This window comes from Periplaneta americana, chromosome 6 (genome assembly GCF_040183065.1).
Source record: "Periplaneta americana isolate PAMFEO1 chromosome 6, P.americana_PAMFEO1_priV1, whole genome shotgun sequence".
Lineage (NCBI taxonomy): Eukaryota > Metazoa > Arthropoda > Insecta > Blattodea > Blattidae > Periplaneta > Periplaneta americana.
Genome location: NC_091122.1, coordinates 81,918,074 through 82,062,252, shown reverse-complemented (window position 1 = coordinate 82,062,252; position 144,179 = coordinate 81,918,074). Strand labels below are relative to the sequence as shown.

The 144,179-nt window shown below is 35.4% G+C and overlaps 2 long non-coding RNA genes across 4 annotated transcripts in view; one reads left to right on the top strand and one right to left on the bottom strand.

Moving 5' to 3' along the window:
* LOC138701464 (uncharacterized) overlaps positions 1-19,588 on the bottom strand; it is a 1,004,334-nt gene extending 984,746 nt beyond the window's left edge. The window contains exon 1 of one of the 3 annotated variants that reach the window (XR_011332589.1): positions 19,484-19,588. This is a non-coding gene — a long non-coding RNA (uncharacterized lncRNA). The other 2 variants (XR_011332590.1, XR_011332591.1) reach the window with 2 other exon arrangements.
* A 13,167-nt stretch (positions 19,589-32,755) lies between these two features.
* LOC138702209 (uncharacterized) lies at positions 32,756-127,997 on the top strand. Its single transcript, XR_011332805.1, has 4 exons — positions 32,756-32,831; positions 122,462-122,601; positions 125,610-125,690; positions 127,631-127,997. It is a non-coding gene; the product is annotated as an uncharacterized lncRNA (long non-coding RNA).
* Positions 127,998-144,179: the final 16,182 nt, after the last annotated feature.

The window sequence follows — 144,179 nt, the reverse complement described above, 5'->3', positions numbered from 1 at the left end:
AATTGAGTGTTACTCAGTTGTATAGGGAAAATAATTTAAAGATTTTATTTCATTTTTTGACATGTCATTTTTCTACATTGTCCTCCTAAATATGGACTTTGGACCACTGCGCGCCGGTGACCTCTCTATGCTTTCCATTAAAAGCGTGCTTGATTAGACTTCTACAACGACGAAATACTCACACGATACGGCAATTTCTCGAAACGGGGATTTATTCGAATCGATTTCTTGCGGACAGCAATGCACACACGGTTCGATCTTTTCCTGTCAGTAACGAAATTTAAGTTATATAAGGGAACCGTACATACACTGCTGACTGTACGAAATCGATTCGAATAAATGCCGTTTCGACAAATTCCCGTTCCGTGCGAAGCGATTCTTAAGGCTGGTTCACAATAAACCGGGAACGAGAACCAGAGTGAAAACGAGAAGCAGAGAACGTGAATATGAAAATTTTTGATTCACAATAAACCGACAACGTAGACAACTATGCATATCGATATGCATGTCAATAACGATATGTAAAGTCGATATTACGCATTCTGATGTTATTTGTGTATAATTGACCAATGGCGTTCTCTCATGAGTACAAGGCAGCCAACATAAACACAGGTTAACCAACTTCAAAATTTCAACGGTACTATAAATATGCCCATGCGTCTTTATTATCACAACCTATTTTAAGTCTACCATAACGTAAAATAATTAGAGAAGAAACATTTGTAACAGAACAAAAAAAAACACAACAGTAGTTATTGAATTGAAGCATGAATATGTAGTGTGTAATACAACCAATACAGTAATAAAATATGATTCGCTTCCGATCGGTGTTCAAAGATGCAGCTATTGAAAGCCTCGTATTCTCCTTAATTTTCTCATCTTTAAACGAGGCGCGCCGCTTATCGTAAACGTGTGGATTTTCCTCAACACGCAATATTAGAATCTCATCAAATAAAACTTGCTCCATGATGAACAGCACAGAACAAAATAATGCATAGGTTATATCACGGTCTTCTTACTACAAAATATACACGACAAAATAGCTTTTAGATGGCAATATAATGAATCTAGTGGGCTGTGATCGGAAACGTGAACGCCAAAGTTGAAACTTGGCCAACTCTCCGTTCCCGATCCCGGGCTCTGGCAAGCTTTTCGTTAATTGTGAATGCTCACATTTAAATGTACACATTTTAACAATTTTACCGTTTTCGTTTTCGTTCCGATTCTCGTTTCCGGTTTAGTGTGAACCAGCCTTTATGCTCTGTTCACAGATACGGGAATTTCTCGGAAAAGACATTTATTCGAATCGATTTTGTGCGAACAGCAGTGTGCACATTGTTCGATTTTTTCCTCGTCCATAACTTAAATTTCGTTATGTAGTAGTAGTAGTACGGGAAAAAATCAAACCGTGTACACAAGAATGAGGAAGGAAGTTAAGTCGTAGATTAATACACGTATAGAAAAGCTGACTCCAATGAGAAAGTTCAGACAAAATTTGTCCACATATTCTTGTTTACGTAAAAATTAAAGTCCACTAATCACTTCTTCGCCTATCACGCTATCATGAAGAGTGATGAATTCCAACATACAAGCGTTCTCATCTCATATATTACAAGTCATGAATTCGACGACGACAGGTCGAAGGCCTCAATTTGTATGATGTGATGCAATAAAAGGAGTAACATGAGAAAACGTGATACGAATGAGAAAGATTGGGCCAACCATAAAAGAAACTATAATTCGGTTGTGAGATCTTTCTTCACAGAAATTATGAAAAAAAAATGTATGTAGGCCCTATGTATGTATGTATGTATGTATGTATGTATGTATGTATGTATGTATGTATGTATGTACGTACGTACGTAGGGGAGTTAGGCCTAAAATGACATACTTGGGTAAAATGACATACTATGTATTTTGTGAAAACACTGTAAGCTGAGTTTGAATTTACAGCTCTATAGTGCACAGAAGCTGGAAACAGTGGTTACATCCAAGTTTTAGCAAGCGAAGGCGCTTTTTGGTGAAGCAGGTGCAACTAAAGGAAAAAAGTGCAAGACGATATAATATTGTTGAGATATGTTATGTATTTTTTGTCCTTTTAAGCTTCAAATATTAGTGAAATAATGTTCATGAATGAAAACATTAATATTTCCCTCTATAAAAAGCAATACAATATCCAAATTCATAAAGAGGTAAGGTCGTACTAACACTACTTCTTATTCTTCTTCATTCCGGGTAAAATGACATACCACCTATTTGGCTAAAATGACATACTATGTCATTTTATCCAAGTGCATGTTTCTGACTGGAAATGAGAAGCCATATATTATGGGCGAAAGCGATTTGCAAAATTGGTGTCAAATTTGTTTACAATGCCTGATTAGTGATTACTTCTGTGAAATTATGTAATATATTGTGGGATCTCTCTCATTGCTCGACTGAATTTTTCGTAAAGCTAACTGATTTTGAAATAGGTGAGATGGGGATTTCTTTAAAATATATAAAACTCTAACGTCTCTAAAATAAATATATTTTCAATATTTATATGCACTGAATTTTTTTACTCTGATTTATCCTCTTATGAATGAGCTAGGCTTGGCGAGTCTGAAGTTTACTTGCACCTACTTCACCAAAAAGCGCTTTTGTGGAAAACATTGTAAGATGAGTCTGGATTTACAGCTCTATAGTGCACAGAGTTTGGCAACAGTGATTAAACGTCATGTTAGCCTTCCCTCGTCACTGCACCCGCCGACTCCACCACTTGATGTCTCTTTCTTCGGGCCTTTGAAAACATATGATCAGGCCGTTAGAAAGTGGCTGAGGAACCATCCTGGATGGGTGATTACACAGTTTCAAATTGCGGACTTATTTTCTGAAGTCTATGGACAAGCTGCAACCATCACCAATGCATTGGGTGGATTCTCTTCAACAAGAATTTGTCCACTCTATTCGGACATATTTCCTGATCACTTATTTAGGTCTGCAGCGCCCACAGACAGAACTATAACGAATGCAGACCCTACAAACGACCAAAGGGTGCAACACAGAAGAGCAGTTCAACAATAAGGAATGCAAAAGAACATATGATAGAGCCATCACCAACAACTGCTCCAGCAGCGGAAACGTCACAAACGAGGCCTTCACCTCATGTGACACAAGAGATCTCCCCGATTCCCTCTGCACTAGATCTGTGGCGAGAAGAAAGAGAACACATGAAGTGTCCCAAATCGAGCATCTCTTTTAATGACCAATTAAAATTAAAGGAAGCTGAAAGAAGAGCTGTAGAAGAAAGGTGTTCAGCAAGTAGAGGAAAAACACAGTTTCAGGTTGATCTAAGCAATGGGGACCAAGATGAAGAGAGTGACTTCGATGGTGATGTTGAGAACGATGCACCTTGTCTGTACTGCAGTGAATTTTACAGCCAATATAAACCAGAAGAAACATGGCTGCAGTGCAAGAAATGTTTCTCATGGGCACACAATGAATGTGCAAGTGTATCTAAGAGAACTTAAGTGTGTCATTTTACCCTAGTAACTTGGGTAAAATGACATAGTTTGTCTATTTTCAAACATACATTTCAGTTAAAGATTGTCAGTATTTTCCACTTTCTGTTGATCTTAATATATGTATTAATGATGTAGTATCATTTGTATATAATTGACCAAAACAAATTTGGTAAGAATACATATTTTTTCAAGATTTCCTTAAGGTATGTCATTTTAGGCCTAGTTCCCCTACGTACGTAAGTAGGCCTATGTATGTATGTACGTATGTAAACTATAAGACGCATATGTAATACATGTTTGTAATATTAACAAAAATGATATCCATCATCAACGTTCTATTGTCGCTGCTCCAGAAGATAATTTTCGCCTTTGCTAGCCAGGATATGGGGTGACAAAGTAGGCCTACTGAAGATGAAATTAAGCGATGACAAAGATAAGTGAAAATTAGGGGAGATCGGGACAAGTTCGGCATTAGGAGCAACTTCGTCATAGGATTTTTTTCGAAGACCTGAGCAAATATGGGCTTGTTTAGAGGCTATCATTCGAGAAAACATCGCCGCTAGCTGTAAATAACGCTTGGGTGGTATGGAGAGTTATTTGTAGTTCTGACAGGTAAATATATTTTTTTAACTCGTGGCTTATTATAATTATGATATTGAAAGTCTTAAGGAGCCCGTAATGAGAGCATTGACGTTATTAGTGAGTAGCATCATTATTGAGAATAAATCTGTATCAGATTGTGAACTTGGCAAGGCGTTTGAAAGCCTCTAATAAGGGTGTTGATTAATAATTTTTTTCTTGACAATTGGGGCAATTTCGGCAGTAAGCTGCCGATGTTGCCCCATGAAAAGAAAGAAGAATGCAGGGTTTCTGTGTTATTTGTTAACTATATAAAATAAGTAATTATGGCATTTAAAATAATTTAAACAATTATACATTTCAGTTACCTATTTATTACCGGTAAAAGGGTTTGAAATTACAAGAGCAAAACTGAAAACAAATATGACCAGGACGCACTCAAGAAAGCTCTACGTGAGCATAAAGAAAGGAAGATAAGCCTGTCATCTGTCGAATAAATAGACTTATAGAGTGTCACGAATTACACTTCAGTATTGGCTGAAAGTAGATCTTCGAGCACCAGGTATACAAAATAAACTCAGGTTAAAAGAGTGTTTGCTTCAGGTATGGCTGACAATTTGAAGCAGCATGCAACAAATCTGCAGAAAATTTTTTTTTTTGGAAAGTCTGGAGTGGAATTTCGAAGATTAGCATTCGAATTCGCAGAATCCAATCATATAGAGCAGGGATGCAAAGCTGTGCTACAATTGTAGCAGACGTCACAAGCCGGAACACGTAACTCATCCCTTCCCTTCAACTCTGGCGTCATTGTAGGGTAGAGTGAGAAGAGATAAGTATTCAGTGTTCTTGCCAAACGTCACAGAAACGTCATTGAAGGCCTCACCCTTGTGGACGGGGAACAAACTCTTTCCCCATGCTTCTAACACTCTCTTTCCCAGTTCTGCAACCCTGATATAGAGCACCCTTTCAATACAAACAAGAAGATGGCAGCATCTGCCTGACTTGAGGCTTTCATGAAGTCAGAAAATTGTCTAAACAATAAATACAAGATTAGCCACACAGAATTAAATATAACACTTAAGACGAAGAAACATTCTACATATATATTGCAGCGAAAAATATGAACTTACAAGGGAAGAATGGATTACGTGCAAAGAGTGCAAGTTAAGGACGCATGAATAGGTAAAGATATGGAAAATGAATTTGGATACTTCATTTGTAATATGTGCAGATGTTAAATTTATCCCTATGATAGTTTCTTATATTGTAAATCAAATCTGAACTTGGAAATACGTTTTTTTGTTGAGAATACAAATACTGATGAAGTTGCCCCAGAATGTGGGGCAACTTCAGCAAATTTAGCATCTTTAATTTATATTTGTGTTTAATTCAATGCTTCACTTTTTGTAAATTCTAATCCATATACATAATATAAATATACCAAGTACATTTATCATTAAAATTTTGAAGCATAAATTGCATTGTACTTATGCGAATGTTTAGCTTAACGTGCCGAACTTGCCCTGACCTCCCCTATGATTGTAAACAAATAATTGTTTAATTTAATTTATACAAAAGAAATTAAGTGTTAAGTAAATACTTAATATTAATTTAAACAAAAACAAATACATATAAGAGGACCTCATATTTACGAAATATGTTCAAGGAGAGACTTCCAAAGAAAACCTCGTAATCATGCTGCCGTAAGTAAGACAAGAAGACTATAAAGACATGGACATTACAATAGGTTTCACTTATTCCAGTGACTCTCAACCGAGGGCCGTGGCCCCCTGGGGTTCCCTAGAGTAATTAATGGGGGCTCCGATCAAAATAATAATGTTTATTTATCTATTTTTTTGTTATTGAACATAACAGGCAAATCCCCATTACAATGTTCAAGGCTGACAAACTAATTTATAAAACATAAACAAGGAAAAGGAAACATACACTTATTAAAAATGGAAACAAAACAGAAATAAGAGAAAGAAAAAAAAAAAGAAATTGAAACAAGGTGTGAAAGTAGCTTCAAATTAACTAACAACAATATTCTGTAAAATATGATAACAAATAATTCTGAATCTAGAGAAATTCATATTGAAAATATCAACGATCGGATGAGGATGTAATTTATTGTATAACTGTAACATTTGGAAAACTGGGGAATTTTTGTGGGATTCAGTATTTGCCCTTTGTATGTAAAATAAATTTAGAAATTTTGTATTAAGCTTAGGTGCATATAATGTTATATAATAAAATAAACCAACACAGTCCAACTTATTGTTAATAATTTTATAAAGAAAGTTTAAAGATTGACAATTTCGTCTAATTTGCAAACTAGTAAAATGGAAATGTTGAAGCATTGTAGCATAACTCTCATAAGTAGGATAATTATTATAAAGTCTGTAATATAACCACTTTAAAAATTTATTTTGAATTTTTTCTAGTAACAAAATATAACTTATTTGTTAGTAACTGGGTTCCAGATAACCGCAGCATACTCTAATTTAGATCGAACAATGGAATTATACAAAATTATTATAGTTTTGACTTTAAATTTACAAGAATTTCTCATAAGAAAACCTAAACTTTCATAGGACAAATTTATAATATTATTAATATGACTACAAAATGTAAAATTACTCCTAAATAATATACCTAAATCTTTATGTTCATTTTCTAATGGTAAAACTGTTGCCTCTAATTTTTTTATGAAAATTTAATTGTATTTTTCAATCTAGAAAAGGACATATGTATACACTTATTAATATTAAATAACAATTTATTATTAATACTCCAAATATGTAAGTTTGTAATATCTTTTTGAAGTAGCTTACAATCTGACATAGTTTCGATTTCTGTACTGTAATAATAATAATAATAATAATAATAATAATAATAATAATAATAATAATAATAATAATAATAATAATTTTAAAAAGTTTCCTGCGAAAATTTTAAATATAGGCCCTACGCTTATTTTGTATTAAATAAAGCTTTTTAAATTGATACCGAATTTCATATTAGATTTCTATATTCTACATTGTACTCCATTATTTGTCATCCTTTTGAATGAGGCCTCTCTGTTCCTCACACTACTTTACTGCGGCTCCGTGGCTTGGGTGTAGAGTGAAAAATATAGTAGTGTGAAATTTGATTTATTTTAAAAATATTACTACGGATGGATGAAGATCAGGTCATTAGGATGTTATTATTGAATGTAGGTCTGGAGTAACTTCTAATGTATGGAAATGGTTAATTATTCAAATAATTAACTGTATATGTTATATTAAATTTAAAACTTACAATAACAATTTTATTATTTGCGGCCCCTATTAATGGAGATGGGTAAAATTTTTGTCAAGTTTCTAGAAAAAAAAACTCATTTTAGAATTTTTTAGATAAAATAACCACTGACCTTTCGTTATTTATGTTGGCCAATTTTATCAACAGTAATCTCACTAGGCCTAGAGATTTTGGTTTATCTAGAGAAAATCAAAACTCCAGTGAGATTTATTTGACTATTATACGATTAGAAGAAAGAATATAAGGATTATAAGAAATAAAGTACTCTAATACAATAAAATATTAATTGTCTTACTGAAATTCTATTTCAATAATGTTAGCTTCACCAAAACGTTCGGACAGAGCCGCCATTTTCAGTTGACTATCTATGCAGCAAACAAATGACGATAGCAAACGAATATTTTATAGTACCGTAAATAATTTGCAGTTTGAAATGTTGACAAACAAAGAAACAATGGTAGAGATGTGATGAAAACAGAATAAAGTAGCCTATATAAAAATTAGAAGAAATGAAGTACTCTAATACAATAAAATAGGTATTAATTGACTTACTAAAATTATATTTCACTAACGTTAGATTCATCAAAACGTTTGAACGGAGCCGCCATTTTCAATTGAGTAGACTGTCTTTGCGGGAAGCAAATAACGATCGCAAAGCGTGTTTTATAGTAGGCCCTACTGTAAAGAATTTTCGGTTTGAAATGTTGGCAAACAAAGAAACAAAAATATTAGGGAAGTGATAAAATAATCGAATGCTAGGGAAGTGATAAAATTGTAGCGATAAACAGCCATGATTGGTTGAAACACATCCTTTCGTACCGTTTTATTGGTCAAAAGTAGTATGGCGTAGTAAAATGTAATAGTCAACATAATCGTCCCCTCCTACTCCGTTATCTCTTGGCTTAGTTGCCTCATGACTGGTGACTTATTGGTATCACTTGTGAGTTTCTGACATGTTTTCGGACAGTTGATTAAACAACAACAATCATCCTCAAAATTCATGTTTTAGTTACATTTCACAATTGCAAACAGGTTTTCGTGATGGAAAATCGACATTTTAAAGACATTTCTCCACACTTTTATTTTTGATAGATTTACTCATATTCAAATACAGTACTATAGACTCCCAACAAATTTCATGCTATGAAGTTGAATTTTTACTGCATGTTCTGAATAGTATGGTTAACAAAACTACCAATCCTTTTCTTGGATAAAGTAAATACCTATTTCAAAAAAGTAAAAAAATATAATATATGATCAGGACACTGAAGAAATTATTCTTCTTATTATTTTTTTAACTTTCAGATCACTTATGAATTCAGAACTCAAATGACAGCTCTGCTGTTAAATTATAGTATATGCATGTCAAAGATACTGTACATACTTTTATGCTTGTTATTCTATTTTGTGGGAGTAGGCTAGATACGTTTTGAAAAAATAAAAAATAAAGAAAATTATTATTTTTATTTTATATTATTATTATTATTATTATTATTATTATTATTATTATTAATATTATTATTATCATCATCATCATTATTATCACTATCATCATTGCTATTACTACTTTTATTTCAACTATCTTCTTTTTTTTTCTTGTATTAGCTTAGTAAGTGCACTATAGTATTCTGACTCTGTTGACGCTCTACGGGGCTATAATTTAATTTGTATTATTTTTGTCACTATTTGTATTTTTTGTATTTGTATGTGCTATCTGGTAGGGTTGAAGAGAAGGCCTGTGACCTTAACCCTGTCAGATTAAATAAATAATTAAAAATATATTAAATTGATACTAATGAAACTTGTGAACAATATTAGTAACAAGATATTGATGTACATTAAAATAAGTCTCTTGCTTAAGGTACAAAATAGAAATTTCATCCATTTCATTCCTTAACTGCTCTTTGGTCCTCCAAAGTGCCAATGTCCTACTCTACATCTTGGGACAGAGGACCGAACTAAGGAACGAGTAAAACAAGGAAAAGGGGGCCTCATCAACAAAAAGGTTGAGGAATACTGGTCTAGACCACAGTGAAGAAGAAGAGAAGATGAGGAACGAAATTCCGAGAAGAAATGTGAGACGAAAGAGGAGAATTCAGGTAAAGAAAAATAAGAAATATAGAGAAATAAGTCAATATCAAAGAAACAAAATAAGAATAAGACGAAGAAGAAGAAATGGAAAATAAATAAATTGACTTAAGAGAAGAAGTGAAAAAAGAATAGAAAGAAGGGTTGGAGGAGAAGGGTGAGGAGAAGTAAGAAAGTACGGATTTGAAGACGGAGAGGTGGGGGAGGTGGAAGAGGAAAAGATAAAGGAGAAACAAAAAAGAAGAAACACAGAGTCGAGAAGGAGAACTCGAAGTAAGAGAAAAAGTGGGAAAGTAGAGAAGTAGTAGAAGGCAAGGAAAATAGAGTAGGTAGAGAAAGAATAAAATTAGGAGAAGAAGAAAAAAAAACAAAGTAGGGGAAATGGAAGCATAAACTGAGAAAAATGTAATAGGGAAGAAAGGAGGAGTGGAAAGAGAAAAACAGAACAAGAAAGAGGTTAGTGATTAATATTAACTTGTGTACAATTCCACAGATCCACAATCTTTTGGTTCATTTCTGATTTCTCTACTCGCAAATTCGTTACTTTAAATGCGGATTCTGTCATGCGCATTGCAACAGTCCCATTCTTTCCCCTCCACAGCCATTGTCTTTGACATGAAGCGACATTGTTCCTCGTTTGTTTTCTTCCACATTCTAATAGCCTTGTTATCCCTTATCGCTCAGCCGTTAGGCCTTCTCTCAGCGAGACAACAGCCATGAATTGCAGATATCCGCGACAGATCTCATGTAGCCTGCTGTTCATCTCCTAACGCACAAATTTACTCCAATCGTTACTTTCTTTTATTTCAGCTAAATTCATTTTATTTATGAGGTCTTCATGGAATGGAATATTTTCGCTTTATGGCTTGTTGAAACATACACAGGACTTACATAATCCTTTACGGCCGTCTTCATGACAATATATCATCTCACCATACAAAAATCATATCTTCTGCTGAAGAACTCGTATTGTTTACGTTCTATTAAAATAGAATTAGGAGTTTCAAATTCGAAGATATACAACGTTTAAATAATAATAAAAAGGAACAAAGGTCTAATGAATTATAATATATATTCATGACATATTACCTACGTAAAATTCACGGAGCAGATTTTACATTGCACAGAATGAACCCGGCAAAAAGGCTAGTCGTTTTCTTCTATATTTGTTGATAAGTGGTAGCCTATTCCTGTGTTGGCTTAGGTAGATATTCGGCGCCCTGCTTACCGCATATCACAGGATTCTCAGAAATTAGGACAAACCCTCTGAGCAGTATAACAGTTATAAATACATCATTATGATTATTACTAACAACACTATTGCTATTAAATTATTGCTACCTAAATCGCTAGTCACTACCCATCTTTACAACACTGTTTCCTACTCCCATATCACAACTACCTCTTGATTAATTATATGATAATGATGATGATGATAATGATAATGATAATAATAATAATAATAATAATAATAATAATAATAATAATTGTTGTTGTTGTTGTTACTAAGACGGAAAATTTTTCATGCTGCAAGGAAGACCACGGTCATAGGTGTAAAGTTCACTTAAATCATTAATATTTACGTGCTGTATAATTTTATCTTTTGTTGTCTTAAATGAAAGCCTAATTTCCTACTTACTGCATATTAAGTCAACCCTATCATGTAGCCCTATGCACCTATACAGAGCCAAACAGACAAAGAGACTCAGATAAATCCCAATAGATGAATGAAAACTCTTTATAATGAAGTTTATTATTTTTACTGTTTTATTATTATTATTATTATTATTATTATTATTATTATTATATCTCTTAGCATAAGCCCGAGAATTTTTATTACATTCAATATCAATTAGGCCTAATTTTACTGCAGCAAACATCGTCATAATTATCTGAAATAATAATAATAATAATAATAATAATAATAATAATAATAATAATAATAATAATAATATAATGACAATAATGATAAGTTAATTATTATTACCTATTATAAACTTTGCCAACAAGGATTCAACGATCACGTCTTTTTTCTTAGTTTTTTCTTATTCATAGCATTGTGTTTAAATTCGTTTCTGTGTTTTGTTATGACTTATGATTGTAAACACTGCTAGAACGAATATAAATCATTTTGACACCATGTACTAATTAATAATTGGTGTGGGCCTACTAATGTTCTAATTAATAATTTTAATTATAATAATTTTTACAAGATATCTACGAAATCTTTATAACACAAAATTAGACATGATATTGAAAGAAATGTGCATTTATTAATTTTATCAATATTGCCGCCCTGTAGCAACTTCTGGAATCAATTTTTATTATATATTGTGTAATTTTATGAGTTCTCATTCTCTGGATAATAGAACAACTTAAAAAACAATATTAACTTATTTCCTACCGGCTTAGGCCCAATTAATTACCTATTAAGAATTATACAAGATATTAAGGTACATATTTCTGGAGACATTCCATAAATTACGCCTACAAAAATTAGCAGAATACACATGAAATTAAATTACTATACATGTCTACAGCTACTTAGATAATAAAGGATAAGTTATGTACTTAAAATCGTAGGAAACTGGAGATTTTACAGGTAATAGCTTTAAAATAAAAATAATATTCTTTCCGAAAATGTTTTTAAAAATTTCTATAGTATTTCAATAGTAATATTTATAGTATATTGCTGAGTCTACATTACATAAATCTAACACACACAGAGTAAACAGGAGTCTTGAAAGTAAAAATTTACCAAAATCACGGGTGTTAAGGTCCCCTGCATTTATAGAAATAGCTCCAATTTTCCATCTATATTATAATTTAAATATGATTTTCAGACATTACTGGTAACATAAGTAGATTACATTGTGAAATAAAATTTTAATAGTCATCAACCTGTAACGCTTCAAAAGCAGCGAAACTCCTTTGCACATTGTCAGCATGATGTAGGGCAACAGCTTAGGATAACGTAGAAAAATTACAATTTAAGCTTCATACGGAGTCAAATATGTAACTCTCCACTTTTCTAGAGAGGACTGACTTCGAGCCTGTTAATTTCTAGTCAGAAGTGCTACAGCTTGACTTAATTATGGTACTAATATTAATAGTAGGCCTAATAGTTATTATAATAAAGTAGGCCATGAGCAGCATTGTTATATGTAAGTGTTACCATGTTTGTAGCTCTTACACTTTAACGATAATAGATGACAGAAAGAGGATTAGGACTATGTGCTAAACTTTGATACTTTTGGCACTTAGATATTCTGATTATGATATAATTTGCAATAGTTATATAACGGTCTTAGTAAAGCATTATTTGACCTAGTTGATACAGCGTCATTAATAACCAACTAAAAAAAGTAAAGCAATAACTTCTGCATTTTGTACTTTAAATAAAACTCCAACAGACATAGCATAATTTTTCCTTTCATTTGATTGAATTAAAAAAAATCAATAACTCATTCAGCCTAAATTTAATGCCGTGTAGCCTACTTGATGAAACAGACAAATATAAATTATTAAATATCAACACAAATAAAATGAAATTTTAAGCAGTAGCGTTGTGTAGTATAGAACATGTGACAAAACAATTTAACAAGATGTAGATCATGATAATGATGTTAAAAGCATATCTAATTATCACTAAAAAGTTTACAATAGAGTGTTCCTTTCAGTTATCATACATTGAAATCTCAGCACTTAGATCTTGTCTCTTGTTTCTATTATGCGTTATGATAAATAAAATATTAAATTTGATCTAATATTTAATATGAAACCATTCGAAAAAAGTGCCTATAACATGATCAACTCCAATATAAGCTGCTTTTCTTAATTGATCTCAACGTTTTTATTCATAACTGTTATTTCATGTAGGCTACTTTTCATTACAAACAAATTTTATTCAGAGAAAATTCACGTAATGAAAACAAACAGAGTCTGCTTATTCTCGAAATAAAAATAAAATATAATCTTCTGATCCCATTTTAGTCACGTTCATTCATTTATATAGAACATATTTTTAAAATAAATATTAAGCCTGACAGTTTATCATACATAGATATTTATGCACCTCAAATACCAAAATTTCCTTTCAAAAATTATATTTAAATTGTCTATTGAGTCGTACTAGCAATGTCATAATTATTCCTGAAGTATACCTTGCAAACTTATGATTATTTATGTCACATACATTCAACCTCAATAATTCCAATACTAAGTACCAAAAAATGTATGAATTTCTAAAGGGTCATCTTAACCTTATGTGTCTCAATTAAAGACACTAGAAGTCCTAATAGTCATGTACAACAATTCGAAATCCTTATTTACGGTGTCCAGATACTTCAGAAGTACGAACTTGATATCAGAATGAATAATAATTGTTCTGCTACAAATATTGAAATAAAAAACCCGTAAAACACACATTTGAATAGTACTGGATTACATAATAACCTAATAGAGAACATTACATAAACAAAACTACTCTATATAAAAACATTAGATGCGTTATCACTATCATCATCCTACTGTAAATATGTGAGCCCTTTGGTACTTTCTGTCCTCACCGAGGACTGTGAACCAACATTAAAATTCCATGAGCAGCAATACACACTCAGTCATTTGTCAAAAAAGTGCAAAACCACTGTTAACATATAGTTCCTGCAGGGGCAGCTCGTATTCAGGTCCACTGGATTTTCAATTTATTATTATTATTATTATTATTATTATTATTATTATTATTATTATATTATATTATTATTATTGTTATTATCATTATTATTATTATTATTATTATTATTATTATTATTATTATTATTATTATTATTACACTGAACAACATGAGATTTATTAAAACATCAAACATTATGATTCTTATGTTTTCATATGCACTGATTACGAAAATGTATTTCTTTTCCCCTGTCACCTAGAGCTTTTGTAATACAACGTAATCTCTCTTTTCAATAAACGCTGAGCAGAGGAAGTCGGGCCCGCAGAGAGGGTCGATCCGGATGTTGCACTATACAGCTCTCACGAAAAGTTTAAGGACACCCCTCCAATAAGTGATGTTTCACTCCTGTTCTTATACTTACGTGAAACTCCCTGATGTTTATAAAGGGACCAAATGCCTGTGAAAAGTGAAGTTTTTACTGCAAACCCAATCTGTCTATCTTTCAAACTTTGGATTACATAATAATTTGTCTGTTGTGCAACTTATTGAATAATTACATATTTAGTAGTAAAAAAATTAATTACTCCACAATGGGTTGACTTAGATAATGAATTCTGGAATGGAGTTACATTATCTTCAGTCATTCTTCCACATCCCAATAATCTGCAACTTCACGTCCATACTCACTGAATTTTGATTTATTTTCAACCTTTCCACACTTGTAGCAAGTTCCACAGCTGATTACTAAAATTGGAGGGAATAAGCTGATTGACCAATGTTACCAACTCACAATGTTATGATGTAAATGGCAGTGGGAGATCCGGGTCCATTTACAGCGAATTTCAAGCTCAAGAGAATTTTATAAAATGAAAATGTTTCCCAAAGGAAAAACAAAACAATCTGGAATACAATGGCTGCACGAACTGTTACACTTTTTTAAAATCAAAAAGCAAAGATTGCACAAGAAGTCTTTCAGATATGTCTAACTATATCCTAAAATTCACAGATCTAAGTCAACTCATTCTGGAGTAATTAATTTTTTCCTACAAAATATGTAATTTTTCAGTAAGTTCCATAACAGACAAATTGTTATATAACCCACATTTTGGAAGATAGACAGATTGGGTTTGCAGTAGACACTTTACTTTTCATAATAATTTAAATAATACAGTAGAATAATAGTAATAATATAAATATAACAATACATTATTGTAACCTACTTGCTCATGTCACGCCTTGAGTATATCCTCACAAGTTAAATATTTAGGTATCGTATTATTACTGATCAATATTTAAAATGGGACAAGCATATCTCCTTCCGGTGTAACAGATTGCGTAAAACAATCCACAAATTTTCCATTCTACGTTCTTATTTACCTATTTATGTTCTGCGTACTGTGTACTTAGCTCTGTTTCAATCAATAATTCAGTATGATATATTAGGTTGGGGAGGAATGGCAAAATCGACTCTCCATCCTTTAAATTTGCTGTAAAACAGAATTATCAAAATTTGTCTATATAACCTTTTGATTACCCGATGAAATTAATTTTTCGGAATTTGGTGTATCAAATCTAGAACAAATTTATAAACAAACACTGCTGATTTACTTTAATAAAAATCACAATAAATTTAAATTTTACCCTCATGAATACCATGCGAGACAAAACTATAGTTTCTTTCTGAACACCCCCAAATGCCACACAGCTTCTGGATTAAAACACGGCAGAAATTTTGGACCTAGAATATATAATGCATTAATTAGAGCTTACCCTGTACTAAGTACACTGAACATACACAGATGTAGGAAAAAATTAGATTAATTATTAAATTGGTTTGTCTTTTATTAAGCTGTATGTATTTAAAATTATATTCTAATACACGTGTACTTTGTATTTTCTATTTTGTATATGTCATTACGTGGTCTGTATTTTATTACATATTAATATTATTGTGCTGAATTGACACTCTTCAATTTTATGTACGTAGACTGAACTGCGCCCGAGCACGAGCTTCTGCTCTTTCAGACTGCAATGCCTAATGTAGTGTAAACCTTATGTATTAAATAAATAAATTTGAAATTAAAAAAAATAGGCATTTGATCCCTGTATAAATATCAGACGGTTTCACATAAGTGAAAGTACAGGAGTGAAACATCACTTGTGGAGGGGTGTCCTTAAACTTTTGATAAGAGATGTAAACGTAGATAAAAGTTTATGAAAGTGTTTATGTTTAAGATGAGTTTCTGGTTTATCTTGTATGAAAAAGATTGTTATTGACCCTCTATTGCTAATAGGCCTAAGTCATTACTTGAACTCAGTCAGTATAATACTCATTTTTTTGTTATGCGGAACAGTTTTGCGATTTCTAATAGAGAGTGTGGAAGTTAACATTATTATATTATGTGTGAATGAGAGTGCATTTAAAAGTCAGCATTGCATTAGGCCTATAATAAGTTTGTGTGCATAACGTCGCACTAACATGTCACAGTTCAATGTCGCGTAAGTGTGTTAATTCTCCGAACTTGTTTTGCTGTTTTTGCGAGTGGGACTCTAGGGACTAAGCAAAACATTATAGGGTGAGGGAGTGGCCCTTGAGACAAAGTTTGATACCTGGTGAAAAAAAGTGTGAAATTTTATCCACTGTAGATTCTCACAGCCTTTTATTACCACCACTCCACATGAAAAACTTTGTTAAAGCAATACACAAAAATGCGGCAGGTTATGAATTTTTAAGAAATGAGTTTCTTAAATTGAGCGAAGGGAAATTAAAAGAGGGCATTTTCATTGGTCCTCAAATTCGCTAAGTCTTGAAGTCCCCTTGTTCGAGGAGAAACTCCTTAAAATTGAAAAGGTCGGTGGCATGTTGAGCGTTCAAGGCAGTAAGTTCAAAATTTCTAGGTAATGATATAGCCGATAACTACATTGAAGTGGTAGAAATTAAGTGAAGTGCACACGAGACAACGAGTGCCATAGGCTTATGTCCCTTAAAATCCACTTTTTGCATTCTCATTTAATTTCTTTCCGCTCAACCTTGGAGCGGTGAGCGACGAACATGCAGAAAGGTTTCATCAACAAATCTCTGAAATGGAAAAGCAATATTCAGGAAAATGACTCCCCAACATCCTTGCCGACTACTGCTGGTTTCTGTTGAGTGAGAGTTCTGCATCCAACTACAAAAGAAAGTCTTCCAGAAATTTTTTCTAAAAAAAAGTAAATATTTTTGTCTTTTTACAATTAATGCACGTGATAGTAATATATGCTAATTGTTAAAAACTGTATAACGTTAAATTCCTATTCTTTACATCCTTTTAAAATACAATTAATCCTTTTGAATGCCGTGTTTAGTGAAATTTTGTTTATGAGAATGAATTTACAAAAATACATCATTATTATATGAAAGAAAAAATGAAATATGATTGCCAGAGAAAACGGTACGTGATAGGAAATTTTGGTTTTCTGACTCGAATTCAGCGCACACGAATTAGTAAAAACCACCTTTTTTATGTATTGGCAAGAGAAAAGTCAATTTGTTCTTCTTTATTATTATTATTATTATATTACTACTACTACTACTACTACTACTACTACTACTACTACTACTACTACTACTACTACTACTACTTCTACTTCTACTTCTACTACTACTACTACTACTACTGAGAAAGAAACGATACGTTATTATCGTGAAGGCTAAGATTAAAATTTTAGAGATAAACAAGAGAGTCCACATTACCTCGAATTTTTTTTTAACCAGTAGGCCTAAAGCTTGCACAACTAATTCAGTGTAACTTTAATTCAGTTATTTAGAAACAAGAAAAATGCAACCCTATTTTCTAAAATTAAATAATAAATAAAAATAAATAAATGAACGATTGAACGAACAAACAAACAAATAAATAAAAATTTAAGACGTAAATAAGAAGGATAATATAGGCTAGTTTAACTCGAATGCAAAATATGGACATAAGTTTCATGTTTATTATTCCAACGTAGGTTTACCTTCCAATAGATTTGGGATTTTGGTTTTGATATATATTTCATTCTCAATAGCTTAATTGAAACTCGTATCCGAGAACCAGATTAAATTATAATTGCAGCGGAGGGCAGCATCGCGAGAGAGAAGGCGATGATGGAATATATAATATAGTATAGGCTACATATCGTTCGATAAACTTGTCCTAGAAAACATGTTGCATCGGTCAACCTTAATGTAGTATTCACGATATCGTATCGATCTTCTTTAACTGATTTCACTTCAATTTGTGGCAAAGAGGAAATGACCAGTTAGAAAATAATCTAGTTATCGTAGTACAGTTTCATCTATGACTTTAGCCCAATCATTACAGTAGGAAAATTACAGCGTAGGAATACATTAGGTTGTATGTAGAGGGCAGCACAAGAGATAATATTTTGTTGTTGTTAAACTGAATAAATAAAAGCATTGTCCAATTTGAACGATTAGAAAGTTAGTTTAAATTAAGTCTAGTTACTAGTGTTGATTGAAATGTTTCAGTGTCTATTAATTTATGTTCAAACCGGTATTTATTGCATTATTCATGACTTCAAAGTGATGAGTCACTAGAAAAATAACGAAATCTACACCGAAATGGCCGACCTTGGAAAGAATCACGACAGAATTATTAAATTGTTTTCACTTGGCATGACGACTCTATGTGACATGTTACAGGGAGAGAACACCGATTAATGTTGTGGCTTCGTTAAAGGCCGCATCACGTGTCCTACGTCGCGGCGTCGGCGTCCGCCATAGCGCCAAGGTCCCCAATCAATACTACACCCAAGCATCTCAAGTTAGAGTGTTCTCTTCCTCTTCCCCTTCTCTTTCCGCAAGATCTTGGCTATATAGTCGGCAAGATTCGGACATACCGAGGTCTGTAGGCTATAAAGTGGAATGAGTAACCCTCCCTCAGTGCCGTAGGGGGTGGGTGGTTTCGAACTAGAATAGTTAAGATAGAGTACGAAGAGGGCAATGCCTAGGTCGAAAGAGGGGAGGCGGAGTATGCTTGGAGGTGTCGCACTAGATTTAATTATACTCAAACAGAGGAGCCGAACTAATCTTGTTAGGAGTTACAGCGCAGAAGAGAATCCTTTCTCTCTCTTCACCCCTTCCTTCGCCCTCGCACACCCCCTCCAAGACCACCGACATCGCCAAGCAGAAGGCAGGAGAAAAGCGATGTCGAACCTTCTGCGCAAGAGCACAAGGCGCCCATCGCGACGCCGTCTGAGAAGCACTTGGAGGTAGAGACCCGGAGTCCACACTATGCACTCACTGCTAAGGAAACTGCCGTCGCGACGCCACGCGCCGCGCGGAGCCTACCTGGAAAAATTGATGGAGCGACCGCTGCGGCGAGGGATGGAAAGCTCGGCCCCGCTCCGACTGACGATGATGGAGTTACCGACTGCAGCCGCCGCACACTCTGTATTGTCCGGGAGTCCGAACCGTACCGAGCAGAGCTGCGCTGGCCAGGAGGGGGGGGGGGGGGCGCAATCCCAACAGGTAGCACGATAATAATAATGGAAAAAAAAGTAGGGATTGGATGGGACTGAGTCGGTATTCCTAGCGCATGTTGTTATGCATCACCGCGGAATGGGGACGGCCCGTGCCACATATCATCCCTCTCCTACACTCCACATCCCATTGGTCTGTCTGTCAGTTGAAGGCAAGTGGCGAAATTGACGACGGCAACAATAAAAATTGATTCTGGAATGCGAACTGTGGTTGGAGCATCACTGCAGTAATCTGTGGAGGCTGCTTGTGGGCATGAAATAATAATAATAATAATAATAATAATAATAATAATAATAATAATAATAATAATAATAAATTTTAAATAAGCTATGACATATCAAACACTAACTAAAATTCGGGACATTCGTAATCAATATTTACAATAGTAGGGGCTACCTATCATTTCATCTGCAACAATAATCATACCAATCACTCGAAACATAACTGACAACATTTGTTTCTACCTGAAATGCAAAACCAATAATGTCACAGACATTGTGCATTATGTGAAATTTTCTCTATCTTAGTCGGCATTTAAATCGGCAGAACAGAGAAAAAAATAAATTAAAAATGTAATAACGATAATAGATCTAATAAAATATCGAGGTAGGGCTGGATGTAGAAATTTATAACGTTCTAATCAAAACTAAAAACCGAGGTATGTAAAACATATAATCACCTGCTATTGCTGCTTTAAAAATCAGACCAAACGGACTAAAAAAATGACTTTTAAGAACAAATATACTATTTTAAATGCAGAAGAAGTCGGCTACTGAAATTACAGATATAGCACACTAAAAGTGCTACCTCAATTTCAGCTGAAAATCTGTCTGTTACGTATATGAGAGCCCCCAAAGATTTCAGTATAGTTGCAAAAAGGTCAAAGGCAACTAAAATTATCATTGTTGTTTAGTCAACTGTCCGAAGATAGGTTTACACCTAGATGGCACCACTTAAGAGGCAACTAGGACAGAATATAATGGGGTAAGGTGGCCAGTTCCTTTCCTGCTCCAGTGCATACATCGCCGATTAGCCACATATTACACTAATCAGAACTCGTTTTTTTAACTATATGCTCTCAATTGGAAATTATTTATCATTTACTCTAATCTAATATTTATCTAGGACATCTACTTTGGCACACATATAAATGATAATTTACAGTCATTTTATGCATAAATCTGCGGCTAAAATTTGTGGTTTAGGCAACTCTGTCACTGAGCCACTCAATTGTTCTTCCTCTGACACATATCGTCAAGTGAGATGTACTGCCTGATAATAGATGTACATATCAGCCAGAACCTAAATCAGGGGTAATTATCATTATTAATATTATTAATTATTATTATTACCACTACTACCACGAATTTATTGTTTTATGTGTGAATGTAGCGTCGCTCTAATAAAATAAGGAATTAATTTTCTTAAATCTGTCTTCGTGCTTTAAAAACCACACTCAAATGACAAAAATATGACTTTTAATAACAAATGCACTATTCTATTTAGCTTTCACGGAATAAATGATGAAAATAGGCCTATAACATGAGATGGAACGAGTAGCCGAAGTACTCTAGAAAGCCTAACTACTAACCTACATAAAGATTTTTTTTGGTCCTACAGAGTTATCTCTGATAGTGTCCAGTTGTTATTAACGGAGAAATATCGAACCCGGGTCTCCCAGTTCTACGCGCTGGGCGCTCTAACCATTGAGCTACGCCGAAGTTCAATCCACCATACCGGATCGAATCTTTCTCCTATGGTTATTTTCCTTTAGTGGCCTTACTTCGTGTTCGACTTATACAATATATTGGCATACATTTTAAGTCAACAATCATCACACAAGGAGCGCACTCAATTGAGTGATTTGGCGGCTGGGACTCCTACAGTATATGCACTGTTCGCCTTGCACTGTATGGTATTAGCCAGGAACTGAAGTAATTATAAAATAATATGCTCTGCATTTGATTTGTCTCCCTAATCTTCACAGGATGTACCAAGAACCGAACCATGATTCTTTTGGTGAACTGTCAACTTAGTTACAGTCTCTTGAAAGTAATGAAGATAACTGCAGACGTGCCATATCCTAAAGGTCTATCGGAAGCCTGGTTAATTGACGAAGTAGAACAAAATTTTAAACAAGACAGCAACCGCTGCGGAAGCAACTTCACTGCAAGCCGACATGCAATAAAGCTATGCGGAAACAGAGAAAAAAATCTTATATATTAGACCTACAATTCCAGGAGAGCTAAATTGCAGATGAATTAAATTAGTTTACTAAAAATCTCCCGTGCACTTCTCTTTTATTTGCATTGAATTAACTAAAAAGACACGGAAACCGGATAATACAGCCTCCATTGCCATTCCCTTCATAGAATAGACCTACAAAACCATAATAACATCCTTTTACAGACAATGTAAACTACCCTAGTTCCCACAAACAACCGCTCTTGGGTGAAAGAAAAAATGACAAAAGATATAAAAATGCAGGTCATGCTATGCGCAGTTGATACTCAGTAAAACAAGATGACTTCAAAATAAATGAGAGGGGGGGAAAAAAGTCTAGCACATGTCTTCCTCATAAAATTCTAAGTAGCTGCAATGAATTGAGGAACTACACAGTTTCTGCGCTCTAATACTTTAAAAGGAAAACTTTCACGATCAAATTCAGAAATCATTCATTACAATTAGACTATAAATAGTTTTTCGAAGCTTCTCTGTGGGTCAGTATTTGTGAACTCACTGAAAAGAAAAGATTACGAGGTACTAAATTTATTAAGATGCGAGACACACATATCCAATCACGTATCTGTAATTCTTCTTTTAACTTTCATTAAATCTGTTTATATATACTTTTATTTCCTTCCTTACTTTCTGCTTTGCTGTCCTCGTACTCCATTCTCTCATTCTTCTTTCCTCCTTTTCCTCCATTCTTTATTTATTATTTTGTTGATTTATTTCTTCTTTCTCTTCTTCTTCTTCTTCTTCTTCTTCTTCCCTTTTCCTTCTGCCTGTTTCTTTCTTCCATTTTACTTTTTCCTTTCCTTGCGTTACTCTGATCACATGTACAGAGTATCCCGCTACATGTGCCTTTCTAGTGCTGGCTCAAAATCTCCACTCATGAAGACGAACCGTAGACTTACTAAAAGGTTCAATGCTTGAAGTAGGTGATGGCAATGGCTTTTATCTAAATAAGAGGAACAAGCTACACACGAATGATTATTAAACTCGCTAGTGGAACTCTCTCCTTTCTTCTTCTTCTTCTTCTTCTTCTTCTTCTTCTTCTTCTTCTTCTTCTTCTTCTTCTTCTTCGAAGGAGGAGGAGGGCCCGCAGGCAAGCAGCGCAGCCTATACTTATTGTACAACCTCCTTATGTTGGAATGATTGTTGAAGTCCATTTAGGATCGCTCTTCAAGCGCATGATTCACTGCATGGTATAATCGTTCCGATTCAGCCACAGCATCCAGTTCTAACTGGAGACCGTTCCTCCGCCTGCCTGTGATGTTATTCTACAGCCTCCTCAGGTCAGTTATATCTGTTCGCAATTCATGCGCCTGAACCTGCTTCATCCCCAACCAGAAGTCCATGCCGCCGTCGATTCCAGGACTCGGCAAGGCGCCATCTATCCGAGGAAGCTACACTCCCCCGATCACTCACAGTCCGCTTATTAGAGTCCCTGCGGCTTTTCTGGATATGTGGAGCTCTCGCAGACAGATGCCATCTGTAGGCGGATCCTGGAACCATGTCCTCCTGGTCAACCTGTAACTATTAAGATGATTAATGAAATGATACTAATGAAGGCGAAATGAGTCCGAGGTCCGACGCCGAAAGTTACTAAGCAATTCTGTTCGAGTGATTGAGGAAATACCTCGGAAAAAATCCCAACAAGGTAATTTGGCCCGACCAGGATTTGAACCTGGGCCTGCTCGTTTCACGGTCAGAAGGCTAACCGTTACTCCACAGCCATGGACTGGAATTCTCTCACATTAGAACAGCATAAGGTGAGACTCCAGAGCATTTCGTGACGTGAGAGCTACGGCTTCAGATAAGACAACAAGCATAATTTCCAGTGAAGGAGTCCAACCCACAATTTTATTGTAGCTTTCACGCAGATATGAAATTGCGCTCCTTAGCCCTTACGTAAAATGCAATAATAATAATAATAATAATAATAATAATAATAATAATAATAATAATAATAATAATAATAATAATAATGTTCCTTACTGATATTAAAGTAATTGTAATATTGTTGACATGCCACATGTAAGGAACTTCATGGAAATCCCACATTTCTTGTCTACGAAGTACACGAAATAGTAAATTAAATGATAATAAAAATGATAAAAATAATCACAACCATATTTTAAAACCTTGTTGTATATATAAATTTAAACAAACTGTAAAATATTAAGTGCAGCTTTTTTAAATATACTGAACCCAACATTATCAACAATTTGCTACGGAATCTTTCTCCACCATTCAGTGAGAAAGGAACCGCTCATAACGTTCAACAGTTACGTTCTCATATCGGAAATTGCAAATGAAAACATTGGACCCCGTCTCACTACACATCATCTAATTTATTAGACGTTATAAACTTTGCCTTACGACAAGTGCTTTGTGTGTAACTTCACATTACGGGAGAGAGCGGGCGGAAATTCTCATTCGTCGCACTTAACGGGTTTCGAACAGACTTCTGTAGCACCCATTACTGCCGCTGACAAAGATAACGAAACGACCAAATATTCGTCGCTTGATTTCTCAGTGAGTTGCGAAACAGTCCGTCGTGGTGACTGCGGTACCTATCCAAGCGGCCCGTGGTTCGACGCCCGGCGTACGCAATGGAAAAATTTACTTTCTGTCTACGGGACTGGAAGGTTGTCAGTTGTCTTGTGATTGTCCTATGATGTGTTCGCGAAAGCCCACATTCAGGAAGACCCGCAATGTGTAGATGTCGTGTTGATTCAGAGACGTATCTCCCTCCGGATGTAGAAAGAAGAACGGAAGAAAAAGTCTCTAAATCTGATCAGCACACGCACAACGCAGTCTGTAGACGAGTAACTGCAAGCGAGTTCTAGTAGGCCTCTTTTCGCATGTCTTCAGTTCGCTCGTTGATTTATAAATACGTGTTTATTATTGAAATCCGGCTATTAATATTTCCGAGAACTTATTACTATTATGTCCTTCTTAGGTACTTTATAATTCTCTAATGGACTACAATCCATCGGACCTGGGTTCGATTCCTTGCATAAAACTGGAAATTCCTTTGTGCTTCTTGTATGGTAGTCTTTGAGCATGGTAAAAGAGTTCCCTGGATGTGTCCTTTATTTTGGGTTTGAAGCGGTAACTTTGCAGCATATTTAGAAGTGAAGCGGAGATAAATCTTTTTCCCACACGACCTGGATATGTGTCCTTTCTCTTGGGTTTCTAACGGTAAAGTAGATATTCATATTCTTGCAACACGGCCTGGATGTGTGTCCTTCATCTTGGGTGGTCATGGAATGGAATGGAATTTGAATTAAATTTAACTGAGGGGGGCAGGGTGGCCCAACATTGTAACCCATTGAGATCTATTGCGCTATATGGAATGAGTTGCATGTCACAGATCCCCTACGCGCACCGGCCTAACGACATGACTCCCTTAACGATCGGTCCTTACAGCCGACAGAATCCATCATATATCATTCCTACTTCGGAAAATTCCCCCAACACGTCCGAAGCGAAACTCCTCTCCCGCGTAGGTCCGCCTCGGGTGCCATTGCAGAAGCCATCCAACATCGCTGAACTACATTCCACGGAGGCCGGTCGAGAGAGTCAGCAGCTTCGGGAGGCGCCGGTAGAGTGATCTGAAAAACCAGAAACGGGATGATGAGGAAAGGATGATGGGGGAGGAAAGGAAGTGGCGAAGATGAGTGGGGTTCCAATCGTCTGATAAAGTTATCTGATATCTGACCAGGAATCGAACCCGGGACCGCTGGGTTCGGAGTTAGACTTGCTAACCCCTCAGCCACAACGACGGACCATGGAAAGTTATACTTTATGGAATTTTATTGGAATAATATGTCTCACTTCTTATTTCCAAGACAGATTCTATTTCTTTATTAAGATTGGTTTGTCCTGATTCTGTGGAAATGTTAGTGGTGTTTTCAGTGAAGTTATTTATGAAAGAATTTAACATTTCTTCAACTAGACTTGTTTATTATTTCTAGCAACAAAGTGAACAAACTTTATTTTTTTCAACTAAAGATATAGTTTCACCAAGTTGAGAATTTGTTACTTTTATTACCTATATTTGAATTTCCAATTAAATTAGTAAGTTATCCTGCATTGTTTTCGCAATTATGTAGTTTTGTCGTTATATTTCTAATTAAATAAAATATCAAAATTCACGTCTATTCCTAGTGAATGTAATGAATGACAATATCTTGAGTGCCTCATTTCTAAGAAGATTTGTAAAGCTAATGTTGGAGTTAGTATTCATATAGGAAAATCGCATCCAAAGAATAGAAGAGCAAATAAATATTGAAAAAATATATAAACCCAACACCTACTTCTCAGTTTCAATCTGAAACCTCAGCGGCCAATTCTCCTCTAAACCTATCAAATGATTCTAGAAAAGTGGATGTTTCTGTCAGGATGACTCGCGTTAACACGTCTGACCGTGTAACGAGCGGACCCGGGTTCAAATCCTGGTTGGAGCAAGTTACATGGTAGACTCAACCAATTGAAACAGAATTGCTGGGTAACTTTCGGCGTTGGATTTTGGACTCATTTCGCCATCATAATTACACTTCCCCTCTTTCACCATCTTCTCCGTTTCTTTCCTAGGTTTCTGACTTGCTCCGATATAGAGTCGGCTGCAGGCTGCCGCCGGACTTGGGACCCGTGAATATGTGGTTATCGTTGTTGGTGGTAGCGCTACGCACCGTTAGTTCTCTACCGAGCTCATGGTGACTCGTGAGACCGGGTTGAAGCACCGCGGCGAGGTCTACGCGGAATGGTAAAGAGATCATGTAGGCTGTAGGGGAGTTCGAAGGGACCTTAGGGCATGCACACCATTCTATCCCGGGTAGTACAATGGGCCCACCTGAGCGGTCTGTGTGCGAGGACAGTTCCAGTCTCTGCCCTCCCCTAAAGGGGGAATAATAGAATAGGATGATTTCACCGGGAGAGCTGACATCATCGCCATAAAAAGGAAAAAGAATCAAGGAATGGTATTAGACTCAACCATTAGATCTGAGAGGGATACAATGCTGCGCCATCAATCTGACGAGGGGAAACGTAGAATTTTATGAATCTTGCTGACTATTTCAACAAGTATAATGTCCCACTCAACAACTGGTCAGTTCAAGAAATTATTTTTTTTATAGTCAGATCTTTATCTAAATAAGCCTACGACCAACTAAAACTTCTGGGATGAAGAAGGTCACTACGCAGATCTTGAAAGAATCTGTAGAACCTGCATTTCCATCTTCATTTTAATAATAATTAATATTTTGTTCTTTTAATTATACTCGTATTTAGGCCTATAATCTTATTTATATTCAGATTTTAATATGTTGTGTAAAATTAACTTTTACTTCTCTTGTACAATCTTCTGGATCCTTGGGATCCTCCTCATTAGAGGGCAGTCGATACATACTGTTAAGGATATCACAATAATTTTCTACTTTATTGTGTTGTGAACACTGAACCGTTTATCTCGTTAATATTTGTAATTGTAATGTTTAATTTTCTTCTTCCTCTTTTCTCTCTTTCCTTTTTCTTCTTTTTCTCTAACTTTCATTCCTTTTTTCTAACTTGCTTTGTTTTTCTCTCTAGTTCTCCTTTTACTTCTGTGTTGCTGGCGATCGAAATTCGATGCCGTTTGTCAGAAACAGTCAATCGGTTAAGATTAAGAACAGGAAGAGCAAAATGAATAAGAAAACTGGCAGTAAAACAATGAAATAGTGATGGACAGAAAGCACGGAAATAAAAAATGGTTTGTACTGTCGACATACTGTAAACTTTAATAACCTATACGTAGGCCTACAATACAACGGTTCTGAATTACCTTGCTTTCGTGTGAGTCTCAACATAGCAAAATAAGTAGGCCTACATAATTTAATTTTATCTTGCGTCTAGAATGTATAGCACGAATGTTTCACTGTCTATACATCCTAGGTAAGCCTAATTTGTTGGTAACCGGTAACATTTAATTTAATATTTTTTTTAACTACAGAGGCTATTCACAGATGATGCAACAGTGATGATGCAGCGATGAGAGAGAAAACCGAAGCACTCTGATGAACCATACTAATAACAGTCCTTTCACACTTTTAAACTTAAAACCATTATGGTTAACACTGGATGTCTAATATTGATATGGCATTTCACTAAACTGTAATTTTTCTTTAGTTTAGGAGATCATATTGGGCAAATCAAGCATAAAATAATACGTAACACTTGCTTTATAATTATTGATATTTACATTTCTTCGTAGGAAGAAAATAGACCGACTTGTTCAAGCAGCCAAATTTGGTATTATATTAAACAATAGCTTTCATACCGATATAGACGATTGTATGTTTGTATGTCACAGGATCCTCGCACGTGGCGTGCGTTTATAAAGACGTTACTTCTATCTTATTTTTTAAGTAAGGTATTAGGAACACTCTCCATGTTGCCCTGACCCAAAGAAACGAGTGTGAAAATCATTAATAATTGTGTTAAAGATCGCCGGACCTCGCTTTCTGCTGCTGTCAAGAGTTGGTGTTAGCCAGGATCTTCCACCCCCTTCTCTCTCTACCGCTCTCGTTCCCTTTGTTTCTCAGCCTCTCCGACTGCATTGGTTAAGTCTTGGAACGCGGACGAAAGGGACGCAGATATTACACAGAAAAACATTAATCGAGTCTTTGTCATTAGGACACAAAATTTTCACCTATTTCTTCACAGAAGCTCTTAACTTTTCTGGCTATAGATAGAGCGGACTCGGCTTCGTTTCCCGGCAGGAATTTGTGTCCTTAGGTTATCGGGAACATATCCCTTATTTTGTGTGTATGAATATTATTTGCAAAATCAGATACATCACTAAAACATAATTTTTCAGTGTGAAAGAAAAACGTATATCTCCTATACACCAAGAGATAAAATTTTAATACTTGGAGGATACGTTTGTTATGAAATATTGTAATGTTTCATGACGTATGGTAGTGACATTATTGCATAATTAGTAGATAATAGAGACAATGTATTTGATGTATCTGGTTTTGAAAATTGTTCTGTGATCTATCTGGGTTTGCAAATGAATAAAAGGACTTATCTTAGTTTGAAAGCAAAAAACCATTCTGATATATACAATGTATTATTTTAAACCCACTGTTTCATCACAAAAAAAAAATATTATTATTAAACAACCAGATCACCTATTTCACAGGCATGGTCACACACATTTTCTTCTTCATTCCTAGAAGAAATCTGATTTCATCCAAGCTTTCCAATCTGTTAACAATATGTGCATAGTAGTTAATGTTTGAAGTGATTTCCAGTCATTGCCAAAAAGTTTTGTCAGCAAACCAGTTACATTATTTATTTTTAATTGTAACACTTGTACTTCTGGCAGCATTATGCTTGATGATGCAATATTTATTATTTTTTATTCTTGTAACAAATGCTCTTGTATTGACCAGATTCACTTCTGTAGTGAACTTCATCTTTCACTAGGAAGTCATCCTTCTTCTTGTTCGACTGAAAGAAAAACCTTTTACATCGAAAGTTTCACTGAACTGGTGGCCGCACTATATTGGAAACAGTTTTTTTCCAGTCATATGTTTTATCTGACAAAGTTATGACTGTTTCAAAATTAGAGAAAATGTCTCTTTATTCGTTAGGGCTAATGATAACACCTTGCCGTTTTTCTTCAGCTGTTTCTGCGCGGGAACTATACTGATGCGCAATAAACGTATGCGCAAATTCTTGATGTATCTGGTTTTGAAAACAAACTCACATGACTTATCTGGATTTGCAACCAATACTATTCTTTCATCATACAAATCCATGTGATGTATATGCTTTTGACCATAATAATGCTATAGCAGTTGTGGAATCATATGAAGATATGAATCATAACATTAACTCATTTTCGAAAAAAAGTGATGTATCTGATTTTGCAACTATACGCCTCATTTTTCCCTTTATGACAAGCAATTTTTGTGAAACATACTTCAACACTACCGCTTGTACGAAGTTAGTAGCTTAATGGCAGGGACAACTGAGATACTCGAGGTTACATGTCTCGACACTATTGTTTTGATCCACTACAAACTCCACCTTGTTTCTTCCAGATTTCAACTTTGATTTCCGGAGTATAGGCCTAATTCGATGGTGTTTCCGCTTACGTAACGATGTATTTACTGTAATCTACGTGAATGTAAACTTAAATATGAAAAAAGAGGGTTATTTTGATATGAAACAACGAGTCAAAGTCAGGATAGGAGAAGAAATTTCAGAGGGAAGTCGAATAGAGAAAGGAGTACGACAAGGATGCCTTTTATCACCTACCCTGTTCAACATCTACTAACTACTTGAAGGATTTAGTGAAGAACTGTTTTCAAAACATAGTGGGAGTGATAGTAGGAGGAAGACGAGTGAAGTGCGTAAGAGTTGATGATATGGCGTTGTTATCAGAAAAGGAGACGATATTAATGGATGTGCTACGGGAGCTAAATTACAGCTATGGGTAGTATGGAATGAAAATAAGTACAAACAAGACGAAGATCACGGTTTTCGGAAGTAAAACAAGGGAAGTAAATTTGCGAAATCGAAATGAGGCATTGAAACAAGTGCACAAATGCTTGAGATGCACTGTAAGTAGCAACATGAACTACTGCCAGGAAGTCAAAAGGATGATAACAATGCCAAAGGAAGCTATTAACAGAAAAGCAGAATCTTCAGCGGACTTCTGAAAAAGAGAAGTAAGGAAGAGATTAATGAAGTGCTTTGTGTGGAGTGTGACATTGTAGGAGGCAGAAACATGGATATTACGATAAAGTGAAGAGAAAATATTAGAAACATTGACATGTGGTTAGACCTAATGGAGAAGAATGAAGCGTGTGAAATGGACAGACAGAATAGGAAATGAAGTTGTGCTAGAAACAGTGAGTGAAAGAAGAATAATGCTGAAACTGATCAGGAAGAGAAGAAGAAATTGGCTGGGTCACTGGCCGAGAAGAAACTGCCTACTGAAGGATGCACTGCAAGAAATTGTGAAGGAAGAAAAGTTTGTTGATAGAGAACATTAGATTTGCGTAATATTAAGATATGCGGGGACTAAAATGAAGGCGGAAAATGGGGAAGATTAGAGAATACTGAGCTTGCATTTAAATACCTACTCTTGGGCAGAAACGTATGAATAAATATATTATAGGTAAAGATTTTAACATAAGAAGGAATGATGATGATAATAATAATAATAATTCATTATCGTCATTCAATAGATTCCACACCTGTACAGTAATGGTTAGCAAGTCTGACCGCGAAACCAAGTGGCAGGGTTCGATTTCCGGTCGGGACATCTTACCTGGTTGAGGTTTTTCCGAGGTTTTCCCTCAACCCAATATGAGCAAATGCTGGGTAACTTTCGGTGCTGGACCCCGGACTCATTTCACCGGCCTTATCACCTTCATCTCATTCAAACGTTAAATAACCTCAGATGTGGATAAAGCGTCGTAAAATAACCTAATAGAATAAAAAAAAATCATTCAATAGAGCCATATAGAGTATGAACGGTTTTCATAAAAGCATACAAACGACTTAGATTACAGTACATAACTGTGGTGTAAAGGCTAACGCGTTTGGCCGCGAAACCAGGTGCCCCGGTTCGAATTCCGGTCGGGGCAAGGTTGAGGTTTTTTCCGGAGTTTTCCCTCAACCCAATATGAGCAAATGCTGGGTAACTATCGGTGCTGGACCTCGGACTCATTTCACCGGCATTATCATCTTCATTTCATTCAGACGCTAAATAACCTGAGATGTTGATACAGCGTCGTAAAATAACCTACTTAAAAAATTAGTGTTGTGCAATTTTCGAACATAAGAGAGGCAACCAAGACATTAAAATCTTCATCTTATTTTATTTAACCGCAAGATGTGTACTAAAATTATTCAGTGGTTAAAGCATGAGCGAATATTTTTATAACAAGGTGAAACAAAGACAAAGGACGAATATCGGCGAATATCGAACTTCACCATACTCGACAAACTTTAACTGAACATAGCGCCTGTAATGCACGACGCTAATAGCTATGTCAATGATACAGACGGTACAGTCTACACTCGCTTATCATTATTCTTAGAACGATGTATTCAGTAATTATGACACCGTCTCGTATTTATTTCAAGATTACAGACGACACATAATACAGGCGCTTATCACTATTAGAAAATCAATGTATTTAGTAAATGTGACCCACTCTTTCGGATATTCCAGAACTAGAGATGCTAACCCAACAGTAAAGCATAGACATAGACGCGGTAGTTTGCCAGTAATAAAACATGAAGTCTTTTAAAGAATTTTAGAGTTCTGGTTTCCGTTTCATAAAGCTTCTTGAAAAGTAACGGATGTATATTTGAATTCCAAAGAGATTTTCATAATATGTAGTCGCATGGGACAATCCGATGACCGTTAAATGATTCTGATGTTTTCTCGAACTTGCTTTCCAGAGTAAAAGAACCTGTATTCCGAGTACGGGACAGTCGGCGGCTACTAACACAGATGAACTACTGCCCTAACTCCTTAAACCAGTTGTACAAGCATGAGAAACACTGTCTGAAAATATGAACTCATCCAACAAAATCTTATATCTGCCTCACCAGCCAGCACGAAATTGAGCTGTCATCAGTCTTCAGGCAAGTAAACGTTATAGGTTTATTGGTTTAAAATAAGTAAATTTACAGAGGAGATACATGTGTTGTTACATAAGAAATGTTTAAAATTTTGTGTTCTTGATCCGAATTAATCTAATCTAATATTTAGTTATTTAATTAGTTTATTTGGTAGATTAATTTCAGTTATTGATTGATTGATTGATTCGTTCATTCATGCAGTGGTCGGTGGATAGAAGGGTCGATGGTCGGTGGATAGATGAGTCGCTGGGTCCGTCTGTGAGTCTGCCGTTCGGTGAGTGGTTGGTTGTTGTTGGTTAACTGTTTCTTCCTTTCTCTCTTCTTCTAAACTTCCACTTACCTTGCTATTCATACAGCCAATCACCATAAATCCTTTCATTTCATCCGACTTCAATCATTTCGTTCAACTACCAGTTTACTAATATTTAAATTCGTCAATATATCCACAATAAGCAATCATTCCACAAATTTAACAGTCTATCAACCAATCCATTCAAAATAATGCAATTCATCTGTCCACATATCCAACCAGAAATCAATTAATTAGTCCACCGCTGTGGAGTAACGGTTAGCATGCCTGACCGTGAAACAAGCGGGTCCGGGTTGAAATCCTGGTTGGAATAAGTTACCTGGTTGAGGTTTTTCCGGGGTTTTCCCTCAACCCATTAAGAGCAAATGCTGGGTAACTTTCGGCGTTGGACCCTGGACACATTTCGCTTGAATTATCACCTTCATATCATTCAGACGCTCGATAACCACAGCAGTTATTAAAGCGTCGTAAAATAACCCACTAAAAATAAATTAATTCATCTACCCACCTAGTTATCAATCTATCCAAACGTCTTCCCGTACATCCATTCAATTATCAACCCAACCACAATTCCAAAATCTATTATTCAATCCAGCCTTCAAACCAAATTGTGACGAATCCATACCTAACGAGCTACTAATTCATTTACTTGTAAATTGTACTCAGTAATCAATCTAGCTATCATACAACAATTCATAAGTTATATCTGGGCTTACTCACTCAAGTATCCATCCAAATATCTAATAATGTCCAGAAAATGGCTGATTATATTAAGGTTGGGAAAAGTGTAGGTGAATATTCTTGTACTGCAACTTCGAATTGTGTAGGCCTAAGGAACTGATAAAAGACGACTACTGTATAACTATAACCATCGGAAATTAGAGAAGAAATTAGCAAGTTGAATCGTTAATTACCATGTCACGACAATTACTCCCACGCTTCTTAAACTACAGAGGCTATTCAAACTCATCGATTAGGCCTACATTACAGAGTCCCTTACTCCTATCTCCCTCTTAGCTACTTACTCTCAAGTTTTGTTTGCTTGAACTCTTTTCTATTTAATTTTATTTGATTCCTTTGAGATTATTATTTTCGTTTGTTAACCTAGTCCTAGTCGAATAATTATTTTTTGGACAATTTCTATTGTATGGATTAATCTTTTGTATGATAGTTGTTTATTTCATTTATTAATTTTTTGAAAATAACTATTAATATATTGTCTCTCGACTGATTTGTTTCAAACTCGGTTGCATTTCTCTTCACTTTTATTTGTTTCATTCAATCTCTTGTTCAGTTTCATTCGTGGGATTACTTTTGTCTTGTTTATTTTAATAATTTTAATTATCTTTTTAATTTCCTATTATAGTAGTAGTAATATTTCCTTTCTCGAAATTCAAGGCTGCCTTTTGACAAAGCTTAACAGCCAATTTGATTTACAAAATTATTAACAAATTAATTTAATTTTGTTTGTTCCATTATATTGTTGAAGTCAATTTTATTTACCATTTTGTTAACTTACTATCGTTTGAATTTTTTCTATCTGTCCAATGATAATTTATGGTATTTTGTCTTTATTACTTTCTATTAATTTTGTTTCCGATCCATTCTTTTTCCTTGTACTTTGCTTGTTCATTTCCATTATTTAATCTTCATTTAATTACATATTTCTATTACTTTTATTCCGTCTTTTTTTAATTGGTTACTTTCCGTCCATTTTGAACTTTTTAAATTTTATTTGTCTCACAACGTATAACTTCTTTGTTAATTTTTCTTAAATTATTTGTATTGTATGATTAATTTTCTTTAGTTACGTAGTATCTTTGACTATTTTCCAATATATAGCTTAAACCTACTGTGTTTTCTTTAGTTACTTTCTCTTCTCTATGCATTTCATTTAGTAACTTTTCTTTCTACATGTACTTCATTTGGTTACTTTTCTTTCCGTATGTGCTTTCTTCAGTTACATTTCTTTCCATATGTACTTTGATTACTTTTCTTTGCATATGTAGTGTCTTTGGTTACTTTCCCTTCCTTACTTTTCTTTCCATGTCTATTTTCTTTCGTTACTCTCTCTTCCTTATGTGTTTCATGTGGTTACCTTTCTCTCCATGTGTTTTTCTGTAGTTAGTTTACTTTCAATAACCATTTTCCGCGATCGTATTGTTTCTTTACATTTATTGGGCTGTTTATAACTTTTCATTATTTTTTATTATTTAATTTGATTCATAATTAATTTTTATTTGACTATTTTCGATCACCTATTTTTTTCTTATTCTTAATTATTTGACTACTTTTTCTCTATTTTTGTTTCTTTTCTTTAGTTCGTTGATTTATTTTTGTTTGAATCCTTTGCTTAATTCATTATTGATTGTTATTGTTTGACTTTTACTTGTTTTTTAATAATTATAGATTTACATTACTTTAACATTTTAAAGTGTGACTGAACATTTAAGAATTATCTTGCCTAGATGAGACGATAAGATTTTGTACGATTTGGCATTTAGAAGAGCACTCAATACCTGACACAAGAACCTTGACGCTACCTCTGTGGCGACTGCATCATACTACTTGGCCATCCCATAGGTAATGACTAAAGGGGCGAGGAGAACACAAAGCTAATTCATAGTCATTCCGTTCTCCAAGATGTTTTCTTCGTGCTAATCGATTCATGACTATACAAGGAGGGAGGAGCGGGGGGCTCATCTCAGTCCCGTAATGACGACATCCTTTTCCGTCTCCCTCTTCACACGATCTCCTACACTTGACTCACCGGACATAGAGATTTAGCACCAGGGGAACACTTGAAAGAATACTAAATAGTGCACCCTCCACACGAGAGATAATCACGCTTGCTGTTTACATTTGTTCGTGTAATTAGATGCAAAGACCGTTCCATTTTTATATCTCGCCAACATAAATAAGAAAATTCAATTTTGAAAAGCTTGTTTTGTTCAACGTTTCACGGACTTAAGTAAAATATTAGATTTCGTTGTTTTCAGCGCTGTGTAACTACACAACGTTATAGAGAATCCTCTTTATCATCATGCTACGACCGAATTACAATGATTTCAACAACATTTTTGTTTTACATTTTTTATTTTACTGAGAAACGCCACATTGTACTGCACAGGATTAAACTTTCAGATATTTTGTAACTCAGAATTATTTCTTTGACAATTTCAAATGTGCAAATATTTACGCTTTGAAAGCATAATTTTTGTAACTTTATCACAAACAGTGGGAAAATGATTACGTCTTTATTCAGTGTGTTTAGGATATATCTTTTCAAATTTTATTTGAAGTTTAAAGCAATCTTACAGTCCTTTGAGCATTCTTAACCCGTGAAAAGATATCTGAAAAAGTAATTGTGTAAAAAATTTGCAGAGAACTAAGTAGAAATTAAATTAAGGAATAGAGAAATAAAAGATTATATAAACTAAAATGGTTTCAGCATTTTAAAAATTTAGATATCCACAATGATGACGGTGACACGAAGATGTGATGGAGGCGAAAATTATGACGACGATGATGATGATAACATCTACCACAACGATGACGGTGGCAACGAAGACGACACAGATGAGTTCGATGATTATGGTGAATGTAACAATAATGACACTAATTATGATGATGTAAAAGATGATTAAAAAGACATTAAAGGTGGTGACGAATTGTTACACCTTTCTGGAATGTATTCAGTGACTCGGAAATAGCTACTAAATTGAACACGTACGAAAGTAGACCCATCCCGATAAGACAGAGAGTTCATGAAAATATAAAAAATAATATTCTTGGCATCAACACGAAACATAAATAGTGTGACGATACACAGGACTTAAAAATTTAATGAAAATAGGATGTTGAAAATATAAACAAATGGTAGACTATATTATCTTTCTAAAACAAATTAATTGAGAACGGGTTTAATTTCTTTGTGTGTTTCTTGCACGATATGGGATGGTTGTTCAAGCTGACAATAAAATTGTTCATTTAAATTCCACATTGTCTTTCTAATTTACCGTATCGATTGAATGGAACAATGGTGTGCTTCGAATGTCACATTAAATTATAAGCCCAATGGAAAGCATTCGTCAGGAAGTCCTAATAGGAAATCAGATGAGACCGTAGCAAATCACAAGAACGTAACAGACGCCGGTGTCTAAAATTAAAAGAGAAACATTAGCAGTGTACACAGATTCTATATGTTATTTATTGTAGGGCTGTTTTAAAGAGTGTGTTATATTTAATATAACATTTTCGTAACTTCAATAGGAATTGCGAATTCGTACAACATACGCTTTTCAGATTGTCCAGTTTCGATTCCCGACTAGGTTTGAGATTTTTCATTGGAAATACATATGGACATTTGTGGTACATGAAGTCGCAGTTGGGGTTATTCTCGGGGCTGATGTAAGTTCTATGAAATATCATTATTGTATTTCATGACCAATACCTGTGTTTCCACCTAAAGAGAGAGATTAGATCACTGTTCATACATCTTTGATTTTATTTCTCGTTTAACAAGTGTTTCAATATCCCTTATCCTCCTTTGTAATGTTCGTGTGGATAATTTCATACTGTTGAAGACATCAGATTATTCGGATCAAATAATGTTAGCAACTTTATTCAGACAAGGTTTAATGAACTGTCCTTCATTATAGCACTTCAGTGATTTTACGATTTCCAAAGATATAACATAACTTGCATGGAGTTCCCTTACATTCATAGCTTGTTTCATCGCATTTTAGTTCCGGAACTCTTATTTGAATTTAATTTTTTATGTTTTAATTGCTTCTTCCTGTCCAACCCTACGAAAAGAAAATTATGTTTATACTTATTTTCTACTGTATACATTTCCGTTTACAATTACATTGGATATGTTCATGCTTACCTATGATTTCATGATAATCATTATGACACATGTCGTAAAGTCGCTCGATGTTTGATTTATAAGTGCCTATTAGAATTTTAGAACACAAGAAGCGTCTACATTGTCACCATATGCACAAAAAATACTGTTCCTCGCATTCTTCCTTAAACACACATTTCCGAACAGACGTTGAACGTTTTGAGAAAGAAGCAATATAAATCTCATCAGGTAACCCGCCACTGGAGTTGTAGGGAGTTTGATGGAAGAGAGGGGGTGAAGGGTGAAGCAAAGACAGTTTACTACGCTGCCCCTGCTACGTCACTATTGCTAGTGATCACGATGATATTTTTGCCGATCCTGGTATAGACCTTTGGGCCTGCGCAGTTTGTTACCAGTCGGACACTTGAACTCCAGCGCCTAAGTCAGCTTATACTTTCAGAACACACTGAAAGTAGGCACACTTTGCCCAGAATTTCAGTTTGTATCAGGCTCCATCATTACAGTGCCTTATCGGGCTTCAGATATTTGCCTCGTTGTCCGTACAGGGTGAACGAATCAAGGTCGGATATCATACGGATATGACGTTTGTTATCGTTGCAGGTGCATGCTGCAGTGGCGGCTTTATAATATCCATATGAACCTGGGACTTTATGTTCATTTTAATAAACATTTATCACAACCTGTAATATGTACATGCATTTTTGTTGCTGTTATTATTGTAGGCTATGGTAGTGATAATGGTGACGATGTGTGATTAATTATTATGGATATGATGATAATTATAATTATGATTATGACGATAATAACAATACCGTAGCAGTACACAGAGAAAGTAACATTTTGCCATAAATTACGAAAATAATGAACATGAATATGAAATATCAGATAATTTTCATACGGTGTCTTTAAAATAAAAATAGGCTATATTAATTTTAAAATGTTGATCCATACAAAATTGCAGTGATTCAAACGCAAAATGTAACAAAATAACTACAATACTCCAAAACAATGTAAATGTAGACTAATTTACATATAATTTTGAATACATTTTTTGAACATTATGACAATTTATAATATTATTCAAATATTCATTCTGCACTAGTTTGAAATTTTGATTTTCTTAATCTTACTAAGGTGACTCGTTATGTCCACTAAGAAACCGAATAGCATACCCACCTTATAGTCCGTAGTTCTATAACTGGGTTCTCTGTTAACACCATAAATAAAGCTATCTCTTCACGCAACTGGAAAAATCGATCCATCCTGAATAGAATATAAATAAATTTTCCCATTACATTCCTTTTCACTCTAACACAATAAAATTATGTAACTAATGTGGTTTAGGAAACAATACCTTATCTACAGATCGCTGGGAAATACGTATATATATATATATATATATATATATATATATATATATATATATATATATCAAAGCACTTGTAAATAGAATTAACGTTCAAGTTCACATCCCATATAAAATATGAATAATTTGAATAATTTCGAGGGAAAAATTGTTCCGGGGCCAGACATCGAACCCGGGACCTTTGGTTAAACGTACCAACGCTCTACCAACTGAGCTACCCGGAAACTCTACCAGACACCCATCCAATTTTTCCCTCTATATTCACAGACTTCAAAGTGGGCTGACAACCGTCAAGCAACCAACATTGAGTGCACACTAACTCTGTGTGACTTAAATTGTGCTTTTCTGTTAATGCACAGTGACATGTATTATGGAAATCAAGCTTTCAGGTATAACTCCCTGTAAAGTTGATTTGAATAATGTCGAAGGAAAAATTTTTCCGGGGCCAGGTATCGAACTGGGGACCTTTGATTAAACGTACCAACGCTCTACCAACTAAGCTACCCGGGAACCCTACCAGACACCGAAAAAATTTTTCCTCTATATCCACAGACGTGAAAGCTCAGTTAAGGCGGTGATGAATCATGGCTGTAAATTTCCAACCTGGCATTTGTCTTCATGACTAAGGCCACAAAGTTTGAACTCGTGACCTCTCGAATGCGAGTCTCAGACTCTACAGTCTGAGCCAACTTGCTCAGTTATGCATAATTGTTTATGTAAATAAAATAATGAAAATGAATGTGGTGCATAAATATTATTTTAAGAAACACAGGAACCCAAAGAGGGTAAATTATGAGCGCAAGAACACCATTTCGTGACACTTTATAAAATAACTCAGCTCTAGTGAGCTCAACGGTAAAATGCTAATGTTTACTCATATGAAGGGTACACGGGAATAACGAACAATGTTCATCAAAAATCGAAATTGAGTTAATAGTTCCATCTGATAGTAGAAGGGGAGTACTTTCATGTGGTTGCATTGGTTTTATGTAAGAACGAAAATTGTCCTCTGTATTCTGCGTTAAAGTTTCTGTTTACTTTGGAAGAATGAACAATGTCACATCCATCCCAAGAAAGAACGAACAATGTCCATTTTAAACACAGAAACTAATCCAGACAGCTTTTACAAACTTGATCTTAGAGTCATAGCACATTGCTGGTTAGTTTTTTTTACATATGCTAATACGATCTGTATTATACAATAATAATATTATTAAATGACTGTATGATGTTTAACTGTTATTCCATGTGACAATAAATTCTATTAATTTTCATTAGAACTACTTGTGAGCATAATACAAACAGCTGTACTATTCCAGTGTTCAGATGTCTGTGGTATGGCATTGATTATTTCCTTGATTATACTTTTATGGTACATATTGTAGTGTTTGTGGTTAGTGCAGTTTATTTTTATAATGTCTGACGTTAGAGAAAATTAATTAACCGGACCCATTCCATGTTCTGTAAATTCAAGGAAGAGAAAAGTTACAGGACGTGTTACAGATGCATAAAAAAATTCGTGCTAAGAGTTATATAATGAGAGAAGACTGTAAATATTCTCATTTTCCGTGTTTTCAGAAAATAAGCCAAAGTGAAAGAAGCGATCTTATTAAACATTTCAATGAATTAGCATCATATGACACTCAAAATGCTCACCTTTCAGTACTTCCTGTGCAAAGAAGAAGATCCAGAAAAACACAAGCCGAAGCTGATTTTCGTAATTTTTCTTATATATATAAAATGCGAATAAACAATGATGGGCAAAATACTGATGTTCCCGTTTATAAAGCAATTGCTCTACATGGAGTAACAGGCAGACGTTTAGTCACTTTGAAAACGTCATTGGCTACTACTGGAAAAGCCCATACAGAAACAAGAGTTAAACATGGAAACAGGGCTCACCAAATGAAAGGAGAGATTTTATCTAAAATTTGTCAGCACATTCAGTCACTTAGAGGTCAGAAAGTTCACTAATCTCGTCACGATAGCCGAAGGTAGTATCTTCCAGAGCACTTGAATATTTCTAAGCTGCTTAAGTTACACTTAGAAAAATTTCTTGTGAACCCTGTGTCTTACGAGCAATACAGAGTAATTTTTGTCACTAAATACAACATTAGCTGACATTTCATACATTAAATCAGAAATTTCCAATGAAAAAGATGCAAGTAAATTAGATAATTTTGAGAAGGAGAATCAAATTTGATTTGAAAGAATGAATTACACAAGAGAAAAGGACATAAGTTCTATGAAGTAAAACAGGCTGCACGTCTAAAATCCAGGAAGTCAGAGTATAAAGAGGCTATCTGCATGGATTTCCAAAAGAATTACCAGTTCCAAACTTTTCAACTATTGAGGGCTATTATCGTCGACAGCTGCCCTTTTATTCTTGTAACATACATACGCTGTCAACAGGAAGACATGTATGACCAAAATATTTAAAGTAAAGGCTCTGAGGAAGTTTGCTCTATGTTATAGCACCACTGTATGAATATTGTACCAAGCTGCGTTGGTGAACTCAGTATCTTCTACGAGTCTTGTTCCGGACAAAATAGGAACTTTACGGTATTTAGATTTTGTCATTATGTAGTACATACTAAGAAGAGGTTTGATGCTCAGTAGATCACATTTCCCACTCGAGGTCACTCGTACATGGAATGTGACAAAAACATGGGACTTGTCAATCAGAGAGCAAGATGTGAAGTACCCGATGACAGAAGGCAAGAGATTGCGAATTCTAGGAGGAAACCAAACCATTCATCATTGTAAATTGTAAACAGCTACAAGGCAATGTACAAGGAATTACATATCTTGAAAAATGTTTGTTCTCCAACTGCTAGAGAATATTTCAGTCTTTCTCCCACCAATGACGAGTCACAAGAAGTCAATAACAGTGAATGAGACGATTTTATAGTTCAATCTATTCATTCACAATGGAAAATTCAGTGCAATTAGATTAGTTTGTAGATTTGTTTTTCAATAATTGTTTGGAACAATGAACACTCAAAGATAAAAATATTTATAATGGGTCAACAATATTTATAACCTTTAAAAAGGATACCCTACATGAAAGTAAACATGTGCTACATTGTTTGAAAATATTATGTCTGATTCTATTCCCAACAAATATTCAATTAAATTGTGACATTGTTCGTTCTTCCCGTTTATAAAACGTAGCAAACTAGACTTTTTGCAGTTTTGCATTGTTGTAATTCATAAAATCAAAACAATATTTTGTCACATATTTGCTTTATAATGGTACATTCTTGTGTGATAAAAAATAAAAATAAGTTAACAATAAACTAAACATTTCAAGTCCTCAAACTTCATTTATCTCAAAATTATTCTGAATGGACATTGTTCGTTATTCCCGTGTACCCTTCATATGTGCTCTGTTTTTGGTCCAGTAAAAATATTCATCTTTACGACAAAACTCTTAAAAATACCATTATGTTCTGTGGACAAAAAGAAACTGAAGTGTATAAAATTAGAGTAGTTTATGTGGCCCAAATAAAGTTTAAATAATGAAATAATAGACTACAATATTGCGACAGAATACTGTATCAAATTTTCTTCTTTTTTAATCCTCGATTCACTCAGGAATTATCGTAATGGCATTATAGCATGATGTTTATCTAGAGAAACTATACTTTCAAATAGTGAAGAAATTACCCAAATCGGTTAAGTAGCTTCTGAGATTACTTCATACAAATACACAAACTTTCTCTGTATATTAATATTGATAAACATTTATACATTTATATATTCCATCATAGAATACAATAATTATATCGGTATAAAAATAGTGTTAAATTAATATTCTCCGTTTGTTGTGTGCAAGGCCGCCTTAAATAAACGGAGTCTTTTTTTTTTTTCATTTCATTATAGCCTGTTAGTCTGAGGCGGCAATAATAAAACGTATTGTTGTTAAAACTCGTATATCTCATTAAATATCAGCCCTGTCAAAATTTTGCATAGAATAAAACTTTTCGGAAACCATGTTTGAAGAAAATTTTGTTATATAACATTTTCCATGAAAATCAATAATAAGCGAGATATTTTGATTTATTTAATTCATGCTACCTTATATCCCCTTCTAAATAAAGTATTTTGAATGCCATATAGCCTAAAATCTAAGTTATAACGAATTTCATTTATAATCAAATTTTCATATAAATCGGTTCTGCCATTATCGAGTGAAAGGGTAACAAACATCCAGACAGACATACAAACAAAAATGTCAAAAACTCTATTTTTGGTCTCAGGATGGTTAATTATACACGTTAACACCAATTATTCTTAAAAAATAAAAAATTACCAGAAAAATTTTGCTTACAGATTTATTAATAGTATACTCGTAGATTAAGCATTTTGCAATTCCATTCCTTTCCGTAATCATAACATCTTCTCCCACTAAAAATGTAAAACTGTAGGTTTCGTTGATCTTTGTAACATCCTTCTGTCATTTATGGCATACTTATTGTATTAACGAGAATTAATTTCATTAAGAAAATGGTATTTATTAGATACTGATTCGGAATTACTAGTACACAACGCTCTCAGACCAGCCAACATGTATACTTTTAGTGGTTCCTACTATTTCTACACAACTAACCTCCCCTCCTTTGCCCATCCACTGCTGCCCGCGGAGGGGAAATTTGCCCGCTGCCCAGAATCGTGCTATCTGACGGTGACTGGTTTAGAGTATATGCCTATGAGGCCCGACTGTCCCGGCATAGACATTGCACACATTGCAACGATAGGCAATGAACCGACATTATTGACGGAATTTTCTATCCTCAAAACTTCCTTACAAACTATAAAGCATCGTCACGTTTCGCCAATAAGTAATAGTATGCTGCGTCATAATGTTGTAAGCTACATCCTCCATGCGCTTCATATATGCTTACATTGCAAAATGAAACATGTTTGTAAAAATATCGTACGCTCTGTATCCTTCAACATAATAATTTATTGTAGCCTATATAGGGTGATTCACGAAATTTTACCGCCATTTAGAGAGGATCTTCCTGAGGTCAAATGGAGCAAAAAATGTAAACAAGATAATACGATCCGACATAATAGGAGTCGGTACAGATTATTGAAAATTTGAAATTAGAGACAAAATTTAATAATACCACTATAGAAAGCACAAAGAAATGGATACAGTTCCCACTCTTGTAAAACCGCTTACTTGTTGGAAAAGTCTCCTTCTACCTTCTCACACTAGGTCACACGCTTATGAAGCGCACGCGCCGCATTCCTTAACTTAACAGGGCTATTCCTGATTATTACTGCGGAATCCACAATGCGCACAATTAAGTCGTCACGTATGTTCACCTTAATATGGTACACAAGTTCCTTCATCCACCTCATAAGCAATAATTAAGAGGTTTCAAATCTGGGGACCTTGCTGGCTGGGGATGAGGACGTCCGCGACCAATCCAACGGTGTGGGAAATATTGGTTTAGGTTATCTCTCACAGCGAGGGTGAAATGAATAGGCGCCACATAAAGTTGGAAGTGCACACGAAGTCTTGTTCCAAGAGAAACATCGTCTAGTAATTGTGGCAGTTCGTTTTCTAGAAAGTATAGGTAATACATGTCACCATTAAAGTTTTAGGGTAAAATGAATAGTCCTATCAGCTGATCATACAGAACACCACACCATACATTTACACTAAATCGATGTTCAAAATTGGTTTTCTCTGTGGTTTTAGGGTTAATATCTGCCTATTCATGCAAGTTATGTAAGTAATTAATGCCATCCCGTGTGAATTGTACTCATCGGTGAACATAATACAGTGGTAAAACTCTACTATTTTTATTTAACCAGATGCAAAACTCGACACGATGGACATGATCTTGTGGCTCTAAATTTTGCACTTCATGAAGGTGATACGGATACGGTTATTTTCGAGTGTCCTACATACCTTTGACCGAGTAACACTCAGTCGCCGAGCTACATGTCTTGTTGAAGCTCGAATACTGCGTGTACAGCGTTAAGAATGTTTCCCTTCTGCTACATTATATTGTTGACGTCTTTCATACTCGATACGAATACTGGAGTGGACCAATTTGCTTAGTGTGTTAAATGTTTCACTAATAGCCTTAGGATTCGGAATCCAGCAATTAGGAAAACGTCGGTGATATTCGGCCACAGCAGCTGTTTCATTTCCCTTACACACACCATAAATAAATACCATATCGGCATAGGCGTCGACTTCGAGGGTGCTTTGTATTTTGAGCATCCCTAAAATAATTACTGTGGATGCTCGGCACCACAATATTATTTATATATAGACTTCCCATTTCCCACAACTATCATCTCCTGAAGAATTGTATTATAAAGAGTTTTACGAAGTTGTTGACAATATTGTGAACTATTTGGATGATGACACTTTTACTGCAGATTTTCTTATCAAGACTGATAATTTCCTAATTGATGGTTTGAATGACGGTGATAAGTAGGGACCGGATTTTTATGTAATTAAATATTATATTCCTTTCAACCTAATCGTACATAAATAACAAAACTTTGCGAATCTTGTAATTACCATTAATATATTAAAATTTGATACTACATATTTTTACATATTTATCCCACATTACATATTATGGTTTGGTATTACATAAATCTACATATTTAGGGGTTTTATTCATTTTTACTTCTTTAAAAGGAAAAAGAAAACTTCTGCTGGGGAAGTTTGCATTTGAAACACACAGATTTAAAAAGCATTTTTACCTACCCGAGAAAGGATACCCTATATTTCGGGACGAAACATAACATCGTAGTTCCAGGAAGTAAAAGAGGCACTCACCCCTTATCGCCCACTGTAAATATGAGTGAACAAAAGGCAACCTTTCTCATACAACTACGTTGTATTTTAAAAATCAAGAAGGAAATAATTTCATACGCATAAGCGGACGACATAGTAGTAGGGTCTAAAGACCTTACAATGTTACAAGAAACAATAAACATCATGGTAAAATGGCGCAATAAAAACAAATTTGGTATAAATGTGGACAAGACAGAAATGATGATACTCAGAAACGGCGGAAGAGCACCAGAAACAGTAGAAATCGTCATGAAGAAAAGAAAATTAAAAATTATATCAGACTACAAATATCTAGGCTTAACAATACAAATCAGCGCAGATATTGATATTAAATATTTTCATGATTTCACATATTTTGGTACATTTTCAGCTTATTTTGCTTACATAAATATGTACATATTTCACACCTTGATATTACATAAAAATCCGGTCCCTGATAAGGAACTGGAAGAAATTTTCTCATTTTATGGAGATGACTTGGACTTGGATAGGCTAATTTTACACATGGACATGTTATTAGATATTGCAATATCAAAACTGAACCACATCACAGATTTTTAGATTGTTTTTGATGTCCTTTGGAAAGAAGCTTTTCTTCGTGACATGATACTAGAACTTATTAAGTTCATGAGATTAGTTCTTACAATACCAGTGTCTACCTCTACTGCTGAGCGATCATTCTTCCCTCTCCGTAGACTTAAATCCTACACTGCGTCTACCATGGGTCAACAGGGAATGAATGATGTAGATATCATTCATTCTCACAGATAAGAAGCTCTGCATTTGGATTTGGATGAAATAGCAAATGAGTGCATCACTAGAAATGAAATTCGCAGGCAGACGATATTCGCTATGAAAACGTAATTCGCAAGAAGGCCATCCTTCTGTGGTACAACATGTTAAGATTTTATTAATCCTCATGAAAAATGGTAGTGTTGTTAATAATTAAAGAATTATTGATTAAACAGACTATAAACAGGGTGTATATGCTTAGCAATTAACCATATCATTTGTTGTAATGAAGAAAGACTTTCAACAATTTCAACATAAATTATATTAAATGTGGTTTTCCTTTTCTGAGTGAGCACCCCTAATAAATTTTACAAGACGGCGTCTATGCATATCGGCATATTCCTCAGTTGTAAATTTATACGACATTTTGAGACAACTAACAAACTGCTAACTCCACAATATATGACCGTCAACTGAACATGCAACAAATGACCTCGATGTATTGCAAAGTAAGCGCATGCACTGATATTTGAGAGCTCTATTCACACCAACACGTTTAGAAAATCAATGGTTATTCCTTATTTATGTGAGATAGGAAAAAACTTTGATCAGAAAATGTTCCAAACAACTTCAGTAAATCATCCTCTATAATAAACTAAAAAATTGAATACGATATGCGGAAAAACAAACAACACTGAAATCCTTGCTCATCTGCTGTCCACGTTTCCCTAGACACGAAGTATTTATTTATTGTATATAGGCCTAATAGTTTGACTTATTGTAAATTCAGTGTTGTGTCAATTTTTGCAATTATGGTTTTCACAACAGAGGAGAAGATATTTATCGTGAAAAATTATTTCCGGTCATACGGTGTAGGACATCAGAATGGGTTAAGTTTACTTCATGTTAAAGAATAGTATCAGGATCCATTTGCAACATATGGTTTTCAGATCAAAGTCATATACATCCTGATGGCTGTATCAACAGACAAACAACTCGTTTTTTGGGGTTTGACGGCTTGATGTCGTTACACAGAAACCACTGCACAGTGCGCAGGCTAAGATTTGGTGCGCCGTGTCCGATAATGGAATCTGGGCCCTTATTTCGTCTAGAATGCTACATAGAATCCAAAAAAAGTGAACCAGGTACTCTACAGAGACCTGATTATTACCCCATTCGTGCAGGATTTACGCCGTTTTTGTCGCGCCAGAAACTTACCCATCCAACGGCAATAGATACAGCAAGATGGAGCTACAGCCCACACTACTGTATAGTTGCTTGCCCTTCTGCAACAACACTTTGGAGATCACCTAATTTCTCGTGAAATTCCATTCCTTCCTGCTCCCCGAATCTCACGGCCCCAGATATCTACATGTGAGGCGTGTTTAAAGAATCATTTTTCAAGACAGATGACCCACCTACAAATATTTCCGAATTACACTAGAAGGTAACGTCATTTTTTGTCCTTACAGCAACCTTTGTTCATCAACATGTTCAATAACACAGGTTTGACATGTTTTGGCTCTTTACATGACGAACAGTAATTTTGAATGATTTTTTCATGCTCTCTGCAAAAATTAAATCTGTTTTTGTCAAACGCCCACAGTTTTTATGTAATTCCTTAAGTTCACTATATTTAAATTTCGCGCATAACCTTTTACTACAATCGATATAATCTATCGTAAAGTAATTGAATAAGAAACATCCAGATTTCAAAAACATTCCAGAAAATATGTTGGTAGCTATGAAAAATTTAGGATGCAATAAGAGCATTAAAATCAATTTTCTTCATAGCAATCTTGACTTTTTCCTTGATTGTCTTGGAGATTACGTACAGCGAAGGACACGGAGAAAGGTTCATCAAGATGTGAAAGAAATAGAAAAGCATTATCAAGGCAAATGGGATGAAGTGATGATGGCTGACTACTGTTGCTCTAGGAAAAGAGGCAATTTGAAGCTGCAACATAGAAGACAATCTCGAAGACAAAACTTTCAGATGAAGAGGAAGCGGTATTGAAAAATGAAGTGTCTGCATGAGACTTGGAATACGTTGAACCTAAATTGTGAATATGAACAAGGTTTGATTTCTTTTTACTGTGTAGACATTTTCAATTACTTGACTTATGTATTTAAATGTGGTAATGTTGTATGAATGAAGCTATAAATGTGGCAATTCTTCAAATCATTATAAAAATATTTTCATGCGTGATAGGAAAAATCTGACTTCAGACACTTCAACAATTCAACAATTAATCAAAATCGATATTAAACACCTCGAACAAAATTTAATTTCGCAACCCTGCGTAATCTTCAGAAACGTTATGAATAATGTGTGACACGTGATGGTACACATTTTGAACATACACTGTACCAACGCAATTAAATAACATATCAGTTCCGTTTATTAGAGAGTTTTTGCCACACTGGTTTTCGTTTACGGTAAAGTGTAGTCACATGATCGACGTTCTACTCATGCGTCACATTATCTTTACTAGAAATCGTGATACGGTGACTAGGCAATCCCATCGTGAAGCTTTATCGTGAGCTGAATGGCGCAGGAAAGGCTACGTTTAAACATTAATTATGACTTAATATTAATGCTCGAAGTAGCCTACATTGCAACTAATCACTATGAAAACGTAAATCTGTGGAAAGATATTCATGAGAAAACAGTGATAGCAATAAAATTAGGAAACCTTTCTCACTGCGAGCTATAAAATAGCATATGGATCGTTTTATTAAACACTGAAAATTTACGAAAGAAAGTATAAATGTAAAATATAAAATTAAAACATTTCTTTCATTAAAGACAAAATTAATGTAATGCTCAAAGCAAAAAACAAAACACCTTCACATCAATTCAACAATGGTCTAATATGTAGGCCTATTAGGTATAATATAATAATTTATTATGACACGAATATACATAATTATTAGAGGTGGTAGATTTTCGCAGTCACGATAAAATGCGAAGTGTGCTCAAATGCTGCCGAAGTAAGTAATTTGATGTTTAAAAGCATGTTAAGTATATTATTGTAGTTTTTCAATCCGCGATAAAATGCGAAATTGAATACAAAATGCGAAATGTATCCGTCTCTTCGCTTTTCATTCACTTATCGTATTCACTGATAGATGGCTGGGCAAAAACTATTTTTATGGCAAAGCCGGCTATTGTACATAACGTTTTCGGTCTCGTGACATTATAGCACAGTCGAACAGTCGCGAAGCTTGAGTTGACGAGGGTACGAGAAACAATAGATTGTGCAGGTACTATTTCGCATTGTCTGTGATGAGGCGATAGTAGTGATCCTAGTGCTTAGCAACTATCTATGGATGCATATTTACTACGTATTGAGCTTCGTGACTGTATATACTAGACTGTGATTATAGTTTACGGTAACAAGAAACACGCTATTGTAGAAAATTCCAAACGACTATGAAGCACACTCAATCTCTTTTCAGAAGAATGTAAGGACAAGTTCATTTAAATACAGTCGTTATGAAAGAAGAACTCTTCTATCTTCCTGTCTCTTTAGCCATGTGCGAGAGACTAGGCCTAGTCTTCTTCTCTTTTGGTCATACTGTAGCTATTTTAGACCTTCATTTGCCAGTGGTTCCTCTTAATTGTATTCTTATTCTACTTAATTTGTCTTTGTTGTTAATCTTCCATTTTCTTTCATCCACTTTCATTACATTACGTCCTATTCTTAATTTATACATCGTATTCTTCTTTTCCCTACTAATTCTCTTCATAATAGCTTTTATCTTCTTCTGTCTCTTTTTCCTAATTACTTTACTATTATCTGACTTTTTTCATTTTTTCTTTTGTCACTTTCGTCCTGCCTCTTCTCTTGTTCTTTCCATATACTTCCTTCTCAGTAGACTATACTTTTTAGTACTTCCAACTTTGTTATTGTCATTTCAGTCTTCAAATTTAGTTATTATCTACTTCTTTTCCTACTCATTAAATCATCTTTTTAATAACATTTTCATGTATTATTTTTTTCATTTTTATATTCTTCTTACCGGTACTCATTTGTACCGCTTGTTTTTTTTCCCCCTCTCTTATATTGTTTTTACTTTATATCCTGTTTTCGTAGTCTTTTTCTTGAAATTCATTACATTGATATTTTAATCTTTTTCCTTTTTTTTTCGATCACCTCCTCATTTTCATTTCCCCCTCCACATTTCCATTTCTTTTCTTCCTTACTTTTTTCGTACTTTCTCATTCTTCTTGCTTTTTATCACTTTCCTTAAAATATTTTTCTCTTTTTTATATTTTCTTAGTATTTTATGCGTCTCAGTCTTTATTTTATTTTCTTTCTATTTATTCTTTTCTCTCCTCTTCCCTTTTATCTTTTTCTTTCTTTTCTTCTTAATCTTGTTTTGAGGGTCGCATTTTTATTTTATTTCCTTTATTACATTATTTATTCCTTTCACTCTTACTATTATCTTTCTTTCCTCACTGTCTGCTTCTTCTCCTTCTTATTCTTCTTTATCAAATTATTTTTCTTAAACTTCACACTTTAGCCTTATGAATTCTGTAGCTACCATTACTCTAGTTCCTAATTAAACCTAGTCTTCCATCGTTTTCGGGACGACATAATACAAATGTAACTCAGCGCTGAACGTAACAATTTTTTTACTTTCATCGCTATTGAGTTTCCCATTAGAATCCAAACTTTAAACTTTGTGGTTTACACAAACTATTGTCATAATTTTATGGCTTGTAAATACCGTAATACCTTCAGCCTAATGTTTTTAAATAGCAAATCAACGAACGCATTATTCAGGCTACACATGTAACGTATTCTTAAATCCATTATGCCATTGCACATTTCAGCTAAATACACGAAATTACTATAAATAAATGATTATTTTTTGACATGAAATTAAGGCGAGGTTTTGTTTTGGCACGTAATGAGCGTTTAGATATTGCAATTAAAAAAAAGGAAGACCGCATTTGCTTTTAAAGCTGAATTGAAGTCTCTCGGCAATTAGCCTACATTGCGCTAATAAAATAAAGCTTCCAAGATTGCAGTGAGTGTTACAGAATTGGTGTGAGAGAAGAATAAATACGCGCTCACGCTAGATATCATTTAACAAGAAATTAATTATTCCCTTTATAATTTCAGGGTGCTTTCCTCCCAAGTTAAAGATTTAAATAAATAACTCGCAATGCAACTGAAGAATATTGCTTTAATTTTTTGTGGAATGTACGATTTTGGGTTCAAATCCCGAATGTTTTTTACGAGAGTATCCTGAAAAGTAATGCCTTCTATTTTTTTTTTTTTTTTTGCTGTGAATATAGTTAAAATATTAGTGATAGTATATTGTATTCAGTGAACTTTCTGCTTTCAGTGACGTAAGTTTCGTATCTCTGCCCTTAGAGAGCTTTGAGTTACAGACTGAAACATGGCGGCGTGTACCAGAGCACTATGTCTTGCGTCTGAAGCAGCGTGCTTTGATCGAGTTTTCAACAGCACAAAATGTGCCTCCGACAGACATTCATCGGAGATTGAAGGCTGTTTATCGTGATCAATGTGTCGACATTAGTACTGTGCGACGTTGCACAGTGGTCCGGATCGCTTAAAAGCTGGTCAAAAATCAATTTTTCAACTTCGATACAGAATCTTTAAATCACATTCCAATAATTCTACAATACTTGGCCTTCAAAAATCACAGGTTATTTATTAATAATAACATACAGGTTTCACGATATATTTGTTCAAAAGTGACATAAATCTAACTTGTGTAATTTTTACCTTAGTGATATGATTTTAAAACAGCCCTGATCAAGTTTTAAAATACATAAAAATAATAGTAAATATTTTTATTATATAATGTTATATGTATTTTACATTATACACACTAACACCTAAATTAATATTATGTTTTAATGTTAATTATAATTTTTTAAAGTCGAGTATTATTTTTAAAAATATACTTAAATATATAGAGAGTTTAAAAAAAAAAATGTATAAATATGTACACTGTGAAACTTACACAGCTGTTAAGGGAAGCCTTCTTTTAGGGAATGTTGAAGGGTTTATCTCCAAGGTTATCCAAGGGCAACCTCTACGTGCCCAAGACTGCCCCTGCGCGCTGTTTCCTCAATTCTCATGTGCCACAACTGTGACAGCTCATAGTCATAACTCGCGTTCTGTTTACTTTCCATTTAAAAGGGGGTTCTTTCCAAGCTGACTGCAACACTAATTGTATTCAGCCATCTTGATACGTTCAATGGTTTAGGGTGTGTTTATTGTGAAAGTGCAAAATGAATTTTTCTGTGAGTCGCCGTGAACTTCACCATAAAATTAGATAACGGAGAAACGAATCGCGTAAGCAACAACAAAACTATATCACGTCATATTTGACTAATAAATTTGAAATTAGTACTGATTGTAGTGCTGCAAAAAAGTTATACAATGTCATTAGACTACATTTTTTCTTCCGTATTATCAGCGATGGGTGAAGTGTGGTTATAGTGAAACAAATTTTTCAAACAGATATTCTCGTTGGTTAGATCATGACATAACATTGCCTACTGAAAATATTTCATCTGTATCAACACCGAAAAAGCATACCGACATTCCAAGCACATCGGGAAAGCTGGGTCGCGGTCGTCCTTCAAAAGTATTTGGGGAATTAAGTGAAAGAAATAAACGAAGAAAAGCAAAGGAAACGAGAGAAAATGTGTCTTCTGAAGAGCTCTCTTATGCTACAGTAATGAGTTTAAGGTAAGAAGGTGATGAAGCAGCAGCCAAATTGTTAAAAGAAGTAACAACCACAACACCAAGCAGAGGCAAAAGAATTCGTGATTATTGGAGGAAAGAAAAAAGGAAAGTACTAGACTCACAAATGAAGAAGCTCTTTCATTAATAATAGATTCAAATCTGTCCAGACATCAATATAAAACAATTAGAAAAATGGCTGTTGCACATAACCATGATCTCTACCCCAGTTATCAGTCCGTTTTAGAAGCTAAAAAAGAAACTTACCCCCAAGGCATACAAGTTACCGAAAATAAATGTGAGGTCAAATTACAGTCTCTGTTACATCATACAGCCTATAGAATCTTGAATATTTCACCTGTAAGTTACACAGAGAAAAACTACATGTTGCATTGTAAATGGGGTTTTGACGGCAGCTCTGGTCATTCGCAATATAAACAGATATGGCATCAAAAAGAGAAAAGTGGTGAAAGTTTATTCCTTACGTCATTGGTTCCCCTGCGCTTGGTTTATACTGAAAGTGGAGATGTTGCATGGAAGAATCCCCGTCCTTCATCAACTCGATTCTGCAGACCTATTCGCCTTCAGTGGGTACACGAGACAACGGAAATAGCCCAAGCAGAGAGAGAATATCTAGAAAATCAGATACAGGACTTGCAACCATTTACATTAGGTAACATCACAGTTCAGTTTTCACGACTTTTAACCATAATAGACGGGAAAATATGCAATGCATTAGCCAGGTCATCCAGTATGAAGTGCTACATCTGTGGTGCAAAAATTTCACAATTGAATAATCTTGAATTTTTACAACAACAGTCAGAAGATACCTCCAATTTTGTCTTTGGATTTTCAATTCTACATGCACATATAAGGTTTTTTTGAATGCATACTACATATATCTTACCGGCTTGAATTAAAAAAAAATGGAAGGCAAATGTACGAGATGGAAGTCGAGAAATTATGAGGAAAAGAAAGAAAACTATTCAAGATGCATTTCGAAATAGATTAGGGCTTATTATAGATACACCGAAGCCTGGATATGGGACCACAAATGATGGGAACACGGCAAGAAGATTTTTCGAAAATACTAAAGAAGCATCTGAAATAACTGGAGTTGATTAGGATTTAATTTCACGATTCAGTGTGATTCTTACTACAATTTCGTGTTTTCAAAATATAAGTGAATCGCGATTCAATATATACTGCAGAAAGACCGTAGAGCTGTTCGTCAAATTATACCCATGATATTATATGCTACAAACAGTGCACAAAATTCTTATTCATAGAGCATCTATTGTAAAATCAGCTTTATTACCAATAGGAGTATTATCCGAGGAAGCAATGGAATCATTAAACAAAACTGTTAGAAGATTTCGACAAGATCACGCCAGAAAGACGTCAAGAATTACTACAAATTGTGACTTATTCCATAGACTATTTCTTGCGTCAGACCCTTTAATTTCCAACCTAAGAGAACTCCCCAAGAAGAAGAGAACACGTTACCACTGCAAGTGCTCCAGTTACTCTGTACACCTGAAGGGCTCAACAGCGAGGACTCGGGAGATTCTGATTCTGAAGACGAGTGATGGAGGAGGGGTCCGGTATAGATGTAAGTCGCTAAAATTAATTATATTTCTCATTTTAAACAATTATTTGTTGATTAGGCATGGCATAATGTAGATTGTAAGTAGGGAGATATTTTTGACCATGTTTTTTAATATTCGAACCACTGTGCGTTGGTCTGCTCGTGCTCGTAATGAACCTGGTGCAACTCTCAACTTGTGTGACAAAGGGCACAGTGGAAGACCACGTAATGCAACTGATGACGCTTATCGGAATAGTGTCAATGAACTCATTTTAGCGAATCGTCGCATAAATCCAATGTGGCATATCAAGGGAGCGTGTGCAAGCGATAATTGCAGAACTGGGATTCAGGAAAATTTTCGCACGATGGGTGCCTCTAATGCTCCTTCCTCACATGAAATAGAAGAGATTGGACATTTGCGAACAATTGCTTCTGCACCACGAACGGATAGGCGATGAATTCTTAAAAAAACATTGCCACAGGTGATGAAAGCTGGGCAGGTACACAACTTCTATCCCAAAAACAAGAGGTCATCAATGCAGTTCCGCCAGAAAGGATCACCTGCACCCAAAACGTTTAAGGCTGTGTCATCAACAGACAAACTCTCGCTTACAGTTTTTTGGGATATTCAAAGTGTAGTGCATGTGGAATTCATGCCTAAAGGCACTATTATTAATTCTGTAATGTATTGTGAAATCCTAAATAAATGAAAGCACGAATTCGGAGGGTTCGTTCAGATATGGAGCAGCCCCTCCTACAGCATGACAACGCTCGCCCGCCTTGTGCGATGATTCGCTATGAGTCTATTGACACGATGCCGATGAGCGTACCAGTTGCAGTACGTGGTCTTCCACTGTGTCCTTTGTCACACAAGTTGAGAGTTGCACCAGGTTCATTACGAGCACGAGCTGACCGACGTCGCGCAGTTACTGATGTCGACACATTCATCACAATAAACAGCCTCTAATCTCCGATAAATGTTTATCGGGGGCACATTTTCTACTGTTAAAAACTCGATCACAGCACACGCAACGACATAGTGCTGGTACACATCGCCATGTTTTAGGCTATAACTCAAGCTCTCTACTGGCATAGATACGAAACTTGCGTCACTGAAAGCAGAAAGTTCACTGAATAAAATGTACTATCACTAATATTCTTAACTATATTCACAGCGACAAAAAAGAAAATAGGAGGCATTACTTTTCAGGATGCCCTCATATAACACAGATTTTGTTCAATACGCTTTTACAGTGACGTGAGCGGTTTTTTTGGAAACTACTTGTAGAGTTGTGAGCTCTATAGCTTCAAAATTGTGAGTAAATACACTATCCGATTTCCTTTGTTAAAAGAACAGTTTTTGCTGTGTTTTGTGGTCCAAATTGTTTTCAATTGTATGTACTGGCATTGTACAGGGACATCATTTTATTTTTACTTCAACTTTTATTGTACCTGAGTTTTTTAATGTACTTCACTCCCACCCCTTCTACTAATGAAGTTCAACCGTCCTGCACACAGATCCAAGACCGCATATACTGTCATAGTAGCCTTACGGTCATATTAAACAGTACGTTCCAAAAATATGTTCGCGTTTTCCAGTGACGAAAGAGCTTTCAATATTGAATCATTTTCGCACAGGTACTGTCGTCCATTTGCCTACGTCGTATCTCGGTTTCCCCCACCAGCTTTTATTCGCCAGCTAGTAGCTGGGCTGTCTTAGCTCTTTTCTGAGAACATTAATTTCTGTTAGGAATTGGACGTCTACGTAATATTATGCAACTGTATAAAATAACGTAAATAAAAGGGCCTCGTTAAGTAATTAACTGTCACGTGATTTTCTTCCTTTCTACGACTCAACGACATAACCACTTGGATGGGCAGTAGATAGCATGTCTGAGTAATTTTATCTTTTCGGATCGGGCAGAAGTGAAGATTGAATTTACAGTACATAAAGTACTCTTTTACAGAGTAGGTACAGAATTATTTCAACATGAGTTACTAGTAAGAAGAACGAAACTGGTAATTGGGATTAGGTACAATAATCTATAGTGCGATAATATGCACATTAGAACTGAAGCCTGTATCGAAATGAACGGCCACCATTTTAAAAAATGTGTTTAAATATCCATATTATGATTATTTTTCAATTTAACTTCATTCTCTATATTGTATGCTAATGTGCTGTAGACAGTATAATATACACTGCATAATGAATACAACCACATGGACACTCAGTTCGTGAGTAAAAACACTCACTGTTAATACTGTACTGTATTTTAATGAAACAAAAACTTAATGAAAATGATCAAACTCAAAAGCGCGATATTTCCTAGTTCAAGTAAATGGATGAACTACTTTTCTTCCCTTCTATACCTAATAAAGTGATTTGTTTGTATATTACGCCAGTATCATGGAACTCCAGTCGTGGAAGGCGATAGCAAACGGCGTTGATCCAGAGGTATAGGCAAATTAATATTAAAAATGTTAGTAAAAATAAAATGATGTCCCTGTATAATTCTTGGTGAGAATTATAAACTGATTATGTAACACAGCCTTATGTTGGGAGATTATTTTCTTAGCGTTTTTCTGATTCCACGAGGCCACTTTTTAATTTTTTTTCTATAGTGTACAAACATTCTCTGGTGGAAGAAATATCAAATGCATGAAACGTAAAATATTTGTGCGTGTATTCATAACTTCTCTGATATATTGTGCATATCATGTACGTTGCAGTCCACACCTGTGGAGTAACGGTCAGCGCCTCTGGCCGCGAAACCAGATGGCCCGGGTTCGAATCCAGGTCGGGGCAAGTTACCTGGTTGAGGTTTTTTCCGGGGTTTTCCCTCAACCCAATACGAGCAAATGCTGGGTAACTTTCGGTGCTGTACCCCGAACTCATTTCACCAGCATTATCACCTACATTTCATTCAAATGTTAAATAACCTAGATGTTGATACAGCGTCGTAAAATAACCCAATAAAATAAAAAATAAAAATGTACGTTGCAGATAGAAGATAATCACGAGGTCAAATGTGGAAAGAATAGAATATAAGTGATATGAAAGAAGCAATTGATTATGTCTAAAACAATGGAAAACTGCCGCAGAGAAACCTGGTCTTTTCCTTGGCAAGTTCGACGAGGATCAGAAAGAACCAAAGCAACAGTCAAGGAGAATGACATTTCCAGTCTCTGAAGTGAGTTAAAAGAGGTAGACAATGAAACAACATCTTCTTCAGGAGCCAAACGAAGAAGAACTGCTCTTAAAAAAAGCTGAATGATAAGCTTAAGTCTAATGATTTTTGTGTGGATCTTGCGTAGGAAATTTCGAGGACGACAAGCATGGTGAAAAATGGATTCAGTGTGTCAGTTATGTATCATGTTACATATCAGTACCTCTCAAAATACAAAAAGAACTTTCATTGTTTGGGTTGTAGGTATGAGGAATTTAAAATTTGACTGAATACGCTTAATATTTTGAATTAAAGGACTATCAGGAAAATATCACGAAATTATACCAACCCTTCTAGAGTGTCCACCGTTGTGGCTGAGGGGTTAGCGAGTCTAACTCCGAACCCAGCGGGCCCCGGTTCGATTCCCGGTCGGGACGAGGTGCCTGGGTGAGGTTTTTTCGGGGTTTTCCCCTCACTCCTATGGATGAATATCAGGTCACTTTATCAGGCGATTGGAACCCTACTCATCTTCGCCATTTCCTTTCATCCCCTATCATCCTTTTTTTCATCATCCTGTTACTTTTTCTGGTTTTCGGATCGCTCTACAGGCGGCCCTCCGAAGCTACTGGCTCTCTCTACCGGCCTCTGTGGATTTTATTCATGTGATGATGGATAGATTCTGCAACGGAACCCGGGGCAGACTTTCTCGGGGAAGGACTTCCGCCTCGGACCGTTAAGGGAGCCTTTGGGGGAGGGGTTGCCGAAGCAGGAGTGGTACATGGACTCTGTTGGCTGTAGGGACCGGTCGTTAAGTGGATCAAGTTGTTAGGTCGGTGCGCGTAAAGGATCGGTGGGCACGCAACTCATCCCATATAGGGGGTGTACAATATACCTCAGGTCGTAGTGCGTGGGATGTTCCCTCCCTTCCTCCTAACAAGAAAGAAAAACCCTTCTAGATTGTTTTTTTTTGTTTATTTATATTGCTTGATTGTAATTATTGTATAAATTTATTTGAGGTAAAAATGCTGATATGTAACTACCTGAAATCTACTAATGTACGTACATTCTGAATACTATTTTTTTTTTAATTTAAAGCTTATTTTTGCACCGAAACATTAATATCACGAAATTAATCAAGTCTGCCCTACTGGATACGGGATGAGTTGAGACGGGACTATACTGAGTAAGCGATGTGAGCTAGGTCGGGATTGTACGGTATGTGTTGAATCGGGATTGGACGAGATGAGTTGCGTAGGAATTCTATCAGTATGGGTGGGTATTGGATGGGTGAGTATTATATGAGATGAACTGAGTTGTGCGAATTGAGCTAAGACAGGACTGCAAGAGATAAGTTTCAATATACGGCTTGATTTGGGACGGAATTCACGGGTTGACTTAGGAACCTAAGGATGGATGGGTTAGATACAGTGAGAGAGATGTGAAAAGAATGCAAGGGATGATATAGGAAAATGAAACTGGTAAGGACAAAATACTTCTAGGACAAACTGTGCCTCATCGAATCTTTGCTTACAATAAATTTTACTGAATTTACTAATGGTATTTCGTACAAGCGTAATTCTATATTCACCTAAGCCAGTTACAGAAACTTACTGTAATCTTGTTGCATTAAACAAACAACACCGTACGCGTACGGTATAGAGTAAAGTTCGGTATTGTCAACGCAATTGCGTTTGTATTACTACAAGTCAGTTAAAAGGTGGGATAAGAATAATAAAGTGAGGAAAAATGTATTTTAGGAAGTTGTCGGTTTGTTTTTACAATTTTTTCCAACATGAAAAAAAAGTTTACTCTTGACTTGGATTATACAGATCAGAACTTTCAAACAAAACTTATTATGAAGTGTATGCATGTGTGGTCATAGTGAAGTCCTATAATACGGGGGGACCTCCTCCACTAAGTCTGTGACAGTTAAATTCCCTTAACCCTGCTTTGCGTCAGTGTAAGATCAGGCAGTATGGCCGGGGACAGCCGTGCTGGACCGAGCGTATAACCCTAGAGTCTGCGGTAATTCTCACGGGGTCGTGCGCCACCACCAGGTTACTAGACCTTCGGAAACTATCTGGAAGAGCGACGCAACTCCCAATGCGAAGGAATCTTGCGTCCTACACAGCTAATTCCCAATACGGCTTTCGCCACATTTCAAAATTGTTGTAGTAATGGATGTAGAATGCATAAATTTGCACAATACGGCTGCCCGATTTTATACTTTATTTGTGCACAGCTGAATTAGGTAGGACTGAAGGAAGAAAAATAAAAGAAGTAATGGAATGGAACATTGTACAAATTGTTACATGTGTGAGAAAAGGCTGACAAATTTTGTCTGCAGCCTTCTACCAGGGGCAGGATTTTTCTGCGTCACTCGCTTCTCAGATTTATCCCTCCCACAGCAAGTCATGCTCTGTCTTCGACTGAGTTTGTACTCACGATGGCTAGTATGGTTTCTGCTGGATCACCGAGAATGCCTGAGCAAAGAGCCATATTGACATCTCAATTCATCTCTTCTTCACAGAATGAATATATCGTACACTAATCCCTGTTAAAATTACGCTCTGATAACAATGCATTCAATAATATCGGGTGTACATAAATTAATATCGGAGTTTTAATGTTGTATATTCCTTTCATCTGCGTCTTCTACTTTTTGGAACACGCATTATAAGTTGTCAATGTGGACACCCCTTGTTACACGGCACACATCCAACCGGTAATCGAGTTCTTCCCACACTCATGTCAGCATGTCTGGTGTAATACTCACAACAGACGCAACAATCCTACGTCTCAAGCCAGGTAGGGTGATAGTGGTGGCACACAACCCGAACTCTGTCATATCCATAGAGAAAGAAGTCACATGAGGTGAAGTGAGGGGATATCGGAGGCCACATGAGTGAAGTCATGTTGTGATAGTGACGATCAATGCAGCAATGGGCAAAAACTTCATTCAGACATCCTCACACTTCGTTAGGAAAATGAAAGGTCTTGCTGTCAAATGATGTTTTGTAATAGCCTATATCCTTCAGCACGGGAATCATCGCCATTTTTAACAGTGGCACTGCCACGCGACAGGGTGAGGTAACGACTTTTTACGTGTAGAACTAAAAACTTCTACAGCTGTTCTTTCATTACATTTGGGATATAAGTGCATATTGTTGCTACATAGCCATTCAAACCACTTAAAACTCCGATATTCTTGTGTGTACACCCGATATAAATATAATAAACATGTCCTAAATGATACACATATTGACAGTATAGACAACAAGAATGAATTATCATGCGAATTGGTACCAATGAGAGTTTTTAAACAGGGTGTTTCCGAATTGGTGTTACAAACTTTCAGGGATGATAGCGAAGGGTACATGTATCAATTTGAGATAAGGAACCAAGGTCCGGAAATGACTGAGTCGAAAGTTATAAGCAAAAATAGTTGTGCGGAAATAGAATTATAATTTGGACCACGTGCCCTCCTTCCCTTAACTTTTGGAACAGTCGTGGAAAACTAGTATGGGCCGGACGTCCCCTACGTGGTACTTGAACCGATACAATCTGTGAGCTTGTCTACTGTTCCCATTGGCTCGTCCATATTCGAAAATCAGTTCTGCTTATTCCGCTCTCATGTACTCCTTCATTTCACTAGGACTGATCGACTGTACAAGTTGCAGTGTCCAGTCGATCAGTCCTAGTGAAATGAAGGAGTACATGAGAGCGAATAAGCAGACCTGATTTTCGAATACGGATGAACCAATGGGAACAGGAACTACGTAGGAGACATCCGGCCTATACCATTTTTCCAGGACTGTTCCAAAAGTTAAGGGAATGCAGGGCACGTGGTGCCAAATTACAATTCCATTTCCACACAATTATTTTTGCTTATAACTTTCGACTCAGTCATTTCCGGACCATGGTTCCTTATCCCAAATTGATACATGTACCTTTCGCCATCATCCCTGAAAGTTTGTAACACCAATTCGGAAACACCCTGTAGATGTAGAAGCGTGTATGCCTACGCTCTAGTTAATCTTTTCTCTGCAGCTCATTATTTTACAGTTAACAACAGTGTTTCAAAGTATTACATATTCAGTGAAAAAAAGATTCGATTTCTGGCGGAAAAAAATATCACGTTCTCATTTGCACTGGTTGTGTGTCGCTTCAATGTTTTAATGTTTGTCCTATGCTGACGTGAGTAGCCTGCTGAACAAATAACGAAACGAAACAAACAATATTGTGAAATGCTGACGTATGGGACTAACCTTAACAGCAGATAATTTTCTTGCTTGTTCATTTAGGCCTATTTATCACTTTAATTTAACAATGCTTGTGTGTCTGAGTACTTATCACTTTATTATATATTTACTGTCTTTTTCGATTAATTATTTATTATCTTGTTAAAATACTTATACTTTTATTACTGTTGCTACTCTACTGTATTTTTTATTTATTCGTTTTTGCATATATATTTTAACAAACTAACTAATTGTTTGCTTGTTTGTCCATTTACTTATTTGTTTTGTTATTTTAGTTTGCAGTTGTTAGCTTCTTTTTGTTTATTTATGTACTGGTATTTATTATTTATATTTTAATTTAATGTTTTATGTACTAATTAATTTATTCATGTTTTATTTGTGTAAGATCGGTTATTAATTGAATAATTTTTTTTTCATTTATGTATACTTTATTATTTGTTTATACGTTATTAATTTATTCCCTTATTATCTTATCCATTTAATTTTCCCGATGTTAAATTTATTATTTACCAGTTCTGTTATTTACCTGTTCATTAAAGTATAAATAGTTTTATTTATGTTTTTTATATGTGTTTTTATTTTATTTTATTAATTTTGTGTATTTTATTTTACTGCCTTGGTCACTTCTTTAATTACTTCGATCTAAATTATTATTATTATTATTATTATTATTATTATTATTATTATTATTATTATTATTATAGTAATATTGTATAGGCTACATATACAATTATTTTATCTATTTAGTATGCTGTGTCTTTTGTCAACCCCTATTGAATTATTCACAAGAATGTAGTGTGAATTTTTTGCGCTGATGTTGAAAAATTATTTCATATTTCGAAGGTTTATTCCACATTCATCTTATGGTAAACAAAGAGAAATGGGCGAGGAGGATTTCTTGCCTATAAAAGACTAAATCCATTTGACTCACCAAAACTCCTGCAGAATGGAAAGCCCCACATGTTCTGAAAATCAATTCAAACTTCAAAATACTGCCTGCGGACAAGGAAGAATATTTACAGACGTGCAAACCGCTACTCCACAGCAGTGGACTGGATCTGTACTAATCGGCATGAAATTAAATAAATAATATTAACTGATGGCAAAATGCAAAAGAAGTGAAAAAAATTAGCAGGAAAAAGTATTCAACTCTAAGTGTAATCAGAAAAACTTTAGGTGAGTATAAGATCAAGTTATTTGAAATCACCATTTGCGTCCCGGCCATGAAGGAAAACATATTTGGTTAAGTTAACTTCATTGGCAACGACACATGTTAAAATGTGGTCATAGCGTAGTGTCTCCGAAAAATATTGAAGATGTGCAACATTCTTAACGAATACTTCGCAATGATTGTGAACAAATAATTGTGAGTTGATGTTAACAGTGTTAAGAAGGTTAGGATCAAAAGTGTTGTAATAGAACTGAGAAGCAACAAGTAGTGCACCAACTTTATAAGAAACATTGAAACCCACAGCGATAATCTGGCAGCCAAAGACCGAACTAAACATAAGCTAAGTTTGCTTATACACGGAATAGACATCACGTTTTCAAAATATTCGGAGGAGCCAATTATGGGCCAAAAACCTTGTGTTATTGTAAGCAGTATCTACTTGTTTCGCTGAGAGGGTGGAGGAATAATTATTCGTAGGTAAAGGGGAATGAGCACATTAGTGCACAAAAGAGACTTCGAGATCTTATCTCACTTCAACCATATTTGCTGAGAAACACTTAACTCTCCAAATAGAGCACATGATGTGCCGTTGAGCACAAAATAAATTGATTCCCTAAGGAGAATTAAAAGTAACAAGAAAGCTCTAAATATCGATGTTATTTCAGCTAACATAGTAAAATGTTCATATTTACCATAACAAACATTAAATTTCAAAAAGACGTTTTTAAAAAATACTTAAGGATAGGAATTTTCCCAAAGTGATAGAAAATCGCAACATTTAAAAGTAATCCCAAAGCCAAACACAAATAAGAAACTAGTTCGACTTCACACTGTACCTGTTATGAGAAAAATTTTGGAAAAATTATTGATGTACAGAATTATGTTGCATCTGCATAAAACGATCTTCTGAACAACAGTCAATTCGGATTCATACCAAATAAGTACACAAAAGATTTTGTACTAACAGTAGTGAAATGGATGGAAAACATATTTGACCGCAAGACCATGAGTTTACTAATTTCTTTAGGCATATTTGGCTTTTTAAATAATGTCTGGTGACTGAATATTCTGCACAAAATGAAGGAAAATAATTGGCCAAAAAATCTCTACAAAGAGCTTAAAGCTGTTTCTCGAACAGGAAGATCCAATTAGCTATCTTTTGAACAACAATAGACTCAGGCTCTCCTATAAGACTGCACTCTATGATAATGACAAATTCGTGTCGAGAGTAGAAAGAAGATGATGGTCACGTGACAGGCTAGGAGGCTTGGAGTGGCGTGGCCAAAGGAGGGATGTGGGATGGGGGTGTGGCCAAATGAGGGATGAGGGGAAGGGAGCGTGGTCAATGGAGGGATAAGGGGAGGTGGTCTGTGATTGGTGAATGGGGATTTGCAAGCGAGCGGTGTGGGAAAGCGATTGACGAATGAGCATGAAGAGAATGTTGAAATGAAGTGAAAGCTGTGTTACATAAGTTTCAAGGTCCATTGTTTGTTAAGTTGAAAGTGAAAGCTCTTGTTACGTAAGTGCCAAGCCAAGGTAAATCACTCGATATGTGTGGATGTTTCGAATACACATGTTCCTGTGGGTCTTATTTGACACTTGTATTATTTTTTTCGACCACCACCTGTTCCCTGGCCAGTTGAAAATAAAGTTCTGTTGTGAAATAATATGTATGAGTACATATTACGCTGTCGGTTTAGCCATCTTCCCGCACGTGGAAGTGAAAGTGAGACCTCGACAATATGACATTGATGATTGAGTGCACGTGGCTGTCTGAAGCACCCAACCAATTCACAGTACTTGAAAGAAAAAGTGTATCACTTTGGTGGAAGTAAAACGATGCATCAAATCGAATTCAAAAAAGATGGAACAGTGGAAAGGTGACTAGAAATGAATAACATTACTCAAATATGTGGAGAAAACTCATTTCTCACTTCAAAAATTACCTACGATTACTAGAAGTGAATAAAATGTACAACATAATAACAATGGAGAAAACTCACTTCAACAGTCACCTGGTTGCTGTATTTAAAGAGGCATAAATACATAAAATTAGCATGATTTATACTCTCTCTATGGCTGGAAGTAAAATATTTTACCTGATTCCAGACATTCGCGGAGCGGACTGTAATTTCTCACATCAGTTGTTAAAAGTACAAAGGGATATACATAAAAAGACTTGAACTTTTCAAGATAGATTGAGGCATAACCACAGTCAGAGGAAAGGTTTCAGTAAGGCAGTAAAATCTTTCACCTTACTCTTTCCGCAGAAAATTTAATAATAATAATAACAATAATAATAATAATAATAAACGTTTTTTAATTTCTTTTGTATGTATGTCTGTTTGTACCCATCGCTGTAAAAAAAAACAGCTTATTACGAAAATGACTCCATCTATTTAAGATGGTATTGCACAACAAACAGGGAATATTATTCATTTAACACTATTGTTATATGGTAATCATCAGGGAAAGGATTTATATGTAAATACATATTTACTTATAAAGCTAATATAATTTATATTTTGCATTATCTTTATGTTTCACAATGTGTAGGGTTGAAAAATCCTACTTTTATTTTCCATATTTTTCCATATTTTAGAGTTTAGTACATATTTTCGTTAATTTCCATATATTTTCCATATTTCATATAAAACAGTCCATATTATATTAGGTTTAACAATAAAACAAAACAAAATTCCATTAACTTTTAAAAATACATTTCAACAATAGAGATTTAAACACATGTTCAGTAATCCCTTTAACATCAGAGTTATTTGAAAATTAGCAGTCCTATCAACAATGGGAAAGTAAGTTACAAAACTGTATTAATTTAATTTAAAATTTTTAACAGACTTCAGTTGTGCAGCTCAACAGTTAAATGCCAGTCAGAGTACACATAGGTTCAGTTTTGTAAATCATACTATAAAGACGGTAAATATGCCAAAAGTACGTCATTCAGTCAATTTAAAATCAAAACTAACAAGTTACATTTCAGAATTTAAAGAAGATGGTTTATCAACTGACAATAAAATATTATTTTGTAATTTGTGTCAGTGTGCAGTATCATCTACACAAAAGTTCCTGGTGCAACAACACATTACAACTAGTAAACATCAGGCCAACAAACAACTAAATTCCAAGCAGAGACAATTGTTTTTAACACAACCAACAACATCGAATGTAAGATCTGAGTTTAACATCGACCTGTGCCGTTCTCTCATCTCTGCTGATATTCCTCTCTACAAACTAAAGAATAAGGTCTTCAGGGAATTCCTTGAAAAATATACTCAACATACAATCCCGGATGAGTCAACACTTAGGAAGACGTATGCTCCATCCATCTACGATGAGACAATACAGAAGATAAGAGATGAAATTAAAGATAGTTCAATTTGGGTTTCCATTGATGAGACTCCCGACAAAGAAGGTAGACTTGTTGGTAATGTAGTTATCGGTTTGTTAAGTGAACAATATTCTGAACGAATTCTTTTACATTGTGATGTTCTAGAAAAGTGCAATAACAAAACTATAGTTAAACTGTTCAACGAAGCTATGGGTATCCTGTGGCCAAAGGGTATTATGTACGATAATGTGTTATTCTTTATTAGCGATGCTGCCCCTTATATGGTCAAAGCTGGACAAGCATTATCTGTTGTATATCCTAAATTGACTCATTTTACTTGTGTGGCGCATGCATTTCATCGTGTGGCAGAAGTGGTCAGAGACAATTTCCCTAAAGTAGATTTGTTGATTTCATCAGTGAAAAAAGTATTTCTCAAAGCTCCCAGTAGAGTTAACGTGTTGAAAGAAATGTACCCTGAAATTCCATTGCCACCAAAGCCAATTTTAACTAGATGGGGTACATGGCTAGAAGCAGTTGAATATTATGCCGAACATATAGACTCTATTAACAATGTTCTCCTTGCATTGGACTCTGAAGATGCAGTCTCAATTGATACTGCGAAAACAGTTACCTGTGACATAAGTGTGAAGAATGACTTAGCTCACATTCAGCATACATTTTCATGCATCATAAAAACGCTCAAAAGTCTCCAAAATAGGCACCTTTCACTATCTGAAAGTTTTGAAATTATAAATAGTACTGTGGAACAACTGAATCGTGGTAGAGGTAAAGTTGCAGATGCAGTAAGAGCTAAGGTGGACACTGTACTTTCAAAAAACCCTGGATATGAAGAACTACAAAAGGTTGTTGCTGTGATGAGTGGTGAATCAACAGTGAAGATTAACTTGTACTTATCCCCAGCAGACATTGTGAAATTGAATTATGTACCAGTTACTTCTTGTGACGTCGAACGCTCTTTTAGTCAGTATAAATCTATCCTCAGAGACAATAGAAGAAGATTCACTTTTCAGCACTTGAAAGAAATGTTTGTAACCTATTGTTATGGTAACAGACAATAAAAATTGTGTTTTGTTGAAACTACATTGGAAGATAAGGTACGTCCATTATATTTTTTGTTTAGTTTGATTAAAATGTACCAATATTTAACGTACATAGTCATTTTTTTATAATTTTAAGTCCATATTTAATTCCATATTTTGGTAAAAATCCATATTTTATTCCATATTTTGGTAAAAATAACTACATATATATTTACATATTTCATATATTTTTAGTCCATATAAATCCGTTCCCTGGTAATCATTAATACAATAATTAATGCAAGGTTTCATTAAATGGATCATTAAATAAAGATATGCACTTAAAGAGTTAGTACTAGTTTCCTCCCGCGAAGGAGATAAATTGTGTAACGTCATCACATCAATTGTTAAAAGTACAATACAATAATGATTAATGCAAGGTTTCTTTAAATGGAAAATGCTATCACTATTAATGATTAATTAATACAATAAAATTAATTCCAAGTCTCATTAAGGAATTCCACTTACCGAAATATGTTGAGAGGCATGTAATATTGTTTACTTAATCCCATTTCTTTAAATTACTTCCGTCATCGGACTGCGAAGAGTAATACAACCGTGTTTCTTATAGGTGAATCTAATATTGAAACATACGATTAGCTGTGTGTCTTTTAATGTTGCAATATTCTATCAGTCATCTCACCTTACAATAACCTCAGTGATAGTATGTGAAAACTACATCACAATAATTCTCGTTATGTTTAATATGATATTTATAATTTCATTAATTACATATCCATTTAGCCTATATAATCAGCAGTAAGTATGTATTAACTGCTTACCTGATTTGTTGAATAAAATGAAAGAACACGTATAACACACATTAACAAAGCACAACAAACAGGGAATATTATTCATTTAACACTATTGTTATATGGGTAATTAATACATCTGTTTTTTGATAATCTTTGCTTTGTCAAAAATAATTAGTGTGGACATGTATAATTAACCATCCTCACACCAAACATCGTATTTTTAATACATCTGTTTTTTGGTAATTTTTGCTTTGTCAAAAATAATTAGTGTGAACATGTATAATTAACCATCCTCAGACCAAAAATCGTATTTTTGACATTTTTGTTTGTTTGTTTGTATGTATGCCTGTCTATCGGGATGTTTGTTACCTTTTCACGCAATAATGGCCGAACCGATTTCTATCAACACTGGAACATTATTTCGTTTTTTGCACTGTCTTGTTGATCACCCCGAGTACACATATAACAGATTAATGAATATGGGACTGCTAATTAGATGCAATGAACTTACATTAGCCTACTGTAGAATCGTGTTTAAGCTTACATTCCAACTACTCGACTGTGAAAGAGACATGTGTGAGAGTACCACAGGACCCATGACCTTCCTTTAGATCTCTAAGTATGACATTGAGAACAAGGTCCTTGTATCGATACAACATTCACCGCGCTAACCATGATTGAGGAATGGATAGAGAAAGTAAAATAACGAACTGTTGCATTAGAGACAATTTCGAAAGCTATAGTTAAATATAAAAATGAAGTGGATCCAATTCTCCCTGTTGGCTTAAAATATAATCTTTAAATGGAAATTATTGAATTATAAATAGGCTGTGATACACAACCGAGAGAGTTTGAGATTCGCATCCGAGAGATCATGGGTTCAAAGTTTGTGACCAACCAACCTGACTGAACTTTTTCATGGTTTCCTTAGGCGCCATTTTATTCACATAAACAATGATGCAGAACCGAGAGAGTTTGAGACTCGCATTCAGGAGGTCACGGGTTCAAATTCTGTGACCGATCAATCTGACTAATTATAAAGACAACTGCCAGATTGTGAAATTAACATGTCATGAATCATCACCGCCTCAATTACCAATACGATAAACATTAATCTTTATAGGTGAATCTAACATTGAAACATAGGAGTAGCTATGTGTCTTTTAATGTCGCAATATTCTACCCATATTCGTTTTCCGTGTTTCTTAAAATAATATTTATATACCTAATTCATTTGAATGTATTTTATTCACATAAACAATGATGCAGAACCGAGAGAGTTTGAGACTCGCATTCAGGAGGTCACGGGTTCATATTAAAGTAAAATAACGAATACCACTACTATTGCATTAGCGACAATTTCGAATTCTAGAGTTAAATATAAAAAAGAAGTGGATCAAATTCTCCCTGTTGGTTTAAAATATAAGTCTTTAAATGGAAATAATTGAATTATAAATAGACTGTGATACACAACCGAAAGAGTTTGAGATTCTAATCCGGGAGATCATGGGTTCAAAGTTTGTAACCAACCAACCTGACTGAACTTTTTCAAGGTTTCCTTAGACGCATATTACCATTGAGCTCACTGGAGCGGATTTATTTTACAAAGGAGCAATTTTATCTGTACGAGTTGGGTAGAATTGAAGATTGAATTTACAGTACCTAAGGTACTCTTTTATAGAGTTGATCAAATTCTCCCTGTTGGCTTACCGACCAATCTGACTAGTCATAAAGGCAACTGCCAGATTGGAAATTAACATGTCATGATTCATCACCGCCTCAATTACCAACGCGATAAACATTAATTAAACCTATAATTAGTTACTGCTGAGGACGAACATTAAGGTATGTGATTAAAAATTAATGATTTATTATTAAGAGTTAAGAATGTCAACGTACTCGTATATGAAACAAATAATTGCGGACTAAAGCAAAGAGATGCCTTTACTTTTTAACTTTGCTTTAGAATATGCCATTAGGAAAGTTAAGGATAACAGAGAAGGTTTGGAAACAGATTAATGACTGCTGATTAGATGTAATGAACTTTCATTAGCCTACTGCAGAATCACGTTGAAGCTCACATCCCAGCCACTCGACTGTGCAAGAGACACGTGTTAGAGTACCACATGACCCATGACCTTCCTTTAGATTTCTCAGTATGACATTGAGTTCAAGGTCCATGTGTGCGTTGACTTTCATTTTCTAGTTGCGACATTCACCGCGCTAACCATGATTGAGAAATGGATAGAGAAAGTAAAATAACGAACTGTTGCATTAGCGACAATTTTGAATGCTATCGTTAAATATAAAAAAGAAGTGGATCCAATGCAACAAGTTGTCTATACCAAAGAATAGTTGGTTTGATGAGGGTGATGTATTGAAATAAAAACAAGTTTATGCACAAGTACTGTAAGTTTATTAGGAGTAAATAAAAAGTATATAAAATATACTATTCTTATTATTTAAAGATCCCTTGCACACGTCTTCTTTTACATGGGGGTTCATAAAATCCATGTGGCACTCTATTAACACCATATTGTAATACAATACAATCACATCTCCAACTACCACAATTTAAATCTGATTATTGTTTCATGAAAATAAAGTCCCCACCTCTGAGTGGGGATATATATTTTTTAAGACTAAAGTACTTTAAGTAATTACAGTCACACTTCCAGCTATCACAACCACAATTTATCGCAGTTCTGGAATTTGACGTTTCTTCTTTCTCATCCTCCTCCACATTCCAAGTACGTATAATCATATTACCCTTTCCTACATTCCAGGTATCTGACACAACACCCGCTTTTCCTTTCAATGCTTCTGGAACACTCTTTATATATAAAACATAGTCTTCAGAATCATCCAACACACGTTTACTTTTCTTTTTCAGTCTAAATGTAGCCCATTTTCCATCGGGTGTTTCAATCTCCATATCCTTCACTTGTCTGTCATAATTTTCAAAACTCAAATGAAACTTGACGTCATTCAATTCATTTTCATCAGTCACTTTTATACCAACGTCTATATACCCATAATTCTTCCGGTCCACTCCTAAGATGTTAATTCCAACATTATCGAATACAACCGTCATCTGCATCTTATTACCTATGTTAAAATAAAACATGTTTGACACCGATTGTATCTAACGCTACTGAAAACACTGTGGTAGCTCCTTATTTATTGCTCTGGTGTTTCCTTAGATGCATATGTGGAATTTACCATTGAGCTCACTATTTTAAAAAGTGTCGCGAAATAACGTTCCTGCGCTCATAATTTACCCATACTAATCGTTTCCCATGTTCCTTAAAGTAATATATATATATATATATATACCTAATTTCATTTTAATTTATTTTATTTACATAAACAATGGTGCAGAACCGAGAGAGTATGAGACTCGCATTGAGGAGGTCACGGGTTCAAATTCTGTGGCCGAGAATAAAGACAACTGCCAGATTGGAAATTTACATGGCATGATTCATCACCACCTCAATTACCAATACGATAAACATTAATCAAAATCTATAATTAGTTATGGTTACGTCACCTTTCTCGGGGTTGGTTGCTATCCCAACATGAACATCTGGCATGGTTGCACAACCGACGTCTGGAGCGGATGCTGTCCCAATTGTGGCACCAACATCCAGTCAAGTATGTTCCGGATCTGTGTTTGCGTTATCGGATAGAGCTTTCAAAAATCGTTTGAAGACTTATATTGCTCTAAATCTAACAAATCATGAGAGTGAATTAAAAGAATTTGAGAATGCATCACTGATGAAATGCAATACATTTTAAAGAGACATTTAAGTGAGTACTCTGCTTTAAAATTTAACATATTTGTTGAGCAAAATTTGAAAAACGCAATGATATTTCAATAAATGTGTTTGCACTTGACGAGAATGATTATGTATTTCCTCTCAGGATGTGCGAAATGGAATTATCAAATCATAGGGCTTTGTTATACATTAGTAATGATTGAGAGTTGTGGATTTGAAATACACCAGTTCATTATATGTTTGTATGACGAATGGTATAAAACCTGAGGATATGGAAGAATGATTGAGAGTCATGAATATCACAATTGTGTGAATGTTAATGATTAAACTGAACCTAGTCATTGTGGATTGAGGATGGAGATGTGCTTGGTAAAAGAAAATAGTAACAAAATAACATTATGTGTATATATTGATTCATAAAAAAATAACATGTAGCGAGTATTCAAATATATTTTCAGTTAGTAAATTCCAGGACAATCCATTTCTTCCAAATTATACACATAACTGGTGATAAATTGCTCCAAGAATTCTTTCTTTCCCACACCCTTTGTATAAATGCACTGAATCAGCATCATTGTAATTAACATAACCAATACGATTAGTTTCACGGCGTCAAGTGACGGGGTGGTTTCAGCACAAAACAACATCCTTGCTGTAAATTCCCGTGGAAATGGCGAGTTCTTTTAAAATACATTTGTTTATCCAAGCTTCTTGGAAACCTTTGTACGTCAGTTATCATAATGGACGTCCTGAAACAAAATAAAAGGGGTGTAGCATGATACCTATTGTAAATTGTATAATGTCACAGGAAAGAAAAAAGTAAACACATACACTTACATTTTTAAACATATGATATGAGTAAATGCATTTTATACATAATCCAATAAGACACTTTCAACATTGTGTTCGAACAATGCTCTTACACCCTTTTTGAGCCCATCTCTTCCTCCCTTTCAATGGGATATATTGAACCCAACGATTTATACAATCATATCTAGATACTCCATCATATGTAATCGGGGAAGAAGTTAGTTGCATACCCAGCTTCTCTGTCCCCATTATTGCAACTGATGCGAAAATGACAAAACTTGTCGCAAATCGTAATCTTGTGACTTATATGCAACAACTTGTCGAAAATCGTAATCTTGTGACTTATATGCAACAACTTGACGAAAATCGTAATCTTGCGACATATATGTTACAACTTGTCGAAAATCGTAATCTTGCGACATATGTGTAACAACTTGTCTAAAATCGTAATCTTGCGACATATGTGTGGCAACTTGTCGAAAAAGTGACCTATATGTAACAATATGTTGAAAATGTGATATATATGCATCGACATGTTGAAAATGTGACATGTATGCAACGTCATGTCGAAAATGTAACATATTATATACAACAACTTGTCGAAAATATGACCTATATGTAACAATATGTTCAAAATGTGACATGTATGCAACAACTTGTCGAAAATGTGACCTATATGTAACAATATGTTACAAATGTTCAAGATATGCGGGAATTCACAGCAAGGATGTTGTTTTGTGCTGAAACCACCCCGTCACTTGACGCCGTGAAACTAATCGTATTGGTTATGTTAATTACAATGATGCTGATTCAGTGCATTTATACAAAGGGTGTGGGAAAGAAAGAATTCTTGGAGCAATTTATCACCAGTTATGTGTATAATTTGGAAGAAATGGATTGTCCTGGAATTTACTAACTGAAAATATATTTGAATACTCGCTACATGTTATTTTTTTTATGAATCAATATATACACATAATGTTATTTTGTTACTATTTTCTTTTACCAAGCACATCTCCATGCTCAATCCACAATGACTAGGTTCAGTTTAATCATTAACATTCACACAATTGTGATATTCATGACTCTCAATCATTCTTCCATATCCTCAGGTTTTATACCATTCGTCATACAAACATATAATGAACTGGTGTATTTCAAATCCACAACTCTCAATCATTACTAATGTATAACAAAGCCCTATGATTTGATAATTCCATTTCGCACATCCTGAGAGGAAATACATAATCATTCTCGTCAAGTGCAAACACATTTATTGAAATATCATTGCGTTTTTCAAATTTTGCTCAACAAATATGTTAAATTTTAAAGCAGAGTACTCACTTAAATGTCTCTTTAAAATGTATTGCATTTCATCAGTGATGCATTCTCAAATTCTTTTAATTCACTCTCATGATTTGTTAGATTTAGAGCAATATAAGTCTTCAAACGATTTTTGAAAGCTCTATCCGATAACGCAAACACAGATCCGGAACATACTTGACTGGATGTTGGTGCCACAATTGGGACAGCATCCGCTCCAGACGTCGGTTGTGCAACCATGCCAGATGTTCATGTTGGGATAGCAACCAACCCCGAGAAAGGTGACGTAACCATAACTAATTATAGATTTTGATTAATGTTTATCGTATTGGTAATTGAGGTGGTGATGAATCATGCCATGTAAATTTCCAATCTGGCAGTTGTCTTTATTCTCGGCCACAGAATTTGAACCCGTGACCTCCTCAATGCGAGTCTCATACTCTCTCGGTTCTGCACCATTGTTTATGTAAATAAAATAAATTAAAATGAAATTAGGTATATATATATATATATATTACTTTAAGGAACATGGGAAACGATTAGTATGGGTAAATTATGAGCGCAGGAACGTTATTTCGCGACACTTTTTAAAATAGTGAGCTCAATGGTAAATTCCACATATGCATCTAAGGAAACACCAGAGCAATAAATAAGGAGCTACCACAGTGTTTTCAGTAGCGTTAGATACAATCGGTGTCAAACATGTTTTATTTTAACATAGGTAATAAGATGCAGATGACGGTTGTATTCGATAATGTTGGAATTAACATCTTAGGAGTGGACCGGAAGAATTATGGGTATATAGACGTTGGTATAAAAGTGACTGATGAAAATGAATTGAATGACGTCAAGTTTCATTTGAGTTTTGAAAATTATGACAGACAAGTGAAGGATATGGAGATTGAAACACCCGATGGAAAATGGGCTACATTTAGACTGAAAAAGAAAAGTAAACGTGTGTTGGATGATTCTGAAGACTATGTTTTATATATAAAGAGTGTTCCAGAAGCATTGAAAGGAAAAGCGGGTGTTGTGTCAGATACCTGGAATGTAGGAAAGGGTAATATGATTATACGTACTTGGAATGTGGAGGAGGATGAGAAAGAAGAAACGTCAAATTCCAGAACTGCGATAAATTGTGGTTGTGATAGCTGGAAGTGTGACTGTAATTACTTAAAGTACTTTAGTCTTAAAAAATATATATCCCCACTCAGAGGTGGGGACTTTATTTTCATGAAACAATAATCAGATTTAAATTGTGGTAGTTGGAGATGTGATTGTATTGTATTACAATATGGTGTTAATAGAGTGCCACATGGATTTTATGAACCCCCATGTAAAAGAAGACGTGTGCAAGGGATCTTTAAATAATAAGAATAGTATATTTTATATACTTTTTATTTACTCCTAATAAACTTACAGTACTTGTGCATAAACTTGTTTTTATTTCAATACATCACCCTCATCAAACCAACTATTCTTTGGTATAGACAACTTGTTGCATTGGATCCACTTCTTTTTTATATTTAACGATAGCATTCAAAATTGTCGCTAATGCAACAGTTCGTTATTTTACTTTCTCTATCCATTTCTCAATCATGGTTAGCGCGGTGAATGTCGCAACTAGAAAATGAAAGTCAACGCACACATGGACCTTGAACTCAATGTCATACTGAGAAATCTAAAGGAAGGTCATGGGTCATGTGGTACTCTAACACGTGTCTCTTGCACAGTCGAGTGGCTGGGATGTGAGCTTCAACGTGATTCTGCAGTAGGCTAATGAAAGTTCATTACATCTAATCAGCAGTCATTAATCTGTTTCCAAACCTTCTCTGTTATCCTTAACTTTCCTAATGGCATATTCTAAAGCAAAGTTAAAAAGTAAAGGCATCTCTTTGCTTTAGTCCGCAATTATTTGTTTCATATACGAGTACGTTGACATTCTTAACTCTTAATAATAAATCATTAATTTTTAATCACATACCTTAATGTTCGTCCTCAGCAGTAACTAATTATAGGTTTAATTAATGTTTATCGCGTTGGTAATTGAGGCGGTGATGAATCATGACATGTTAATTTCCAATCTGGCAGTTGCCTTTATGACTAGTCAGATTGGTCGGTAAGCCAACAGGGAGAATTTGATCAACTCTATAAAAGAGTACCTTAGGTACTGTAAATTCAATCTTCAATTCTACCCAACTCGTACAGATAAAATTGCTCCTTTGTAAAATAAATCCGCTCCAGTGAGCTCAATGGTAATATGCGTCTAAGGAAACCTTGAAAAAGTTCAGTCAGGTTGGTTGGTTACAAACTTTGAACCCATGATCTCCCGGATTAGAATCTCAAACTCTTTCGGTTGTGTATCACAGTCTATTTATAATTCAATTATTTCCATTTAAAGACTTATATTTTAAACCAACAGGGAGAATTTGATCCACTTCTTTTTTATATTTAACTCTAGAATTCGAAATTGTCGCTAATGCAATAGTAGTGGTATTCGTTATTTTACTTTAATATGAACCCGTGACCTCCTGAATGCGAGTCTCAAACTCTCTCGGTTCTGCATCATTGTTTATGTGAATAAAATACATTCAAATGAATTAGGTATATAAATATTATTTTAAGAAACACGGAAAACGAATATGGGTAGAATATTGCGACATTAAAAGACACATAGCTACTCCTATGTTTCAATGTTAGATTCACCTATAAAGATTAATGTTTATCGTATTGGTAATTGAGGCGGTGATGATTCATGACATGTTAATTTCACAATCTGGCAGTTGTCTTTATAATTAGTCAGATTGATCGGTCACAGAATTTGAACCCGTGACCTCCTGAATGCGAGTCTCAAACTCTCTCGGTTCTGCATCATTGTTTATGTGAATAAAATGGCGCCTAAGGAAACCATGAAAAAGTTCAGTCAGGTTGGTTGGTCACAAACTTTGAACCCATGATCTCTCGGATGCGAATCTCAAACTCTCTCGGTTGTGTATCACAGCCTATTTATAATTCAATAATTTCCATTTAAAGATTATATTTTAAGCCAACAGGGAGAATTGGATCCACTTCATTTTTATATTTAACTATAGCTTTCGAAATTGTCTCTAATGCAACAGTTCGTTATTTTACTTTCTCTATCCATTCCTCAATCATGGTTAGCGCGGTGAATGTTGTATCGATACAAGGACCTTGTTCTCAATGTCATACTTAGAGATCTAAAGGAAGGTCATGGGTCCTGTGGTACTCTCACACATGTCTCTTTCACAGTCGAGTAGTTGGAATGTAAGCTTAAACACGATTCTACAGTAGGCTAATGTAAGTTCATTGCATCTAATTAGCAGTCCCATATTCATTAATCTGTTATATGTGTACTCGGGGTGATCAACAAGACAGTGCAAAAAACGAAATAATGTTCCAGTGTTGATAGAAATCGGTTCGGCCATTATTGCGTGAAAAGGTAACAAACATCCCGATAGACAGGCATACATACAAACAAACAAACAAAAATGTCAAAAATACGATTTTTGGTCTGAGGATGGTTAATTATACATGTTCACACTAATTATTTTTGACAAAGCAAAAATTACCAAAAAACAGATGTATTAAAAATACGATGTTTGGTGTGAGGATGGTTAATTATACATGTCCACACTAATTATTTTTGACAAAGCAAAGATTATCAAAAAACAGATGTATTAATTACCCATATAACAATAGTGTTAAATGAATAATATTCCCTGTTTGTTGTGCTTTGTTAATGTGTGTTATACGTGTTCTTTCATTTTATTCAACAAATCAGGTAAGCAGTTAATACATACTTACTGCTGATTATATAGGCTAAATGGATATGTATTTAATGAAATTATAAATATCATATTAAACATAACGAGAATTATTGTGATGTAGTTTTCACATACTATCACTGAGGTTATTGTAAGGTGAGATGACTGATAGAATATTGCAACATTAAAAGACACACAGCTAATCGTATGTTTCAATATTAGATTCACCTATAAGAAACACGGTTGTATTACTCTTCGCAGTCCGATGACGGAAGTAATTTAAAGAAATGGGATTAAGTAAACAATATTACATGCCTCTCAACATATTTCGGTAAGTGGAATTCCTTAATGAGACTTGGAATTAATTTTATTGTATTAATTAATCATTAATAGTGATAGCATTTTCCATTTAAAGAAACCTTGCATTAATCATTATTGTATTGTACTTTTAACAATTGATGTGATGACGTTACACAATTTATCTCCTTCGCGGGAGGAAACTAGTACTAACTCTTTAAGTGCATATCTTTATTTAATGATCCATTTAATGAAACCTTGCATTAATTATTGTATTAATGATTACCATATAACAATAGTGTTAAATGAATAATATTCCCTGTTTGTTATGCAATACCATCTTAAATAGATGGAGTCATTTTCGTAATAAGCTGTTTTTTTTTACAGCGATGGGTACAAACAGACATACATACAAAAGAAATTAAAAAACGTTTATTATTATTATTATTATTGTTATTATTATTATTAAATTTTCTGCGGAAAGAGTAAGGTGAAAGATTTTACTGCCTTACTGAAACCTTTCCTCTGACTGTGGTTATGCCTCAATCTATCTTGAAAAGTTCAAGTCTTTTTATGTATATCCCTTTGTACTTTTAACAACTGATGTGAGAAATTACAGTCCGCTCCGCGAATGTCTGGAATCAGGTAAAATATTTTACTTCCAGCCATAGATAGAGTATAAATCATGCTAATTTTATGTATTTATGCCTCTTTAAATACAGCAACCAGGTGACTATTGAAGTGAGTTTTCTCCATTGTTATTATGTTGTACATTTTATTCACTTCTAGTAATCGTAGGTAATTTTTGAAGTGAGAAATGAGTTTTCTCCACATATTTGAGTAATGTTATTCATTTCTAGTCACCTTTCCGCTGTTCCATCTTTTTTGAATTCGATTTGATGCATCGTTTTACTTCCACCAAAGTGATACACTTTTTCTTTCAAGTACTGTGAATTGGTTGGGTGCTTCAGACAGCCACGTGCACTCAATCATCAATGTCATATTGTCGAGGTCTCACTTTCACTTCCACGTGCGGGAAGATGGCTAAACCGACTGCGTAATACATACTCATACATATATTTCACAACAGAACTTTATTTTCAACTGGCCAGGGAACAGGTGGTGGTCGAAAAAAATAATACAAGTGTCAAATAAGACCCACAGGAACATGTGTATTCGAAACATCCACACATATCGAGTGATTTACCTTGGCTTGGCACTTACGTAACAAGAGCTTTCACTTTCAACTTAACAAACAATGGACCTTGAAACTTATGTAACACAGCTTTCACTTCATTTCAAAATTCTCTCCATGCTCATTCGTCAATCGCTTTCCCACATCGCTCGCTTGCAAATCCCCATTCACCAATCACAGACCACCTCCCCTTATCTCTCCATTGACCACGCCCCCTTCCCCTCACCCCTCCTTTAACCACACCCCTTCTCCCACCCCTCCTTTGGCCACGCCCATGGGAGCCCGGAAGCCCTTGACGTCAGTCCACTTTGTGTACTACTGTCGAGGAAATGACGCATCAGTGTTTTCACGAAATAAATAAAATTTAACAGATAAATGATTTGAATTAACTCCAACTACCAAGTGGTCATGTGCTTGGCTAAAAATTGGAGTTCCCGACATATCCCTACAGAGAAGTTAAAATATATTTAGTGACTGATATGTTCTTAGTTTCTGTATATATTTTACGTCTCTAAGAGTGGACTGGTGCCGTGAATTATTTCTTATTCCAGATAGACTGTATAATTAATATATGTTACTATTCCATGTAGTTGACCAAGAATGTCTACAGTTTATATATGTAGGTTGTATTATTGTTTCCAATTATAACGCCACAATTTGAAGTCTTTTTAATAAATATATTTGTCTCTGAAATTTAAGATTAACATCATTACGTATGTTCGCTAACTACACCGAGAAATTGATACTGTAATTGACATCGAACCCACATTTTATTATTTTAATATGTGATGTCTGTGGTGGATTGAAGAAACTGATGGGGATTCAAAATAAAACTGATGTGGATTGGAAAGAGAGAAGGCTGTTCAGTACTCTTTGTATACAACAAGTCAAAGTCAGGATAGCAGAAGAAATGTCAGAAGGAAGTGAAATATACAGAGGAATACGTCAAGGATGCCCTTTATCACCTACCCTTCCAACATCTACTTCGAGGACTTTGTGAAGAATTGTTTTCAGAACATGGGAGGAGTAATAGTAGGTAGAAAAAGAATAAAGTGCATAAGATTTGCTGATGATATGGGAAGAACTGTTTTCAGAATATGGGACGAGTGAAAGTATGTGGAAGAAGAATAAAGTGCATAGGATTTGCTGATATGGGTTGTTAGCTAGACAAGAGATGATACTAAGAGATATGCTACTAGAACTAAATGACAACTGTGAGCAGTATGGGATGAAGATAAATGCAAATAAGGCGAAGGCTATGCTCATAGAAAAAAATTAAAGAAGATAAACTTGCGAATTCTAAATGAGGCACTAGAACAAGTGGATAGCCCCAAGTGCTTGTTGTGTACTATAAGCAGTAACATGAGCTGCTGCCAGGAAATCAAAAAGAGGATAGCAATGGCTAAGGAAGATTTTAATAGAAAAATGAGCGTCTTCTGAGGTCTTCGGGAAAAAGAATTAAGGAAGCCAATTAGTGAAGTGGTTTGTGTGGAGTATGGCATTGTATGGGTTAGAAACATGGACATTACGACAAAGGAAAGAAAAGAGAATAGAAGTATTTGAAATGTTGATATGGAGAAGAATGAACAGACAGAATAAGAAATGGAACTGTGTTGGAAAGAGTGGGTGAAGAAAGAATGATGCTGAACTGATCGTGAAGATGAAAAGATATTGAAAATAAACTACTTACTGAAGGATGCACTGAAAGGAATAGTGAAGGGAGAAGAGTTCGGGGCAGAAGAAGATATCAGATCATAAATGGCATTAAGATGAATGAATCATATGCGGAGACAAAAAAGAAGGCAGAAAATAGTAAAAATTGGAGAAAGTTGGGTTTGCAGTGAAAGATCTGCCCTTGAGCAGAACATTATTAATGTATGAATTTAAGTATACATAGGGTAAACTAGGATCAGTTGGACAGTCGGGCATGTTGGACACTCTGTACTTTAACGTGTTACCTCGCCACTTGTGGGCACCACATTCTGCTAGAAGTCAATGACGGAAGTAGCCATGAGTGGGGCTACTTCCGTCATTGACTTCAAGCAGAATGTGGTGCCCACAAGTGGCGAGGTAACACGTTAAAGTACAGAGTGTCCAACATGCCCGACTGTCCAACAGACCCTAGTTTACGCTACAGAAAATTGTCGCCCTTTTTAAATGTTGCTAGAATAACTTTGATCAACAGAGGGTAGCTTTCTTATTTGAATATTTTTCCTACTCTTTTATTAATTTGTTTACCTTTTTATTTAAAAACTTTAGTATTCTTAGTTAGATTCTTAGGTGGTTGATTTGGATATGAAATTTCTAGGAATAATATTGGTAATAAGTTGATATCTAAAGTTTTATTTATATTCTAGATTTATAAGTTCTATATGATTTATGCCTTATATTTCCACTTATGGGATATCTAATACTCCTTTATTTTTGAGCTATAAATCATATACGGTGTTTGATTCTGGTTGGAGAGAAATTTTACTTATATTTATTCAAAACTGTGAGTGTTATTTAAATGCAGAACTTTTGACGTTAAGTTCACCAGTATGTAACGATATGCGTCATTGCACAATATATTTATTATTTAATAATATATCCTACGTGATAGATACCATAGTTGATCATAAACGTAATAGTGATGATTATGATAACCGTAATGATAACTTAAAATGATGGCGACGGTAGCTGTGATAATAATGTACGGACTTTTGTGATTGTATGGATCTGTTATTGAATATTATCAAAGCTCTAATCAGGAGATCGAACCTCGTAAACTCGTCTTAGATGTTACCCGTGTCACATTAATTCATATGGAAACCGGTTTAAAATTAAATTTATTTTCTTCTCTAAAGGATAATCAGTACGGCAGGATTGTAATATGATAGTTGACAGGAAGGAAATTCATATTCATTCGAGCATCTCTGAAGTGTAGCGCAGAGTCACTTAGGTCCATTTTACAGAAAATAATTCCTTTGTGCCACAAGGTGCCGTCTTACTGCCCACGTGTCTATTATGCTATATACCGTGCATGTTCAGAGTTGGTCAGATTGGGAATTCCAGTTGGAAAGGCAACCCCCAAGGGATTCTGTGTAACAGATTTGCCGGTTATCTTGAAGTTACAAAATGCTTGGGACAAGGAGCAAACAGAGTAGGGCTTTCCTTGAACGTAAACTCTGTTTATGTGTGATCTGGAATCTAATCAGATGATTCCTACCGCTCTAGAAACAACAACTTGTTTACTCCTAGCAGATAGTTCTAATTCTGGAGTCTGTTCATATTACTTTGCACCATAACATTAATTTCATGGAGATTCATTACGGTTTGTGGAAGCAAACATAACGTAAACAAGGTAGCTGAGTGGGCTATTATCCAGCCTGTTCGGATCCGAGTCAGGCTTGGGCTATTTTTATTGAAAATTCCATAGTGACACTTGTTGCGAGCAAGATCACATTTTATTGGAATTTTTCACCATATCAAGTATCAACGTCAAGCCATAGCATTTCTAGCTGGTCACGCGACGTGCGGAGTGCCTAGTCTAGGAACTAGTGGGATTGCCTGCTTCAAAATCTGAATAGACCGATAGAGTAAAGTAAAGTAAACAATGATTAAAGCCACTAAAAACTACTGAAATAATGTCACCATCATAATCAGTAGGGAACGGAATTTGGAGTAGTAAAAGCTAGTATTGGCATCTACACAGTCATTTGTTTACAACCCTTTATACCAAGTCCTCCCCTCCATGACATACTCGCAGATCTCTACACGTCAACAACAGGTGAACGGGACAGTTGTCGCATAAGAACTTCAACGTGCAGGTTTGCAGTTCAGAGTAGTGAAGTGCAGGTACAATGCCGAAAGTGAAACCAACTAACAATACAGTATTGAAAGCCTAGCATATATTTGTAAAAGCTCCAGATCAAGTATCAAAATTCAGGAAACAATTCCCTAAATTGTCGCTTCCCCCATGTCCAGTTCCTACGAGATGGGGGTCATGGTTAGAAGCTTGCAATTATTACGCACGTCACCTCCAATCTGTGAAGAAAGTGGTCCAGTCTTTCGATCCCGATGACGCGGCTGCGATTCAAATACGCCAGGAACTGCTAAACGATGAAACAATCGAGGAAGAAGTCACGGATATTAAGTCAAATTTTGGATATTTACCGGATGCCATTATTCAATTAGGAAAGTCAGGAGTAGAACTAGTTGAGCAAATAAATATTATGAGGACTATTGTAAATAATCTGAGTCCAGTAGAAGGTGAAATAGGAAAACGTGTTGGTGAAAAAATGAACAAAGTTTTGATTAAAAATGATGGATACGATATTCTTAGTCGGATTTCAGATGTACTAACAAAGACGTTTCCCAATGACGTCATTCAACATGTGAATTTAATTGACGTATCTTGTTTCAAGTACTATCTAATTGTCTCTGCAGATGGAGAGCGGAGTTTTTCCATGTTACAAAATTTCCTTCCTTGCAACAGAGCAAAGTTGTATTTTGAAAATTTGAAAATAATATTTACAATTTATTATAACAAGGCATAACAAGGCATAGCATTAATTGAAAATGCCATTTCGTTTGGATCTACATATTCAGAGGCGAGTTCCATACAGAAGACAACTGTCTGTCAACATCAATATGTCCACTGACACGCGAAGATGCAGAGGTTGATATTTAATTATGTATATTTGTAATGTTGTTTATTGGTGGCTTGTGCATTCCGAAGAAAAGCACATGTAGTTCAAAAAGAAATGCAGATTATGTATGTAGGTCACTATATGTCATTAAACTATTCCATTTGTTCATTCTGAAATATATTTACAGACGTTGCGTGTAAGTTTGTATGAAGTGGACTGTACTCTTCCATGCGCCGTGACGCAGCTCGCTTGACAGTCACTGAGCTACGAATATCTATACTACGTTTCACCATTCTTTATAATACTCCAAATCCCTTTCCCTGATAATCAGTTACGAATTGGCTTTGGCTTTAATAGATCTCTTTCCACTTCATCGAATATTATATTCAAAATTCTTCTTCTTATCAGCAGTAGTAGTAGTAGTAGTAGTAGTAGTAGTAGTAGTAGTAGTAGTAGTAGTAGTAGTAGTAGTAGTAGTAGTAGTAGTAGTAGTAGTAGTAGTAGTAGTAGTAGTAGTAGTAGTAGTAGTAAGTCCATCGGGTCGCCCCTAGCAGATTGTTGGTAGGATTAGCCATTCTCCTCCTATTGCTTAAGTTTACATCTAACTAAATCTAACTTGGGATTGAACACATGAACTTAAGATCCAACTGCTCACAGCGCATCCATTATGTCCAGACACTCTTCCACTCTTCCTGCAGAGCTGCGCACGAGATCGGATGAGTCTACTTACGAATTATAGGGGAATGGGTTAGTATTTGACTTGAACTCGGTAGACACATGCCCGACCTTCCCTTCTATTCCTACCTCTTTCACAGAAACGTAGTTCCCGTACTGCACATCGCGAGTGTCTTGACAAAATGCATGAGCTGTACATGGTAAAAACTAGAATACCGGTTACAAACCTCTTCATCTTCGTCTGTAAAACTTTGGTTTATAATCTAATGTGTTATTATTTTGTTTACATTTTAAATTCAAAGGCTGTTAAATAATGAATGATTATGATTATGATTTTTTTGTAACATCATATTTTAGTTATTGTCCACACTGGTTGCAATGCAGTTGTCCTAGAGTTTCTCCTCGTTTTCAAAGATATGTTGGATGTCATTTTTGTAGGTATTTCAGAATCTCCGCAGCTTCCACCACTCGTTCTGAAGATTAATTTTGTGGTTATGAATTTAAATAATTAATAGATTCAGCATTTAGATCCTTTCTTTTATTAAGGTTTTAAGTAGATGTTATGGAATTTTTCTGTGACATTCTGAACTCTGAACACTTAGGATTTGTATATCATGATCAAATAGGCTACTGATTAAAGGTTCTGTCGAATAGGAATTCAATCTACTATTGGGTGGAAAGATTACATGCGGGGTTGCATGGGCTGCTCAGTCTCTATACTCGGCCATACTGCAACACGAGTCCGCATTTTACCAAACTACAACTTCAATACTGGAGGCACTGGCTAATAACATCTCAAAAAAATAATACTAATTTAAAAGTATGTGAACTCACCTGTGTCACCAAAGGACTTCTTGGAACTGATTTCCTTCATAGGTCTATTCCAAACATTTCTAGTATCAACTAATGAAATTATCCATTACTCTTCTTAATTCCAGTAAGGTAATTGAATTTGTTTCTTGACGGATGCTCGTCTTCAGTTCCTCTAAGGTGTGTGGATTTGTTCTATATACTTTATTTTTATTGTATTCCAGAGATAATAGTCAAGGGGGTTATATCGGGAGACCGGGCGAGCCAGATATTGTTACTGATAATTCTATCGTCAAACACTTCCTCAGTTTTTTCCATTGAATCGTTGGCTGTGCGAGCGTCTCAGAGTCGTGCTGAAAAAAATTCGAAACTGCGTTCCCTCTCACTAAAATCTGCAAAGAAGAGTTTAAAAATCAATTGCATATATCTCGCACTATTAATTGTATCTTTAAAAAGAATTGGGCCTATTATTCTTTCACCAAAACTGCGTACCATGCTCCAATTTTTCATCATGAAGGAGTTTCTCAAGCACCATGTTACGTTCTTCGAAGCTCCAGTATCGGTAGTTTTGCGTATTAACATAACATTATACGTATAACCAAACTTCAGAAAACAGAATGGCTATAGATCAGTAATTCCGTCATGCATTTTATTAAAAATCCATTCACATAATGTAATCCTACGTTTAGGATCACCAGGTTTACGTTCTTGCACTATAGCAAACTTACATTGTTTTAACTTAAGTAACTTTGTGTCCTTTCCTACAGAGCCGTAGGCAATTCCCGTTTGCTGAGATTTTCTGGTGGAAATTTTCTAGGCGATGCCCAATGTTATCGAGAACTTCTTCAACGAGCACTGTGAGTCGACGTCTTCGCTTCTTATCTCGAACACTCCCCGTTTCCCGAAATTTGTTAACTAATTTATTACCCGCAGCATGACTTGCACATTTTCTTGAAATAACCTCCCGACAGCACGAGACTATATTGTATTCTGTATTACGAATCGTAAATAAACACTCGTTGTGGAATGAAATACTTAGGCCTAATATTAGCCATACCTTCCATAGCACACTATTGTACAGTGCGGTTTCAGCAGCCGTTTAGCTCAGACTGATGACGCTTTCCCGCGCTCCTTGCAGTGGCCTTAGCCGACATCTTAGCTGAGCTGCCTGATAGACTGACCGCGCGCGGGCGGGAAACTCATAATCTGTTCACTCTGTATAACCTATAAAAATATTATCAATGGCTATACTACTTCCACTTTCTATTTTGATTGGGAAACTTGCTGTATGACTAAGGTTATAAATACAGCCTATATGTTTATGACCTAAAAATTTCTAAAAAAAAAAAAAAAATGACGTATAAAATTCCCCTAAAATTCACCTTAAATGACCTAAAGCATAATGAAAACTATTATTTTTAGTCTATAGGCCTATATTAGACTATAAACGAAGAAGATACACATAGACATGGCCAAGGCACGAAAGCAGATATCAGATAGACTATTGTGCTGGTACAAGAAAGATTCCGAAATTACTTTTAAAAATGCAAAAACTCTACCAGGAGCAGATATTAACTCAGATCATGTCCTGCTAATAGGTGAATTAGATATTCGTCTGAAGAAGATAAGAGGAAGACAGGTGACGAATAAATTGAACATGGAAAAACTGAAGAACGAAGAGGAAAGAAGAAAATTGAGAAAAGCTGTATACAGACAACAGCATAAGAAACAATAGGATACAGAGGAGGTGTGAGAATTAAGAAACCTTGGGTCACAGGGAAAATGTTGCAGAAGGTGGCGGAAAGGAGAAAATGGAAAAACAACACAGAAGAAAGTAGAAGAAACTGTAGGAAACTAAACAATGAACTAAGAAAAGAAAGTGATAAGGCGAAAGAAGACTGGATGAAAAAGAGACGTAGCTAAAGAAATAGACAAATAAGAATAGGAAATCTATATTTTATTTATTTATTTTATGTTTATTTATTTATTTATTTATTTATTTAATTATTTAAGCTGGTAGAGATAAGGCCACCAGATCTTCTCTTCCCCTCTACCAAAGGATTACAACTACAATATTAAGAATACAATAATTACAATATTATAATTACAATTATTATTAAATTTACAAATACAATAAAAATCAAAGTAATAAAATATTAACTGATTAATAATAGCTAGACAGTTTATTGTGAAAGTTAAGAAGAGAGGAAAAATTTTTTTTTATTAATTAAGTAAAAAGTATATGAGGACAAATCGCAAATGAAATAACGGACATACAAGTAATACTAAACACATGGACAAAACACAGTAAACCCTCGTTAAGACGAACCTCAAGGGGCCAAAAAATTGCCTGTTCGTAATAACGAAGTTCGTCTTATCTGAATTTTCATCAATTTTTGTTGCAATGAATCCACAATCAATTTCAGATCAAAACACTTCCTCATGGTTTGTAGAAAATAATAATGAATTTCGAATTACGTATCTGTGAACCTTTCTGAAAACTATATTAGAAGCATGTATCATCAATGCTTACGGTTTAGAGAAGTCTCCATATCTCGCCTCTTTCCATCTTTTCCTTGGTTGGTCCAGTCTTCCAAATATAGGGTTAATCAGTTTATAAAAATTATCACTTTTATTACCATAATGAACTTAATTTAAATCACTTCTAACTCACTTATATTGCCCTCCTATCGTTATAACTTTCAAGAACCTCAGATTCCACTTGTTCCTATTTTCTGCACGAATTCGCTCAGTTCTTCCTGATGAAAAACCGGAAGCTGCAGCAGCGTCAATTTTATCCTTGTTTTGTTTATTATGGTCGAAGGAGTAGATTTTGAAATTTGCAAATGTTTTGCAATTTGAATTTTTGTCATAGTACCGTCACACTCAATTCAGTCAAAATTTTAACTTTAATTTTTATATCATTCTATAGATTTTTTCCTTCTTTCACTCATGTTGTTGCTCGTCTTGAGGTGTTAACCCGAACACTGGCCGTGAGAAACTAACAGTTAAATCACTGTAGGACTCAATGACATCTCTCGAGATAGGACATACAGAAGACTTATGCTATTGCTCTGCTTCTCGTAAGAAATATGGCAATACATATTATGCGTGTTCTAATCGATATCTTGAAGGACATTTAAAGTCTTTCCTATGAGAGTGAGCGAAAATGTCCATACAACGTACTATGTCACCTTCCTGTAATGCTTAAACTATTTGGATTTTGTATGAATAAAATTTTGACTTTATGCAATATTCGGCACAAACTAGAAAGCGATATCCCAACAGAAACGATGACGTAGAGCAGAACATTTAGGGCTTCGCTCAAATGCAGTTCTTACAGTAGCGATGTTTTCTGGTGTTCGCACACATCTTACTCTCCTTATAGGCCTCTTCTTTAGACAGAACCCATCTCTTAATCTCTTCAAAATTGTTCAGCCAGGTTTTGATTGCATGCGCTGACGGTATTGTATCATTATGACCGATATTGTAATACAGCCGAAACAAGTACTATGCAGCGATGAATCTATCATCATTTTTGTAATAAGCTTTCATGGCAAACGCACGTTGTATACCACTCCAATTTGCCATCCAATTTTTACTTTGATTAAAAATAACGTTGATAACAAACTTTAAAATACCGGGAATTTATGTTACGTTGTTGCTACGTCAACTTTAAATCAGAGCATATTCTTTGTTAAGGATTAAATGGTATACATTCCTAAACACAACAGATATGTTCGCAGTCTAACCCAACACAGCTTAGTCGAAATAACGAGAGATTTAAAGTCGTCCATTTTTTTTTTTTGGTCCACCTTATAAGTTACATTCTTTTGAGGAACTTAAATTTTGGATTTTTCTGTACCATGTCTGGATAACGATCGAACGTTGTATGTAAAATCTGATATGTAACCATCAAATTCATTCCCACAGGTTGTACTGTGCTGATACTGTACTGTGAAGAACAATTAAATACTATATACAAAATGTCATGAGATAACGGGTACAACAAACAAACAAACAAACAAACAAACAAACAAACAAACAAACAAACAAACAAACAAACAAACAAACAAACAAACAAACAAACAAACAGTTGATAAAATAGCCAATCGTACAAAACGTAAAAAGAATAAATAATAACAGAACCCTTTCACAAGTTACAGATTGAAGCGGTGGTCGCACCACGTTGGGGCGCCAAAATATGCGGCGGTCGGGACCTCGTTGGGCGCCAAAATATGCGACGGTCGCCGGTGGTCGTTGGGGCGCCAAATCTGAGGCGGCTGGCGGTCGTCGTCGTTGTTGCCCTCGGCTGCCAGCTCCGTCGTATATGGAAAGTATCTCAAGGAGGCGCGTTGATGTCAATAATTAAAGATGTACACTAATTAATTTGGGCGCCAGCTTCCTCGAGATTACTCCGGTAGAGTATGAGAATTTCCCAGGTCAGCTGCAAAAACGGTCGGGACATGGGGTTTGGGAGATGTGTTCGTAGATTGAAATGATGTAGGCGCACACCAGAAGTTGTTGGTAAGAACTATGAGAACGTTTATTATTAAGTGTTCGTTTCAGATTAGCAGAAATGCGCGTCCAAGTGTATAATATACTGCTCTCACTTCCTACAAGTTGGTAGACTAATTTCTGAGTTCACGTAACTATATATTTTGTACTATAAAACACCAGTAATATAACGGAGAGTTGATAACGTGATGACAATTTATTCCTAATGTAATAATAATGATGAGAAAAGAATTCAGACTTATAATAATGATGCAACACACGGCTCCTTCCTATACCGACTAAAAAAAAATTCTAAGTCCGTAAATTGTTATCCTTCAGAGTTAGGTTCGCCGAGAATATGTGGAGTGCGACCTCTCCGTACGCGTTGTATATGCCTTCTGTGTATCTGCCAAATCTACCCTCTACTTTCAACCACCAAACATACAATTTCGCCCTCCTATCTATTAATCACGTGTCTCTATTAAGAATCCTGATTGGCCATGATTACACTTACGTCACTTAATACGCGTTCTTCAAAAATTGTTCGTTACTAGATTCTCTCCTACTTCCGGTGTCCTGACAATTCTCTGACATATACCAGATCATCTCTTTTGAACCTGGCTTGGCGTCATCTTGCTGACCACCCGCAGGCAAAGTCCACGCATTCCCTCATCGGTCAAATCTACGCCTGGACACATGTTCCCTGTCCGCGTAGCTTGGCTTCGGCCTTCCTGCCCACCTGTTACTTCCGCCTCACATTCTGAAACTTTCTTACACGTCCATGCTTACTATCCATATAAGAATATTAACACGAAATACTAATCTGATTAAAACCTCCTTATCCTATACGAGGAACCGTCTCAAGATAACATATTTTTTTTTTTTTTTTTACATATTCCAATGACTTCACATATCATATTACAAACGTATTAAAGAAATGTAAGTATAATATAGCATATAAATCTAATTCTCTAGGAAAAGCACATATCAATTAACCTAACAATAGCAATAATAAATTCAATTTTTCAGGGGTATATAAACTCAGTTGCCTATTTATAGTATATCAAACTACTTATGCTATAGGCCTATAGGACAAACGGGTAGAATATTCAATACACAATATTAAGAGCTTAGGTATATTTCACATAATAACATTCAATCAGCTATCGATGAACATATTTACAATAATCATTTTTTCACAAACATATAAACAGATATCAATATATTACATACACAAAATAAATGTTATGCAATAAATAATTTAGAATCAATAGAAATTTATAAAGATACATTTTATTAATCCATCCCTATAATCTAAACGAGAAAGCAATTCTCGATAAAAACATTTTACAGTATAGACACCGTGTTTCATAAAGATTTGCGGGGTTACAAAACTTTACTGCAAGTAAACTATTGAACTTCCGTGAATGAAACCAGTCCAGAACGAACGAGGAACTCAGACACGAATTTTCAATGTATCTACCACGGTTGACATCCACACGATAGTATACTAGTTCCTGCCCCACTCGCATCAACAATAACTTTTCGATAGTGTTACCCGCTGCTATGATACGGTGCCTTAGGTCTGCGATATCACGCGGCATCGGTGGGAGGAATTCTTTGTTTTTCATACAACCCCACAAAAAGGAGTCACACTTAGTGAAGTCTGGTGATTTGTCAAGGTCACAGCATTACGTAGGTGTTGGTCATTTTCAGATGCACGTCCTATCTAACACGTTAGCAGCACTGTGTGAATTCCTTTCCAATTTTCTACGAAATTCACGTTGGATAGTAATCACTGAGCTAGTAGTGGGGAATTCCAAAACGCAGAACAATTTCTTCGCACGCGTAGCAGCCATTGCACAACAATGAGGAAGGAATGCGAGGTGCAGCTGAACAGAACAATGTGACTGCCTAGCAACAGTGGAATACGAGCATCAGCTGCAGCTGGACAAAACGAAACGGCCTAGCGGCAGGAATGTGAACTCTCGTCTTAACGAAACATACAGGCCTACACACTAACTGTTTTAGCTTTTCGTTCGTTCTGGACTGTTTCATTAACGTAAATTCAGTAGTTTACTTGCAATAAACTTTTGAACCCTTCAAATCTTTATAAAACATGGTGTACATTAGTTCATATATCGACTACCATAACTATAGAATATTTTATTAGTTTATTTACGACGCTTTATCAACTCCTATAGTTATCTAGCGTCTGAGTGAGACGAAGATGGTAATGCAAGCGAAAGAAGTCCAGGCTTCAGCGCCGAAAGTGCATTTACTCTTAATTGGTTGAGAAAAAACCCAGAAGAAAACATCAACCAGGTAACTTGTCGCAACCAGGATTTGAACTCGGACCCTCTCATTCCACGATCAGACGTGTTAATTGTTACTCTACATCGGTGGACTAGAATAATTTCAATTTACCACAGAATTTTAACAGAATTCATATTAGTGTTTTTAAACTGTTACAGCTATGTTTTAAGATACCGTACATTATATATTTTAAAATAATTAAAACCGCTGTAACAACCATACTGACTTTGAAAAAATAAATAATAAGAATGAATTAATACAATCTTCAAAGTCAAAACCATTAGACTTTATGCTTTTGAGCCACTTTTCAGCGAAGTTTGTTATCTCGCGATGGTACAATTATCTGGTATTTGAAGCGAAGAATTAGATCATACCCATTTCACCTGATTACAAGTTTTACAGATTTCTTCTATGCAGCAAATGGGCTATAGACCGAAACAGATGGTAATCTGAAGGCGCAACATGGGTGATAGATTATTATTTTTCCTCCAAATTCCTTGATTTTTGCCATGATTGTTTGAACGGTGTGGGGTTCGCATTGTTTGTCCTTTCGCAAGAGACATATATATATATATATATATATATATATATATATATATCGATTAACTAATGCCTCTCTCTCAAAACTTCATGAACTCGTTCTAACTGCTTAGAACATTAGATTATAGATCTGGATCGACTGCACGTCCGTTTGGAACTAACTTCCAGTGAATCACAACTTCAAAATTTCACCAAAACGCATAACATTAATTTGGGGCCGAACCGATTTTGTTTTATGATGATTTTGGCAGGCTAACGGGGATCGAGCCACAGTTTTGAGGCGTCAGGGTTGCGGTAATATACTCATTTTCATCATGTGCGATAATTCTCCTGATAGCCTATCACGTCCACACCTGTGAAGTAACGGTTAGCGCGTCTGGCCGCGAATCCAGATGGCCCGGGTTGGATTCCTGGTCGGGGAAAGTTACCTTGTTGAGGTTTTTCCGGGGTTTTCCCTCAACCTAATATGAGCAAATGCTGAATAACTATCGGTGCTGGATCCCGGATGCATTTCACCGGCATTATCACCTTCATCTCATTCAGACGCTAAATAACCTAAAATGTTGATAAAGCATCGTAAACTAACCTACTGAAAAAAGAATAATCTATCACCCATGGGATTAGTGATAAGCTAACGAGATATTCACTCTGCATTGAACCTGTTCAGGCGTCAATTCATGAGGTTCAGACCTACAATTTCTGTATGAATTTCTAAGCGTCTGAATGTGATGATGTAGTCTATTAGGCCTATATCTCTTGAAACACCAAGTTCTTCTGGTAACCTACGAGTAGATCTATATTTTGTGGATTTTCTTCGAAAACTCTGGGCGTATTCTCAATATTTCATACCTTAGCCTTCCAGGACGTTGTAAATCTTTAATGTTTTCTTATCCATTATTTAAACGCTGGAACCATCGTTGTACTACAAGATCACTAACGACACCTTCAACCTCGACTTTTCATAATGTTCGAGCCATTGCGGCAGTTTTATAATCTTGTTTCTTATAGTGCTTCAGAAGGACTCTAACCTCAAACTTTATTACCTCAATTTTATATTCTTTGTAGCCTATTAACAATTGGAGACTGTTTCATGTTCATAATACGCAATAATAACCATAGTGTCCTGTAAATTGCATTGCCTAACTAAAAAGCCACAAAAATCCTGCAAATATCAAGCTTAAAAAACCAGACATTTATTATGAGACGACCTAATAAAATGTTATTTAACTATTCATTTTGTCAGACGATGAATTTCAATTGAAATTATTATTTTAAATGTACTTTTTAACTAGTGAGCTTATTCAGATACGATTAAATGATGATACTACAATAATTTATTGAGATGTCATGAGCAGGAAAAACTGATCTTTATACTGTGAACTGACATAATCGGAAAATTCCTACAGGCACAGTGAAATAAGACCGACTGAAATGCTTGAAACAATTTACAAAACCTTTTCGTTCGAGACAAATCTAAGATCGAACATGAACAGCTGTTCAGTAACCAAATTACGAATGCTCCAAAGGATATGAACAAAACTTCAAGATGTGGCAAAGCTAACGGTTGTGATATTATGCTTGACGATAGCGGCTGCAAAGGATGTAATGATAGAAATGATGGTAATGTTAGTGATAATGTCAGTATGCACAACAATGGTATGTAATGGTAGTAATAGTGATAATGATAATTGCAATCATGGTGATTATGATAACTACCACAGTGGTAGTAGTAGTGATATTGATGCTAGTGAAGGCAGCGATAATGCTCGTTATTATAAATATGGTAGTCATAATGCTGGCGTTGCTAATGATAATGATATTGATGGTAATGATAATGGTGGTGGCGATGATTGTGCTAATGGAGATAGTGATATCAATATTAATGGTGGAAATGACAGTGATAATGATAATGATAGCAATGATGCTGATAATCGTGGTAGAAATGATGTTAGTGGCAATGTCGATGTAATGGTAAAATTGTGCCGCTTGTCGTGAGATAGATAATAATAGAGGTGATGTGAAAAATGACAGTAACGTTAATTGTTACGTTTATATAAATCAGCGATTTTCAAACTATGTTCCGCGGACCACCTGTGGTCCTCGAGGTCTGCCCTTGTGGTCCTTCAAAAAAGACAGAAGAAAAAATAAAATTCAAACGAATTGCGTATCACACTATAGCTGAAAATCTCAGAGTTTGGAAATGACACATGGCAATCGCCTTTCACGTTTTCTCCCAGAACTCACATTTAATTAAATTTGTTACCCTGCCTGTCTACAGATTTCCCACTCTACTCTCAGCAACAAAAGACGGATTTAAAGCACTATGAACGTGGTGTTTCTAGTCATCTTTTCCCTGTACATCTGGCGCCTTTAACCCAGCCAGGGACCACTCGAATTCATAACAGAGGACCAAAGTATCGAAACTTTTCAGGTATTTATGACTTTCTTAATAGTTTTGCAGACATCCAGTCTGCACATTGAAATGGTCACGTACTGTACGTCGTACACCAATAATACAACTCTGAAATCACAATTTGAAACTTGTTTTCCAAGTAAATATGACGAATTTTCATGGGTTCGTGATCCCTTTCATTATGGCATTGAAAATAACAAACTTTCGTTGAGTGAAAGTGAACAGTTAATTGAACTCTCGAATGACACCGGACTTAAAATGAAATTCGAAGCGGAAGGTATGGTTAATTTCTGAACTGCATCACAAGTGAAAAGAGAATATAGTAAACTGTACAATGGTGCTTTAGACATTATAATTCAGTTTGCTTCTACGTATCTGTGTGAGAAAGGGTTTTCATCACTAACTCTAATAAAAACAAAGCACCGAAATCGACTCGATGTATGTGACTTAAGCTTACCAGCATAGTCCAAATATAAAACAATTCTGCAAGAATCGACAGGCTCATCATCTCATTAATGCGAGTACCAACATTTATTTTTTTTTTAGTTAATTAGTTAAAGATTATCCAAACTCTAATACCTTAAATTATTAAAAACACGAAAATGAATTTTCTTCTGTTAACATTAACTTAATTAGTTAATACGAATATAAAATTAATTTAATTTAATTAATTCTATTTAAACATAACTTATATAAGTATACTGGTACAAAATATGCTACAAAAATGATAAATTTGCTTTCGAAGGGAACAAGAGTAAGGTGGTCCGCGGTACTGTTCTGACTTAAAAAAGTGATCCCCACTTCAAAAATGTTTGAGAAACGCTGCTATAAATGATTATATTAGCATTGGCGATGGTATTAATGGCGGTTGACAATAATAATGAACATGTAGAAAGTAACGACAATGCATAAGAAATATCTCAATTTGTTCTTCATATACAACAGGTGCTTGAAACTGAAACGTAAAATATAAATGTACTATATATCAAAATTAAATTTAGGAAAAATTAAATGTGAATCATATGCGTTTTTGTTCGAAATAAGAGTCCATTTTTCTATTTCGAATGCACTGCAGTCTCAAGGCATACTATGCTTGTCGATGGAATTGCTGGTACGAAACGAGTCCATGGATTACCTCACATTCGCCTCACAGTTGGGGGAAACCGTCGGTAAAAATTAACCAGATAGCCAACTTAAGTGGATTTCGACCCCGCGCCGTCTCAAATTTCGAGTTGCCGTCTCAGCTATGTCGGTGGCGAGAGTTCTGTTTCCTCTAATAGAAAGTTCTTGACATTTAGTTAACCGGTTTTTATCTTCGGTATGGTCGATACGAATGAGGGTGCCGCTATCAAATCCGCTCGTTGGCACGAACTGTGGGGGAGGCAAGTCTCTAAGGAAGGGGAGAGAAGTAGAAGAAGAGGTTATTCAAAGAGATGGAAATGACGGATGGGCAGGGACGAGGGGCGGCAGGCTGGCGAGTCTTAGGTCGATACCAAGACGATGGACCGAGCCCTCAATGCCCTCGCCAACCAGCACGTAATAACCCTACCCTGTGCAGTACATTGTGCCCCGTATCAACTCTCAGCCCCCTGCACTAGATCACTGATCCCGACAGCTGCATCTCTATGCGAGCACTGTCACTTCCACCGCTACGTGCACCAAACCCAAAATTAATTAGGCTATATCCTTTTCAAATTTTGCTTGCTGTTTGAAAGCCAATAATTTACATACTTTGTCCTCACTGTTGTGAGGTTTTCGATCAACACTATTCTATACATGCAAAATAATGGTATTCTACAATCATATCGTAAGCTCAGAGATAGACTTTCGCCAAAGAAACACGAGACAGGAAAAAAAATGAAATTGGACTATTCCTACTTCCATGGGAGAGACAGTTTTCTCACTTCCCAGTCGGAAATCGAACTGAAATTCTATAGGTTTGTATTTGGAAATTCTACTACTTAATCTCAAATGGAAAATAATAATAATGACTGTGATGATGGTGATGGTGATGGTGATGATGATAATGATGATGATGATGATGATAATAGACTAATAATAAAAAATAATAATAATAGACTACACCAAAGGGCACAACGTTGTCTTAACAGAAGCAAGACTATTGCAACCTTCTCCTTTTACTTTATTATTATACGGAGAATGACGGGGTGTTAACGAGTGACGACTGTCAACTGCGTGAAGTTACGTATAGAAATCGAGTAACTATCTAACATCAAACTGCGCAACAAAATATAATTCACGTTGTTGAGTTGTTGTTTAGTCAACTGTTCGAAGACAAGTTTGAACCTCACAAGTGGCATTACCCATGAGGCAACTAAGTCAGGAGATAATGGGGTAGAGTGGCTAGTTTCTTTCCCCCTCCATTGCATATATCACTGATTAGTTACATATTACACTAATCAGACTTCAGATGTAAACAAACAATTGAAGAGTTAGCGGGAAAAACGTTCTGTTAAGGATTAGATAATGATCTAATTGAGTCTGTAACTGCAAGATGTAGTGCTGTTTCTATAGGAAAGGAAAGGATTATTGTATTCGTGGTGATAATTCTCCTTTTTACCATTTTTCATAAGAACAACATTAAATTTCGTAGTGATCCATTGAATTAGATAATGACATCAACCTTAACAAAACTGTGACATTCATCGTTTTCCCCGCGAACTCTTCAATTGTTTCTCCACTGACATATCTTCAAGTGAGATGTACTGCCTAATAATACAGTAGATTTACGTAAATAGCCAGAACCTCAATCAGAAATACTTGCAGAGTATAGTGTCAATATTTTGCTCTGATCCTTGATCACTAGTGACCCCCCCCCCCCATCCACAGTGACCTGATCAAATCGGTAGTAAGCAACTTCCTTCCCTTGAGACTTTAAGCAAATAACTATTTCGTTAAGTGAATATTGTTTACTCTGATCTAGACTTAAGACTATCAATATACAATCATACGTTATTCGTATTGTATAGCTCTATGCGGGCGGTTTAAAAATTGCTTGAAATGTTAAAAACACAATACGGACATTGTCCATCCTATGCAGAGTCCTACGAAACTAGACAGCGTAGAGCTAGCGTAACAATTTATAGTGGTATGAGGTATATGCTGAAACAGCTGAGTATCTCCGTTATTTCTTTGCTGTAATAGGTATTTTATAGTTACTGTGAATACAGTTTTCTCTTCTTGTGTTTAAGGTTGTATATTTGCGAAGTCTATTATTTCTCATTTTAACGTAAGCTTACTATACGTCGACTTGAACGACCTTAAGGGTCTGAATGAAGAAAAACATATTAGGGTATGATTTAATAAAATCTTTAAATTGGGTATGTCATGATTCACATGGATTTAATTGTGTTCTCACTCAGTAAATTCCGAAGCCGACAATGAGGGAGGAAAAGGTTAGGGTTCCCACGAAGTTTCGAACACATGTAACGTACAGTATGTTTAATGAAACCCAGGTACATAAATTGGATACCAATATACAGTATACATGATATTCGCAGCACTTTTCACAGTTCTAAACTTAATTTTGAGACGTCGTGTGTGTGTATATATATATATATATATATATAAAGTATTAAGGCCCAGCATGTTATAAAGCCCACTACCTAGTTTTGCCATTACTTATAAATACACTTTAGCAAAAAAGAGCAACAGCTCTTAAGACAGGAAGAATTAGGTCTTTCTCTCTCTCTCTCTCTCTCTCTCTATATATATATATATATATATATAGGTATTACAATATATCTCAGTGGCATCATCATCTAGGATGGTAACAATGTGCAGCAGATATCTAAAAAAAAAAAAAAAAATGCAATTGAGAATACATAAATGAATGTGGAATCAAATGTGTCCAAGTTAGCCCTGGATTATAGTCCTAGAGGAAAACGTGAGGTGGGAAAACCCTGGAACAGGTAGCCACTCGCAGAGACATCGCCGGAAGAGCTGAAATAGCCTAATCCATGACGTTGATGAAAAGGTATCTATCTGTCCAAATGTCCATTGCATTAAATAATTCTGATCCTCAAGACAAGAAATATTGTGAGATAATTCGTTAATACGTAATTTTTACTTCAAACGTCAATATTATCCCCTTAAGGAAGGATCGAAAAGGACGATATCAATACAGGAGGAGGCTTTCTTCTCCCAAATTGAACATTGTACTAGAAAATGTATATAATTAGTGCAGTATCAGATAATTACGTGTTATAATGAATGATATATATTTTTTACTAATGGCGGGTACTTGACTGTAGCCTAGAGTGCGCCATAGTAGACTGATCTACACTACACCAGCGATGATATAGGTGCTGACGGAGATTTGTTGGGATGCCACAGGGCAACAAGCTCGCGGAGAAAATCCCTACGTTACCTGAACCACGGAGAGATTAGAAGGCTTATACTGCAGCCTGAGGTTTATTATGCTTCCCACTCCTATTCTGTGAATTATATTTATAGCCGAATTATATTTATAGCACAGATACAGCACACCGCACAGTGAACTTAATCCGGTCTACGGTATGGATGATGACAATAATGATGATGATGGTGATGATGGATGATGATGATGATGACAATGATGGTGAAATGAGTCCGAGGTCCAACGCCGAAAGTTACCCAGCAATAATTCTGCTTCAATTGGTTAAGAAAGTAGGCCTAACTTTACCCAACCAGGATCTAAGCCCGGGCCCATTCGTTTCACGGTCAAGCGTGCTAACCGTCACTCTACAACTGTGGACCATCACGAGCTTATCCAATAAAAGTTATAATTGGGGATACGCCGAAGATCGAACCCAGGTCCAGAGGATTATAAGTCCAGCTCTCTATCCACTAGACCGCCGTGGCGGCTTTATAAAATAATATAGCTTTGAAAATATAATAATCACAACCAGAAACTCAACATTCATTGCATTCGTCTGGAGAGTTCAAAATAACTGGATTAACCGAAAGAAGTGCGGAAGATCTGTCCCTTGAATATTTAAGTACGAGACAGAGAATTCCTAATCAATGTAAAAGGCATAACCCAATTTTCTTAATTCAATTCATTAATTCAATAATTATTATGAAAGAAATTCGTTAACATAAAGTTTTTTTGTGTGTTTGAATTTCAAATATAGTGTTATGTATAATAATAATAATAATAATAATAATAATAATAATAATAATAATAATAATAATAATAATAAGTTAGTAATAATAATAATAATAATAATAATAATAATAATAATAACAACAACAACAATAGAAATTAGAAGAAAATTATGTTGTTTAAAATTTCTGCATCTGTAACAATGAGTAACATTGGCATATTCTCATTAATTCTGATGAGATACCTGCGTCAGCGATGCCATCAGAATGTGACAATAAGCATTTTACTCCGAATTGATGTTGGACTTGAGATTGCGGGCTGCCCAATAGGACTCGATCACAGAACAACGTTATACCATTATGGCGTTGTTGTGAACTGTGGTTGTCGGGAGAGGTCTTTCTTCTTTACCTCAACTTAATCCTATTTAGTACAAAATTTGCAGGTTCTAGGAGCAACAGGTCTCGAAAAGGGAATCTGAACCAACCATTACTCTTGTCGAGCCGTTACACATTGCAATGCTCTGCTTCTATGGACTAAATGTAACCAAAAATTTTCAACATTAGTGAAAAAAAAAAAAACTATCTATACCACTTAATTCCGAGAAGGAATTTAGCTCTAAAGAGTATAATAGAAAAGATTGAACGTATTGACCCTATCCTTTGCCTTCTGCTTGTTCTGTTTTATTATAAGCAGCAGGTTATAATACTTTTATTTATAACAAAGCTTCCGCTAAAAAATATTTAACATTTACACTTTTTAATATACAGAATGTTTCAAAAGTGATGGTAAAAAATTTAGGGATGAGAAATAAAAACGAAGAGAAGCGAAAAAGTTACAGCAAACATGTGTCTGCAAATTAACCGTTTACGAGATAATACCATTTTGGGCTGGTTGGGACCCGCTGAACACTAAGCACTACTTCAACAAAATAAGTGACAATTTTATTTACAGTAATTTATCAAAGACGAGACAGTAACGTTCATAATTTTGGCTTCAACACCACAGAAATGTGATTGAACATACACAGAAGAAACTTTTTGTTTGTACAACAGTAAAGTTTGTGGATAAAAAAGGCACAGTACAGTACGGACATGTTAACTGAAGAATTTTAGAGCAGGTGTTCAGAATGCTGACCATGCACTGGAATGCATCTGTCTAGTTAAATTATTATTAAATTATGGTTTATTTAACGACGCTCGCAACTGCAGAGGTTATATCAGTGTCGCCGGTGTGCCGGAATTTTGTCCCGCAGAAGTTCTTTTGCATGACATATCTACTGACATGAGCCTGCCGCAATTAAACACACTTAATTTCCATCGACCTGGGCCTGGATCTAATCCGCAACCTCGAGCATAGAAGGCAGCGCTATGAATAACAAACCATGTGGTTGATAGAAGACCAAATCGGCAATACAATAACAATCAAATAAAGAATACTAAACAAATGGACGAAATTTGTAGAAGAGCTATAGAAGACGAAGCAGCCGCATCAGAGATGAAAAAGGATTTTCCATTGTGAGAGAAAAAGTTAAATTAACAGTTAGAGAAATGAAGATTGAGGAAAAAAATTGGAGTTGATACTATCCCTGCTGAATTAGTAAAATGCTTGGGTGAAGATAAAAAGGATATTCCAACATAATGTAACGAAATATAGGTGAATGGCCTGAAGATTTCACGGAGACAGTGTTTGTGCCAATATCGAAGAAAGAGAATGCCAAGAAATATATCGAATTCAGGACCACCAACCTGATATCGCATTCGACGAGAATTCTCCTGCGATTAATGAATCGACGTTTATATTCTGAGAGGAAAGGAGAATGGAAAAAGAGAACTTTGGCTTCATAAGGGAAAAGGTACGAGAGATGCAATAAAATTGGACTGTTGTGAACAATGGGCGAAAGATACCTACAGAAATATATAGAAGGGCATGTAGTATTTGTGGATCTGGGAAAGAGTGGATTTAAATAAACTGATGGACATCCCGAAGAAAATAAGCGTGGATTGAAAAGAGAGGAGGATATTCTGTAATCTTTATATGAAAAAAAAAACGAATCAAAGTTAGAATAGGAGAATAAGTGTTACAGGGAAGTGGAATAGGGAGAGATGTACTACACGGTTGCCCTTCATTACCTACCCTGTTCAACATCTACTTCAATGATATAACGAAGAACTGATTTGAGAATATTGGAGGGGTGATAATAGAAAGAAGAAGAATTAAGTGTATAAGATTAAGAGATGATAAGGCGTTGTTAGCAGAAAAGGACATTATATTAAGGGATATGCTAGTGGAGCTAAATGACAACTGTGAACAGTATAGGATGAAAATAAATGCAAACAAGACGAAAATCATAGTTATCGGAGGAAAACTAAAGAAGGTAAATTTGTGAATTCAAGTGAGGCAGTGGAACAAGTGGCCAGCTTCAAATACTATGAGGGGTACTATAAATAGTAACTTGATCTGCTGCCAGGAACTGAAAGAATGATAGCAATAGCAAAGGAAGCTTTTAATTAAAAAAGATTATCTTCTGGGAATCTCTGGAAAAGAACTACGGAAGAGAATAGCGAATTGGTTTGTGTGGAGTGTGACATATTGTCGGGCAGAAATATGGACGAAGCGAAGAAAATCGTCTAGAAATATTTCAAATGTGGATATGTAGAAGAATGGAGCGTGTGAAATGTAAAGACACAATCAGAAATGAAGCTGTGGTAGAAGAGTGGGTGAATAAAGAATAATGCTGAAAATGACCAGAAAGAGAAATATAAATTGATTGGGTCACTGGCTAAAAAAAACTGTCTATTGAAGGGTGCACTGGAAGGAACGATGAATGGAAGAAACGTTCAGGTAGAAGATGATATCAGATGATAGACAACATTACGATATTCGCATATTGAAAGAAAAACATTTTGGTTTATTTAACGACGCTCGCAACTGCAGAAGTTATATCAGCGTCACCGGTGTGCCGGAATTTTGTCCTGCAGGAGTTCTTTTACATGCCAGTAAATCTACTGACATGAGCCTGTCGCATTTAAACACATTTAACCGGCTATGAAAACTATGAATGATAAATATCCCAGAAAACTGATGAAAAGGACTTTTCCTGCTGATTACTGAGGGTGAAATTTTTTTGGACTTGAGGAACGAGAATGTTTACAATCTTTTGTTTCTTCTCTTGTTTCCAAACCGTAACTATATCTCCATGCTTCGTCTATAATTGCAAGAAGATTCAATATTATTAGTAGAAATCTGTTCAAAACGGCGGTAAAGCGATTTGGAATTTGTCACTTTGAGTCGCTTCTGTTCAGCATTCAGGTTTTTGAGGTTCCTCTTAGCAGATCATTTTCTTATACCCAAATCATAACGCACGATGTGAAAGATACTTTGGTAGGAAAATTTCTGTCTCTGATATACGAGGGTTGTTTGAAAAGTTCATAGTCTGACATGCAAATTAAACTAAGATTATTCTGAAACAATATTTGTTTCTCAACATAATCCACCTGAGATTCACACTCTCGGTCTAACGGTGCTGCAATGCTGCTGTACCCTCCTTTTACAAGGTTTCTCGAGGTTTTCACACTATTTTTTTGCCACTGCGATAACATCATTTGATGAAATTTTTTTTCCAGCAAAGTGAGTTTTGAGTTTTGGTGCGAGATCTGATGGGTGGAATGCGGGAACAATTCGAACTGTAATTCGTGCAGTTTAGCAACCGTGATTGCAAACTTGTGAGCAGGTGCATTGTCGCAATGAAACAACACTTTCTTCTTGGCCATACCCGGCCTCTTCTTGCAAATTTTCCCCTTCGGTTGCTTTAGAAGAGTTGAATAATATTCTCTTGTTATTGTTCTCCCCATTGATACATAGTTAGTCATGGTTATTCCCTTAAATCTTAGAATACGGACGCTATGACTTTCCCAGCCGATTGAACAGCTTTTGCTTTCTTTGGAGGTGTGGAATCACTGTGCTTCCATTGTTTCGACTGCTGTTTTTTTTTCTGGTATGTAGTAGTGGATCCAGGTTTCATTAGTGGTCACAAACCGCCTAAAAAAATCGCGCGTACTTTTCTTGAACAAACGCCGAACCCAACTTACGGAGACCTTGGACATGACCAAGACATTGACTAAGATGTGGCGCACCCTTCCAGTTGAGATACGCATAATCTCGCTCTTTTCCCGCACTTTCAGTCGATGGTCATCCAATACCATATCTTGAATTTTTCTACGATTTCATCATTCGTTGTAGTTACTGAACGTCCACTGCGGGGGTCATATTCCACACTTTCTATGTTTAAATACTGCCGCCCATTTTTTTCACAGTCGAAAACGCTTGGACAGTTTTTCCCAGTGTAGCATCCATCTCTCCTTTAATTTGTGTTTCACTCATCCCCATTTTTATGTAATTTTTAATGACAGCAAGAAGCTCAATATTTTACATTTTTGCCTATATATTCGGCGCATTAACTTCAAAATTAAAATGTAGTCAACAGAAAATTATGATCTTTCGTACTTGAACTAATGTAAAATGGCCGCTAACAATGGCGGCATTGTTGACAAGTTTTCAATGACACTTATGTGTAAGGCCACGAAACTTTCAAACTCACCACGTATGTACGTACATTTGAATCCATCTCGTCGATCCTTCAAAATCATGTCAATATATTTTGATTAATTACAGAAGCAGATCTTACAACACGATATTCATCAGCATCTGCGTTCTTTAATTTTAAATTCCGTAACGAAAGTTTTGCGGTGGCGTAAGAACGAGAATGATTGCTAGATGTAAGCCTTTCCACCATATTGGAATAAGTTTCCTAACCGGACAAGAGTAACAAAAATTGCTACTCTATCACCAATCGATAACTCAACTTTACCAAAAAAAAGTTAATCTGAAATATTATCTGTAGTAATGTCACGAGAGGTCTGAGATCTGCCGATAAATCCACGAGCGAAGTGAATAAAATAAAAATGTAAATAATATATCCCTAAAATTCGATCACAAAATGTTAATAATTGTATATTAACGAATACTTAACCTATTCAGACATTGTTAAGTTGAAATACTCGTAGATGAATATCGATTACTGCAATAAAGAAATTCGATGTTATTATTCAGTAATGCCAATTGCGAAAAGCGAAACACAGGTTTAACAATGTTAATTACATTCTCTTATTATAACATAAATATATTTTCATTATCTGCTGAAATCATAATTTAATTTAACAGTAACAGTGGGGACAGCTATATACCAATGCTTATGTATTCAGAGCGAGACATGTTGCTACACAGTGAAGCCATCTCTGTATAGATAGGCCTAATTAAAACACAGATTTTATTACGCCATACGGAAGGCAGTTTGATAAAAGACCTGATTATTACTATGCAAGGTCTTTGGGTTTGATATGCGATGATGTTACATAAATTTGAACATCTGACTTTCTATTAATTGTTTAATTTCATTCACAAAATACAAATTTTATAGGCTACAATAATGTATAGGTTAAGTTACCTGTGGAAGCAGGACCAATGTCAGCTGTGCCTTATTTCGACCGTTACTTCCGTGTGTAACGGAACTAAAGCTGCACCTACACAGTTCAATATTCCAATCGCGTATGCGTGCAATCTGGGAAGAATATTAAAAGAATCAAGTTTAAAAGGTACGTTCAACTAAGATGCATGAAGATTTTGTGTCTACGTGGTGAGCTGTTTTGAACGTCGTCTTCACTGCGTAAATATATTAATTAATATTAAATATCAATATTACATTCATTCCTTGAATGCGTAAAGTTGAAAGAAAAGTTTAACCGTGTAGATGCATATTAATGGATTCATGCTCATCGATTAAGGGGAAAAAAGTTGGCGACACTGACTAAACAAAAGAACGACCATGCGATAAATTGATAGCGATAAATCTAGATGCAAAAATTATCGCGATGTCTGACTGTGATTGGTTGGAATTCAAAATTTCATTACACTTCATTGGTCGAAAATGGAATGACGTCATATAAACGAAATAGTCTTTAAAAACGCACAATATAGAATTGGGAAATTTTATCATCAAACATGGAGTAATTATTTACCAAACAGCATGATATTCTTTTTCGTAGTAATCGCTTTCGCTTTTGTTCATAACAACAGTCAAAGGTTTACAAATTACATACTAATACTTCTTAGTATTAAGACTAGGTATTAAGCTCTAAGCCTCTGTAAATTATCCGTCACACAAATAAATAAGTGCAAAACATTACTCGAAAAGAGGGTATGGAGACGAAATACAAAAATTAAGGCTTCATGGGGGAGATGTACTCTCACTGTTGTTCTGGTGAAAAACTAAGAACTTTCATTTTTTGAGTTGAAAAATATTTTGACTGTGAATTGCGGGTTACTTAAACATCGAGGGTGGCTTTGTGACTTAGCATTTTTAGTGCACTAAACACGTTACTTAAATATTCTTAACAAACAGCTAACAGGTCAAGATCCTTTAATTCCATTCATGTTCAGTGATGGCAACAGTTTTGAATTAATTGTTTTATACCAACTTAAAAAGCGTGAAATTGATCATTTTCAATCCTTGAGCAAAACTGAAATAGGCGCATAAATACAATATTTTTACTCTAAATACGATAATTAAAAATACAAATCAGCTGTTACATCTTTGTACGATCATTCTCAACTCTATTATTTTTTCTTCAATTTAGAGAAGAAACATAAAACAGACATTCATAAACCGTTATGTCTTTCACTGTCTGATACAGAAATATTCCACATCCCTGCAGACTGAATATTATAAATCTAAATCCGTTCAGAAGTTTAAATAAAATTGTGGATTATCCATAATCTCTCATTTTATCGAGTTTTAGAAATACATACCAATAGAACAATAATTTCTCGATATTCATGTTCTTGCTGCGATACCAGGTCTGCAGAACCCGTAAGTAGGGGAAATATGACGTCAGCCTCACTCCACTTCTATTGGAGATGATCGACTTCCGCGTAGAGTTGCTTACATTCTCTGCCTGTGGCGGCACTGTAATTTTCGAAAAGGATTGTAATAAATTCATTGTATTTATAATGCGTTATCTCGTTTCAAGGTTTACAATTATGCTACATTTCCTGTCGGTAGTTTCTTTGAGAATTCTTTGCACTAACCTGCTTCAAATTTTTGAAAAATTCCTCCTATCATCACCTACGGAAACATAAATTATTAGCATTTAAATAATGAACCTTGAAAGTCACTATTAATTTCAATTCAAAATGAACACAATGAGTGACGTCTGTAATTTAACAGTCTATAATTAAATAATTAATATACAGTTCGTAGTAGTGAACTTACCCGAAAGTTTGTGCATTCCATAATTCTTAATAGGACTATGGACTTTGTTGAAATGTGGTTTAATATTGAAATGACGAGTAGAAATAAATTGGATGGGACGCAGTAAACAAGCAATTCTTTCATCTTCAACAACAAAATAATCATACTCCCATTTCCTTTGGAAGTAGTATTTCTCCACGGGTTTAGATTTTGCCATGTTACAGTTCTCTTTAAACTACAGTACGCGTATTGTGTATTTATTTATATATATTTTTTCATTTATTTATTTATATACTTTTTATTTATATATTTATTTATTTAGCTGGAGTGCGTTACAATGTTGAATGACAGCATTGACATCCGGTCATATAGCTATCATTCACTTATCAACGTACAATTTATTTATTATTAGTAAACCCAGTTAAGACCAGTAATGCAAGTTTTCTAAAAACAGGAATTAAAATTTTATTAATGCACGAAAAATCATAATAAATTCTTCAAATAAAGTAATTGCTTTGTTGCCTGCATGCAACATTTCAGACTTATTTCATTTTAGTAGAATACAGAGCACGGAAAGACAAGTCGGGGACTGTACTTAACTTATTTTACACAAAAGTGGACTTAATCAGCTTTACTAGTAATAAGACGATATATACATAGGTAGACCTTTTTACATTATATACACATATACATTTTAAAATTTATTTTACATGTCTTTTAACTTATTTATTTCCCTCATTCATTTTTTTCTTATTTTCTAAAGGTATGTTCCTAAGGATTTTATTATCTGTTAATTTGTAATTCTTGATAGCGTATTGTATACCTGCCGCCGCGAGAATGAATGTTGATGCAGCCGAGCGTAACTCGAACTTATGACCGCACTGGTAGAAAAGGTGGGTGGGGTAAGGAGGGGTAGTAAAGCAGTCTCTCTGAGGAGCTACAGTTCTGTAGGTCTGTGCAATTCTCGTGTGCAGATTCGGATCAGAATTTGTGAGCCAATATTTTCTGCCATGAATGATATAGGAAATAAATTTAATTCAACTATTACAGATGCTTATTTTGTCAATACGCTTGTTTTATGTGTATGGAAAATAATTATACTTAACATTGAGAAATAATCATTGTAATATAAAAATATGATTCAAAAATCACATTAATATTATACATTTCTAAAGTTTATTGGAAGATTATTTTTAAATTCATTAAAACATAATTATATTATAACAATTCTGTTTATTTTCTTCCTTGGCAATTATAAAATTATGTGATTCAGCCTAATATATGATCTTTCTGAAATGTACTTAGTTTCAATATTAGTGAAATCCACAAAATAAACTTGTATTTACGTTCAAGTTTAAAAGTGGTTACGATAGTCCTACAAAATAATTTCTAACAAATTATTGATCCGAGCTCACCCATGATCTAGATCAGCCATGCTCAGCCGAGGCAGATCTAAACTTCAAACGAGGTGCAACAGTGACGTAGAATCTCACAATACCATGCAGACACACGCATAAAGATTTTCTATGTCACTGTCGCACCTCGTTTGAAGGCTTAAGGCCGGTTCACAATAAACTGGGAATGGAAACGACAACGAGAACGAGAACGGAAATATTGTTAAATACATTTATTTTAACATTATTTCCATTCTGGCTCTCGTTGTAGTTTCCATTCCCGGTTTATTGTGAACCAGCCTTTAGAATTGCCCCGGCTGGGCAAGCCTGATCTGGATTACAATATTAAGACGACGGTTTCAATAATTATGAAAATTATCCACGAATTTGTACTTTTTGTTGCTTTTAGTTGCGGTTAGATTTTTTCAGTATCATTTACTTTCGAATTATTAATTTAAATGTATCTAATTAAAAATCCTACATTTTTTCATCATCATCATTATTATTATTATTATTATTATTATTATTATTATTATTTCCAACTAAGCCGTCCCTACATCCAAACATTGTTCAAGACCTATGCATTTCCTTTCATTTCAATAATTTTAGATTAATACCGTAGATTAATCTTTTGTATAAAGTTAGTAATAACAGGGTACGGAGAAAATTATGAATAACGGAACGATAATGGAAGACTGCTAGTATTCCGCTGCTGGTCTATAGGTTACTAAGTAATTAAGAAGTCCAAGTGAGAAGTAATCATGGAGCCTTTGCCAGCAGATGCGATCGAGTAATAACTTTCAAGCCTGGATTACTTCCTGGCTTTCATCTGTTCCCAATAATTTAAAAACTTTCTTCAGATAAATCCCATATACATATATCTTTAACTTAACCTCACTATACTGGTCTTAGCTTAAAGTAAACTATGTAAACTAAATCTACTACTTACTGTTTGTCTGTAGATCAATGTGATGAAAAATTGCTTGTCGCGCTTTACGAAAAATCTAAGGAATAGCTTTCACGTTTCGTAGCAGTAGCAGCGTTGAATTGAAGGTGCGAGTGCAAATATGGGCTAATTTTAACAACACCAGAGATAAAATCTTCCAATAAATATTTGTTACTTCTGTTTTCATTGTTACGCTTATATTCTCTATTAGCCCTCCTTCAGAAGATGGCACGGACTGGGGCTGTCCTCGCATGCAGGCCGCTCGGGTGGGCCCATTTTACTACCCGGGATGTAATGGCATGCATGCCCTTAGGCTCCCCGCGCTACAGATCCCCTGCGCGCCTCCTCCGAACCCCCCCTACAGCCTAATGATCCCGTTTTACCTATCCACATAGACCTCACCGCGGTCCCTCAACCCGGTCCAACGAGTTACCATGAGCCCATTGAGAGCCCAAGGTGCATAGCGCTACCACCAACAACGAATGACCACATATCCACGGGGTCCAAGTTCTAAGTTCTCCTGGGGTCCGCAGCCGATTCTACATCGAAGCAAGCCCGAAACCTATTAAAGAAGTGGAGATTGCGATGAAAGAGGGGAAGTGTAATTATGATGGCGAAATGAGTGCGAGGTCCAACGTCGAAAGTTACCCAACAATTTTCGGAAACAATCGGAATAAAACTTCAACCAGGTAAATTTCACCAACCAGGATTTGAATCCGGGCCTGCTAGTTTCACGGTCAGACATGGTAACCGATATTCCACAGCGGTATACTACGTTTCTGTTAACTTTTATGGTGTGTGTTTGTGTTTGTGTCCCATTGTTGCTGTTGTTAAAAGTGGTACCGTTTCAAGTTAAAAACCCATCAGATCCTGGTTAAACTTTCGTCTTAAGTAGAGACAGATTTATCTCCCATTTATAGGAACTAGTCGCATATCATAATTATCTTGTACTATGCTAATCATATAACTTGAGTACCGGTACCGCTGTTTGTAAAAATGTATTGTTAGTTCATACTTCTCACAATATGAATAATGAATAACGGAAGGGGCCGATGTTCCAAACATTGAAAAGTGACAATATACGGTATTGTGATGATACCCAAGTCAGTGTTTTTCGATATCAGTAATGTTAAGATGTGTACTTCTTTTGGAAATTTCGGAATTGACTTTTTGTTGTAGCTTATAATTTCTCCTTACACTTCGCATAATGAGGAATTTAAAAGCAAAAGAGCTCTGTATCTTAAAAAAATATCTAAAATCAAATCCAATAATAATCATCATCAGCAGTAACAACAATCCTCATCATCGTCGAAAACATTTTAATGTTTTTGAGAGTTTCTTACTGCACACTAGTTATGACAAGTTTTACTTCTGACACAAATATTATTACTGTATATTATATTATATTATATTATAACTAGGACTCGGGTGACTCGTAGAACGGTTGGTTACTGCATTCGACTCCCGGCAATGACAATACTCCAACTCATCGAGATTTCCGACACCATCGTTACCAATATATTATAATGAAAAAGACTGACTTTACATTATTTCCACTTATCTCAATATTTTCTTGTTTAGCTAATTTTGCTAATACTTAATTAGTATCTATCACTTATTTCACTTATTATGCTCGTTTTATTCATATTTGTCTTATTTATTATACTTGTACTATTCAGGATATATAGTAAATCTAGCTGGTTTATTGATTTCAGATAATTTAAGATTCAAGGCTATTCAAATTAATCACAAAAAGAAAAACTAAACTTCACTCACGAGAATTGAATCCAGGCTATACAAATATGATAGATTACTTACAGTCATTCATAGTGTTCTGCCCAAGGCCAGGTCTTTCACTGCAAACCCAGCATTCTCCAGTCTTTCCTAATTTCAACCTTCCTCTTTGTCTCCGCATATGACCCATATCTCTTAATGTCCATCATTTGATATTTTCTTCTGCCACGAACTCTTCTCCCGTTCAGCATTCCTTCCAGTGCATCCTTCAGTGGACAGTTTCTTCTCAACCAGTGATCTAGCCAATTCGTTTTCCTCTTTCTGATCAGTTTCAGCATCATTCTTTCTTCATCCACTCTTTTCAACACAGCTTCGTTTCTTACTCTATCTGTCCATTTCATACGCTCCATCCTTCTCCATATCAAAATTTCGTTTCTCTTCACTTCATCGTAATGTCCATGTTTCTGCCCCATACAATGTTACACTCCACGCAAAGCACTTCACTAGCCTCTTCCTTAGTCCTTTCTCCAGAGGTCCGCAGAAAATGATCCTTTTTCTATTAAAAGTGTCCTTGACCATGGCTGTTCTCCTTTTGACTTCTTGGCAGCACATCATGTTACTGCTTATAGTACACCTCAAGTATTTGAAGCTGTCCACTTGCTCTACTGCCTTATTTAGAATTCGCAAGTTTACTTTCCTCACTTTTCTTCCTATGACCATGGTCTTCGTCTTGTTGGCATTTATCTTCATTCCATACTGCTCACAACTGCCATTAGATTACTTAATTATATGAAGTAATTATCTTCGTTTTTGTATTTTCCAACTGATGTCATAATTTCTTTCAACCTTCTTGAAGTATCTACTGCAATCCATATCTGGTCTTAGACAAAGAAATGTCCAAAAATCAAAAGCCTAATAATCGACAAAAGCCCAAAAATTATGGACGCAAAGTGTTTTTGTAGTTTTAACAACAGCATCTCACCTGCAATCGGCAAAATAACTTTAAGACGTTTATGTCTTAAGAAAAACTAAGGCATTATAATGAATAACACAGAATACAAATTAACACATACGGATGTGCTTTAGACAATACGGAAATACCGTAAGTAAATGCAATGGAATTCCGCATGGAAAATTAGCTTAAGTGACGTTCCGTCATCGATAACCAATTAGAATAATATGTTATCTATTACACACGATCATACAAGTCGAAATTACTTTGATTTGGCGTGAATGAATACATTTAGTGAAGAATATAAAGTGCATAACCGCACAATGGTTAAAGGATGTCTACATCTGGTGGCATCTGATCGAAGTTCATAGCTACATCAGCGAATTCCCTTATGCTAAGCAACATATTTCGTTCAACTAAAGAATTCCCATAGCTCGTTAAAATATTCCTAAAATATTTCAGAAGTTGATCGTAGATGATAGACCAATAGAGAGAGCCGTACAAAGTAGTTATGCAAAATAATAAATGAATAATGTCTAAGAATATTTAATGCTGCTTCAAAATATGTCAACTGTTTCATTTTCATCCAATTTTTGTATCTTTCAAGGTCTACAGTGAAAAGTAGCATTTTGCTGAAGGGCACTTCTAAACTCAGAGGTTATTCAACGGAAAATTTCCACATGCGCGAGAAATGACTGACAAATTCTGCTCAGAGACTCTCTTACAGGAACTCTCTTACATTTTTATCAATTGTTTTACAAGCTACATATTACTTTACTTTATCAATTTTTTACATTTTAGGAGACCTCTGACTACCAGAGAACAACGATGAGAATATTTTGATGCTCCTGACAGACAGTACATCATACATGCTGAAAGCAAGGAATGTACTGAAGATACTGCCTTGCTAATGCTCTGCAAAGACTTTCGGAAGAAATCAAGATACATTTCTAGAAGCTAATGCAATCATATCACATGTAAAAAAACGTATTTTAAAAGCACCATCTACCTTTAAGCAGATACTATCTACAATACTATTTCCACCACAACCAGTACTGACACGTTGGGGCACATGGTTAAATACTACGCTGTACAATACTCCGAATATCATCTCTGCAACTGGAGAGGTGAATATAGTCTGGAAAACCTTTACAACCAATATTGGATGCAAATTAGGGATCTAGGATATTTTAAATTCCTTCAACAAGATTCTTCCCACTATATTATTTTCAATTTTTCCATAATTATTTTAACAAATCTTGATAAATTGTAATAAAGAAAAATGTAAACTTAATATATTAAATAATATGAACTTAATACCACAGCAAAAAAGGAAAGATTCAATAGGGTTATCATTTCGTACTTCGTAAGTTGCATCCTGGACTTGTCATCAGTCTTACATTTACAAGAAGCAACTGTGGCAAACTGCCATCAACTAGTGAAAGGCTGGATGATCGAGATACTCCATTCATCGAGACAGTGGGGTTGATACACCAGATGAAAGGTAGTTTAAACGACGTTCCAGGAGATTGAGACCAAGTTTCATACGGCTATGAAGATGAATTCTGGTTAGCTCATCGGTTGCGCGGGCGCTGCAAGGGAAATGTACCCCACCTCCGGCAGCGCAAAATTCAATGGATCGGGCATGTTTCAAATGTTGCCCGTTCACATCCTGTGAAGTGGAACGGAGTTTCACGTCCGAAACATTTTTCTGGACAATAGATACAAATTTATGAAAGAAAAATTACAAAACAAGTTATCAATAATTACAATGTAGAAAAGAAGGTCTGTTTTAATGATACACAAGTATAAGTTCAAATGAAAGTCGGCAAAGCCTTAGGCCTTCTATGAGCGTCAGAAGTATAGACCGGAGTTGTTTCAGGGATATTGGCAATGATAGTTGCAGATTTTATATTGGTACGAGTGGTTGGCATACCTGTCATTATTTCTCCAAATAAAAAAAATATATATATATAGTTTAAGATGGAAGCGTCCAAATGTGAACAGAGTGTTGTAATTGGTTCTCACTGCATAAGATAGTAGGCCTACACCTGCTGAATTCATCGAAGAATATCTGCAGTACTTTTATGGAGAGATACTTCTAAAGAAATCAGCTGTAAAGGATTGATATGAGCGGTTTCGTTCCCGCCGAACTTTTTTACAGGACAATTCGCGACTGGGACAAGCTCTGAAGGCTATCATGAAAATGTCAATTCAACATGTTATTGCTCTTGTTCGAGAGAATAGGAGAATGAAAATATGCGAACTTAGTTCATTACTGAATATGTCAGCCAAGTGATCATAAATTACTCCTCAGATATTTCAGTATCGCAAAGTTTTGCGTGTATTTGGTGCCATACTCTTTCTTTAACGGATGAGCAAAAAACTGAACGTGTAAAAATTTTCCTACAGAACCTCAGACGATATTAGGAGGAAGATAATCAGTGAACCTCAAGTAATATCAAGAGGAAGGTAAATCAGTTCTTGCACCGCATTGTGATAAGTAACGAGTCCTGGTGCCATAATTTTGAGCCACACTTCTGTCGATCTAGCACGGAATGGAAACACACCGGATCTCCTCGACCCGAAAAAGCCAAAATTGCAAGGTAATTCAAGAAAAGTCACGTTATCATTTTATTCTTCGATTATTAAGGTCCACTTCCAGTGGAATTCATGGAGCGTGCACACATGATCAATGTTCAGCGCTATTTAGACCAGGCTTGAGCACTAATAACTCAATCGAGTTACTGTAGATTTCCCCTAAACTCTCCACTCCACCTTCCTCGATTGAGACGAGTATTCAGGAAGGTAAACATTACTCAGTGACGGATTGTATAAGACAGGCATGATAGCTTTTACAAACTTTCGGTTCTCGCTGGTCGCCTGAAATATATTACTGATGCTCAGTGCTTACTGTGCGTTTGTTTATAAGACAAGCGAAAAGGACATGGGCGGGGCTTTCTGAGCTCCGTTCACCTTCCCGTTGTGCCCAGGACTAATTTAGGCACTCTCGGGCATCTTAAAAAAATGTATAAAAAATAAACGCCTAGACCTTTTCACAAGAAGAGTGATTTTAATCCATAACAATTCTGGAGCTCACGCTGCTACATCAACAAAGAACGAGTGTCAAAGATTTCTTCGGGAAATACTACGACACTTACCTTACAGCCCAGACTTCTCTCCATGAAATTTCAATTTTGGAATATTTGAAGAAAAGACTAAAGGGAACCAAATTTTCATCAGACGAAGCAGTACAAAATGCTGTTAAATATCGCTTCACTTCGAGACTGGATCCTATGAAGCCAGTAGGGGAAGATGGTCCACCTCGAGACAGGAAAATTTGTTACATTTTTTTACATTAATGTGGATATTGTCATTTATCTGTGAACTATGTTCGATCATTATTACATTTTATAATTTATCTTAAAAATTTGTGCTAATGATAATGATTTTCAGATTACAAGCTGATTTATACAAGTGGCAAAATGCCTCGTAGTGGACCATGGTGTTCCACCTTGAGACAGTGACAGTTCCACAATGAAACATTATTTTCTGATGAATTAATATAATTATGATATCAAAGAAGTGACATATATATATATATATATATATATATATATATATATATATATATATATATGACTTCTACAAACATCAGATGAGTATATATAGGCTACATAGTCTGGTTATGTGTCAGGGAGTCATTGAATGTTACCAGCACTCGACGCTGCCTTTTTGTCTGACCACAAGTTGGTGGCTTTGGCAAAATCAATGTAATTTCAGTTTTATTAACCACTTCTGGCACTTCTGGAAAAATGAAATTGTTCCCTATTTTAGCACTTCTCTTTGGAAACGAAACATTGTAATTCTTATTGCTACGAGAGAGCACTTTTCCAACATAAAATAAATTTTTCGTTTAACTCGAAATTTTACAAGAACAAAGTCATTCAAATCTGCTTCTTGGGTTGTTGGTCCATTGTAAACAGAGGATGTTCAACTTCGAAGTCACTTCCAGAAGATGAGTGATCAGAATTTGCTACATCTATCACTTCAAAGGGATCAGACATCTTCTGTGTAACTTTTTTTCTTCTTCATTCCATTCTTCTTTTCCTGTTTTAATTCTTTCTCTATCTCCTTTCCAGCTGTTGTTTTTATGAGAGTCTTCTTAAGATAGCATGCCTGTGTCTGGAATGACAATCACATCTAACTGCTACCCTATGAACGCTGATGTTTTTTTTCTAGAACAAGTTTTACAGCATATTTCATACTTCCGACTGTCAAGGACCTTTATTTATTTTAATTTTACGATTTTTAGCCATTTCTGAAACATCAAATACATAATAATACATAGTTTTATCGTATTAATGTGGTCCACAATGAGACATCAATAAATTTAGTAGTCTCACTCTGTCCTATATTACTTCTTACAATGTAACAGGTCGTAGTAAACTTCCTAAGACAAGTTAGGTGCTTCTAATTACAGTAATTTGTAGTAAATGAATATGTACTTGACCTGCAATAAATCACATTTTTCTTACCTGACTGAACAGACAATTAGACACTTCAATTGCTGAGGTAAAAAATTTACATACGCACTGAAAAATGGCGAAATGTTTGCTGTCGAAGGTGATCGATTCGATATCTTGAAAACTATTGCCTAGTAGTTCATGTAGGCTGCCATAAGTGTGAGACACTTGTCGGCTAAACCATTCATATTTTATAGGGAATGTCTCATTGTAGAACATGTCCCATTGTGGACCAATCTCTCCTACAGTGGGAGAAATGTGTTAACAACCGTGGCGAGTATTAAGCAGTAGGTTTAATTTATTTCTCTATTATCGTGGTCAGATTTATTAGAACGATCTAATATTTTCAAACCTTAAAAGTGACAGTTTTCAAGATATTACTGCGGTTTCGAGCACTTTGCTTTAATATTTTCTCTATTTTAATTAAGGGTATTACAGGCACTGAAATGTCAATTTGACTGTGACTTTTTATCTAGTTTGTGTCTACTAATTAATTACTAGAAATTTTAGTACTTATCAATCCTTGCCGACTGATTAAACATGTTTCACCACCAAGGGGGAGCGGAATCATCATAATTTCGATATTGGAACGCGATTAGCGACAGCATGCCTATTTTCTGTTTACAAAGTAACTCTTTCGTCAGGACTTCAATTGTGATCTAGTGAAGTTTGTGAATGTGTATTAATATGCTGCCTATAAAATCTACAACTTTGCCTGTTTTTGTAACAGAGTTCGAAGATGATTAATTGTTGTTCAGTCAAAGACGACAATATATTACGATGTAAGTTAGCCATAAAAGTTAATAAGCGTCATGTACACCGCTGTTGAGTAGCGGTTAACATATCTGATTGTAAAACCAGTAAGCCCTGGTTTAAGACCTGGTTAGGACAAGTTACCTGGTTGAGGTTTTTCCGAGCTTTTCCCTCAACCCTTTAAGAGAAAATGCTGGGTAACTTTCGGCGCTGGACACTGGACTCATTTCGCCGGCATTATCACCTTCAGCTCACTTAGACGCTAGATAACCATATCGTCGTAAAATAACCAATTAAGAAAACCGTTGTATTTTATGGAAATATTGTGACTCTAAAAGACACATTAGCCATACAATATGAAATTGCTTAGTGATTCGATTTCGGATCAGTCTACTTTTTATTATGACCTGTGTTTGTTGCTGATATGTGCGAATATTCCTGTCCATAAACTTGAAAGTCCACATTTTAAACACATCATTTGAAAGTATATTCTAGAAAATTGCCGACTTCAACAACCACTTTCACGCAATACTTACTCCCGTGTTAAATTCTATAGACTACGGTCAACTGTTGATAGCAATGAAAGGTTTCAACCAAAACTGAAGATTGTTCTTGAAAAAAAATCTGCATATTCGAAACTCTATGAAGTGTAATATGAATGAAATACTGAAGAGGCACAAAATAATACACAACAATATTAAATAAATATTGCGTACCGTATTTCAAAATGTTGCTCCAATAACATGTTGTAATTTCGAAAGAATATTTCCTTATTTGAGTGACAATCGAAACAGGCTTATTTTTGCCAATTCACGCATGTACACAGTTGTACATTGCATAAAAATTAGTGACACTTAAAGTAGCATACAGCATTAATTTTTATTTAAAATAGATTTACAGTAACTCTACAAATAAAAAAAAATTGATAGACATAGACAGATTAACACTACTGATTTATAAAAAATTGTACAGTTTTCAAGAAATTTTTGAATATACAGTACAATATACGGAGGCTGTTTTTTTTTCAACCTCCGATCGTGCCGGTAAACAACCAATCGAGGAGGTGGGGATGCTCGGAGGGCAATTGCGCATCTCCTCCAATATAACCTCTGCCACTTCCAACATCATTACGCCATTTTGAGCTGGGTTGCATCCACGTAAACATGGCTACTGCGATTGATTTTCCCGCCAAGTGTGAGTTGCGTAGGATAAATCGATTTCTTCAAGTAGAAGGGAATAGTGTGGCGGAAATTCATTGAAGAAAGAGCCGAGTGTACGGTGAAAACTTTGTGAGTGATGGTGTTGTGCGTGAATGGTGTAGGAAATTTAAAGAAGACCGAACCGATGTTCACGATGAAAGGAGGCAAGGACACAAGTCTGTCGCAACAGAAGACATTGTTCAACGAGATAACCAAGTAAGTCGAGAGAAACGAAGGTTTACCATAAGTGAGTTGTGTGTGGAATTTCCTGATGTTTTAAGATCATGTGTTTACACGATCGTAACAGAACACCTACGCTACAAAAAACTGTGCGCTCGATGGTTTCTAAAGATGACCACAAAGGTCGCCGAATGGCATCAGTGCTGACGTTCCTCATCCGTTATGAGACTGAAAATGAAGTTTTTGAAATCAATTGCGACTGGAGATGAGACCTGGATTCAATATATGACCCCCGAAACAAAACAACAGTCACAACAATGGATGCACTCAAACTCACCAAAAAAACTGAAAAAGTTCAAACAAACCTTCAACAACAAGAAGATCTGGCTACCGTATTTTGGGACCAAAAAGGCGTGTTGCTTGTTGAGTTTATAGAACCGGGGATTACAATCAATGCAGCTGTTTATTGTCAAACTGCGGACAGCTATTCAAAACAAAAGAAGAGGCATGCTGACTTCTGGAATTCTTGTGATTCATGGCAACATCCGCCCTCACAGTGCTGCTGTAACCCAACAGCTTCTTCAGCAATTTCGATGGGAAGTGTTTGTTTGGGCGTATAGCCCCGACTTAGCGCCCAGCGACTTCCATCTCTCCCCTGAACTGAAAAAGTGACCAGAAGGACAGAGGTTTCAGACTAATGAGGAGCTTCAAAACAACGTTAGGCCTAAGGCCCATCTCAACTCACTGGCGGCAACATTCTATGAAGAGGGGATTGGAAAGCTCGTCCACAGATATGGCAAATGCCTCAATCTTCACGGTGATTACGTCGAAAAGTAATCATGTTTATACATAACTTTTGGTAACAAATTCATTTTGTTATTTACACTTTTCTTTTTTTATGGACCATCGGATGTTGAAAAGAACAGCCCTCGTATATTGCTCTTACCTCAACATCGCAATAAAAGAAAACAATAATGGTAGAATAGTCTATCAGTCTAATGAAATGAAACAATTTTACAAAGCAGAATGGCATTCATACATAAAGTAAACTACATTCAAAATACGCTAGAATTCACAACATAATCAAATAAATATACTGACTGTCAGCTAAATTGTATAATATTTTAATTTAAACAATCTTACTCTCTATAAGCGAATGAAAATTTTATTATGTCACCATTTTATTTAATGTAAATATGAATGTGTATATATTGGGGTTTTACATAAATGAATACAAGTGTGTATATAAGCCTACAGTACATTTTGGAATAAGTAAGTGAATAATATGTTGTTTGTGAATCAGCATATAAATAATTAGTTTGTACTATGTAATTATTTAGCAAGTGAATATAAAAACTGAATTTCAATAATGTAAACCTAACATGAACGTAAGTTACAATGATATTTTTATAGTAGGTTATTTTACGACGCTGTATCAACATCTCAGGTTATTTAGCGTCTGAATGAGATGATGCCGGTGAAAGAGTCCAGGGTCCAGCACCGAAAGTTACCCAGCATTTGCTCATATTGGGTTGAGGGAAAATCTCGGAAAAAAACCTCACCCAGGTAACTTTCCCCGATCGGGATTCGAATCTGGACCACCTGGTTTCGCGGCCAGACGCGCTAACCGTTACTCCAATGTGTGGACCATAATGATATTGAAAATCATGGACTTCACACGATGTAACTAATGATATCAATAAGAACACTAATTGTAAGATGGGATATATTATCCCGAAACGTGTTTGTTCATAAAAACAACAAGTTGTTAACTGTATAGGCAATCAAAATATAGGCCTAATAAAAATAATAAAGTATAATAAATGTTAAGTCTATAATAAAAATACAGGATTTCCAATTGAATGATTAAAACAAGGTTGTTGGAATCTTATACTGACAGAAATAAATACTCGTGTGCATACTTTTGCTTGCAGGGTGTCTGATACGATAAGCTAGTCGCTATAGCATCCACAGAGGAAGAGAGGGAGCTCTTCAGGCTCTCGGAAAGCCAACCGTACGAGTAGAACCATTAGGCTGCTCAAGCGATTTTTAATATTTTCACATCATCTTTTGAAGACCTTGTAGTTCACAAAATAAGCCAATTTTTTGTATTCGCTCTTTCTCTTCATTATCTTCATTTATTTGAAAATTGAATCAAATCCTCAACATGATAGGTTTTTTAAGGTTTCCTGGCCAGTTCTACGCCGGACTTGAAAGTGTAAAGCAAGAGCTGTTTTTCTTCCTTGAGACACATTCTGCGGTGCTTAAAATGGTTGCTATAGTTAACAAAGGCTCTCGTCGCATTTTCTCTTAAGTAACCGGTTGATACTTTCAGTGGCAGTCAGCCGCGGCATCGCGTTACTCAGTATCCAGCAGGACACTAATTAGCCACCACAATTCACCAAGTTGCCTTTTTTTCCCTCTCTCTAACTCCCTCTCTCTTCCTCCTTCCATCCTTTTGACATGTCTTGAATGTTATTACAGCCTATTATTACAGTGATGAAGATAGGATGCACAGAGCTTTAATGACTAGGAACACCGACGGACAATACAACCCCGCCGGCGCCTCTACACCGCCAAATGATGGAAATTGCATCCTTCTCTCCTTCCCTCCTGCTAAGAGATTTTCCTGCCAAAGTGAGTGAATATACTTATCTTAAAATAGATTCTGTCTAATTTTACCATCAAATAGTGTATGTATAAGCTAAACTTCTATTAACAAACGCCTATTCATAAATCTTGTTTATAACAATGACCTCATTTTTCTTCTAGTGACGGACCAGTCGCCTATTAATCTGGAGCTTTTACTTTTTAACTGGATATACTTTGTTTGTTGCCATTCATCCAAGTATGCACCTCTAAACTAATACAGAAAACTTGTAGATCACTTTGCAGCGATAGATGTTACTACTTCTTTATTATGAGACATTGATCGTTATGATGATAATGATGATGATGATGATGATGATGAATATGCTAGCAGTAGTGGACGTGACGATAAGTGAAATTCCGGCAGGTTGAATATTTCGTGAAAATCTGCTACTGAAATTCAAGTTAATAATTATATATAATAATACATTTTCAGTCAAATACACTTTTCAATTTGTGAGGTCAGATAACCTGTTACATCACAATATTTAGTACGAAGTCACTAATATTTTCGACTTTAAAACGTCATCTTCAGGTGCATGAGATGCAAACAATATTTAAAATAGGTGAGAAGTTGATCTAGCAATTAATAACATGGTAAGTAATGCACGTACTGGCATTTACAATTATATAAATTTTGTGCCTCTTGAGGTAAACTGTACATGGTAAAGCTGAACACTGATGCTAGATTTTCGTATGTATATAAGACAAGGAGAAGGCACAGCATGATATTAACCTTATACAATTAAAGGCTAAGTATCTCATTAGATTGTATCATTGAAATTAAATTTGTACAGTTTGATATTAACTATGTTAAAATGTTAAATATAATGCATAAATTTAAAAGAGATGGAGAAGCTGTGATGCAAATGCTGTTGGTGGGAGAGCACGCAGTCTAATTCGTCGTGGTGAATGCCATAGTTGTCTGAAAATATTTTAGTCAATAGGTTATTATTAATTTTGAAAAGGTTGTGAGAGCTGGTATCAGCGTTTCTTAAAGGTTTATTATATTTGTACTTACATAGTTGTTCAGTTGTTTGCATCCAGACAAGGGGGCGTGTTTCACCCGACGTTACATGTTTTAGACTGAGTGATGATGTATGGACAGATAACTGAGAGGGGATGCCAGGAGTGACTATTCGATAACATGTTATTTTATTAAGTGATATAGGGGATTACGTAAATTTGGTATTTGCTCATTTAATAATGGATTATTAGGGTCTTGATTTTTTACAATAAAAAACTCTTCTGCAGTATTGATAAGGTGTGAATTATTTATTACTTTTAAAATTTTTAAGGTGTTTTGTATACTGTTAATTTCGTGGCCTGAATCAATAAGATGAGTAGCAAATTTAGATTTATTCCTGTTATTATGGAAATCTGATTTATGTTCTTTAAATCTAATGTGGAAGTTTCGTTTGGTTTGTCCTATGTATTTTCTATTGCAATTTTTACATTGTAATTGATAAATACCACTTTGTGAGAATTTATTCGTTTTACGCAATTTGTTGGGAATGATGCTATTTATTTTGTTGTTAGTTCTGAAAGTGATATGTATATTTTCTTTTTTAAAAAATGAAGTTAAATGATTATTAATTTTTCCAAAATATGTCATTGGGCATCTAATTATATCTCTTTTTGGGTTTATGGGTTGTAATGTGGTGAAATTTTTATTTTTATTTCCTAGTTTCTTGATTCTATTTCGGATATAATTTTCAATTGCATTTCTGCTGAAGCCATTGTTTGTGGCGAGTTGTATTATGTATTTTCTTTCTTTTGTATAAGCTGTTTGACTTAAAGGGATATTTATTAAGCGGTCAATGAGATACCTAAATTTACATAATTTTTGTGAATATGGGTGGTTAGAAGTTTTATGTATAGTATAATCAACTGAAGTAACTTTTCGGTAAATATTGTAGGTGAGTTTGGATTTATTTACTTTAATAGTTAAATCAAGAAAATTGATTGTTCTTTGTACTTCTTCCTCGTAAGTAAATTTTAGGCTAGGATGTAATTTAATGTAAAGAATCAGAAGATGATGTGCCATTGTGTATGATTAGGGTATCATCTGCATATCGGGAATAATTTTTTATGTTATGCTGATTTTGTATGTTGGGGATGTTTTTATTTTCTAAATTTTGTAGAAAGATTTCTGCTATAAGGCCGGATAAAGGGTCACCCATGGCTAAACCTTTAACCTGTTTATATATTTTCTCATTGAAGGTGAAATAATTTTGTTGTAAGGAGGTATGTAACAGGTTTTCTAGTTGTTTTACTAAAATGGGGTCAAGTTTGAGCTCTAATAGTTTTGTGGTAATAATGTGAATAGTTTCTTCAACGGGGATGTTGGTATAAAGATTTTCAATATCAAGGGAAAGTAGTTTATCTTGTTTATTGATTTTTAATTTTCTTAAACGTTGTATTAGTTGTTGTGTATTTGACAAAGTATATTTATTATCAATAGGTAAAGTCTTTTTTTAGGAAGTGTAAAAGGAATTGATTAATTTTGTGGTTCGGAGCGTGCATACTATTGACTATTGGTCTCATAGACAGAGTTGGCTTATGAGTTTTTGGTACAGTTTTTAAGACAGGAACACTGGGATTTTGATCAATATATTTATAAGATTTTGATGTTGATATTATGCCGGGAGCTGACTTCATAGCCTGTTTTATTTGTTTTTGGTACTGCTCAGTTGGATCAACCTTCAATTCCGTGATTTGATTTTTGGTAATGAATTCTAAAGTTTTGTTTACGTAGGCTATTCTTCTTTTTTCATTAATACTATAGAGTCTGACTTATCGGCTTTAACATGTATTATTTCATTTTGTTTTAATTTCTTTCCCAATTTTAATTTTTTTTTGTGTTCAAATTTGGCTTTTCGTAACGATTTATCTATTTTTGGATCATTTATATATTGTGTAATAATTTTGGCAGTTTTGTATCTAAGGTGTTCTAATGATTTTCGCGGCTAAACGCTCTAACCGTTACTCCACAGGTGTGGACTCGCCATCTGATAACTGCTTGTCGAATACCAGTGTCAAATATTCGGAGGATGAAATAATGCTAATAGAAAAAGGTAAGAGAAACGAAAAATTCCCCGGTAGTTGATTTTATCGCAAATCTTAGATGGATTATTTGACTAATTGACTAATTGATTGACTGACTGACTGAATAGCTTACAATAGGTGACAGATTGAAACTGATTGACTGAATGATTGGCTGACTGAAAATAGGTGCTAGATTGAAACCACTTGACTGATTGACTTACAATAGCTGAATGATTGAAGCGTATTGACTGACTGACAATAGCTAACAGATTGAAACGAATTGACTGATTAACAATAGCTGACTGATTGAAGCGTATTGACTGACTGACTGACTGATAATAGCTGACCGATTGAAAAGAGCTGATTGACAATAGTTGAGAGATTGAAAGAGGCTGACTGACTGATTGATTGATTGACAATAACTGATTGAAACGGGGTAATTGACTGACAATAGCTGGCTGAAACGAGCATACTGACCGATTGACAGATTGAAACGATTTGACTTACTGATTGAAACGATTTGACTTACTGATTGAAACGATTTGACTTACTGATTGAAACGGGCTTACTGACTGATTATTTCACAATATCTGACAGATTGAAACGAATTAACTGACTGACTGACAGTAGGTGACAGATTCAAACGGGCTGACCTACTGACAACAGCTGACTGCTGACTGACTGAAACGAGTTAACTGACTGATTGACTGACAAATATGACAGATTGAAACGGGCTGACCTATTGACAATAGCTGACTGCTGACTGACTGAAACAGGTTGACTGACTGACTGACAAAGATGACAGATTCAAACGTGCTGACCTACTGACAAAGCTGACTGCTGACTGACTGAAACGGGTTGACTGACTGATTGACTGACAAATATGACAGATTCAAACGGGCGGGCGAACTGACTGACTGACTGATTGACAGACTGACAATAGCTGACTGATTTAAACGGGCTGACTGACTGAATGACAGAGATGAGAGATTGTAACAGGCTGACTGATTGATTGACTGACTGACAATAGGTGACTGATTGAAACGGCTGACTGACTGATTGAATGACAAAGATGACAGAATGAAACGGGCTGACTGACTGACTGACTGACTGACTGACTGACTGACTGACGGATTGACAATAACTAATTAATTGAAACAGGTTGACTGACTGAGTGACAAAGATGACAGATTGAAAAGGGCTGACTGATTGACTGACTGACAATAGCTGATTGATTGAAACGGTTGACTGGCTGACTGATAATAGGTTACAGATTGAAACGGACTCACTAACTGACTGACAATAGCTGACAAATTGAAACGAGCTGACTAATTGACAATAGTCGACTATTGAAACGGTCCGACTGACTGACTGACTGACTGACTGACTGACTGACTGACTGACTGACTGACTGACTGACTGACTGAATGACTGACTGACTGACAATAGGTGACAGGTTGGAGAGACTGACTCACTGATTGACGGAATATAGGTGACTAAGTGATTGACTGAATATAGCTGACTGATTGAAACGTGCTGACTGATTAACAATAGCTGATTGAAATGGGTTTACTGACTGACACTGATAATAGCTGACAGATTGAAACGGGCTGACTGACTGATTGACTGGCAACAGGTAACATGTTGAAACGGGCTGATTGACTGATTGACTGACAGTAGGTGACAGATTGAAACGGGCTGACTGATTGGCAATGGCTAACAGACTGAAATTGATTGATTGACTGATTGACAATAGTTAACAGATTGAAACGGATTGACAGACTGACTGACTGGGTGACTGACTGACTGACTGACTGACTGACTGACTGACTGACTGACTGACTGACTGAGAATAGCTGACCGAATAATCGATTGAAAGGACTGGACTGAATGACCATAGTGATTTCCCAGATCAGACTAAATTACCGGACCAACTTATCGACAGTTTATCATTGCTCCTTTCTTTCAGTCACAAGTGGTATCCATCAAAAGATGAGTGAGGTATACATGATGATTTTTGGCCTTTCACTTCGCGATGGAGGATTGAATCTCGGAGAAGACATGTCTTCGTCCCTTGTAGCGATTGCTGGCGCCCTTCGTTGTCTAATGAGCCCGCTGCCACGCCAGTTTCAATTAGGACAATGAAGCATCGCTGACTATCAAGCTCTTCAAATTCAGCGATTCCAACTTTCTCGCTGATAAGGTTTTAAATCCAAACAGTGGACCAACATTACCATTAAAACAGTTATTCAACTTATCTAGATAGTTTATATTATAGAGCTGTTATACTGTGTAGTGTTTATATGTTTTCAGACACTAATTAATATATATGTAACTTCACGTGTAAATTATAGAAATGTATTTACATAGAAAATAACTTATAAATATTTTATTATGCAATAATTTATGTAATGATTTATTCAACTTACCAAACTTAAACATATTTCAGTCGGTTATTTAACTCTATATCAACTGTTACTCTATATCAACAGAGCGGTTGCCTAGCATCCGTCGAATTCAACAAGGGTTACCAAATTGTCATTACTAGGGTAAGAATTATATGCACTTGCATTGCGCTTTATGCGCCTCTGACTTTAGGTACCAGTACGTAATTGCTTTAGGGTGGGGGATTTCAGTGTGTTTCGTTCAGCAGTGAACTTTAGTTGATCGGTTAAATTACGACCGAATACTGCTATTCGTAACAAGCAACATTCAACGTCTTGTAAAGAAGAATAATAGCAAGATGCCGAGGACGAAATTTGTGACTTTATTTCAAATGAAGAAATTTGTAATAATGATACAGATTTTGAGATAATGCTTGTGTAAAATATTCCAAACATTCCTCCATTGTCTCTGCAGAAGTGGAACGAAGTTTCTCTAGATATAAAGCTGTGTTTTCTAGCATCAGGCAATCGTTCTACTTTCAAAATTTGAAAATGTGTTTTATTATTCACTGCAAAAATATGAAATGTAAAATTATGTAAAACAAATACGTAATACACTATCGTATTAACATAGTGAAATAATAAGGCTGATACTTGTCAATGTCATATTAGTGTATTTTCTACAGACAGAAAATAAAATTATACAAATCTGGCTTTCAGGTAGTAGCTCCCTGTAAAGCAGGTTTGAATAATTTCAAGGAAAAATTGTTCGCGCGCTAAGCGAAGGGTCCCGGGATCGATACCCGGCCCCGGAACAATTTTTGCTTGAAAAGAAAATAAAATGTCTTTAAAATAATGCAAATTTTCTTTAACAAAGAAAATGATGTCTTGATATTTTTCTTTAGCAGATAGTTGTGTTTCGAAGTCAAAGGAGTGGCTTTCAACCACCCAAATGCAGAGATCTAACTTACCGTGATGATAAGCATGAGTTCAAACGAACGAAAGACACTGCGTTAACTCACCCCAACTCTAAGACGTATTCAAAGTCAGAGGCGCACGAAGCGCACTGGTAGTATAACGGCATATATTTCTCAGGCCTAGTCATTACCAAAAAGCAGGACAAGTTGGGTTCAAAAGCAGGACACCTAAAATTTTGCAATACCGTAATCATAGTTCTTAAAAATTTCAACAAGTGTGCCAGAACTATACTTTTAGGCCTACATAGTAAATAATTAATAAAAAAAAAAGAATATACTGTAGTATCTTAGTTGTATTCCTGGGATGAATCGATCTTGTTGAGGAGATCATTCCTGTTTGTAATGTAGTCATAAAACTGACCACATGACAAGTCTACATTGAATTTTACACAGTTAATCCATTTCATAGACACAACATCCAGTCTGTTGCGCTCCTTTGTCCATTGAGAATTAATCAATGAGAAAATCCTTTCTACATTTGCGTTGTCAGAAGGAATTGCAAAAAATAACTCGGCCAATTTTAACAATTTTGAACAACATACTATATTAACATTATTGAAATAGTCTACCTACTTTTTGTGTATAGGAAAAGCAGAGAACTCAGTAGGTCTATCTTGTTTCTGTTTTATCATATAATTTTGAAGATTTGAAAAATTATCAAATAATTTGACATCATCAATGACAACTTCATTTTTATTCACATGCTGCACTGTTTCTTCAATTGTTGACCAAGTCAATTCAGTATCCAATGTCATCCAATAAAATGATTCAAATTCTGCCATTGACTTGACCCACTTATTGAGGTGTTCAAGACAAGAAGCATATACCTCGCACACCTCTCAACTGAATTTTTCACTCTCTCTTTCCATTCCACCTCTTTGTGTTTTTGTAAAACTTCTTTTACTTTGAGTGGGATAAATTTATGATTTAATCTGTTCTTTAGCACATTAAGTGTCTCTTCAAGCAGTTGCTTCACTTCAATAAGTGAAATGTCTTGTCTCTCTATTGATTGAATCTTTCCATGAAATACAGACACAAGTGACTGACAGAATAACAAAATAATAATCTTCACTTAAATTATGGAAGAAAAACTTCTTTAAAATTATACATCTTTAATTTGTTGGAGGATGGCCTATGGACAAGAAATAAGACTTTAGAGCTGGATACATTTCAAGGATATGGTAAATAGCAGGAAAAAGGAACAACCAACGGGTCTTCGAATGGCTTAACAACACTTTGTACTTTATGTCTACAAACGCACAGAATTCTTTTAATATTTCATTCAAAACTGTATAAATGGAAAAGTAGTTGAAGATTTTCAGTACAAGGCTCTCAACATTAACTGGTAATAAATCCACACCATGCTGAATGCAATTGTGTAACATATGGGCTGGACACCCTACACCAGTGGTCGTCAGCACTCGCTGAAATGGGGAAAGGGTAAGCGGAGTCGTCCCGTGTGCCCCCTCGTGCAGCAGGAAGAGGTAGAGAGCATACCCGCTAGCAGCTACGATTGCACCATAGAGCAGTGTGTTCTCCGCGGGTAAGAAACTCTAGTCCCAGGGTGCTCTGTGCTGATGACCGCTGCCCTACATCTATTAAACTTTTGTTTAGCAGTAAATTCAAATTTGAGAAAACATTAGTCTCATCACCTCTTCTTATTCCATCAAAATTGATATTGCAATTATCCGCCCCAAATGCAACACACTTAATTCCAATAACTTTCTCACAAAGAATATCTGAAATCAATGTAGAAATTGTCTGTGACTTCTCATTTCCAACACTTCTTATATCTAATAACTTTGTTTACAATCCTCCTTGCCTGGAGTTGAAAAATTGAATAACCACGGGAAATATTTTAACATTCCCATGGTTACTTCCATCTGTGGAGACTCCTATATAAGACACCCTATCCACTTCCTTCATAGGCCTACATTTTTCTATGGAATGTGGTCCAATTACACAGTTAATAATAGCCTCTGACTTCGTCCGTGAATAACCAATTTTATTTCCAATTTCAGAATCTGGAAATATTTTCGAAGGTAACCTTGAAATACAGTCCATTGTTTTGTAACTGCAGTGATGGACAACATTACGATAAGCTAAAGTTTCTTCTGCAGCATGTACTTTATCGGCCAATGGAGAATTTACTTTACAAAATTGTTCGGTTAGCTTTGAAAAAAAAAAAAAAGACGCACTCCGTATATTACTTTTATGTTTTGTTGTGGAAACGTGAGTTTCTAGATCAAGTGCCCCTTGATTAGCAACAGAAACATATTATGTACAGCTGTCAAAAAAAAAGTGGCCGCACTCGTGAACAGCGAATATTTTCAAAGTCCACTTCGGGTCGCGGCGATGTTACACGATGCATGTGCTTGTACAAGGAGTTCGGAACTATAAAAGTGTTCTATATCTGCGCCTCGTAGACCAGCGGTAGAGTGCTTGTTTAATGGCTCAAAGGTCGTGGGTTCGGGCCTTATTCAAGTTTTCATTTTATTTTTTAATCGTTCTTTAGCGATGTAAATGATATTCAAATTATCATTTATATCCAGTTATTGTTCTTTATGTATATCACGTTATTTATATTTTGTTATCGTTCTTTAGAGATATGAATAAAATTCAGGTCATCATTTGTATTCTGTTATCGTATTATAACGATATGAATAATAATTATTATTGTATCTCCAATGGGGGTTAGCCCTATTTTACATATGTATGTTAGGGCTATAGTTTTATACACAAAAAAGATAAGCATAAAGAGAAATGGAAAAGAAAATTAAATTAGCTTACGCGATGTAAACAAAACATAAGCAATCCGTAAATTAGGCACTGCGATTGCAAAACAAATGTCAGGTATCAATTTGAAACATACAAAAACATTAACAACACACATACGTAACACTTCTATAACACAAATATGCAGCTTACCGTACCATACATAATAAATTAATACACAATAGTCACACAAACACAATCAAACTATAATTACGACATTGCGACGACATCAAGCATCCCATAACTGACTCACATACATAACAAATCAAGCATCCGTTACAACTCACACTTCAACATAGTAACCACACTTTTAAAAGTTACAAATTTGGCTCCAAGAAGAATAAATAGGACACTGTTACTAATTAGTATTCTTCTACAATTTCTTAAATACATCTGTAATAAATCTGTGAAATTCCGATATGAATAATATTCACGTTTTTTATATTGTTATCGTTCTTTAGCGATTTAAATAATATTCAAGTTATCATTTATATTGTTTTCCTTCATTAGCATTATAAAACAATATTCAAGTTATTTATATTGTTATTGTTCTTTCGCAATATATTAATTAAACAAACCGATATTTATCATTTATATTCTGTTATCGTTCTTTAGTGATACTGTATAAATAATATTCAACTTATTTATATTGTAATCGTTCTTTAGCGATATAAATAACATAAATTTAATATTAGGTTTTGAAAAATCCAGTTGCATAATACTGGTATTAGTTTTTCTTTTTGTATTATTACATTATACTATCTTGAACCACAATAAAATGAAAAGGAGTAACGAGGAATTGAACCTGAGACGTTGACATCTAAATTCCGACGTTCGTCCGCTGAGCTACGAGGACAAAAGTGTGAAAACATTTTCGGAAAAATTGGCCCAATCACACTCTAAGATTTTCTGATGATTCGTAGAAGCTAGTCCAGGATGCGGGGGACAAAGGCTAATTGAGATTTCCCGGTCTCTGACCGGGTCAAACATCCTGATAGAATTAATATTTAACCCTTGCCGTGACTTTCGGTGAAGTCCGGAGGGCCCAATTAGTCAAATCCACTCTCCTCATCTCCACGCTTGGGCCCCCTGGAATTTAATAAGATGCGAAAGAGATAGTGATGTGCGGAAAGCAACGGGATGTTACCGCATTTAGGCCTATCCTTCCCAAGAAAACTGCAAACATGAACAAAGGAAGCTTTTAATAGAAGAAGAAGGATCTTCTGCGGACCTCTGGAAAAAGAACTAAGGAAGAGACTAGTGAAGTGCTTTGTGTGGAGTGTGGCATTGTATGGGGAAAGAACATGGACATTACGACGAAATGAAGAGAAACGAATTGAAGCATTTGAAATGTGGATGTGTAGAAGAACGGTGCGTGTGAAGTGGACAGACAGAATAAGAAATAAAATTGTGTTTGAAAAAGTGAGTGAAGAAAGAATGATGCTGAAACTGATTAGAAAGAGAAAAAGGAATTGGTTGGGTCTCTGGTTGAAAAGAATAATAGACGACATTAGGATACGTGGATCATATGCGGAGACTAAGAGGAAGGCAGAAAATAGGAAAGATTGGAGGTTGCTGGGTTTGCAATGGAAGACCTGCCCATGGACAGAACATTTATGTGTGTATGTTCAGAATGCCTGGAATATCGTGTCTAAGAACAGTCGCTATTTGCAAAGACTAGTCAATTCCATGCCCACTAGACCGCAAGATGATAGAGATAAGAGGAAGATAGACTAAATATTGAATTTGGCTTTTTGTTTTGTTTTTTGAACGCTTGTTTGAATGTTTTAAGGCCGACGCCAGTAAATTTGTTATGTTTATGCCACGAAAGATATTTTATTGAGAATAAAATCTTTTTTCTTTCCATTTGCAGCCACAATATCATAATGATAATGACAAAGTCATGGCATAATATATTAATGAACCTGATGTTAATTACTAAAATAATCATAAAAGAGAAAGGAGCCATTATGTCTAGTTTGTCTCTCTCTAAAACAGAACAAAAAAGGACATAAAAAGCACGAGGTTGTAGTCGAACGCAGGACCTCATGAATAAGAGGCCTGAACGCTACCATTATGCTATCGAATAACACACAGTATACTTCAATTATAACTGTAGATATCAGCCAACGTGGTCCAACAACATGTAACATCGCTTGGCTCCGAATTGTAGCGAAGATACCCGAAGGGAACTTTGTTTGAGGAGAGCGGCCACTTTTTCTTTTGACAGCTGTACCTGACTTGCATACCAAACATTCTGTTTCTTCACCTGTACGTCCTTTTTGGAAACAGTTGTTGTATTTTCTTTCTAGACTATACGGCATTTCGGAAGGCGGTCGGCTGCTATATGCGCCGTAGCATTTATGGTATTTGACGTCACAAGCTTGTACACTAGAACCAATCGGAATCAGTCAGTTACAAGTACTTCTCGAGTTCGTTGTTCATGTGTGAGTGTTTCAATACATTGAATAAGAACTACTAACATTTACTGTGCGTGTATAAGATAAATAAATGAAAGAAGAGACTGTAAAAAGACAAGTACTGCACAGGCAGGAACGGAAAATAGTGTTTAAGGCGTGTAATTATTTTAAAAACGTTGATGAGCAGAACTCTGCCGGCCATCTTGATGTTGGCTGCAACGTTGCCAACGCGCAAGAAACGACTGCAGAAGCATGTGTTGTGGAATTGAGAACCGTGCAAAGAATATTGTTAGTGAAGAAAAGAGGGTTTGTTTGGTTTCATGCTTACAGTAATTAATGGCTAAAATCATTATTGTCTTTTGATAATTTAAATTCTCTCCTGCGCTATTTGTATTGCACGTATGCGTGAAGTACGATGTGTCAATGTTGTACGCTGCTTTGCTTTCTCTATCTGTCTCTCTCGACGCAAACGCTAGCAGACTACAGCCTTTCGAATTGCCGTCGACTCTAGTTCTACAGTAAATTTGCACTCTCGTTACCCATGATTCACTATGGTGCACACACAAGGTTACAGACCCAGACAAGTTGCTATGTGCTATCACAGTTTCACAAATCAACAAGAAATATGGCGGTAATATACTCGTACTAATCTTCAGGCCCCGCCACAAAGGGACATGGAGGTTGTAGAAAGTAAGACTCAAGGGATATGGAGGTTGTAGAAAGTAAGACTCAGAGGATAAATAGATACACGTCTACGATTCACACACACTAGGGGCGCTAGTGTACTATTTAAGTCATAGTTTACTGGAAATAAATTATTATAATGAAACGAAAATAGGTTAATCGCTTGTGGGATGATTATAGATTATAATGAAGTTATTTTAAGATAAAGTTATAAGCTTATTAAGAAAATACGGACAATTATAACATTTTTAAAATTAAATACGGACGGCAGGACAAAGCATTAAAATACGGACATATCCCTCTAAATACGGATATCTGGTAACCCTACATTCAACCAGACTGTAACATATAGGAGGCATAATAAAAACAATTTTAAATTATAAATCAAATATTATTCATTGTACTTTATATAGACTATTACTATTCGTGCTCTGAAACTTTCGTGGATATTTGTAATTTAAAGTCGGGTTTATATAAAATAAAGAGTAAGTAGTTCTATGTTAGTAACCTACTATCGCAGATCTTTTGGCCTCTGAAATTCACTTCCATTCATTGTCTACTAGACAGTGTGACAGCCAAGTTGTCAGTTTTGTACAAATGTATTTGAAATTGAAAGTACTCCAAATAACATTATTTTTAACATAAAAAAATTAATCGGCCACCGGCAGCTCACTTCAAAATTAAATGCTCATACTATACTTATTTTAACAATAATGGTAGTATGACTTTACAAGAACTGACATTCTTCAAAAGCATGTTATACTGAACATGTAAAATGTACATGTGGCAACACCGACCACGTGGGTGGGTGCAGTGTTTTCGCATTCCTAACAGATTATTTCCCAAACCCAATTCCGTAAAACTGTTCTGACTACGTGTTAGTAGCTCATCTCTTTCAACACGTGTGATGCTATAGTGTGCGCGAAAAATGCTGCGAGGTTGTGAATTTCCTTGTAATTGTTAATTTGTGCAATTATTCAACAATGAATGGAAGTGAAAACATATTAACTTACATTTTGGACAATTTAGGAAACTCATTTACAAGAACAGATTATTGCTATACAAAAGGGAAGGCCAGCCCTAACTCTACCTGCTTACATGTATTCATGTAGGCTAATTTATTACAGGTTTCATTCAAGAAGGTGTCATTTTGTACTGTTAACTTTTTTTCTCCACTTAAGAAATATGCAGGAGCCGCCACTGATTATAGGTATGAATCTGACTGAGGAATTTAAAATTTGACTGAATATGCCTAAATATTTTGAATTTAAGGACTATCACGAAAATACCCTTGTATTATCATGAAATTATACCAACCCTCCTAGAGTGCTAATATTTGTGTTTATTTATATTGCTTGACTGTAATTATTGTATAAATTTATTTCAGGTAAAAATGTTGACATGTAACTTCCTGTAACCTAACAATAAACACACAATAAAAACATTACTGTTTTTTTTTTATTTGAACCTTATTTTTGAACCAAAACCTTAGTATCATGCAATTAGCCTAGTCTGCTCTATAAAGAGATTAAGAGGGCCCACAGAGGCTGCCAGTATCAGATTTCAGTTCGCTACTTGATGTCAGATAAGCAATATATATCGTATAAATTGTAAGATACTTGAATTGTGTTGGCTGGCTTTTTGAAGGACGAATCCGAGATATATCCATGTAAAGTCAGCGCAATGGATGATTGGAGAAAGTAAACAGTCACTCAAAATCACATACTCTTTGCCTCTTCGTGAGGTAGACCTATAGGAGGAGAACACAAGCTACGGCGTGTTTTCATTCTCCAACTACCTATTATGCTGACTGTACCTAGGCTCATATTGACCCATTATGCACTTCATATACGAATATTGTTCCGGCCTGGCAGGTGACTTAGATGACAATCGTAAATTCAATGCTGACAGACAGATCGTCCTGTATCAGCCCAGTCAGAGCCAGGTTTCATCCCAAGACGAGCAGACCTACAAGATAAACCCAGGACCTCGAGCCCAAAGTCCTTACATGCATAACAGTACCGATACGCGTAGGCCTACTACTCCCAAGACCTCATTGCAGGCTATTTTTAAGTATTGCCTACGATAGATGAAATGAAGGGAAATAATAATAATAATAATAATAATAATAATAATAATAATAATAATGATTTATTTTAGCTGGCAGAGTTAAGGCCGTAAGGCCTTCTCTTCCACTCAACCAGCAAAAAGTGTATATACATATGCATGAACTTACACAGAATCCAACAATTTGATTTAGATGAGAGTTACATGTATACAAAAGTTATTTACAAATTAAATAACAAAATACTATGAACTATTAATTAAACACTGAAATAAACTGTGTAGCAGAATTAAACTAAAATACATAGAATGTTAATATATTTCAAATAATATTAGATAATAGAAAGAGATTATTACGAGACAATTAAAATACAGCACAATCAGGATGATGTCTAAAGAAAAAAGTAACAATGTAGTCAGTGATAGTTTAAATCAGTATGATTGGAGTGAAATGCTAATAAGGTTATCTTTTAAGCTGTTCTTAAAGGTGTTTATTGTCTTGCAGCCCCTAATACTTTGTGACAAGGAATTCCATTGACGCGAGGTGGATATTGTAAAAGATGAGGAATAACAAGATGTTCTATGAAGAGGTATACTTAGCGTGCCACAGATAAGTGATCTGGTATTTACGTCGTGGTTAGAGTATAGATAAGAGAAACGAGACGAAAGGTAATTTGGTGTTGAAGTGTGCAGAATTCGAAAGAGTAAAGACAAAGAGTGTAAAGTTCTACGTTCTTTAAGTCGGAGCCACGAGAGACTTGCGAAGGACGGTGATATGTGATCATACCATCGGATGTTGCACACGTATCTGACGCACATATTCTGAGCTCGCTGTAACTTGACTGACAATTCAGAACTTAGGTCACTTAACAAAACGTCACAATAATCGAAGTGCGGCGTTACTAGGGTTTGCACTAGGGTAAGTTTTAGTTGCTGGGGCAAGAAGTTTCTCAAGCGACTCAAACAGTGAATGGAGGAACAGATTTTTTTTATCGTTTCTTTAACTTGAAAATTCCAACTTAGATTATTATCAAAAAAGAAGCCAAGATTTTTTACGACAGATGAATAAGGGATTAGCGTGTTGTTAAGGGTAACAACTGAAAGATTACTGTTATTAAGGGAGTTAACTAAACGCTTATGTCCAATAATTATGGCTTGAGTCTTACTTGGATTAAGTGCGAGTCCGAAATTGGCCGCCCAAGTGGAGACAGTGGCTAGGTCACAATTTAACTTGTCAATCGATTCATTGATCGTATTGGGTCTGGAATGTATGTAAAGTTGTAGGTCGTCGGCATAGAGGTGATATCGGCAATACTGTAAGTTCTTTGATACGTCATTAATGTAGATAGAGAAAAGTAGTGGTCCTAATACGGAGCCCTGCGGCACTCCCGCCTTTGTGCATCACCATTAATATCTGCTTTCTTCACTACAACAAAATTCCATTGCAATCATTCTCATGGGGGCAGATAAAAGAGTTATTTTTTTCTTCCACCTTGTTATTAATGTCAAAAAAAGTGACTGTTACAAATTTTGGCTACTCGAACGCAATTACAAGGACGGTAAAAATAATTTTCCTTGGTGCCGTTTACAGAAAGAAAACACAATTTTATTGGAAAAATTATTGGAACAGATACCCTAAAACTGTTGAGCTATTTTTAAACATATCCCCTACCGGAATTGAGACATTTGTCATACCATGGGATCGACAGGGAAGTGTAGATGGCTATCACACACTGGTTCCGATCCCAGGCGGCACACTTCTACGACACAGGGATACAAACTTTGATCCCAAGGTATGACAAATGTCTCAATTCCGATGGCGAATATGTTGAAAAATAGCTTAACAATTGCTGTATCTCTTTCAATAAATCTTTCCACGATATTGTGTTTTCTTTCTGTAAAAGGTCCCAGGCAAACTTACTTCCTGGACGGCCCTCGTAAGTGCGCTCGAGTGGCCAAAATTTGTATACGCACTTGTTTTGACATTATTAACATGATGGAAGAAAAAATTTAACTTTTTTATCTGTCCCCATGAGAATGTTTGCTTGTGAGCTAGGAAACTTGAATCGTGTTTCATATTATATTGTAGCACCAGTGCATTATATTAATATGGGTCCTTCAAAAAGAAAGGAAGCAATTTATTCAGAAGGACTAGAAATAATAAAAAAAAAATCATGTAAGATTTTTAGGACTGAAAAAAAAACCTCATATTACTCAGTTTCGTCATTATGTTGGAGAAAGCAGCAATATAGAAAGTTACAGTGACAGCAATGATCCCTTCTCATCTTTGAACACGGTGACAGAATATGAACCTAACTCGGACATGCATGCATTATGGGACGGAAAGCCGCATATTTGTGCTATAGAGGATTGCGTTTAAGAAGTGTTGTAACTGCTTTTCTGTATATCTGAAATTGATGCCTGGTGTTTGCTTTGCTGTCGCAATGTCTAAATTACGGATTGCTTGTGTTTTGTTTACATTGTGTAGGCTACTTTATTTTTCTTTTCTATTTGTCTTTATGGTTACAGTCAATATATGTAAAATTATAGCCCTAGCATACATTTGTAAAATAAGGCTACACCCCTTAGACATACAACAATAATAATAATAATAATAATAATAATAATAATAATAATAATAATATAATAATAATAATAATAATAATAATAATAATAATACTTCGGACGTATGACCTCTGTAATGTAGTGTGGATGTCGCCAGCTCGGGGGCTGGGGAATGAAGACTTGATTTAAAGACGCTGAGAAGTGGATAAGCTAAAGAGACAAATATACTGCATTCTTCTCAGAGTCACTGAGCTCAGTCCCGTAAAATAGAAAACTTGATACTGGACACAGAGTCGTTAAACAACCGATTGAAATACATATCGGACAAAAAAAAAAGAGTATAGACTTTTACTAATCCTTTTTTGCCACCAATTGCACCCGTGTCTGGTGTGGATGTACAGGTTTAACTTTAATTAGAGCTGATGACGTACAAAGGCAAGTATAAAACGAAGGAAGTCATAGAACAGAATATGAGGACGTCTGCGTGCTCGTACTTGGTGGGTTACAAGGCTACTGGGAGAGTTGCATGGTGCGTGGCGGGGCGAGAGGGAAGTTAGAGTGGACACTGAATATAGCTGGCTCACTGATTTGTAGCTGCAGTGGGTTGCTGAGGTTACGCTAGCTTCATTAGCAAACACAGAAATCCTAGGTGAACCTCTCTCTCCACCACTATCTACACCCAGGCACACCATCACTTACGGCCGTATCATACAAGAGTGTGTCCTTGTCAACATAGCCAAGGGTATAAAACATAAACGTATATTTTTCAGAAAAATTAACCCGTAGATTTCCCTGACTTTGTTTTCTTTCTTACCATCTCCTTTTGTCGTGGTTCCATTCGTAGCGTCTCCTGGTCTACAACTAGCGGATCCGAATTCAATTTCCGTTGTTTTGCGCCATTCTCACAAGCGTGAATGTCTAGTCGTCGTCATATCCGTCTTCTTATTTGTTAGTCTCATCTCTTCACATTTTTTTTTCTTCTTCAACGATCGAACCATTTGACCCATTTGCTCCTCAGTCTTGTGGGTATTTCGAACAAACAATAAGTTAAACTTTCATGTCCTCTGCTGTAGACCTACCGCAAGTGATATAAACGGATTTATTTATTTATTTATTTATTTATTTATTTATTTATTTATTTATTTATTTATTTATTTATTTATTTATTTACATATTCGTATTTAAGATTACTTATTAACTTTCTTGTCTGTTTGTTTGCTTCTTCCCTCCTTTGCTCAGTTGCTGATTTATTTATTTATTTATTTATTTATTTATTTATTTATTTATTTATTTATTTATTTATTTATTTATTTATTTATTTATTTATTTATTTATTTATCTGTATATTTATTTATTCATTGATTTATTTATTCATTTATAAATGTATTTATTTATTTATTTATCTATTTATCGATTTATTTATCCATCTATTCATGTATTGATTGATTGATTGACTGATTTACTTCTTTACTTATTTATTTATTTATTTATTTATTTATTTATTTATTTATTTATTTATTTATTTATTTATACTTACTTAGGTAAGGTCACATGGCTTTCTCTTACACTCCACCAGGTGACAATAAATACAAGAAGTGAAATTTCACAAAAAGTGAAAAGAACAATATAATAACATATTATAAAATAATAAAATTGACACCATACTTACTTCTGGCTTTCAAGGAACCCGGAGGTTCATTTCCGCCTTCACATAAGTCCGCCATCTGTCTCTATCCTGAGCAAGATTAATCCATTCTCTATAATCATATCCCAACTCCCTCAAACCTATTTTAATTTTATCCTCACGTCTACTCTCGGCCTCCCCAAAGGTCTTTTTCCTTCCGGCCTCCCAACTAACACACTATATGGATTTCTGGATTCGCCCATATGTGCTACATGCCCTGTCCATCTCAAACGTCTGGATTTAATGTTCCTAATTATGTCAGATGATGAATACAATGCCTGCAGTTCTGAGTTGTGTAACTTACTCCAGTCTCCTGTAACTTCATTTCTCTTAGCCCCAAATATTTTCCTAAGCACCTTATTCTCAAACACATTTAACATCTTTTCCTCTCTCAAAGTGAGAGTCCAAGTTTTTAAAAAACTTTCCTCTGAATAGATTTTATGCTAAATGATTTTTCTTGAACATATCCATCTTCATTTCTTTGAGTTTCAATGCTAAAACGTAATTAACAATGTCAAGGAGATCAGCGGTTTTTTACATGTGGAAGTAAAGTGGGCGTATTAGCTATTTCAGGTTATTGCGGATTGTTGGGAAGAATATGACATTTTGGAGTGTATTAGATACCAGTAAATGCTGGACATCATTTTGGCCATGAGTTTTATTGTTACTCGCTGAAGATCAGAGATGTAAATTATTTATGTATTATCCCACGTATTTTCAACAGTAGAAGCTGTTGTGGAGATACTTTTGAGATACTGAAAATAGCAAAGTTGTAGAATCGTATAATACACATCCTAAGTAAAATTATTCATAGAAAATCATGAGCTGTTTCAGCGTTTTATTCGTGCGAGAAATGAACTCTAAATATCAAAGGTTTTGGTACCTATTTATTAAATATTTTTACAGCAGTGTTTTACTAAGGAATAGCATATTTTTACGAGTCACAATTTTCGAGTTACGACGCTATTTTACTGGGAGTGCGATATCCTCATTTATAGGCCTACACATTGCGGTCCATTCTGACCGTATGTTTAGCAGGACATAGGACAACATATGACAGAATATAACAAGAGACAAACATCCAATCTCGTGAGTGAAAAATAAATCTTTTCCAGTGCACATGCCAGGAATCCAACCTCGAACCACTTTACTAAAATTCGTATACGCAATAGACTTAGCCAAGGCGACGCGTCGCGACGGACGCCGATTTTCCATAAAGATAAATAATATCGTAATATTAGAAATGATTAGCTGTTTTGTGTAAATTTGTAAAAAAAAAAAAAAAAAACAGTTTACGCACTGAAACAAAACAGTAAATGGAGTCATAGCAAATGAAGTCAAATGTCTTCATTTTACTGTGTATTTCTTACAGCCTTCCCTCCTTTCTTACTTCCTTTCTATCTATCTCTCTTTCTTCTTTTTTGCGTCCTTCTTTCTTTCTTTTTTCTTTCCTTCTTTCTTTTTTCCTTCTTTCTTTCTTTCCTTCTTTCTTTCTTTCTTTCCTTCTTTCTTTCTTTCTTTCTTTCTTTCTTTCTTTCTTTCCTTCTTTCGTTTCTTCTTTCCTTCTTTCTTTCTTTCTTTCTTTCCTTCTTTCCCTCTTTCCTTCTTTCTTTTCTTCTTTCCTTCTTTCCGTCTTTCTTTCTTTCTTTCTTTCTTTCTTTCTTTCTTTGTTTCTTTCTTTCTTTCTGTCTTTCTTTCTTTTCTTCTTTCTTTCTTTCCTTCTTTCCTTGTTTTCTTCTTTCTTTCTTCCATCCATTCTATCTTTCTTCCTCTTTATCTCCTCTTTCTAATGTCCATGAATACTTTTATTCTTGTGAATTTGCGAGTCCATGCGTGCATTCGGAAATATTTCAGCAAATTAACGGAAATCTAATCTAAAATATAATATAAGAATGCAACTATTTAAGCATCGATAGAACTGTAATAGATTACTGCATCATGAGAAACTAACTTGTTTCGTAATGCACAAATTGTAGCCTATAATAAGAAAATAGCTGTGTAATCTTTGTCCCGCGCCGTGAAATCGTGGTATTAACAACCACGCAATGTAGCCTGTGTGATCATGGTGCGGCACAACGTGAAATCAAAAGTTTGACGTGTGCGTGGCGCGCACTGTCATGGTTTTTAACAGACCGTCATTCTGTGCATCTCGCTAGGAGTACCATGAAATTCACGCGTTTCGTGTTCACATGGTCTCACTTGGCTTTTGCATCAAGAGGATGATGGTGATGATGATGATGATTGTTATTATCATTATTATTATTATTATTATTATTATTATTATTATTATTATTATTTAAGATTAGGCCTACTGGTTTACTGTGCAACTGACAGTGCCACAAATATTTTCTATAGAAGGATGGGCTACAATTCCAGGCATTTTTCTTGAAAATCATGTTCGTGTAGGACTTCTGCTAACGTCATAAATAACAGGAAAACTACGCACACAACCTATTAATAATTTCTCTTCAAACTCTTCTTTGGAGCTCATGATACAAAGACGAATACTGTAGGTCTACAATACAAGAACAATATTTGAGAAAATCTCCAACCTGTTATAAAGAATGTGGCTGTATCATTACTTGGGGTTGGAAGTATATGCACTATAAAATAGTATTGCTAGTTGGTATATATTTAACCACGCCCCCATACGCATCTCATTTCAAATGTTTCTGGATACTTAGCTGTAGTATGAGAAGCAATGCATAATATGTCCAATCACAGAAGCCTTTAAAGAAGACAAAACAAATTTAAGCACAGCGCCTCTTGAAAACTGCTGCAACGGTAAATTTCACGTGTAAAGGTCTAGGCCCGCAGTTCAATAGGTGAGTACTTGCTTCTTTAGGTATTATTTGATATTATTGGAATATTTAAACTTCGTAACGCTGTAAACGACGCTTTCTCAACCGTAATGTGCACCATGCTTACCTAAATGCAGTTGATGTCATTTTATCATATCAGACAT